This window comes from Meriones unguiculatus, chromosome 7, assembly GCF_030254825.1.
Source record: "Meriones unguiculatus strain TT.TT164.6M chromosome 7, Bangor_MerUng_6.1, whole genome shotgun sequence".
Classification (NCBI taxonomy): domain Eukaryota; kingdom Metazoa; phylum Chordata; class Mammalia; order Rodentia; family Muridae; genus Meriones; species Meriones unguiculatus.
Window position 1 is genome coordinate 109097966 of NC_083355.1, and position 140962 is coordinate 109238927.

The window sequence follows — 140962 nt, forward strand, 5'->3', positions numbered from 1 at the left end:
CTCTGGGTGGTCACCTCCCAGAGAAGAAGCAGGAAGGGCCTGTTAAAATGGGCTTGTGGGGCTGATGTCACGTTCAGGGCTGGGGGCTGGGAAAGGAGGCCAGAGGCAGCTGCGGCCTCAGTTCCCTTCTCGTTCATGTCCACCACGGCCTTGTGTGACACCTAGGAGAGAAGACAGACAGAGTGAGCTCTCTTTCCATGGTTCTATGTGTCACCTCCCCACCTCAGTACTGGCCTTTCCTCCCCAGGCTGACTACCTCGACGTGAGGCAGCCCCAGCCCATCTGAGTTGCTAAGTGTCGCACAGACTCAAACCCAGCAGCCACCGCATGGAGCATTGCTTGGCATGTAGGTCTGAAGGGCACAGGCTTCTTTGAGCTTCAGCTACCCTCTCTAAACTCCCTCTGCCTTCTTATCTTAGGAGTAGCTTGTGACCAAAAGCGGGTTCTAAATGGGTGAAACTGGGCCCCATGCTGCCTTAAAGTCTCATTTTCACGCAATGTCCTAGCAAGATAGGGCTCCGTGACTTCAAAAGAAGTTGGGAAAATGGCCTAGATGAGTTCCCAGAAACAAGACAGAGCCCATTCCTTGCAAGGTCCTGACAAAGACTAAGAAAGCAATGAACATCTCCAACCTAAACAGAGGAGCCAAGCTAAGGGCTAGGAAAGGCCCTGGCCACCTTCCCTCCTGGGAAAGGCCCTCCTTCCCTTCCTGTTAGAGGGCTGCAAATTCTTGCCCATTTCACATGACTTGTGTGTCTCCCACCAGGAGAGAATGCACCCCCTCCCGTTGCTTGGACAGGAGACCTTCTTCGGTCTGTCTGTGAGCAGCCATTACACAGGCCTGTGGAGGACAGAGGGGTCAAGAGCCACTGCGTATTCCCCTTGTCTTCACCTCCTCTGAGAGTGTGATTTTTCCTTTAACTCCCATCCTGGAAGAAGTCATGAGGAACAGAGCTGTAGCCAGCGCTACACAGCAAGCTGCTTCTAGGACGTACTGTCAGTTAGAGATGGACCTTGTTGTCGGACACAGCCCCCGCAAGCAATGCAGCTGCCATCTTCATCGGACCGTTTGTTCATGCCCACAAGTGTCCATCACAGTTGGGCTTGTTGACTGCTGACATTCCCTCATAGAAGAAAGGGGTGGAGAGAGTCGTCTGGCCCCTCATCTGAGATTCCAGCGGCTCCTCTCAGCCATTTCTACACCATTCTGCTCTATTTGCTTGTGGGTCAGGGTCTCAGAAAGAGTACATGGCTGAGGGAGGTTGGTTGAAGAGCGGCTGTATCTACGTAGAGTGAAGATTTTTTCTAGTGCGAGCTGATTTGGAGACACTGCCAGCGAGCCCTCAACCATCCCCTATAATAAACTCAATGGCTCCCCGGGTGAAATTGTACTTTGATTTGTTGCAGGACCTAATGAAGAATGGGTAGATATCATTTGCATCTTCTCTTCAAAGGAATTCTCACAGTAAGCCTTTGTTGTGGTAATTTTCTGGAATGTAGGTAATGCCTGTTACTGTAGCAATGCTGACAGCATGACACTTTTCATGCTCTATTACTTTCTACAGCTACAACCAAGATAGATAGGGCTCCCAATGCCCGAAGAGGAATGATTGGAAATAAAGGAGTGCTACCCCTCCCCTGGCATAATCCTGGCTTTGTGGATGACCTTGGGTGAGCATCTGTTCTATTCAAAACCCTGCATTCCTGCTCTGACTGGTACATATCTAGGTTAGGGGACATGGAGATGGAGTTGTCTATGAACGGGACCTGTAAAAATTGTGTGTCAAAACGTCAGTTTGTAAAAAAAAAAAAAGGCGGGGACCTTGGTTTTCCAATGAGCTTCAAGTGGGAGGAGAAACACTCCCCCTCCTCACATCCACACTCCCTGTCTTACCCTGGAGACAGTTTTGTTGAGTTGCCCCATGATTCCTGATAGGTCAGCTTCCATGTCGGACAGCTTGCTGAGACCAATGAGGGGCAGGATCTCTTCCAGGTTGTAGGTTGCGGAAATTGAGAACCTTGGCAGGTGCAAATCCAACAGACTAGAGAAAGAGAGAGTCAGAGAGAAGGCCCTGTTCTGTTGGGTGTTGCCTGTGCCCTGGCCTCTGGCAGCCCGAGCCATGAGCGAGAGCAGGTTACCCCAAACAGTGGGATGATCAGGCTTCTTGTGACGCGTGATTTGCTGTGATAGAATATTCCACTACCTCCGCCCACCCAGATATCCCTCCACATAGACCTCACAGTGACTCATGGCTGGATCTGAGAAGTTTCCTGGCAGACGAGTCTGTCTCCGTCATCTTTACTTTGTTTGTGGAGAGCTTTCTAGGTGCCAGACACTAGCCACCGTTTCGCAAGGTTGCACCGATTGAACCCACATGAGGCCGGGTAGAGTAAATACAATTTGCACTTCCCACCTCCACATCTGACTAATCAGCAGGTGCTTCAGCCTCAGTTTCCCAACTGTATCTTAAACCCACGATTGACACTGCCCCAGCATAAGCTGTCATCCTCCTCCTCCTCCACCTGCCTGAGCTTTTCTGGAAAATGCATAGAGGTGCCCACCCCACAGGGCTGCTGCAAGCATCTGGAGCAGCAGTTCTCAACCTGTGGGTCGCAACCCCTTTGGTAAACCTCTGTCTCCAAAACCATTTACATTACGATTCAAAACAGTAGCAATATTACAGTTATGAAGTAGCAGCAAAAATAATTTTGTGGTTGGGGGGTCACCACAACATCAAATACTGTATTAAACTGTATTAAAGGGTCAAGGTGTTAGGAAGGTTGAGAATCACTGATCTAGAGAGAGGACTCAGGTGTTCCGAAGACTGACTCCCCCATCCTCACCATCAGATTGAAGAGTACTTATATTCTAGTACCAGTCTAAGTACCCCAAGTACTGGCTCCATATGTCTCCCTAACTCCCATGCAGTACGCATCATGTCCTTGCTTTAACGAGGAACTCTGAGCCCCAAAGACTTGGGGGAACTACCTCTGAAGTCAAGAGTGAGATAGTGAGGCAAACTCAGCAGATAGGCTCTTGGGGTTGGCGCTGATCAGGCCTGCCCCAATTCTTCAGCAAGGGCAGGCAGCACCTTGGGGCACCCACCTGGGCAGGAACCGCTGGCCCCACCTTCTCAGCGTCTCTGGTTGGAGGGAAGCCTCTACCTGCTGCATCTTCCCAGGGTCGGGGAGCACCAGCAGCAGCAGGGCGGTGCCACTGTACTTGATCTGGAGGACGGTGCAGGATGCCTCCTGGTCGTATAGGAACCTGTGCATTTCCTTCTGCCTCATCATGGGGATGTGGAGTGGTGCCCTCTGGTCCAGGAAGAAGCTCTCCTGCTTCCGGGTCTGGTAGCGATCAAAGGGATGCTTCCACTTGGCTGAGAGAACAGAATCCAAAGAACTGTGAGCACGTGGCAAGACAGCAACTCGGGGAGACGTCCACAAAGCCATACAGGGTGGTGATGTCCTCTGGAGTGTGTAAGGAATAGCAGGGTCCAAAACCAGGCGACTTGAGAGCAAGTCCCTGGGGTCAGTGAGAGAATTTATCTATAAAGCAGACACGGAGTGGCCCTGCCTTCCTTGTACAAGGTGCAGTTTCTATCTTTAAGAAAGATTTATTTCTATTTTATAATGTATGAGTGTTTGCCTGCCTGTAAGTCTATGAGCCATGAATGTGCAGTGCCCAAGGAAAACAGAAGAAGGCATCATACCCCTTGGAAATGGAGTTATAAACAGTTGTCAGGAATTGGATCCAGGTCCTCTGGATCCTGAGCCCCCAACACTATCTTTCAAGTCATTAGACTTGGCTGAGAAGAATGCATTCTTAGTAATGTAGTAGGCATGAATTGATTGAAGTGCCATGATTTCCAGAGCCACGAAGGGTGTGAGTGGGCAGCCTAATTCTGAGGGCACAGCTCAGCTTATGTGGGAATTGGAAGTCAATCCTCACTAACCAGATGCCTCAGCGGCAGCAAATGACTTCAGGCTGGGCTTGGTGACCCATACCTGCGATGTCAGCACTCAGGAAGCTGAGGCAAGAGGATCACCTGCCCATGAAGCCACCTCCTCAGCCATTCATTCATTCATTCACTCATTCATTCACTCACTCATTTGAGGCAGGATCTCTATATGTAACTCAGGCTGATATCAACTTGTAACATTCCTGCCTCAGCCTCCAAAAAGCCGGGGGTTCAGGAATGTGCTCCCATGCTGAACTAGACACTCACTTTCCGGGAAGTTGTCCCTTACACCCAGACAAGGATTTCTCTTCAGCATTCTGTGGCCCACACCTACACCATCGCTCTGAACTATGCTTTCTCCTTCCTTACTTCAGCCCACAGGAGACACATGGGCTACACAAAGATAGGAGAACTGTCTTATCCACGAACAGTTACTTACAGAGAGGGCCCTCTTTCTGCCCAAGAAGTCTCACCTTTGAAGAAGATGTAGTTTGAGAGGACCATAAGGGTGTCATGGCCAAACTCCGGGAGACAACCTGCCACCCGTCCGTAGGTCTGCTTCCTCACCAGGTCATTGATCTGCTGCCCGGTGGCAGCTGCATCTGTGAAGTTGGATGAAAAAGCCAGCGCTCCATACAGGTCTTTGGCGCTGTCCAGAAAATGCTGCTGGGGCTTCAGTTGTCCGTCTAAGAACAGAAAATGTCCCAGTTTCAGTTCCAGTTTGGGGCTGGGCAGGTCAAGTGTGCGCAGGAGGCTCTGGAAGCCCTGGTGGATGTCAGCTGCTGAGGTCTCTGTGAGGTTGAAGCCCAGGCTCTCCAAAATTTGAGTCTGGGTGTCAGCATGTGCCCCAAGAGAGAGCAGAGCCACGGTGCTGGAGAGGCTCACGGGGGAAAAGAGGATGTTTCCTGGCACGTCCTCTGCTAGCTGCTTGTACAGACGCAAAGCAAAATTAGTAATGGTGGGTGAGACCTTGTGATAGGCAGGCGCTGGCTCCAGGAGCTGGTCGCTGGGTGGCTGAGGCGCCCCCAGACTCTTATCTCCATGGGCAGAAAATGGCTGACACTGAGCAGGAAGCAGGACCTCAGCTACCAGCAGCCACAGCCACACCGGCCCCATCGTCTGAAAAAAAGAAGACGGGGAACACATTAGTCTTCTCTGTAGATGACACCATCACCCCCAGAGCTTACAATAAAGCCACCACCCATACCTAATCCCTCACTGTGAAGAACAAGGGAAAGGAGGGCAACTGAGGTTCCAGCTGGAAAAACATCCTGTAGTCCAGTCTTCCTCCTGCCTGCTTGCCTTTCTCTTTCCCTCCTTCCTTCCATCTCTCCTTCTTTCTCTTTTTCTTCCCTTCTTCCTCTTCCCTCCCTTTTCTCTCTCTCCTTCTCTTCATCCATTCCTTCCTCCCTTTATTTTCCTCCTTCCTTCCTCCCTGTATCTCGCTTTAATTCTCTTCCTCCTTTTTTCCTTTTCTTCCGCTCTTCCTTTTTCTTCTATCCCTCCTTTATTCTCTCCCCTTTTTCTCCCTTTTATTCTCTTCTCTTTCCATCTTTCATTCATATTTCTTCCCTTCCCTCTTTTCCTTCTTTCTTCTCACCCTCCTCTTCTTCCATTTTATTTTTATTTTTCTGCATTCTTCTGGGCCTAGTTGTGTTTTTTCAATCATATAATCTCCATGGCTCCACGGCTCTACAACTCCAAAGTTGTGCCAGGCACTGAGTGTCTTGCGGACTAAAGAACTTACCACAGTCCAAAGATTCAGGGCAGTGGTTCTCAACCTTCCTAATGCTGCGACCCTTTAATACCGTTCCTCATATAGTAGTGACCCTCAACCATAAAATTATTCCATTGCTACTTCATAACTGTAATTTTGCTACTGTTATGAATTGTAATGTAAATATCTGATATACAAGATGTCTGATATGTGACCCCCAACCTGAAAACCACTGGTTTAGGGCTTAGTTGAGGCAACATTCAGTGTCTGGCTAGGCAGATGCTTGCATAACTACAAGCCAAGAGACACGCTATTGAGCAAATGTTCTGTATGAACACCAGTGATACTGGGCCCCTTGAATGTGGGTATGGGATAGTGCAGTCAGTTGCAAGGAAGAAGGTGATGCGCAATGCCTCCTTTAGGTCCCAAGGGGAGAGGCCCTTTACTCTTGAGGCCTTACATTAGCTTGGATCAACCATCAAGCCCACAGAGATGAGGGCAGCCTCTAAAGGAGAATGAAGTGACGGGATGATGGTGCTGGGAAGGAGAGGTGAAAGAGAGACGGGATCTAGCTCTACACCTCCGCACTGCCACTGCCTGGAATCCGGCTACCCTGTGTGCAGTGACACAAAAACCATGTGCATGGATGCAGGGGCCTCACCTACATTGTGTGCAGTGACAGAAAGGCAGGTGTGCATGGGTGCAAGGGTACTGTCTATCCTGTATGCAGGGACGGAAACACCTGTGTACATGGAAACTTGTAGCAGTTGGGCCTGCCACAAATTCACATGCCTAGCTCCCAACCCTAAGGTCTCATAACTCCGCTTTGCCTGGAGACCTTACAGATAAATTAAATAAGATGCAGCCATTAGAGTGGGTCCCTAACCTTGTATGACTTGTGTCCCTAAAAGAAGGACCCGAGGAAGATCCAGGTAGAGATGAGACACTGCTGCAGACCACAAAATGCTGAAGGCCACAGTAACCAGGGGTCAGAGAGGGGCCTGGAGCGGGTTCTCCTGCACAGCCTTGGAAGGGCACAACCACCACCTTGAATATCTATCTATCTGTCTGTCTGCCTGTCTATCTATCTGTTTAAACCCCTCCTCCTGTGTGCAGAGGCAGCCTCTGCAGGCAAATGTTAAAGGTCTTATGCTCTAGTTTAAGTTATGAGGTGTGCCAAAATAGCCTTTGGTCACCTTGACAGGGTTTAAAGAAAGGCAGGAGCAGGAAGAACCTCAGCTTGAGTGCAGGAGAGGAGCCTGTAGTGTGGACAAAACAGGGTTCACCCCACTTTGCATCTATTCCTTCCTTTCCCTTCTGAGTGTATCCTCCCTCCTCGCAGCCCTTCAGAGGACATGCTGTCCCACTCCTGCAGCCTGGATTCTTCTGGACCCTAATCTCTTCCTGCATCCCTCCAAACCAGCCCTTCCCATTTTAGTTACACAGCGGCTACAGGCTGATCCCTGTTTCTGGTGCTTGTCCTGAAAGCATCCACACTGGGAATTCATACCTTCTGTACATTTTACCTATGTGGTGGCCGTTGGCTCAGGGTCAACTGCTGGAGCAGTGTGAGGAAGAGAGCCTAGGAGTGCAGATGGAATACTGCCCTTGGTGCCCAGAATGACCACCAAATTACAAGAGCCACCTGCTCTCAGAAGGTGAGTGCTATGTGAAGACATATTTGCTGGTTAAAAGTGTGGCACAAAGTCTGCTAAAGTCACAGCCTCCCTCCAGGAACCAGAAGATGTAGAACAATTGAGTAATTGGTCTGCCTTGGTAAAGTAAGGGCAGAAAATGTGAGGGAGTATTTGTGGCCATTGAACCCAGCACCTTTCCCTACCCAACTGCACCAGGTGACTGGCAGAAGGGTGTGTTTCCCAAGGGGGCCTGGGCTTGAACTAGGCCTCTGTGGTGCTCACAGTGTGGTACTGTGTCTGCAGTTCAGGGCCTCCTTTAGCAAAAATTCAAACAGCAATGCCATCCACTCTCATGATTTGTCACACCTGACACACAAAGCACCATCGCATGGGAAAGACTCTACGGGAGACTTTCTTCCTTTTCTGCAGAGGCTGGGTGCACTGGATATCCAACATACTAAGTCCATCCCCGGGAAGATTCTCAGAGGAACTTCAGAACCCCATTCCTGAATTATAACGTTCTAGTTTCAAAGTGTTTGTTGAAGTGCTGGGTACATCGGGCACATTGCATCATTGGTCTGCAGACAGAGGTGTTTACAAATGTGTGGGGAGGTTGTGTGTGGGGGGTGGCATCCCATGTCAAATCAATGACTGTCCGTGGTCCGGCTGCTTCCCACATGGGACTCACCTGCTAGGAGCTGCTGAAATGTGAAATTCATGATCCTCTTCAAATGCCGTGACAATCTGCCCTTTTGTTTAAATTAATGCTCCTGAGGCCCTCAATCACAGAGGCTCTTAAGCCAGTTGTGTATATAGGGAAACTGAGGCTTAGAGTTGGCCAGGCTCAGTTCCAGCCCTGGGCTTCCCTGTGCATGGGCCTGTTGCCTTAACTGAGTTCCTAGGGAAGTTGCCATTTTGCTTTGAGCTCTTTTCTTGTTGGCTTGCCAGGGATACTGGGAGTTCGTAATGTCAAGATTCCTGGTGGCTGAATTTTCCAGAGAAGCTGAAGGGAAACCTGAAGCTCTAGCTTCAACATTTAAAGGCAGTACTCAGCAGGATCATTCAGGGACTCCTCGAGCCTGTTTCCACCTCTAAAGCCAAAGGTAGGCAGACAGGCAGACAGGCAGGCAGACAGACAGGCAGACAGGCAGATAGGCAGAACAGACAGACCGAGGCAAGTGTGCCTTCATTTGGGGTACAGTGCATACTCACCGAGAAGAGCCCAGGTGGGCACCGCTCCACAGCCCCACACGGCCTCCTGTTCACAGGACAGTAACCTTTGAAGACCACAGCAGCCTGGTCGATATTTGTCAGGTCGATTCCTGGAACTGGGAAGGCAAAAGGGACAAAGGGGAAAGGATCGGTTTTTTTTTCAATGTGTGTGTGTGTCCTGGCTGCTGGTCCCACCAGCAAGAAAGTGACTTGTGCTCCAGAGCCCCGTTCCGTCTGAGGGTGTTGTGAGGCTGATGGTGATGGGGGTGGGTGTGGGTGTCAGGGAGTGTGGGAGATGCTGACATGCATGCTGAGGCTTTGTTGCTAGAACGTGAGAGAAGTGTGGGCATCCCTGCTTCACAGTTGGAATCCTGAGGACAAATGGCTCTCTCTCAAGTTACTCCAAGCCTTTGCCACCACGCCAAAGCATCCCATTGCTTTATGGACACTTTAAAATAATAAAAGTAGTGTAATCTGTGTAGAGTATGGAAGGTGCTGGAGAGAAGGTCAATAAGGTGTTGATGGGTATAGGGAGTGGTGGCTGAAGCTGTGCCTCGGAGGTTGAGATCACGTACTGCTCTGGCAAAGGACCAGAGTTTGGTTCCCAGCACCCACGTTGAGTGGCCCACAACTGCCTGTAACTCCAGATCCAGGAGATCTGACATCCTTCTCTGGACTCTCAGAGGACCTGTACTCATGTGAGTACACACACACACACACACACACACACACACACACACACACATACATCTTTAAAAAAGAAAGACCTGTAATATAGGATGCTGGGTTTTTGCTTAAGAGAAGATCTGTCCCTAATGGAGCAGAGGTGATCTTTATGTTCTTGTTTTCATTTATTTATTTATTTATTTAATTATTTAATTGTGTGTGTGTGTGTAGGGGTGCTGTGTGCTTGTGCAGACCAGAGGTCAGTCCCAGAGAGTATCATTCCTCAGAAGCCATCCACCTTGTTTTATTAGTCGGGGTCTCACACTGGGCCCTGGGGTTCATTGTTTGGAATATGCCAGCTTCCCAGGGAGCCCCAGACATCCACCTGCCTCTGCCTCCCCAGGGAGATTACAAGCACACGGCACCGTCACCACATCTAGGGTTTTTTGTTTGTTTGTTTGTTTGTTTGTTTGTTTGTTTTTGTGGATGCATGGAATCTAACCCATGTCCTTGCGCTTCAGCTTTACCAACTCAGCAGCATCCTAAACCTCCTTTGTAGGATTTCATAGTCCCCAATTTTCTTCCAGAGGGTGTATCTAGATCTCAACAAAACAAATACAATTTTAACATTAAAAAGTACAATTCTTTAATTCTACAAGTAAATCTTGCTAGCAAGGGGTCATTTTTAAAGTATAAAGTATTCCAGGAGGTGACCCCTGATACTCCAGAAAGAGCCTGTGGTTTTCATACACCCTTTCTGAGCCACCTGAGGCAGTCTCCCTGAAGCAGCCCTTGGAGACAGCTGGCACTTGTCTGCTCCTCTCCTCATCATGAATATCATGAATATTCTCCCAGCTTCCTATTTTGAGAGAGAGAGAGAGAGAGAGAGAGAGAGAGAGAGAGCTGGAGCCACTCTCTAATTCCTGCCACGCAGAACCTGCAAACAGCTCAGTGGGTGAAGGTGCTTGCACCAAACCTGACCACCTGAATTTGAGCAGGAAACTGAGGATGGAAATCTGCACTCTTGTCTCTTTCCCACTGTGTCTGCATGCAGGGTCCTGTGGGGAGCAGAAGATTCAGTATGAGAGACACAGGGTCAGGCCTGAGCTGTGGGGAGGAGAGGCTTCTTGGCCTTGTTTCTTCACCTGGGACCAGGCTCTAGCATCCCTTCACAGGAGCTCTTTATAAGGACCCTGGGACTGTCCTCATCAAGCAAGCCCTGAACTTTAGCCCCTACCCCACCTCCATGGGACCACTCGAAAGTGTAGTTTTCTTTCAGAGACTCAGCTTCCTGTTCTTTGTTTGAAGGTTGCTGTCAGAGTGGGCAGAGACGACCCATGCGTGCAGGAGGTGCCCAACACATAAGACCTTCTGGTAGCTTCATGTTCTGAGTGTCCTGGCAGCCAGTATCATAGAAGAATTGGCTGTGCCCGATTCTTTTCTCCACTCCCCTCCTTTCATCTACCACTTCCTAAAACCAAGCACTTGGCTGCTATGAGTCCTGCTTTCTTGCCTGGTTCTCTGGACCGCTCTCTTGAGGGGCCTACACAGGCACCTCACATTGGCTGGAGCAGCATGACTCTGGCTTTTCTCCCCTGCCCCCCCCCTTTTAAAATATTATCTCAGTTTATTTACTTTACATCCAGAGGGTGCCCCCTTCCTCCTTTCCTCCCAGGTCCCCTCTTCTCTTCCTTTTCTTTTCCCCTCTCCCTTTCCTCCAGAAACGGGGAGCTCCCTCCCAGCATATTAGACTTCTACAGCACAGTAAGTCACATCAGGACTGAGCATATCCTCATCCCCTGAGGCCAGGCAAAGCAGCTCTGTCAGGGGGAAGTGGTCCGAAAGTAGGCAATAGAGTCCATGTTAGAAACAGCACCCCTGTCCACTCACCAAGGACCCCACATGAAGCCAAGCTGCCCATCAGCCACATATGTGCAGGGGGCCTTTGTTCAGCCCATGCATGTTCCTTAGTTGATGTCTCAGTCTCTATAAGCCCCCAAGGGACTGGGTTGAGGGGGAACATCTCTTTGTCAGGCTGTAGGTCTGTGACAGGGTAGGCTCCTTGGAGGTTATAGGTATGACTCTAGCTGAGACTCCTAACAGGGGGTGACATGAAGACTGAAATGACCACCTCCTAGCCAGGCAGGACTAGTGGAAGGAGGGGAACAACAAGCCACCTTTGATCCAAAAATTACCCTGCCTACAAAGAGTACAGGGATAAAGAGTGAGGGAATGTCCAACCAACAATTGGCCCAATCTGAGACCCACCCCACGGTAGAGTCAGCCCCTGACACTGTTAATAGTGCTCTGCTGTGCTTGCAGACAGGACCTAACTTCACTGTCATCTGGGAGGCTCCAACCAGCAGCGGATGGAGACAGATGTTGGGACTTGCAGCCAAGCATGGGGCTGAGCTCCAGGGGTCCTATGGGACCATCTTTGGGGGAAAGGTGGAAGGACCTGGAGGGAACAGGAACCTCACAAGAAGACCAACAGAGACAATGAGCCCTGGCTTTTCATCCATGATCAAACATCCCTGCCTGTGACTCGGCCTGCCCTGGATCTGGACTCTGGAGCACTGGAGCACTGTTCTGGCTGCACTAACCCTCATGTCCTGATACGGCCTGCCACTTCCTTGCCTCCTTATGCCAAGCCAGACAGTGCCTACCTGCCTGTTCTTCATCCCGGAATTTGCGGTCACCAGCCAGCCCTTTCTCCCAGATGCTCATGGGGCTGTTACCGCCAACCTCATACCTCACCTCCCACCCCTGAAACTCTGCTCTTGCACCATCCTGGACAATCGCTGATAAGCAAAGGAACCCTGCTTTCTTTTGTGCACGCCCTGTCTCCTGCCTAGAATGCTGTCCCCACCCTCTGCTTCTCAGACAGACACCGGCCCCTACTCATTCCTCATTCTTCAGATTCAGCCCAGATCCTTCCTTCAGAAAGCCAGCCTAACGGCCACCTCCTCCCCACCTGCCCAGGCTGTATTAGTTCTTCTCCTGGGCATGCTTGTAGAGCAATGTGCCACAATGTGTCTCTTCCTGCTGGCTTGTAAAATGTGTCATTGCCCTCCGGTCTGTGAGATCTTTGTGGAAACAGCCAGCATATATCTGGTTCTTGGGTCTGTTGTGTTGGCACAGGGCGGGCACATGTGTGTCTTGCAAATATATGTGTGTTTGCTGCACAGAAACTCACTTTCTCGCACTGAGACTGATTGGCAACTAACAGATTCTGGAAGAGGGGTGGCATGTTATCCAGCTGTGGTTATGCAGCTGTGGACCCGTTCTTGTGTGAGTTTGTTCCAAACAGCATCACACCTTTTTAGCTAATAGTTAAACTCTGTGGGATATGAAACCAAACAGAAACTAGTAAATATGGAGCAGTACTTGTAAGGAAGAAAGAAGGCTGGCTGGGGTGGGAAGAAAATGAGAGAGGGTAAGAGAGTAACCAGAATGCATTATATACATGTATGAAATTGTGTAAGCACAAACTTTATTAATACTAAAAGAGACTCGCATTCTCTTCCAGGCTTATACCTCTGCCGGTACGGCATGGCCACCTGTGACAGAGGAGGAAGATGGAGGATGCAGGTGCCCTGTGGGGAGGTGGGTGGTAAGCAGGAGCCAGGATGGCATTCTGCATAAATATCCGACTTTCTCCACAGCTTTCAGTGCATCAGAAGCGTCCTTGCTTCCCGTCTTCTGGATATCAGCTGAGACAAGAGCAACAGTGCACGTGGGCAGGGCTCGCTGAGCACCGGCAAGCGGGGATGTCTTCCTCAGCACTCAACATGTTTGCTCATTTGACAAGCTAATGACATGGAGGCCATGAGTTCTTAAGGGGAGGGGGAGGTGAAGCCCATCGGGATGAAACAGAGTCCCAAAGGGGTGTACCGTCAGGGGGTGGGGCAGGGCTGCCTTTCCGTCTGCCTGAGCGAGCCTCAGCTGAGAACTGAAGCCCCTCTGTAGTCTCCAGTCCTGAGCCCGGTCCCTTCGGCCTCTTGCCTGCATTCTTAGGAACTGTCTTGCATGTGAGGTCTCCAATGTCAGGCACCAGAGGCAGCTCTTACCTGTGTCTGTGCCCTGTGGGGCAGGGACACAGTTGAAACTCTGCGCTTGGTGATCTTCACAATATTAGCACCCACATGTGTGCTTTCGGCCCACGGGAACAGACTCAGCCTCTTATCTGAGCCAGCACGTGTTAACCCTTTCCTCCTCCTCCTCCTACCTCACTGTAGACTCCACAACATGGGAGTGATTCCTGAGCACACCCTGGCCTCGGGGCTGCTTCTGCCCATAGGTGCTCAGTTCAGCTAAGTGCCCGCAGACTGAGTCACGGAGTAGGTGATGAAGAACGGACTCCAATTAGACATTCCAAATGCCTGGTGCCCCGGGCAGGGTGCCCACGTCGTCTACAATGCTCTTTAAAACATCCCTGTACAGATAGGAATGGGTGGCCACTGTTTTTATTTACATTCTAAGGTGCTGAGGTAGCAGCCATGGAACCAGCTCAGCCCTCCTGCCTGAAGGCTGATGAGCACTGGAGAGCCCATATTCTGCACACCCTGGCCAAGCACGATGCACGGTGAGAGCAGTGAATGCCTACATGGAGAGAGAAAGGCGTTCCACCGAGGAGTTGCCTGGCGCGTAAGACGTAGGGCTTGGCTAGAGTAATAGTTACTTGTCTTCTTGTGGTGACCAAACAAAACAAAACAACAACCTGACAAAATCAGCTTAAGAAAGGAAAGGTTTATTCTGCCTCATGGTTCAAGGCACAGTTCAGAGAGGTCTCCGTGGCCGGGGCTTGTGGCATCTGCTCACACTGTACCCGTAGTCCGGAAGAAGAGGAAAATCAATGTTTGCGTCTGGGTTTCTCCTCTGTATTTAGTCAGAGATTCCAGCAGGAAAGGCACCCCTCCACAGTTAAGGCTTCCTACCTGAATGAACCTTATCTACATAATCCCTCACAGACAGACCCAGGAGCTGCTCTCTGTCAGGCTGACAATCAGTCCTGACCATCACAGCAGGAAACATTGGACACATGCCTCTGGAATTGTATGAACAGCCCAGGGCCTGGCGCTCTGGGTTCAGGACTGGGAATCTAGAATGTGCCTGTTTATGTCCTTTGGAAATGTTGTTGCCTGGCCTCTATTAGCTACATCTGCCCTAAGAGTATTGTCAGTCATCTTGGTGAGACACACATGCCAGGCGTAGTCTTTCCTGACGTTCCGTAGTTGATGATTTTGAAGTCATGGCCAGCCCATAGTGATGAGTTGTTCCAATCCACACCTCATAGGTAACATTCAACCGACCTACATTTTGCTTCCTGGCCAGCAGAGGGCAAGCCATCTGACTTTCTTTTGAAAGTCCTTGGCAATCCCCAGCATTGTTTCTTTCTATGTAACAGAGCATGGGAGAGTCAGCATGGGGTCCCTGGGTGACACATTTGGGATAGCGGGGTACGAGTGCCTCCAGAAAAAGAACCCCAGCTTTGCTGAAGGCTGCAGAGACACATGAGGGCTGAGAAATGAAGAGGCCAGGAGCCCACTTGGGACACGTGGCAATGGGGGCAGAGGGGCGGCGGGGAGTGCGGGTGATCTGCCTCCGCCTCCAGGGCCCAGGACATTCGGTGTGTCTTTCAGGATGTGCCAGACTGTTGTCACTGCAAACAGCGACAGCCAGGGAGAGGCTGAGAGCTTTGAGGGCTGTGTCATAGGGCTGGAAAGGTGGCTGCACTGAAGAGGTTTTCACAACCCATGCCGCGCTGACACCTGCTATGCGCCTGCCCGGGGAAACCCCGTGGGTTTGCTGTTCTCATCCCTTACCTTGCTTAGGTCATCTTCCTGGGCAGTGTCCATTCCTATGCCATCCTCTCTCCATTTACTTGAGTGCCAGTGTCTACCCGAGCAGCTCCAACACACAGTGCTGTAGCCACAGGGCCACCCAAATGTCCCTCTAATGCTGGCTCATCCCACAAGAACTCTCTTGCCTCTCCTGTGAGTGTCCTGACCATCCTACATAGCCTTTGTGGCACCTACTCTGATTTGTCACATTCTCTTTATCCACAGACTCATTTCATCACTATGGAATGTTCTCTCTCCCATCTAGACCCAGCGTGCCTGGGCCCCTGTCCTTAAAGGGCTCAATATGCTGAACCGTGCAAATGAGAGAATGCATCCATGCAGCCTTGACAATGTCACAAGCCACTCGGAGGTGAGCAATCCCTCATGTTCACATTGGGGCCCCGGTGATGGGGGGAGGTGGGGTGTGTGGCCACTGAGTTCACGTTTCAGGTTTATTGAATGCAGTGCTGGAAGCCGGTGATCAAAGTAAAGGTGTTCAGTTCTGTGCGTCACCATTCCCTAGAGATCTGAGGAATGGCGCTCTGCCTGCCCTGCCACACTTCAGGAAAGGGCTGCGTGGGAGAACAGTTGGGAGGGGAAACACTGGCAGGGTGGCCAGGCTCTGTTGCCAGGCTTGAGCCCCAGAGTTCTATCCTTGAGGCCAGTACACTCCTGTTGGGGTCAAGTGGGCCTCAAGCAAGAAAACAGGTCTTGACGTCACCCGGAAAGCATCTTCCAATACAGTCCTTACTTCTTGTGCAGTATCAATGTGAGACCAGGCAACAGTTCACTTCCCACCTACATCTTCTGGGGATTTTCAACTTTCCCTAGAAAGAGAATAGATTTTGTACTTTTTTCCAGAAGTAGAATCAGGAATGGCTGGTTGAAGGAGATGATGGAGGAAGGGTTGTCCCGGGAGCGGACTATAAGCTTGGTGGTGGTAGCTGCTGCAGCTTCTGTCCCCTCCTCACTGACGTCCAGCACAGCCTTGTGAGCAGCCTGTAAGGAGGAAGGGGGAACAGGTGTCAGTGGCTCCCTCAGAAGTTGTGACATGAGTCTGGCACAACCAAAGGGTGATGCTGCTTTCTCTTCTGGGGAGGAGGTTCCCAGCCTGAGACCAATGGCCAAGCTACAGCATGGTTTGGGAACCACCTATGAGGACAGGCATTCGTTTTCCCAGGTGCATGAGTGTTCCCCTTGGGTAAAGCTCTACTGGGCTCATCACATCCTATGGGGGAACCTCTCAGCCTTTTTCCCCTGAGGACAAATGACAAAAATGTCCTCAGAACTATACCTGACCATCACAGTCCGTTATCAAATCAACGAATTAAGCCAAGGATCAAAAACCTGGTAAATTTGGACTTGGATGTAGACAGGGACTAGACTGATGATCTAATAAATGAAGATGCTTTCTTCAGGGCTTTGGGCTATATGGGTCACCTGATGGTAATGCCAGGCTAAGGGACTTCAGATGCAACAATTGCTATATCATGTGGGAACTGAATTCAACAATTTCTCACAAAAGGACCAAAAAAATCTGAACTTTTAGATCCAGACCCCTTCAGAACAAATGCTACATCTACAGGTACAAAGGGCACCTGGGCAGTGCCTGCCGTAACATCTGCCTGAGGATTCATTCATAGCTGGGAAGGAAGAGATGCTAGACTCCCATCTGCTCTTCCCCTGCAGGTGTGTGGCAACAATTTCACTTGCTAGGAGCAGACCTGCTTTTCAAAGAAGCCCAGATTATTTGCTTGAAGAAGAATTATGAGTATCCCAGAGTCAGACTAATGGCCCAGGCCTGGCAGCCTTGAGGCTTGGCTTTTCCTTTAGCCAATAAACACTTCCCCCTCCACAGCCTGTCACCTTCTCAGGAAGATGAGAGCCCTTTGTTAGCTGTCTCTTCCAGCAATGGACTGTCTTACAAACATCCCCATCCACTCACTTTAGAAACCTGCAGGAAGTGTGTCTTTGTAATCCCGGAAAAGTCAGCGTTTGCGTTAAAGGCATCTCGGATCCCCATTTTGGGGAGGATAGTTTCCAGGTTGTAGGAAGCAGAAATGGAAAATTTGGGGATGAACACTTTGATCCACCTACGGAGAATGGAAAGGGAAAAGATGGGGTTAGGATATCTCCATCTCTGCTTCCATGTGGCATTTTTTGGAGAGCCTGCTTTCCCTAGCACTGCTAGTGACTTTCCAGAGGAGTCCCCCAAAGCACCAGACTGCTGTGTTCATGAGCCTACTACCCAAGCAAGTCCATCTCTGTCAAGGAAATCATGTGAAGAGACGTGAAAGAAATAATCTCCTGAATCATTGGATTAATGTCCTCATACTCTCTATAGCATCTACAGAGCTAACAACATTGCTGTTCCCTGGAGTTTATTAGGCATTTCCTACCTCCCGGTCACTCCCTACCACTTTCTAAATAGTAAGGCTGCTTCAGCAACCTCTTACTTCAGTGATGCAGTGACACTGTGAGCACCAGGACTTTGGTTGGTTGGCTTGCTTGCTTGCTTGCTTGCACAAAACTAATTTCATGGAACTCATAGCACCTTGCCTTCTGGAGTGAACTCTCCCCTTGGACATAACAGCTTTGCGTGTGCAGCCTTGGGTGATTCACTGCGGTGGTATGCATGAGAAATGTCCTCCCCAGGCACAGACATCGGAACACTTGGGGAGTTGGCGGTGTGCTTGGAAAGTTTATCAGGAAGTACAGCCTGGCTGGAGGAAATACATCACTGTGGGGTGGGCTTCCAGCATTTAAAGCTTTGCCCCTACTGTGATTGGTAGTGGGTCCCACGAGAGGGGATATCCAAAGGCTCCAATTACTGTTTGGGGTTTCCTTTTGTGAGGCTCAAGGGGAGGAGGATCTGGGTTACTAAGGGTGGTTCTCGGTTGTGATTGATGGGTGAGCAGAGAGTGGACTTCATGCTTACGGTTGGAGACGTTATCCCTGAGCGCCCTGCGCCTGTCGCCATGCCTAACACTTGCTGCCTGCCGTGGCTCCCCGCCAAGATGGACCCTTATCCCTCTGCAACCTTAAGTCAAAGTGTTCGTTCTTGCTCAAGCTACCTTTGGTCATGGTGTTTTGTCACAGCGACAGAAAAGTAACTAACATGTCCACTCACCCTCAAGGAGCCTGTTTCCATCTGGGGAGAGGGAAGAAGATGATGACACTGTTGCACCAGGTGATGGCGACATTCGTGTGGTGCTGCGTGCACACATTACCACACTGACCATTGCATAGGCAGTAGAGGCACAGGGGACTTACACCTGAATGGCTGCTAACACGATCCCGCCCTCCATCAGCCCATCTTTGGATGAACAGCTCCTAGCAAAGGGACAGTGGTGCCCACCTTTTCTGGAGGGAGAGGCTCCACTTTCTCAGCCTCCTGGCTGACAGACTCTTCTCCAGCTGCCACATCTTGCCCCTGCCCTTGCCCGGGAGGACGAAGAAAGCCACAGCATCACCCCTGTAGTCCATCTGCAGCACGATGCAGCCCAGCTCTCTGTCCACTCCGAAAGCAAACAACTCCGTCTGGTGCATCATGGGGACGCGCACAGTGCCGCCCTTGCTCAGGAGGAACGGGAAGCTCTTGTTTGTGTTTGCAGTGCTGAAGGGCTGTGTCCAGTTGGCTAGCATGGAGAAAGAGGAGAGGGCTTAGGTCAGTGCAAAAGAAGAGGAGGCTTTACATCCCTGTAACCTGCCAGAGTTAGACAGGCAGAGCGGGGAGACGAGGACCTCTGGAAACTCGAGTCTCCAAAAACACAACCATGACGAACACTGTGAGGCCCAGACTTAAATCCCTATACCCACTCACGTACACACACACACACACACACACACATACACACACACAAATATACTCCATATACTGCACCCCCCACATAACACACATGTGCTTGCTTATACACAAACACACCATACACCTCTGCTCACACACACACTGTCACAAACACACAACATACACTATGAATGTACCTCAAAACGTCAACAGCCACAGACTCATTCATCCCCAAAGAATTGCCTTAATCTGACCTGCCTCCTGAAATACCAAAAGAATGACTTATAAAAGCCGTCAGTATCTAATCTGACTTGGAGTTCGGCCAAGGCAAATATCATTTCCCCGGGGACATTTGCCAAGACAGTGGCAGGCGGAACTCTGAAACACCTCAGGCAGCACTTAACAGTTGAGACACCGCTAACCACAAAGCTTAAGAGGACTAACTGAGAGGAGAGGAGGGAGGTCCTGTCAGCAAAACTGATAAAGTAAGTCCTTCTACATAGCCACCCTTCCCTAGACATGGTCCCAGTTAGCTGTGGTGACGCAAGGAGAGGTCATTCAAGACAAGTGGCCAAATCTTTATGCCAATGGCCAACTCTGTGACACCCTTACCTCCACTAGTCTCTTCCTTTAGTCTCCAGCTCAGCAGTGACTAGAATTATTGTAGACTGCATTAGCGCAACCAGCGGGAGAGGAACAGAACTGGGGGAGGGGATGCTTTCAATGCCTCATTCTCCCTAAAACTGTCATGGTGTGACCTGCATGGGCTCCCCAAAGACCCCCCTCACACAACTGACTGAAGCATCCCCGGTGCCTAATGCCTTTTCCCTGACGGTGTGGGAGTGTATTTCAAATGCAGTTACAGACAAGTGTCCTCACTTCTTGTCTGTCTGAAGGGTGGATAAGAGATAAGACAACAGAGATGTAAACAAATAGATGTCTAAAGAATCATGTGTGTACAGGAGGTTTGGAAACTTCCAGCATATCTCAGACACGAAGAGGCCCCACAGATGAGTAAAGCTATAAGCACCTTGGGAAATGTCTGGGCATTTCAGACTTTTTGCTGCCAGCTGGCCTTGGAGTGTACAAACAGAAAATGAAGGGTGAGTCAAAATTAGAGACTGCTTTGCCTTGTAGACAAAATTATAGACAACTTAGCCATAGAGATGGCAAGTTACGATATGCCTCCAGCGTCCTCTGCAAGGACTGGGAGATCTTCCAGCCAAAAAGACATCAGTGACTTTAAAGAATTCATCCAGAAGAAGCAGGAAACAATTACCACAATGAATGAAAAGGACAAACCCTCTAGATGGGGGGAATTAATTTACATTATTTACAATGTTGGGCTGAAAACATACAAATGGGCTAGAGAGATGGCTCTGAGGTTAAGAGCACTCACTCCTCTTTCAGAGGACCCAGTTCAGCTTCCAAATTATATCTGCCTGTAGCGCAAGTTCCAGGGGATCAGATGTCCTCTTCTGGACTCTGTAGAAAACTGTACTGTGTATAAATACTTATCACAAGATACACATGCGCATACACATAACTAAAAATAAATAATAAACTATTTTAAAGAAAGCAAACAAAAAATGGAGCATGAAAGAAACAAGAAAGTATACTCTGATCTTTAAGGGTTGGGGAGCGGTTAATGAAAGTGTCGCTACGGAAAAGCAGAGATGGCCCCAAAGCAGGTGTTCTGAACATGCTCCGAGAGCTAAAGGAGACTCTATTTAAGTAAGCATCTACCTGCAACTAGAGAAATGATTTGAAGTCATCATGTATAGTCTAGAGTTGGAAAATCACAGAAATGAAGATGTCACTAGAGAGACTTGACAGCAGATTAGAGCTTGTGGAAGACAGTAACCACTGAGCTAGAAAACGTGGTGGTTAAGTCTGTAATATGAGGAACACTGAGAAAGAAGATGGAGGAAAATGGACAACACACCAAACACCTGCGATACACCATCAAGCACAGCAATCCACACACCATGGGACTCCCAAAAGGAGGCGAGAGGAAGAAAAAAGAGACGGTGGTTATGGGAAGAAGTAGCATTCAGATGCTCCCAACACTTGGTTTATAAAACCCTTCTGACACACGTAGCAAGTTCCGACATACCGTAATCAGTCAAAAGGCAAAGAAGGAGACACTTTGTAAGAAATGTCACATTTCAGGTGGCCTCAGATGATTTTCTTACCAGAAAATATAAGGATTGAACAGTGGTTGGATCAAACAAAAACAAATGAGATTTTACCAGGGCTGCTGGAACTTCTCAAATTGGAATGAGATAGTAAATGGATTCACACAAGCAAATAATAGACCTCCATGAAGGAAATCATGCTGTTAAACATGAGAAACAAGGTAAGTATTTTCGAGGTGGATATGGTGGTACACACTTACAATTCCAGCACTTGGGGGCAGAGGCAGGAGGATTGCTGCAAATTCAAGGCCAGTTTGATCAAGAATGCAAATTCTTGATTGCAGAGTGAGACCCTCTGTCTAAACAAAGAAGAAATCTAAAGCAGGAGGGCATGAGGTTTTTCTGTTATGTTGTCTTCTGGGAAAAGGCATCCTGTAAAATGATTATGAGGCTGGAGAGACGGCTCAGCTGTTTCAAACACTGATTACTCCTGCAGAGGACCCAAGTTCCATCCCAGCACCTACGTGACAGCTCACAACTGAATATAACTCCAATTCTGGGGGATCTGACACCCACTTCTGGCTTCCACAAGCATGGCACACATGTGGCCTACATACATAAAGACAAACGCTCATACACATAAATATCTTGATCATAACATAATTAAAACAAAACAAATTGAACATAACAAATCTGTATTGGTGGGCATGTATGTATAGAAATATAATATATGACCATGACATCAAAGTGACATGAGTAAATGTAACTACTGAGAAAAGTGTTTATAACTGTTGGAATAATGATTGATATTAACACAAACTACATTACAATTACATGTTAATTATACTCCCCATGTTAATGACAAGGAAAGTAACTGAAGTGATGATGAAAGAAAAAGAACTTAAAAACTAGGAAATTGTCAAGTAGAAAATTTTTTGATATAATAGATGGCAATATGGAGACATTGAGGCAGAAAAGTACACAGGCTATACAGAAAATATAGTGAAATGACACCCGTATGCCATATCAATATGAATACATTTAGCTCTGTAGCTAAAAGTGGAGACTGAGAGAACCAACTTAAAATTGTATTGTCCAGGGATACACTGTTTATCGAGACAATAGGCCCAAGGAAAGATGGTAAGCACCATTAGTCATTAGGGAATACAGAGAAAAACCATAATGAGTTACCACAGCCCAGTGCCATGGCTGTCATCACAAACACAGACAATAAGAAATACTAGGGATGGTGAAGTGGCTCAGTGGATAAAGATGCCACCAGCCAAACCTGGTAACATGAGTTCAATCTCTGGTGATGTAAGAAGAGAACCAGTCATGGATGTTGTCTTGTGAATTAGATACACACATACAAATAAACTGAAATTTAGAAAAAAAAATAGTGGTGAGAATATGAAAGAGACTGGATCCCTGTGGGCACAGCTCCTAACTCCTTAACAGTTGAGAATGGGTTATCACGTGGGCCAGCAGTCTCTCTCCCGGGTGCCCATTCGAAAGGCTCAAAATTACATCTACACAAAATGCACGTTCACTAAATGTTCACAAGAACCTTCAGAGTAGTCCAAAGTAGCATCAGTCCCAATACCCATAATCTGACACACAGATGCACTGACTGTTGCATTGTCCACATAACAGTATTTGTTTCCGCTATAGTGAGTGAGGGCCGGAAGTTAGCTCCATGGATCCATGCCCGCAAGGAGCAAGGTCCTGGCTCCTATTCCCAGCGCCAAATAAGCCATAAGAACAAAGACTAGAAAAGAAAGGAAAAGTGCAGAAAAGAGAAAATGACTGACTGGGGTGCCAGACAATACAGATGAAACTTGAGCAGACCTGTTGTTTCATTTACTTTATTAGAAATGTCTAGCCTCCTGGGGAAAGAACAGGAGTGGGGGAAAGCTCCTTTTCTGGGGGAGGGGAGTTTCCTTCTGAGGAGGAAAACGTGCTGTGAAATTACAGAAAGCAGCTGAAATCTGTCTTCAAAGCTGATGCTCATTTTAACTTTACAATTTAAATTGTATTTAATTTAAAATTGTATTGTCCAGGGATACACTGTTTATCGAGACAATAAGCCCAAGGAAAGATGGTAAGCACCATTAGTCATTAGGGAATACAGAGAAAAACCATAATGAGTTACCACAGCCCAGTGCCATGGCTGTCATCACAAACACAGACAATAAGAAATACTAGGGATGGTGAAGTGGCTCAGTGGATAAAGATGCCACCAGCCAAACCTGGTAACATGAGTTCAATCTCTGGTGATGTAAGAAGAGAACCAGTCATGTATGTTGTCTTGTGACAACATACAAGTTAGAATAGTGTCCTTTTAATTCACTGACCTTGTGAATGGTAAAGGGCGAGAGTGGTGGCTCTCAACCTTCCTAACGCTGGGACCTTTAACACATGTTGTGGTGAGCTCCAACTGTAAGATTATTTTGCTGCCACTTCATTAATTTTGCTACCATTACAAATTGTAATGTAAATGTCTGATATGCAGGATGTTAAATATGCAAACCCAGCAAAAAGATCATTTGACCCCAATGGGGTCATGATCCAGAGTTGAGAATCACTGCTCTAGACAGGGCTATGTGACAGCCACCAGCTTGTCTATACTTCCAACCCAGCACAGCTTTGGTGAAGATGCCAGCAACCAAAGGCACTGACTTGAAAACTTTGAAATGGTCTTAGGCTGTGTGCATGACCTTTCATTCTAAATAAACCCATTTTCCTGTGTTTTCCTGTGTTTGGAGGATGTGTGAGTGAAGGGCTAGATCAATGGGCGGATTGGATTGGTTAAAAGAGAAAAGGATGCGTGGAGGAACTGGTGGTTGGGTAAACAGGAGAATGGAGGGAGGAAAGAAAGCACAATGGAAAGGCAGGAGAGGAGGGAGCGGACCACGGCACAGTGGCACACACGGTTCTGAAGACTTGTCTTCAGGCTCGGTCGTCCTGTGAGGCTGTGTGTCCTTAGCAAGGCTGTGTGTGCTTAGTGAATGGCCAGCCAAGCGGCATAGACTGGTACAGAGTGGGCACTTACTCCTTGGCAGATATTTTACAGTTAGGACTGTGGAACAAGAGAGGGGCAGAGGTAGAAGCCACGCTCAGAGTCGTGTAGTTTCAAAGCTGATGCTCACTGGGCTCCAGAGCGGTGCCACTCATTACAGTGTCCTTGTGTACAGTAAAGCTCTAGACAAATGTGAGGGACAAATCAGCTTGGGCACACTTTCCAAACCTTTGAAACTGTTCTCACCATTGGGATGACTTTTTAAACTGACCAGTCAGGGACCCTCGTGTCACTGCTATGAAGTTTGCAAGCTCTTTCCTCCTAAAGAGTCCCCAAGGACATTTCGGGAGGCTACCTGGCTGATCACAGCGTCAACCAGCCCTCTAGGATAGGCCCTTGCTTCATGCTAATACAGAGATGAACAAGGTCCTGTGTTAACTAATGAATGGTAGCTGTAGAAGGAGCAGAAGACAATTAAGGGTATACACGTAGCTACTTGCAAAGCTGAGAACTCAGACACACCCTGCTGTCTACGGCTTGTTTTACACATCTGTTTCCTTGGCTACACAACACCAAAAAAAAAAAAATGTAAATCAGGGGTGGGTTGGGGTTGAGCAAATCCCTGGGTTCAGTCCCCACTGCATCAACAGGGTGTGGGGAACACACCTATAATCCCAGCTCTAAGGAGGTGGAGGCAGGAGAATCAAAAGTTCAAGGTCATCCTCAGCTATATAGCATGATGGAGACCCTCTTGGAACACATAAGACCCTGACTCCTCAAGAAACAAACCAACACCCAAGTAAATAAAGAAGGAAGGAGAGGGGGGAAAAGAGAAATGAAGAAAAGAGAAAGACATCCTCACCTTTAAAGAAGATGTGGTTCACCAGGACCATGGCTGTCTGAGAGTCAAGCTCTTGGATGACATCCACCACCTTCCCTCTGGTCTCCTTCTCCACATAACTGTTGATCCTGGCCTGAGCAGTGACAGTGTTTGAGAAGTCTTCAGAAAAGACTTTTGTTCCATAAAGCCTCTTGGCCCTGTCCAGAAAAGTGGCCTGTAGCTGCAGCTCCTTCCTGATGAAGAGGACACTGCCCGTCCTCAAGTCCCGGTCTTTGTGGCACACATTCAGCGAGCGGACCAGTTGCTCGAAGCCCAGGTGGATGGTGGACTCCGGCACGTGCGTGAGGTTGAAGCCAAGGCTCCGGAGGATTTGCGTCTTGGTGGCTGAGCGGGCTCCCAGGGACAGCATGGCTAGGGAAGTTGAGATACTCACAGGAGAAAAAAGGACATTCTGACCTGGGCTTTCCTGAGCCAGCCTCTGGTACAGAAAGAAGGCGAACTTGGTGTTGCTGGGAGACACCTGGAAGGCTGGGTTGCCCTTCGTGCTGGGAGGCTGGGGGGACTCTCTGTTGCGGGGATTGGATGCCCACATGCAGAAGATTGGGGCACAGAAGCCAGCCAACAGGAGAACTCGGTAAAAGCAAGAGCCCATTTGGAAGCAAGGACGTCTGTAAAATAGAAGGGACCCACTGTGAGAAGGTAAGCTGAGGGTTCAGGTGGGGACCTCCCACTCTTCCATGGAGTCTCCTGTGAGCCTCACAGAAAGCTTGCCAAGTCACTGCTGTGTATGTTCTGATCCTGCAGTGAGCAATAGGGCCTCATGAGGGCATGGTTGTGTAACTTGGCACAGTCACAGGCAAGGTTGTTTGCTAACTGGAATGCCACTCAGGGTTCCAGCCCAACCTCCAGGCTTTTTGCTGTTTCTTATTCCTCCATCTATGCCTTAAACCATAGGGAAAGTGAAAGCATGTTGCCTTCCAAACACGAGGACCAAAATCCCGATTCTCAAAGTCAGAAGTGATTTCCAGCCCTTCGAAGCTGCCTCGTTTACCTAGCATGTGCTAAGCCTTGGGGTTCCATCTCACACAGAAACTGGGGATGATGGCAAATGCCTGGAATCCAGACACTACTGGTGGTAGAAGGAGAACAATCTGAAATTCAAGTTTATCCCCTGCTACATAGGGGCTCAAGTACAGCCTAGGCTACATGAGTCACTGCCCCCCACACCAAAAAAAAAAAAAAAAAAAAAAAAAGACAGTTTGTAGTTTCAGTATTTGGGATGTAGAAGCAGAAGCAGGTGGATCTCTGTGAGGCTGAGTCCAGCTTGGTCTACACAGCAAGATCCAGGCCAGCCAGGGCTACATAGTGAGACTCTGCCTAAAAAGGTGGCAGGCATACATGATGGGGTATGTTGCCTGTAACACCATCAATCACTGGGGCAAGGAGTGCAGAGAAGGCAGGAGGATTGCCATGGACTCCAGACCAGTCAGATTCTGTCTCAAAGTAAGAAAGGGGGAGAAAGCAAAGAGAGGGGAGAGGAAGAGGTGGAAGAGAAGGAGAAATGCAGACAGACAGCTGTTCTTGGATGTGTGAGCTCCCTGGTGCTTTTGAGCAGCTGGTGCCAGCTGGGACTGCCCCTCCCCTCAAGCCTCAACTTAGAATGACCTTGGAACATGAAGAGTGGGGAATCAGAGCGTTAAAGTGAATTAAGTTTGGCCTAAATGTTTTTCTGTACAGGATGAACTGTAACACAACTAATTGTATAAACATACTGGAACCTGTCAGTGTAACAAGCAGGAGTGCTAGCCGATCACACATGGCCAACTGTTCAAAACAGTCAGAAAAGGTGGTCACAACCCCATTAGGCTGTCCCCAGCTCACTTGTATTTTCCATAGGTCACCTGCTGTCCCTGTGAATTAAACCTATCTATGTGGAACTTTATGTTTTTGCTGTTCTGTTTGCTTCCTGAATCTCTCAATGTAGCCCAGCCTAGCATGACCTCATGATCTTCCTGCCTCTACTTCCCAAGTGCAGAGATTACAGGAAGGTACCACCATGACTAGTACCTGGAGAATTCTGAACGGCTTCTGATCCAGACTGTGCCTGATTGTGTCAACAAAGCCAACTGAGATCTGCAAAAGCAGAGCTTGGGGAGGTACTTTGGTCAGTAAAGTGTTTGCCTTGCAAACCCAAGGAACTGAGTTCAATCCCCAGAGCCCAGGTTTAAAAAGCCTACATGTTGATATGACCTTGTAGTCCCAGGTCTGGAGAGGCAGAGACCTGCAGAACCCTGGGGCTTGCGGGGCAGCCTACCCTACTTGACAGACTCTCCACCAGCAACACTCCCTGTCCCCAAAACAGGGTGAACGGAACCACCGTGAGGTGACACCCAAGATTGTCCTCTGACCTTCACATGCATGGCTACACACACAGGAGCACGTGCGCGCGCACACACACACACACACACACACAGGCATGCACCCAGACACACAAACACACACAAAAGATACACAAAACTAGATCTGTTGTCAACTTCTCAAGACTACATGGCTCAGCGGGAGTAGGAAACCCCAGTAGAGCAGGGCTGGGTCTGCATCAGCTCCTACAAACGTCAGGCCTCAGTCTTGTTTTCGCAAACAGGAGTCAACCTCAATTGGTTGACCAATTGCGAGGAGCACAATAGGTTCTCAATAAATGACTTTCATTTGCTACCACTTTAACTGAGTTTGACAATTTGATTTAGGACAATGTTGTGCAGTGATCGTTCTAGGCTTCCCAACCCTGTCCAGTTCCCAAACCGCCCCTACGCCATCTGTAAGGTTTCTGCTTTAACACACTTTTAGAGAGGTGTTCTGGCCCTGTGGCTTGTCTCTGAGATTCAGTGAAGGATGAAGACAATGGACTAAAAGGCAGTGTGGGACCTGGGCCACATCAAAGGGGGAAAGAGGAGGCATATGCTCTGGCAAGTCCTGAGCTTTGAAGTCTTTTCTAGTCCTTATTTTATAGCCTCTTCTCTAAGCTCTAGAAGCCCCTTACCCTCTGTCAGACTTTGCTCTCTGGTCACTTACAGTGTGAACAGCTGCCACTTATCCTTGTCATGGGGACATCTTTATATTTCACCTCTGGCTGAGGACGAAGGACCTCGCTCACAAAACAAGATTTAGCCGACAACTGAAACAGTTACTTCGTCAATGTGGAGAAGGGAAAAGAAAAGAGGCCCTTGCCCCGGACTCACAAAACTACCCACATAGCTATATGCCTGGCCTTGTGGAATGACTGAACAATTCCCACAGCATGTGCTATGAGTAAATTTAGAAGGGTCTGCGTGGAGAATCCTTTTACAAACTTCTAATTCGGCTTTGTAGCCCTGCGTGTGCCTGTCTGGAAGCAGGGCTATCTCTGTAAGGATACTCACAGCCCTCACTTCTTGGCTTTTCATCAGTCTGCTGCTCTATGCTGACCCTAAGATGACCATGCAGAGCTCTGCCTCTCCCTTCTCCAAGAGACCACATTGTGGGGTGCCAGGCAAGCTGCAAACTGAACCCTGCCACCCCCTCCATTCTCTTCTCTCCTTGTCCCCTGCATTGTCCTGAAGGTCCTGGACAGACACATACACACCCTCTCTCTGACTGTGCCCTTCAATGTTTCCTGGAATCTCCACCATTCCAGCCTTCACACTTTCTCTAGAGCATAGGCAAACACCCTCCAAGGGCTGACCTCACTCCCTACCTTCAACCCCAAAGATGCTAAGTGCTGTGTCTGTCATCTGTTTGCCCATGCTTGGCAGTAATAGCCATCTACTGTGAGATACCTCTCACCAGTCTCCCTACCCCCTTTCCCAGCAGTACTGGTTCACCTCCCCATCACTCCACTGCCCCCCGCCCCCGTCTAACACTGAGGGTAGCTCTGGTGGAAAGCGAGATGATGCCTGCAGAGCACCCAACGATGCATACGGTGCACAATGGACAGGGGCTTGAAGCAGCTTCTTCTTGCTTTGTACTTGGAAGAAAGAAGGTACGGAATGTCCCTTGCTATTCATAACCATTGGAGAGGGAGTGAAGCTAAAGAAAGAGGGTATTGCCTGTATGCACAGGGTGAGGATGTCTCTGTCGCCTTCCCTCAGGCAAGCTGCTGTACCATGTAGGAGCTCAGAGGAAAGAAGTCCCAAAAAGGCCCTTCCAAAAAGCCTGAGGTTCCTCAAGACCCCGGTCATCATAGTCTCTGAAAACATCTCCAGCCAGAGCTCATTCTGCCAACTTTCAAACCAGCTTCACTCCCGCTCCAGTCTTCCAGAAGTCAGCTCTGGTACTCCAATGGCCGTCTCAACTCTTGTCACTCTCCTAGTCCTGCCAAACACTGTTGTAGCTCAGGTGAATGCACACATCCTGCCAGCGGGCTCCACCTGTTGGGGTGTCAGGGACCCTGTCTTTCCTGGGCTTGCATCCTGGCCCATCCCTCCCATTAGCCGGGCTTTTATCCCACCCACTATTGTCTCTCAGGGCTATTACCCAAATGCCTGCCACCTCTGTCATTCATCACACTACATACAGGACAGCTTCCTCATGCAGGGCTGGCATGTCACTCCCAATTCCTCACAGGCCCCTTGGAGCTCAGAAGAAACACCCAAGCTCCTGTCCTGTGTGCTCCTTTTCCACTGTGCCCAGTCTTACCTGCATGTGCCCAGCTTATTTTATCATGCTATCGGTGACCACAGTTCCCAGCTTCAAGTGTTTCCTGATCCAGCTTGGGTACAAAGCATTTTATCCAACCTATACCCTTTCCCACCCGAGACCCAGCTTTTGTAAGGTGTCCTAGCCTGGTGGCTCGCAGCCTGCTAGAACCTATTCCTGTGCCTCCACTTTGTCCAGCATACCTGGGAAAGTTGGCTCCACTGCTTTCCTACTGAATGGAGGAAGACATCTTTCCAATAGACCTGCACCCAGACACAGGACACATGCAGCCGTTACACACACACACACAGTGTGCGCATGAACACATGCATGAATGCATACATGCTAATATGTGTGATCACCCTCAACCAGCCTTCCTTCCCACCTCACATCAAAGACAGACACGCAGCCAGTGAGCGTCTTCTGCCTTCTGTGGGAGGGAATACTTTTCCACTAGTTACCAATCCCCTGAAACCTCCAACTCCATCTTCTGCACTCAATACTTCCCCCACCAACCTTTAAACAAGATCCTATAGCCACAAGAAAGAACCTACAATCACAACCAACCTTTCTCCTTTCATCTGTTCTTGGTACCACCCTGTCTATCCTCAAGTGTCCCTGACCCTGTACCCTCATTTTTAACTCATAGTCTGGCTTCTAGAACCACAGAACCCAGGTCCGGGTGTGGTGCAGCCGTGAGTGGTCACCTTACCTGCCTTCCCCGTAGGAAAACAAAGGCGACCTCAGCTTTGCTCCAGCCAGCCCTTAGGCAGCTGGATTTTGTTCAAACCTCTGCTCCTCCTCTTCTTTCTCTTCCTCCTCCTCCCCTTGATGGGATCCAGTCCTCCAGCTGATCCTTATAAACCAGCCAGTCTCAGCTGCTGCCTGAGAGCTCTCATCTCTCCCTCCAAGATCTTGCCACACCCACAGCTTCCTTGTGAAGAGATGCAAATGATAGAGCACTTTTCACCTCCAGCCCGGTCCCTTCCATCTGAACTCCTGCATTGCTAACAGCCTACCTGCCAGCGCCTCCTGGAGCCAGTTCCAGCACAGTAGACCAAATTGGAATGAACTTTCCCAATCAGCTTCCTGATGAGAGTCACAGGGGAACCTTTATTAGCATCTGCATCAGCAGTGCCCCATCCACCAAAAAGCCAAAATTTCGAGCCTTGGACCCAGCACTGCACTGCCTCTTCCTCATTCCCAGTGTCATCCATCACCAGTCTTGTCAATATACCCCAAGTTAAGACATGGAGAATGAGGAAGAATCTATGCACGGTTGACTCTCGGGTAGCCTGGCGGATGGCGGCAGCACTGATGCAGCTGTGGATAGATTCTGCTGTAAGTCTTTTTGGGCGATGCTGTCTCCCCAAAAGGTCTCACAACACCTCCAGTGCTGGGAAACCTATCATTCAACTGGCACAGTGAGGCCTCTTCAACACCTCACACATCCCAGAGACCCTCAGTCTTGAGTCCTTAAACCCTATTCTGCCCCATTCTACGATAATCACTTTGATTTTGCTTGGACCCTGTCCTTGGAGTATCTTTCAACTTTCCTCCCAATGAACAAATTCTTTGTTTAGATCCTAAGTCACACAATTGCCTTGAGGAAGCTGTCTTTGATGACCCACATAGGAAAATGGCTCCCTGTATGTTTCTCTGCCACCACCAGCCTATTGGCAAAACAATTACCACTGTTGTGATTCCACATTTATGTGGTATGGTACACTGCATGAGTCAGGGCTCTTGCCTGTCTTGTCCTCCCTGAATACCCACTGTTTGGCCAACACTAAATGTTCTGTGAGTGCTTGTTGAACGGGTGGCTGAGCTAAAATTGAATTAAATGAGCAGCTTAAGCAGCTTGCCTCTGAGGAGTGGTGATGACTGGAAATGGGCAGGAAGAACTCCAGGTCAGGGTGACGAAGACTCTTTGACTCCATCAAAGTCCCAGTGTCACAGGAAATGCATGTGTGAAGCTTGAGTTTCATTATTGTCCCAAACAGAAGGACTAAGATTGAATTTAGGAATTGGTATAAACAAGACCTCCCCCCTCCCCCCCCCCAAAAAAAAAACCCAAAATTTCATGGAACCACTGAGACACTGGAAAAATCACATATTCAAGTTAAGACATCCAAAGGGGAGACCCATGGGAAGGAGGGAGATGTCACATCTTGTCATTGGAACTGAACAGATTTTGGCTTAGACTCACACTAGACTAATCCTAGAGCTCAAAAACATGCCTTGACAGGGCCAAGCAGATTTTCAAGTAACTGAGTTGTGTTTAAAAGTGAGACGAGCAGACTGTAAAGGAAGGTAAAAGCTAGACAGCAACATAATGTTACAATGTCCAACACCCAACCCCAAATTCCTAGACACTCAAAGAATAGTGTTGCTATAAAATAACAACCGTGCTTTACAGGAAATAGGAAAATCACTTATTAGCCATGGCCAGAAAAGACAGATCCAAGCTGCCCTGAGTAACACCCTCCACTGTGGAAAAGACTGCATGTTATTGTCACACAGCGAAAGTGAGTCACTTCGTGTACCAGCGGCTCTGTGGAAGCCTCAGCTAAACTACAAGGCGGGGAAATTTCTTTCACAAGATTCAGGTATTTGTCACAGTCTCACTTTGGAGTTAGTGGAGGGCTGAGGTCTGGCAAGCTTAGCTGTGCATTGCAGTGAGTGGTTAGAAGGATGCAGAGGCTGACAGTAATTGCCTATTAAAAGGGACTGTAGATAGCTGGGGATAGCTTTGGCTCTTGATCCACAGCGTTCCATTTCTCCACAATCATGTTGTTCTAGTCACCTCAGATCAAGCGCTTGAACATGCTGTGGCTTCTCCACAGACGTCTTGTCCACAATAGGAAAATGTTAAATTGTTGCCAGAAGAAAAATGAGGTAATGGGAACAGACACAGTCATGACCGATATTAAGGTATTCACCAGGCAGGATTTTAAAGCAGTCTGTTAAAGTACACTTTAACTTTTTTTTTTCTTGGAAATATCTTTTTTAAGAATACATTTTGATAACAGTCTCTCTCCCTCCAAGTTCTCCCAGATTCTTTTCACCTCCCCAATCACCCAAATCCTCACTTTTTCTTTTTCTCTGTCATTAGAAAACAGGCATTTTTTTTAAATTATAAAATAAAATAAGATAAAATAAAAACAAACAAACTAGAATAAAACGAAACAAACAGAGACAATAAAATGAATCCAAAGGAAACACAAGAAACACAAAAAGATGGAGAGACACATTCACACACAGAGAAATTTCATGGAAATACAAAATTGGAAAACATGATATTAAAAGATTTGTTAACAGGGAAAAGAGCCCAGAAAAAAACATCATGCGACCAAATAACAACAACAAAACCAAAAACCAATAAAACAACCAAACCCCCCCCCGACAAATATTTGAGGTCATTTGTGTTGGCCATTTATTGCTAGGCATGGGTCCCGCCTTTAAGTATGGTCTGTATACCCAGTGAGACTCCATTGGAGAAAATTAATTTTTCCTTTGCCAGTTGTTGTCAGTTGAAGAAAGCTTCTGAGTTATGGATGGGGCTTGTGTCCACTTACCCTTCTCAGTTCTGGGACCCCATTTGGCTTAGACCTATGCAGGCCCTGTGCATACTGCCACGATCTCTGAATCTCTTGTGTGTCAGTCCTGTTGTGTCTAGAGAGCCTTGTTCTCCTGGTGTCTTTCATCCTCATTGGCTCCTACAACCGTTCCTGCCTCTTCTGAGAGTTCCCTGTGATCTAAGGGGAGGGATTTGGTAAAGACCATCATACTTAGGACTGAGTGTTCCAACAACTTTCACTCTCTGCATGTTTTACAGTTGTGGTTCTCTGTATTCGTCTCATCTTCTGTAAGAGGAGGCATCTCTGATGATGCCTGAGCAAGACACTGATCTGTGAGGATAGCAGAATGATATTAGGGGCCAGTTTTATTTGTATGCTCGCTTAGCAGAACAGTGGTATTTGTTTTTCCCTAGCTCCATCCCCATCTAGTCTTGGATTGTTGGTTACCTGAGCAGTGACAGTGTCAGGCATGGGTTCCATGTACTGGAGTGAGTCGTATATCCAATCAGATATGGGTTGGCTGCTCCTGTAACTTTTGTGCCACTATTGAACCAACATATCTTGCAGGCTAGTAACCATTGTAGACTGAAGGGTTTGTAGCTGGATCGATGCTTACTGTTCTGCTCTGGTAGCACTCAGAGTACTTTCCAGTATCGTGAACACTAGTCATAGGTATGAAGGCCCTAGGTAAGCAACACCTCAACCCTCAACATCTTCATGCTCAGTGAGTTATGCAGGCATTGCCTTCAGCAAAAGGCAGTTTGTAGAGACAGACCAACAGACTTGGCAGTAGCCTGGGTTGTTTGGGGGATTCCATCTGGTCCCTTTAGCCAACATCTCAACTTGATGTTTGAACTTATCAGTTTTATTTGTTTATTAAATGAAACCTGGTGGTAAGAGATGTCTTGCTGGGACTTTGTTTCCCCTATTATTTGGTGATCAGATTTAGATTTCTGTCTTAGATGTATATATTTTAAGAAACTTCTACTGTACTACGTTTCCATATGATCCCCTCAAATGGCCTTTTGTTTCACCTGTTTCTACCTTATTCCCCTCTTCCCTCCTCCTATTCATTTAATCATTTCGGTCTCCACCCATCACCCTCACCTCCATCTTCCCATAACTATATACTTTATCTCCCCTTCCTTGGGAATTCCCTTTCTCCTCCCTAGTCCCTCTCTCCATTACCTAACTTCTGTGGTTGCACAAATTGTAGCCTGGTTATCAAAAACTTAAAAGCTAACATCCATATATAGTGAATACATACCCTATAACTGGTCTATCTGGGTTACTTCACTCAGTTGACTTTTTTAGCTCTATCCACTGTTACAATATACTTAAACAGGGAATGTGTTACTATGATATGAGGAGAAATGTAAAACAGAATCACCTCGAAGCTCTTGAGAGGATAAATTTGATATCTGAGAGCAGAAATTTATATAATCTAAAGCAATAGGAAGAAATATCAGTGAGCTTTAAAACATGTGACTATCTGGGTCTGGAGAGACAGATCAACAGTTAAGAGCACCTGCTATTCTTGCAAAGGGCTAGAGTTCAGTTTCTAGCACATGGGGAGGCTCGTAGCAGTCTGTAACTCCAGTTTCAGGGGATCTGCTGTCCTCTTCTGGCCTCCTTGGGACCTGCACACATGGGCACATACACCCAGAGAGATAGCCACATACACTTAAATAAAAATAAAGGAAGACTTTTTAAAAGAAAGAAAATACATCAGAAGGACCAGACCAAAGTGGAGACAACTAACTAGCTAAACAAACAAACAAACAAACAAACAAACAATAAAAGTCCCATGATGATCTTGTCAGAAATTAGGAATTGTGGTTAGAATCCTGGGAGTGAATGTGAGAGGCTGCAGAGAACAGAAAAATGGTTGAAGAAATCTGTATGGTTTGGTAAAAAACTGTATGCGTTGGTGATCCATGCTTTAATAAATAAAGACAATGGAAGTCATCAATACAAAGCAAGGAGCTCTGTCATTTCTTTCCTACTCCATGTGATCGCCATGATTCTATGATTAGACTACTCATTTCCTCACTTCATCTGATATCCTCCTTTCCACCTACCAGCTACAACTCAAGTCCTCCCACTACAGTCTTTCTGGATCACACAGTCTGCCCCTCCCTTACCAACAGCTGAAGCAAACCTTGGCTTTCTGCCTCCTTCTGTGTCTGTCTTCCTGGCTCCAATGTCTAGACACTGTGTGTGGGCTCCCCAGAGCAAAGCTGTAATTAGCACATTCTAGAGAAGATGGGGAGAGAGGAAGATGAATCAAAGGGATGTGAAGGTGGAGTGGGAAGGTAGGGGGAGAGATGATGAGAGCCCTGAAGGTCAGCCCTGTTGACCTGTCCACACCCAGTGACTTTTGTCCAGTCTTGCAACTGATGTGTGACAGGAAGGCAGCTGGAAGGGTTCAGGGCTTCCCAGGTTTGGCGAATCAGGGTTCCCCTCAGGGTGCACATCCCCAGCACCCCCTCTCCCCCGGAAGCCCAGAATCCGTTTCCAGGGAAAGATAGGAAAGACTTGAGAGTAACTTGTGACAGTGCCTCCCAACATGCTCATCCCCAACCCTGGCTTCTGCCCCAACCCAGGAAGAAGTTCATCCAACTCACCTCCAGTATTTAGACCTCAAGTCTTGGGCTCTCAGGGCCACTTAGAAAGCAAAAGCATAATTATTCCACAATTCCTAAACCTAATCACAGTAGAGCAGTGAGGGAAAAGGGCAGGTCCTCACAGGCTACCCAAGGGTCATCACCCATGAGTTGGTTCCCAGCCCACCCTCCTCCATGGAGCCTCTTCAGCAATGTTGCCGTAGAGGTATTTTGAGCCATCTGTTCTCGCCTGCTGGGTCTGTTATCATTGTCATAGTCTTTGATGTGTCCATTCCATTTCTAGTTTTATAAAGATGCTGTTCATTTGGATTTTTGAGGTAGGTTCTCGCTAATGTAGTCCAGATTAGCCTTGAACTAGAGACCCTCCTTCCAACCACACAGATATGGGGATTATAAACACAAACTGATATGCTTGGTTCATATCCCTTTTAAAATGTGGCTTATACCAGCCAGCCGTGGTGCCATACACTTTTAATCTAGTAGTCATGGGGTAGAGTCAGGGGAATCCCTGTACGTTTAAGACCAGCCTGGTCTACAGAGCAAGTTTCAGGAGAGCTAGGGCCACATAATAGAGAGACCCTGCCTCAAAGAATGCAAAAAGCAACATTTTAAAAGTAAATAAATAATCAAATATGCCTATGGGTTGGTGACATGGCAGGTAGGGATGCTAGCTGGCAAAGTTGATGACCTATAATCCAATCCCCAGGACCCATATAGCGGGAAAGAACTGATTTCTGCAAGTTGTCTTCTGACTTCCACACTTACGTTACGGCGTATGTGTGCCCAACACACACACACACACACACACACACACACACACATAAATGAATAAAAATTGTTAAGTTTGGTTACATAGTTATATGTTTCTGTTTAATATCTGTGTATTTCACCTCATGTCTGATGATCATAAGCCTCTGTAGCTGAGGCCACTGTCCCCACAGTGGAGCTGCCCAGTGGGAGGTGCTTCCAGACTTCTGCTGACTTCTTATTCCAGTGTGGCTCATCCCTTAGCCTTCCCTGAGGTCATCTCACTCCTAACAACTGTGGACAAAGTGAGAATGAGATAAGGATGAGTGTAGGTCTTGACAGACCCCCGGGTCCTGAGGAATTATATCTGCTATCTTTTCCACATGATGGAATGCAGGAAATGTCTGTCCTGAGTTAACCTTCATCCTGAAGGGACACTTACATTCTTTACAGGACTCTGCAAATAAAACAACCAGCTCTCTCTATGTCAGGTCAAGAGACTTTGGAAAAATCCTGACGGTCACCAAGACTAAGCAAGTATTTTGTGGATAGGGAACCTGTATGTCACCTCATCCCCTATAAAGATCCCTGATGGTGGACCCTGAGACTCCCACCTCTCAGAGAGCACTGAGGCAGTCACATGACTTGCCGAGCATCTCAAACAGACAACCCAGCTCTGCATTCAGCTTCATCCCATGCGGCTCTGGGCCATTTCAGCCACCTTCAGCCCCTTCAGGGGTCTGGAGACCCCCTTACAGTGTCATGAATTATATCACACAGCCTGGACGGATCCTAGAGCAGAAGGCATGGTGCCTATGATGAAACTGGTGAAATTCAAACAGCGCTCACAGTTCACTCACTGACACAGAATCAGCATTTTCTCCTCTGCCGTGAGTAGGGTCCCATAGTTGGGGAATATGATAACATTAGAGAAAGTTACTGGAAACCATACCTTAGTGTCACCCATCACTTTCTGTATACCCAAAACTTAAAAATATTTCCAGGGATGCAGTTCAGTGGTAGAGTACTTGCTTAATCCGTGTAAGGCACTGGGTTCAATTCCTAGTACTACCAAAGATTAAATAAAAAAATAAAAGTTAATCAAAGGAAGCTGAGCAGTCAGGCACCTAAGTGAGAAAAATGTTTCCACCTTGGCCTGAGGCCCAGGCATAGGATTCACCTTTGACCTCCAGATCTAAGACTTGTTTCTGTCAGCTCACATAAGTGGGGAACCTGTTGCCTCTAAGTCACCCTTCTGCTGGAACAGGCTCTTCCAGATAGCAAATCCCTAAATGGAGCAGGGCTACAGGCAGGACATGTCACCACTGTCCTTGACAAACTGACCAGGCCTGTTGTTCTTCTAGAAATGTCCTTGAGTCTTCCCGAGCACAGCCTCAGCCAAAAATACAAGCAAACACAGCGTCCCTTAGTCTAGATTGGTGACAACAGCTGACCTAGGCAAGACACATTTCCCCTCCTTAGTCTCCTCACAGGGATCTTTACAAGAACTGGATCTGCTCTCCCTGGACAGACTGAAGCTTTGCCCTTCAGACTGCACCTGCTTGTATGCATTGCAGCAGGCCTGAAGGCTGTCTCCACTCTGCATCACTCTCCCTCTCTATTCCTCCCTCCCTCCCTCCCTCCCTCCCTCCCTCCCTCCCTCCCTCCCTCCTTCCCTCCCTCCCTCCCTCTTTCTCCTCACCTCTCTCCCAATTGATATCCTAAAAGTTTCTTCTCATGGAGCCCTGTGAAGAAGTCCCATGATCATCCTCAAGCAGGAAGGCTCAGCTTAGGGCCACCGTAGACTTACTAACTTCTCGAGAGCATTCCCAGGCTAGACCCACAGTCTGCACACATTCTGTTGTCATGCTATACCTCTCCTGGCAAAAAGGAAGATATTCCACGCATATTATGCCCCTTCCTTTGTCTTAATCAGACTGTTGAAGCAGTAGGCCCCAAGACATTGCAATTCCCCAGGAATTAGGAGAAGAAAAAGGCAGAAGCCTGGTCCCAGCTGGAGGAGGGGCTTGTCTCTAAGCAAAGTGATTTGACAGTTTTGAAAACTTGTCAGACCATCTCACACAACCAGGAGGAAAAGGAACCTCGTCTGGAAAGGAGACAAGGAGGGTCAGTGGTGAGCCGGGCCTCGACTTCTCCAGGACTGCATAGTTACACATGCCTCTGGCTATATGTTTGAACTGGAGTCTCCTGTTGGGACTCCAAAGATGGACTTGGGAGAGTCACTAGATTTCTCTGTTTCTCTTCCCAGAGTGGCCACACTCAATAAATCTCCCTTTTCTGCTTCTTGCTGTAGTTTATTTGAATGGGCAGCCGAACCTAATGTCTTACCCAGGCTCTGACCCTAAGAATTCTGCTAACAACCAGCTCACCTAGGTTCACAAGAGGCCTCTTGGTTTTAGAAGAAACCAGGAGCCAGAGATTGGAAAAGGAAGTGAGTTAGTTCCCAGTTTGGCTGAACCAGGGAGAGAGATTTCCCCACTTCTTTCACTCCTCTCAGGAACAGAATTCCAGTCTTATAGAAAACAATGAAGCAAAAGTTAAGACATACAGGGGTGCTGACTCAGCTGCGAATTAAAGTATGACCCCTCCCCCCCAGCTGGCAATAGCAGTTCAGCCTTTCTCTGCCCCAGCGTGGGGTGACTGGAGAAGTTGCAATTCCTTGCACTGCACTTGCATGTTTTCAGTGTGATAGCCCAACAGAGCGACACCATGCGCCTCCCTTCCTCCCGAGGCCGTGCTTACGCTGTCGCTGTTGGGGTTACTTTCTGCCTGTGGTAAGTATTCTATGTATGACTGGGAGATTATGGTTTTCTGTTTAAATAATTTTATGTATTTATTTTAAGTGTTATTACATTTATTGGAGGGAAGCGGTTGGGGCTCACCACAGCTTGCACATGGAAGTCAGTGAAATGTATTGGCGGGTCATAGCCATCTGTAACTCCAGCTCAGGGGAATCCAGTGCCTCTGCCTCCACGAACACCTGTACTCATGTGTCCATACCCTCTGTGAGCACCTGTATTTATGTGCACATCCCCCCCCCACATTTAATTTAAAAAATAATAAAAATAAATACTTTTTAAAGTACTTAATACAAGCTCAAGAGGAATACTCAGGATTGTTGTGTATGTGGGGGTGGGGAAGAAATTTATTAAAATTCCTAAGACTCTGGACCGACAGAGAACAGCATGGCTGGGGATTTGAGGACAGACAGGGTTCAGGGTTCAGGGCCCAGCACCATAGACAGACAAGATGATGAAGGGCAGGGCTCTGAAGAGAAGAATCAGGAGCACATATGACAGAAGTGGGGTCTTCGCTTCACATGCCTTCCTGAGGATAGGGAGGTTTCATAGCACAAGCCTGCAGCCAGGTTCTCTGATTCCCAGGAAGGAGGAAGGGAGGGGGTGGGGAACAGGGTAGGTGGCCACCAATGCACACATGGCATAATACTCTTCCCTAAGTGAGAAACTCTGGCTCAGGGAAGTCTGTTAGCTAGAGACTCACAAACAGGGTTTCGGTGGGCTGCCTGTGGGCAGCTGTGAAGGGGGAGGGGCTGCTCAAGTCATGTGACATGAGCAGTAGCTGGATTTTTTTAATTTAAATTTTTATTAATTACATTTTATTCACTTTGTATCCCACCTGTAGCTGCCTCCCTCTTCTCCTCCCAATCCCTCTTTTCCACCAATGCCCCTCTCCCAGTCCCCTGACAGAGGAGTTCCTCCTCCCCTTCCATCTGACCCTAGTCTATCAGGTTTCATCAGGAATGGCTGCATTGTCTTCCTCTGGGCCTGGTAAGGCTGCACCCCCCTGAGGGGGAGGTGATCAAAGAGCAGGTCAATCAGTTCATGTCAGAGACAGTCCCTGTTCCCATTACTATGGAACCCACTTGGGCACTGAACTGCCATGGCTACATCTGTGCATGGGTTCTAGGTTATCTCCATGAATGGTCCTTGGTTGGAGTATCAGTCTCAGGGAAGACCCCTGGGTCCAGAGTTGTTGGTTCTGTTCTCCTTGTGGAGCTCCTGTCCCCTCCAGGTCTTACTATTTCCCACTTCTCTTCATAAGATTCCCTGCACTTTGCCCAAAGTTTGATTATGAGTCTCAACATCTGCTTTGATACCGTGCAGGGTAGAGTCTTTCGAAGGCCCTCTAGGGTAGGTTCTTGTCCTGTTCCCTTTTTTCTCCTTTTTTTGATGTCCATCCTCTTTGCCTTTCTGAATGAGGATTGAGCATCTTACCCAGAGTCCTCCTTCTTGATTATTTTCTTTAGGTGTACAGATTTTAGTATACTTATCCTATATTTTATGTCTAATATTCACTTGTGAGTGAGTATATACCCTGTGTCTTTCTGCTTCTGGGATACCTCACTCAGGATGATCTTTTTCAGTTCCCACCATTTGCCTGAAAATTTCATGACTTCCTTGTTTTTAATTGCTGAGTAGTAATCCATTGTGTAAATGTACCACAATTTCTATATCCTCAACTAAGGGGCATCTGGGCTGTGTCTAGCTTCTGGTTATTATAAATAAATCTGCTACAAACATGGATGAGCAAATGTCCTTGTTGTATACTTGATCATCTTTTGGGTATTTGTCTAGGAGTGGTATAGCTGGGTCTTGAGGAAGCACTATTCCTAATTGTCTGAGAAAGTGCCAGATTGATTTCCAAAGTGGTTGTATAAGTTTACATTCCCACCAGCAGTGGAGTAGGGTTCCTCTTTCTCCACATCCTCTCCAGAATGAGTTATCACTTGAGTTTTTGATCTTAGCCATTCTGATGGGTGTAAGATGAAATCTCAGGGTTATTTTGATTTGCATTTCCTTGATGACTAAGGATGTTGAGCATTTCTTTAAGTAGTCTTTGCCATTCGATATTCCTCTGTTGAGAATTCTCTGTTTAGCTCTGTACCCTATTTTTAATTGGATTACTTGATTTGTTGCTGTTTAACTTCTTGAGTTCTTTATTTATATATTGGATATTAGCCCTCTGTCAGAGATAGGGTTGGTGAAGATCCCTTTCCCAATCTGTAAGAAGTCATTTTGTTCTGACAACAGTGTCCTTTGCTTTACAGAAGTTTTTCAGTTTCATGAGGTCCCATTTATTGATTGACCCAATAGCCTGCGCTGTTGGCGTTCTGTTCAGGAAGTTATCTCCTGTGCCAATGAGTTCAAGGCTCTTCCCCACTTTTTCTTCTATTAGGTTTAGTGTGTCTACTTTTATATATTGAGGTCTTTGATGCACTTGGACTTTACTTTTGTGCAGGGTGATACCTGTGGATCTATTTGCATTTTTCTACATGTAGACATCCAGTTAAACCAGCACCATTTGTTGGAGATGTTATTGTTTTTCCATTGTATGGTTTTGGCATCTTTGTCAAAAATCAGGTGTCCGTAAGTGTGTGGTTTTATTTCTGGGTCTTCTATTCGATTCCATTGATCCACCAGTCAGTTTCTATGCCAGTACCATGCAGCTTTTACCATTGTTGCTCTATAGTACAGCTTAAGATCAGGGATGGAGATACCTCCTGAAGATCTTTTATTGTAGAGGATTGTTTTAGCTATTCTGGGTTTCTTGTTATTCCATACGAAGTTGAGAATTTTTCTTTCAAGGTCTGTAAAGAATTGTGTTGGTAATTTGATGGGAATTGCATTGACTCTGTAGATTGCTTTTGGTAAGATGGCCATTTTTACTATGTTAATCCTGCCAAGCCATGAGCATGGGGGGTCTTTCCACCTTCTGGTATCTTCTTCTCTTTCTTTCTTCAAAGACTTGAAATTTTTTTTCATACAAGTCTTGACTTGCTTGGTTAGCGTCACACCAAGGTACTTTATGTCCTTTGTGGCCATTGTAAATGGTGTTGTTTCCCTAATTTCTTTCTCAGTCCATTTGTCTTTTGTATACATGAGGGCTACTGATTTTTTTTTTTTAGTTAATTTTTTATCCAGCCACTTGGCTAAAGGTGTTTTTCCACTGTAGGAGTTCCTTAAAAGAATTTTTGGGGTTACTCATGTATACTATCATATCATCTGTAAGTAGTGATACTTTGACTTTTTCCTTTCCAATTTTTATCCCCTTGATTTCCTTTAATTGTCTTATTGCTCTAGCAATGACTTCAAGAACTATGTAAAAGAGATATGGAGAGAGTAGGCAGCCTTGCCTTATCCCTGATTTTAGTGGGATTGACTTAAGTTTCTCTCCATTTTGATGTTAGTTATAGGCTTGCTGTATATTGCCTTTACTATTGTTTAGGTATGTGCCTTGTATCCCTGCTCTCTCCAAGACTTTAAACATGAATGGGTGTTGGATTTTATCAAATGCTTTTTCAGTATCTAAGGAGATTATCATGTGGTTTTTTTTCTTTCAGTTTGTTGGTATGATGGATCTCACTGATTGATTTCCGTATATTGAACCACCCCAACATACCTGGGATGAAGCCTACTTGATCATAGTGGATGATATCTTTGATGTGTTTTTGTATTCAGTTTGCAAGTATTTTGTTGAGTATTTTTGCATCAATGTTCATAAGGGAGATTGGCCTGAAATTCTCTTTCTTTGTTGGGTCTTTGTGAGGTTTAGGTATCAAGGTGACTGTGGCTTCATAGAATGAGTTTGGTAGTGTTCCTTCTGTTTCTATTTTGTGGAATACTTTGAAGAGTATTGGTATTAGCTCTTCTTTGAAGGTCTGGTAGAATTCTGCACTGCAACCTGGGCTTTTTTGGGGTGGGAGACTTTTGAGGGCAGCTTCTATTTCCTTAGGGGATATAGGACTATTTAATTGATTTACCTGGTCTTGATCCAGCTTTAGCAATTGGAATCGATCAAGAAAATTTTCTGTTTTATTTAGATTTTCAAATTTTGTGGCATATAGGCTTTTAATGTAAGACCTAACGATTGTTTGGATTTCCTCAGTGTCTGTTGTTATGTTCCTATTTTCATTTCTGATTTTATTGATTTGGATAGCGTCTCTCTCTGTCTTTTAGTTAGTTTGGCTAAGGGTTTGTCTATCATGTTGATTTTCTCAAAGAACCAGCTCTTGGTTTCATTGATTCTTTGAATTATTTTATTTGTTTCTAATTTATTGATTTCAGCCCTAAGTTTGATTATTTCCAGCTGTGTGCTTATTTTTGGTGTGTCTGCTTCTTTTCTTTCTAGGGCTTTCAGGTGAGCCATTAAGTTGCTTGAATGAGATGTTTCAAATTTCTGCTTAAAGGCAATTAGTGCTATGAACTCTTAGCACTGCTATCATTGTGTCCTATATGATTGGGTATGTTGTGCCCTCATTTTCATTGAATTCTAAGACCTTAATTTCTTTCTTTCTTCCCTGACCTAGCCATCATTGAGTAGTGAGTTGTTCAGTTTCCATGTGTGTGTAGGCTTTTTGCTATTTCTGTTGTTGTTGAGGTCCAGCTTTAGTCCATAGTGGTCAGATAATATGAAGGAATCATTTCAATCTTCTTGCATCTGTTGAGGCTTGCTTTGTGACCAACTATATGGTCTATTTTGGAGAAGGTCCCATGTGGTGCTGAGAAGAAAGTAAATTCTTTTATGTTTGGGTGAAAGATTCTGTAGATGTCTGTTAGGTCCATTTGATTCATGACCTCTGTTAGAGTCATTGTTTCTTTTTTTAATTTCTGTTTTGTTGACCTGTCCTTTGTTGAGAGTGGGGTGTTGAAGTCTCCCACTATTAATGTGTGGGGATCTAAGTGTTTTAAGTTTTATTAATGTTTCTTTTACACATGTGGGTGCCCTTGTATTTGGCGCATAGATGTACAGGATTGTAATGTCTTCCTGGTGGAATTTTGCCTTGATGAGTGTCCTTCCCCATTTGTATTGATAATTTTGTTTGAAAAATCTACTTTATTAGATATTACAATGGCTACCCCTGCTTGCTTCTTGGGTCTATTTGCTTGGAAAACTGTTGTCCAGCCCTTTACTCTCAGGACATGTCTATCTTGTGACTTAGGTGTGTTTCTTATATGCAACAGATTGTTGTGTCTTGTTTACAGATCCATTCTGTTAGTCTGTGTCTTTTTATTGGAGAATTGAGTCCATCAGTGTTGAGAGAGATTAATGACCAATGGTTGTTAGATCCTTTGATATTGATGTTGGCTATGGTTGTGTGTTTGTGTGCTTGGCTACTTTAGCTTTGCTGTAGTGAGGTTATTTATTTCCTGTGTTTTCCTGAGAGTAGATAGTTTTCTTGGGATGTATTTTTTCCTTCTAGTATCTTCTGTAACGCTGGATTTGTGTGTAGGAATTGTTGGAATTTGTTTTTGTCATTGACTATCTTGTTTTCTCCATTGATCATGACTGAGAGAGTTTTTCTGGGTATATTGGCCTGGGCTGATATTTGTGTTCTCTTAGAGTCTGCATGATAATCTGCCCAGGCCATGCTGGCTTTCATAGTATCTGTTGAGTAGTCAGGTGTGATTCTGATGGGTTTGCCATTATAAGTTACATGGCCTTTTTTCCCTTGCAGCTTTTAGGTTTTTTTTGGTTTTTTTTTTTGTTTTTTGTTTTTTTTTGTTTGTTTGTTTTTTCTTACTCTTTTGATTATTATGTGGCGGGAGGATTTTCTTTTCTGGTCTAATTTATTAGGTGCTCTGTAGGCCTCTTGAATGCTTATAGGTCTCTCCTTTAAATTGGAGAATTTTTCTTCTATGATTTTGTTGAAAATATTTTCTGGGCCTTGGAGATGGGAATCTTCTTTTTCCTCTATTCCTATTATTCTTAGGTTTTGTCTTTTCATGTTGTCTTGGATTCCTTGGATGGGTTTTGTCAGGATTTTTTTAGATTTATTATTTTCTATGATGGATACATCAATTTCTTCCATTGTATCCTCCACACCTAAGATTCTTTCTTCCATCTCTTGTAGTCTGTTGTTTATGCTTACCTCTGTAGTTCCTGTTTTCTTTCCAAAGTACTTTCTTTCCATGATTTCCTGTTTGTGTTTTCTTTAATTTTTCTAATTCTAGCTTCAGATCTTGAACCATTTTGTTGATTTCCTTCATCTGCTTGACTTTTTTTCCCTGTTTTTTTCTTCAATTCCTTCACTTGTTTGTTTGAACATTCCTCTGTTTCTTTTATTTATTTCAGTGACTTAATTATTTTCTTTCTGAAGGCCACAAACTGTTTAGCTGCATCTTCCTGTAGTTCTTTATGGATGACCATAATCTGTTTGACTTTATTTTCCTCCAGTTTCTTAGGCATTTTATTTGTTTCCTTCATTATCCTCTTCATAAGCATAGATGTAAGGTCATTTTCTTGAATGTCACTTATGTTAGGGTGTCCAGGGCTACTTGCCCCTGGATAACTGGGTTCTGGAAATGCCATATTGCTTTGCCTTTTGTTGGTTGTGCTATTCCACTGGCCTCTACCCATCTGGCTGTCTCAGGTATTGGCTGTTAATTTCTGGTGCTTGCTTGAATCCTGGGGTGGGAAGAACCCCCTTGGCAGGGTTCTGAAGGAGGCCTCCTTAGATTTTGGAGTATGGTTAACTGAATGGCAGAGCTTCTCACAGTTTACCTCAGGCATACAGACCTGTGTGGTAACTGTGGTGTTCAGGAAGGCTCTCTTCTCATCAGAAGAAGTCCTGGAGATGGCTGCCCTGCTGCTGGGTTTCTTGCTCTGAGTTTAGTGAGCTCTTATTCTGTGTTTGCTAGGTGCAGTCTTCTTGAAGAACAAGGGTGCCCCATGGGTTTGTCAGTTTAGTGAGGGATATCTGGTTTCTCCTTGAAGCAGTATCTGAGGGCTGCTCCAGTGACTCTCAGGCTTCTGGAGGTCTGGGGTTGGAACTGTGTGCCCCAGCACCCTAGAAATAATCAACGGCAGGTGAGCATAGCACTTATGTGTGCAGTAGGAGGCCAGAGCCTAGAGCCTGTGGGAACCCAGACACTTTTCTGGAGCTGGGTGTCCTGAGGTTGGACTTGATGTTTCCCCCACTGTGGGGTTTCCTCCAGGCAGGGACACCCTGTGGTGTTTTGGGGTCTGCAGTTCCGTCTGGGATAGCAAGTAGAACCCACAGGCCTAGGGGTGGGGCTCCACCTTACTGGGTGCCTGGGAGCCTGCAGGAACCTGGAAACTTTCCTGAGAACTTTTTGGGGGTGCGTGTCAGCTGAGTGCCCTGAGGTCAGACCCTTCACTGTGGAGTTTCCACCTGACAGAGAAACTCAGTCTCTGGTGCCCTGGGGCCCTCAGTTCTGTCTGGGATGGTGAGTTGAGCACACAGACAGGAGTCTGTGCTAGCAGCTGCACACCCAACTCTGGGCTGGTGGCTGAGTGGCCACTGGACTCCAGGTCCTTTTTCAGGGATTATCTCAGTGACCTGAGATTGATCCCAATCGCTTCCTGCAATGTGGGATTTTTCTCTTGACTGGAAATCCTAGTCTCTGGTGTTGTGAGGCCCACAGTTCAGTCTGGGATGGTGATCAGAGCACACTGGTGTGTTGCTCTGGGCTGGTGACCAAGCTCCAGGCAGGACCTGGGAACTCTTCCACAGCTTAGCTGGGTGACCTGAACCCGATTTAATCCCACAGTGTGGGGTTTCCCCTAACCTGGAAAACACAATCGCTGGTGTTTTAGAACCCAGAGTTCTGTCCGCTGGTCACTGTGCAGACCCTGCCATGCTGCTGGTCAGAAAGAGTGTCTTGGATCTCTAGTACCTGGATTGTAACATCACATTCTTACAGTCAGAACACAACTTGAGAGGGTCTATTCTTTTCCTTTTTTTATGTTTGTCCTGAGGATTATTCCTGATGACTCCAGGCATTAGATCTGATGGCAACTGTCTTTACCTGCCAAGCCATTTTGCCAGCTCCAATTTTATTTTTTTTAATATGAACCATTTTGAACATTAAAGTTGACCAAATGATACAGTTGGTTCAATCTAGGTTATTTTGGTTTGTACTCTATGAAGTGGCAAAAAAAAAAAAAAAAGAAAAGAAAAGAAAGAAAGAAAGAAAGAAAGAGAACAAGAAAAAGAAAAAGAAAGAAAGAAACAAATCTGTCAAATTCCCAATTTTGTTCTTTTTCCTAGACTAGTGACATGTGATCTGTGTCACTGTTCCCATCACCTCTGCAATTGGGGAAAACAGCCTACACTCTGCAGGGAGCTGGTTCCTGAGCTGTGGTTCTCATAAGATGTCAGATATTTCCAACTTGGCATGGGCTCATTGGTATGGAATGAAGGCCATCATAAGTCAAGGGATGCCTGTAACACAAACAAGGAAGTGGTTCAGCCATAATTATGTGTATAGAGCAGAGATGAATGAAAGTTGGGAAACTGAGTGTGAATGGAGTACAGGCTCCATTCACAAGATGAAGAGCAAAAGTCGCCTGGGCATTGCTCCCCCCTAGTGTAAAAGCTGAGAACAACTGTGGTGAGCAGCAGGGCAGGGACCTCTCTCCTTGGGCCTGACTAGCACATTAAGAGATGATGGAATTAAGGCCATGCGATTAAGGCCCAGGTTTGTGCTTGGGAAGATTTCCCCACTTCTGATTTCATAGTTTCTGGTACACTGTCTTATTTCATAACAGATGCTGAGTTGAAGCCTGCTCATTCAAATTATACCTGGAAGGATGGCTGTTTTGTCAGCTGGGGGAAGGAGTCTTCTACACAAATGAAGAATGGGAGTTAAAGCTCAAGCCACACAGGGAGTGTCTTGAAAAAGCAGGGCGGAACATTGGGATTTCTCACTGGTGGCCTTCCCTGCCAACACATCAGCCTGCCATTCCTGACGCATCCCATGAAAATGACCTCAGCCCGGGCAGGTAAAGCTATGGGATGAGCTGGCACAGACAGGAAGCCAGATTCCTGTTCCGGATCCTGCGTGTGCCAGAAGAGATGCTCAAAGGCTGTGCCAAGGCTTCCTGCACCCTGTGGAAGGCGTGCTGGATCATACCAAGGGGGTCTTTCTCATGGGGATTCTGGTGGGCATTCTAAGGACACATCTCTGTCCAAGTCAGCTGTGTGTAGGCACCATACCACTGTGTGGGCAACACCCGGGTCCGTCAGTGCAATAGACTTTGCAACACGGAATCATCATTTAGCTGTTTAGGTAATGAGTATCCCCTGCTCAGAGCATTGGATCATGACCCCCCCTACCACCGCCACACACACACATATCATCAACACCTCCAGACAGCCATTCTTGCCTGCTCTGTTAAACTTCTTCTTTGTCATATACCTTGTTTGTTGTATGCCTCTCCAAATAGGCTAAAGCCTTCATGAAGATGAAGATATTTGTAGAATTTGTCATCTGGCATAACTCAAGTTCTTAGAACAATCCATGGTATAAAATGGACAGATGGGTGGATGGATCAGTGGGAGGATGATGGGAAGGTAGATGGATGGACAGATGGATGAATGGGTAAGTACTTGTATGGATGGATTAGTCAGTGTCTTGGGTAGGTGAATAGATGAATGAGTCAGTAGGATGGATAGGTTTGCGGCTTCATGGATGGGTGGATGGAGTGAAGGGTCAAAAGTTGGATAGATCAGTGAGAGAAATAGGTAGGTGGGTAGACACACATAGATGAAGGGGTGGGTAGATGGACAAGGGAATGGATGGGTTAATGGAGGATGGATAAATAGAGGGGTCAATGGGGTAGAGAGGTTGGTATGCAGGTAGGTGAACAAATGAGTCAGAGTTGGATAGATGGGTAATGGATGGACAGGAAAATGAGTAGATGAATGGACTGGTGCACAAATGGACAGTGAGTAATGCTCATGGGATTTCCATTTGATCCTAGCTTTCTCATTTTCTAGCTGTAGGTCTTTGGGCAAGTTATGTGGCTTTCTTAAGCTTAAGTTTTTTTTTCTTTTAATCGATAACATAGAATGGTTTCACCATGGGGGTTGGAGGGTTTGAAGAGCAGTGAGCACACCCATGTAGTAAAGGCTTCAAGAAATGACTAAGAGGCATTGATAAACATCAAAGTCAAACCCACGGATTCACTTGTTCATTCATTCATGAGGTCAACCAGTCCACAACCAGGTGGGCTAGGGCCTTTGAGAAGATGGAGCTGGTGTTTCCTGGAAAGATGAGTCAAGCTCTGCATGGCAGTGGTGGGAGGGAGCAGCACCCAGGTCGGGTGCATGGGATGGCTTGAGTAGACACAAAGAGGTGGATCTGCAGCTGCTGTGAAGAAGTGGGCAGGTGACTTCCCTGGGGACAGACCAGCTATGCCAGTAGGCCTTCCCTTCCAGAGAACAGGGAGACTGCAAAGGGGTGGCTGTGTGAAAGTCTCCTCTCAGCACCACCTACTGGGCACACACTTGGTTGCAGGTACTAGTCTGGGCTCTTGGATGAAAGGAAATGTAGTGATCTGTTACAGGGTCATCTTTGGGGACACGAGGTAGCTAGCACAGTCTCCCTGTGTGGGAAACAAGACCCCACCAATTGCTTCAGAGTCATTGCCCAACTCTTCCTGCCTTATTTTATTGCGCTAGCTACTTGAGTGCCATTTTGCTTCCTCATCCATGCTGCTTACTGCAGGGCCTTTGCACATGCTGTTCTTGATGCTTGAGTGCCCCACCCCGTCTCCTACTCTGACTTTGGAAAAAAAAAATCAAACATATGATTTTTAGTGAAGTGTGAGCAGGTGGGTTGTGAAGGTCAGAAACCATATTGAAAAATATTTAAGATAAGTAAGTCATTTAAAAAAGTTAGACCTTATGTCCAATTTCTGTTTAGAAGACAAATTGGTATTTTGTGTCTAATTAACTGTGCTGGGAAAACATTGTAGTTTTAACTTCTTTTCTTTCATTTTTAAAATGCTATGAACCAAAGCCTCACACATGCTGGGCAAGCCTTATCCCAGTGGGCTCTATGATTGGAATTAGTAGCTGTAGCTGTGGTTGTCTCCAAATGTTATCTACCTGGGGAACCTTTCTGGGGTCCCCAAGTAGAATCAGACTTTCCTGTGAAGCTCTCCTGTGCCCTGGTCAGCCTTTCTTATGCTTCGTGGAGACTATAAACATGAACTTAAAGTTGAGTGATGACACATAGCTGTGAGTGTGGCTATTGCCCCCACTGGGCAGTAACTGAGGAGCCAGGAGCCAGCCCCATGTGCCTCAATCTCCAGCCCTCAGCACGCAACTCTGAGAGTCCTTATGTAGCACTCACTAAATGATCGCAGCTCACAGGGAAGGAGGGGGACTACTTGGACCCACAAGCCATTGTTAGGCATGGAAGTGAGCAGTTTCCTGGGACAATGGCTGCCTGTGCGATACTGAAAAAAAGAGGACGGAAGCCCATAAACAGGTCATAAGGAGCTGGGCATGAGGGGGCCAGTAGGGAGGAGGAGATACATCCCCATGAGAGTGTAGGGGTGGATATTTAGAGATGATAGTCTCAGGAAGCCACTCACAGCTTGAGGAAGAGTGTCATCTTTCAGTCCAGCCCCACACTGTTGGCCTAGCCCTTGGTGCCCTCTAGTGACCTGAAGTAGCCCCTACAGGGCCTGTTTTCTGAGGCAGGGCCTGTTTTCTGAGGCAGGGCCTGTTTTCTGAGGCAGGTAGAGACTCCCATTTCCCAAAGTTTCAATAGTAGAACCTGCCTTTGTCCACAGGCCTGAGGAGCCCAGATTCCTCCTCTTGTGCTGGGAAGAAATCAACAAAACTGGTAGTGATCCCCAGCTTCTCCTAAAAGCAGCCCTCTTCTAATGCTGGGCTGCTTTCCCTGTGTTCCCAGAGGCCTGGCTGGGGTAGCAATCACACCCAGACACCCTGCGAGGAGAGCCTTGTAGTCTATATGCCAGTTTTCCCAGCCTGGGACTCCCAAAGGAGGACAATTTCTGCTAGGGATTGGTACCAATTTTCTCAGAGCCTCACCAAGGAATACTGCAATCTTCATTTCAGAAAGGGAAGCAGGGGCTCCCAGCAAGGCATGTGACGTTCCTAGCAACACCTCCTGTGGCTCCCGTCTTCCATAAAGCATGTACCAGAGAACAACTCGATGAGTCAGGTGAGGTGGAACTTAACAAGACACAAACGCGCCCTGTCTGCTGGTCTGCTGGAGGTGAGGGCATACTAGGGGAAGAGTTTGGCTTTTAGTCCAGGAATGCTGATGGTTAGGGAAGGGACTACAGCAGGATACAGAGTGGAAAGCTCTGAGAGCCGACTGGGCTACTGATTTAGGAAGCAGTGGGACACTGTGACTTGGAGTGTTGGGCCAGAGTGCACCTGAGGTCTCTCCTCCATACTTGGCGGGTGAAATGCTTCCAGACCTAGGAAACAAGTGAAGTCTGAAACCACCAGGAAATTCCCTTAATTCCTTTATTTCCCACTAGGGTCAGAAATCCTTGCCAAGAAGATCATGGAAGGTGTGGACTCCTCATAAATCATTATCAGGAAGGGCTTGTTTAACTTCATATCTACTGGGGTCTCCATGGGCAGTGTCTGGGCTCCAGAGCCTGCAGCCCCTTCTGCACCCTTCTCGTCCATCTTCAGCTCAGCCTTGTGTATAGCCTGCAGAAGCAAGAGACAGTCAGTGGTTACCGAGGGGTCAGGGGAGTCTATAGCAGGTCAAGGATGGGAAGCCCTGAGAGGGAGGCAATTTAGCCACAGTTGCCCAGCATAGTTTTGTGGGGGGGTGTTACAGCGGAAGTGAGGAAATAGGGAAGTCCAGTGGGGCTTGCTATCTTACCTGAATTTCAGGGGCTCACCAACAGGAAGGAGGCAGAGAGAGGGTGTGAAATCTTACTTAGCTCAGTCCCTTGGGTAGTTGAACACCTGTGTCATCCTTCTCAGAGGGCAGGATCCCTCAATCCCCTACCGCAGTTTCCTCCCCAGCTGGTGGCGCTGTTTGGGGAGGTTTAGTAAGTGCTGCCTTGAGGAGGAAACCTGCCACTAGGGGTGGGCCTTGAGAGTTTAGAGTCTCCTCCCGCTTCCTGTTCTGACTCTGTGCTTTCTGTATATGATGAAATGTGGTCAGCTCTGGCTGCCTGCTGTCGATGCCTTCCCCTCTAAGGACTGTTTGTCTGGAACCACAGACCGTAGTAAACTCTTCTATAAGTTGTGTTCATCCATGGTTCTTTATCAGTGCAGCAGAACACTACCTAATACACACTGATGATCTCTATTTCTGGAATCTTGCCCTTCCATGCTCTTCTAACTCCGAGTGGGTTTGCTAAATGTATAAAATATATAGTTAAAATTTCATTTACGATAAGCTATGGTTATGTCCAAGTATTAATAGGCCCTGTGAAATATGCTGGTCATACTTATGCTATAAAAAAATTATGCATATGTCTCTGAAATCCAAATTTAACTGAGCGTCTTATACTGTGTCTGCTAAGTTCTGAAGACGTTGTCCAAGAGGTCCTGTGGGCCTCTTTTCCTGCTTTAATATGCAGATTGCTACCTTGCTGCAGACCTCGGGGCATCTGCCTGTCTGTCTCAATGGTATGCCTTAGTTCTTCTTCCTTCTCAGAAGGCTGTGAGATCTTAGAGAGAAGATTCTGGTTAGATATAGCCTGGTTATGGATCTGATAAATGTCCCTGCACTTGGTCAATGTGCAGTGCATTGAATCAACAAGTCTAGTTATAAAAAGTGGAATCAGAGGCTAAGGGGCAGTTCTCCTGGGGTCACAGAGCTGGCTGCTCTGACAGTGGCTCTGGCTAAGGTTTCATGAGGACTCCTGAGTAGGAGGAGTGGTCCATGCAGGTGGGCTTACCTCTCCCACTTTCAGGCTGCGATGAGATGAGATCCTGGTGAGGTCACCATGCTCCTCAAAGATTTTGCTGATGCCCAGGCGTGAGAGAACCTTCTTCAGGTTGTAAGTAGCAGAGATGTGGAGCCTGGGCACCCACACTTTTATCACTCTGTGGAGTAGAGAAGGACAGTGGTGAAGGGAAGGAATCTCTGATCATCCAGAATGAGTTCCTGGAAAGAAGGTGAATGAGACCTTTACCCTCTCAGCACTGTGGCTCATGGGTCTTTCTGTCCTTGGAATGAGAAAGTCTCAACTCTCTGGGATTCAAGATACCTCATACTCTCTAACTACATCCTGCTTTCTACCTACCCTGCCCTAGCGCACTTATCCTCTGGAAACATCGGCAAGCTCCCTCCCCATGTTCATGATCTCCCATAGCAGGCACTCTGGGCTGTGCTGCATCCTGAGTCACAGTAGACCCCTGCAAGCCTGCTGCTGCTGGAGAAAGCAGAGCCTGAAACATGAAGTCAGGCAGAGCTGCTGTCAAGCCCTCTGTGCCTCGAGAAGCCACACAGCTAGCCAGAGGACCTTAGTCTTCTGAGCCATGCACACGAGGAGAACTGCACCTGTGTCCTTGGGACCCTTCTCTACCATTACTTCTGGCTCGTTCCAGAGTCTCACTAAGTCTTGTAACTCTATAATGCTCATCAGTTCATCAGGCCTGATGACCACCCAAATCACCTTTGTACTTCTTTATTCATCCCACAAATAGTTTTAAAGCACCTATTATACACCTGATGAAGAGGGCAGGAACAGGAATAGCCCTTGCCCTGTGTTCCAGCAAGGAAGACAGACAGTGAGACCAACACTTTCAGGGGGTGAGGAGGGTGTTTCTGAACATGTGGAGAATAAGTTCCCATCCTACCCCCCACCCTTGTTCAGCTCCCGCACAGGCACACCTTTCTCAGTCTCTGACAGCTCCCGTGTGAGTCAAAATAAAAAGGGATCTGGTGTTTGAAGGAATAGGAACTGGAGCTGAGGATAGGAAGAGTGTCCTGGTTGATAATGTTGAAGGCTCTGTGCCCATGGCAGTCACCAAAGGCTAAACCTAGATAGCAAAGAGCTCCAGGACTGATCCCTGTGTCACTGGGCTCTAAGATAGGGATGGGGGAAGGAAGCTAACACAGGAGAGTGGCGAGCAGAGTCCTGGGAGAAGGCATGGCTGGCCAGTGGGGAAGAAACATCCTAGTGACAACCCTGGACTGTGTAACATGGTCCTTAGTCACCCTGGTCTCTGGGAAGAGTTCAAACATCTGGCCAAGTGAGTTTGAGGCAGGAGACAGGTGTTTCAGAGCACTCAGTAGCAGAGGGGACCAAGTAAGCTGAGTACCTGGAGAGGGTGAATAGCATCAGGAGTTTCCCTCAGGCCAGGATAGGGGGACAGGCTTACAAAGCCGGGTGGGGCGGGGGCACAGGTGCTTGATGTCTGCTGTGAATTAGTCACTACCGTGTACTGCTGGGATCCTAGTCCCCAGGAGATGACTGCATGACAGGAAGTGTAATAGTGTTCTGGTGGCTGGTGATGACTCTAAGGAGAGCACAGACATTGCTGATGTCAGGAACAAAGAGCAAAGTTCTAGAGTGATGTTCCCAGGTAATGATAGGACACAGCATTTGTGTATAAATATGGAGTCTGTACAAATGTGGCAAGACTTAAGCGTTTGTCAATGACAAGGCAAAAAGCACAGGGCACATCAACAGATGAATAAATAAATAAAATGAAGCACACTTATATATATATTGAACAGTGGAGTTTTCCTAAGCTTTTAAGGATGTGAGAAAATGGATGCAACTGGAGGCCACATTAAGTGAAAGAAGCCAGATCGAGGAAGACAAGTATATAAACCCGTCTAATACAAGTATGGTGATGCATGCCTGTAAGCCCATCACTCAGCAGGTACAGGCAGGAAGATAGAGATCTCAGCGTTATCTCTGGGGAGTTCAAGGCTATCCTGGGTTACAGAAGACCCTGCCATAACAAACAGAAAAATAAAAGGAGGAGGAAAAAATTAAAATATTAAATGTTTTCCTCTGTATGTGGGATATAGACTTAAATATGTATCCATATACATATATGTGTATGTATTAGTGACACAGAAGTAGAAGACCAAGGGGTATCTGGTCCAAGGAAAGCAGAAGGGAAAATAAGAGATGGTAATGGGGAAAGGAAAAAAAAATGTCTCAAGTTTCTCTCAATTATGGAATCTAGATTCACACACCTACATACACAATCACACACGTAATGAGTGCGTGACATGATACTATGGCACTATTTGGAGAAAAAAGGGGACTAGTGCACCCACATACACACATATGTATATACATACACACAAACATACATATATACATATAGATGTATGTACATACATATGTGTATATCTATACACACAAGGTTTGTATGTATGTATATACATGTATTATGAAAATATCGTCATGGAACCCATTATCTTGCATGCTGAGAAAAAAATTAGTTTAACATTTCTAAATGAATCTTTAAAATGAAAACATGAAGAAGCAGTATTTAGACCAAACTTAAAAACAAAACTGTTCCAATATCATTCACTTTCTATATAGAATTTATGAATAAAAATTTGTAAACCTGAAAAAATAAAAGCCTCAGGCTGCTGCAAGTTGGATGGTCTCCAATCCATTCATACAGTGAGGGTAGGTATGGACCCTTGAAGCTGAATAATGGAAAGGAAGATATCCCCAAACCTCAGCAGCTTTGTGCCTCTCAAGAAGGAAGCTTTCCGTTTCCTCCAAGGAAAATCAAAACTTTTGCCCTGGAACTCTGGGCAACAGGCTTCAAATGGTGTGAAGAATCTGCCTTCAGTACACAAACCAGGGTGGAGGAGCCTGGTGCCTGAATTCTGGTGTGTTCTACACACTTGGGAATCAGGGGTGTAGGTGGGAGAGGTTAGACATGCAACTGTTGACATGGTCCCTTCTGTTGGGAAAGGGTGTAGCCTTTCATCCTCTCCTAGGCCTTCCACCGAGGGGCAGGGCTGCAGGAAGAACAACCCATGCCCTCCTCTTCCTCCTCCCCCTTCTCCTCCATTGTCCAGTAAAGGAAGCTGGAGAGGTCTAGGCTCGACTCCCTGTCTGTACTTGAAAATGTCTTCACAGCTATCAGTCTAAGTGAGTTTGGAAAGTAGGGACACTGGCTCCTTGTGTGTGTTCTGATGAAATGAAATTCCCCCTTAATAGATGTGGGCCAGTTCACGACCCTGAGGAGAGGTGGGAGTTTCCTTTACAAGAGGTGGATGTTGCTGGTGTCTGCTACTCCAGGCCCAGAACGGGCTGGGAGACAAGACAATCTCACTTGTGCCCTTGACACACCAAGGGTCCATCCTTAAAGTTTCCTTTGTGATAGAATCAGTCACTCCTCTTCCTTCCCTACAGCCTTGAAGCTGTACCTTAAACACTTAAACGGCACCTCCTCTGTGAAGGACTCCCTGATGGTCACCCTCCAGCAAGACTCCATGCTGCACACGCCCGTCACTTCAGCACATCACCCTCAAAGAGCCAGTGTCTCACCAACTCCTAGTCTCCTGCCCACTTTTCCAGAGTCCCAGAGAGGGCCTGGCTGTGCACAAGGTAGATGAAATGAAGAGAGTGTGAGGAAGACAGGAAGGAGAAAGAATCTCTATGGGCCAGGTTCTGACGTCACCTTTTTGAGAGCAGGCTTTTCCATTTGGCAAAGATGTCTGTCTTCAGGGCCTGCTCCAGTTGTTTCATTTTGCCGCTGTCGGGGAGGACGAAGGTGGCCGTGATGTTTCCTCTGTAGGGCAATTCTAGGATGGTGCAGGAGAGCTGGCTGTCATAGGCCATGTCATAGATGCCCTCGTGGAACATCATGGGTACCTTCACGCTCTTGCCTTCCTCTACGAAGAACTGTCCCTCTTTGGTTTCTTTTGGATTGAATTCATACTGCCACCTGGCTTAGGAGGGAAGACAGACGAAATGGCATAAGGGTCTGGAAGGAACAGAGGGAAGCCTGAGCCAGCTGATCCCTGGCCATCGTCCATGGAGATTTGGAGGGAAGTGATGCAATGTCAGGAAGGGCTCATGCCGTCTCCCCCTCTGTGCCTGGAAGACCTCTGTGGGATGGACACAGGCCCAAGGACCCAGTTAAAAAGAGCCTGGGACTCATGTTGCAGGGATGTGAGGGACACAGGACATTACTCTAAGGCCAGCTGAAGCTCAGACAGCCATAGCTTGTATCTTAAGAGAGGGCTGGATTGCAGTTCCTGAGGTGGTTTTGTTTTGTGAGATTGAAAATGCTTAACTCAGTGTTCTGAAGCTACTCTCAGGAGAAAACAACAAAATCAGTGTGCTGTGGGACCTTGCTGCAGAAATGTCTGCATCCTCTCTCTCTCTCTCTCTGTTTATGTATTTATTTATTGGGTGTGCCCACACATGTGGGTGTTGCGCTGGAAGTTAGTGCTGTGTTTCTTCCTCTATCCATTTCTATCTTGTTTTTTGAGTCAGGACTCCCTTACTAATGAGACAGATGCTCAATGATTGGCTGGACTGACTGGCCAGAGAGTTCCTGTCTGTGTCCCCTAACCCTGGGTTCTACTGTTATAGCTGTGTATCCACTTGCCTGGGTCTTAATATGTATGCTGGGATCTAGACTCAAGTCCTCATGCTTGTAAAACAGGGCATTTCACCACTGGAGCTACCCCTACTCTCAGGATCTCTCTGTTTTCACTTAGAGAATGCATGACGTTGTACATAGTCACAGCTGTATCATTTCTAACCTGCTGTCCTTGGAACCTTGAGAGCCGACTCTCTAAGTCCAAATCCTGGCTTCACTGCTCTCAAAGGAAGACCTGGAGCCACTGTCTCAGTCTCCCTGGATTTCATTCTTCAATTTGTAGAGTGAAGATATTAGCAAACATGTCAAAGGGCTGTTTGGTGACTATCAGGAAGCAGCAGAGCTCCGCAGCCGTGTCTTCTGTGTGTTGAGTCAATGCTCATCAGGGTCATATCAGCACTGTTGTTATTGCTGCCCCTAATGTAGACACTGAGCTATTCCAAACTCTTCCTTAACCCTTTCTGGTTTGGGAAGGCTGTAGTTTCAGGCTGCCTCTGTCGCTTTCCTTGCCCTCAGTAGTCACTAGTCTTCCTGTGGAATGTGGGGTCCCTATTTGGGACCATGTTGCTGAGATAAGTGATGAGCTTGCTGGGAAAAAGAGACTTAGCCTCTGCTTTTCTTTTCTTTATTTCTTTCTTTCCCCTTCATTTTGTCAACTTTTCCAAACCCTGTGTATATATGTGTTGTGTGAGTACAGATGTTGGAGAACATTCTTCCATATTCTTTTTCAGTCTCTCCTTTACATTAGCAAATCTCTGAAGACTGATGAAGGGATGAAGGCACCAACCAAAATGGCCACCACCACCACCATCATCATCATCACTCTATCGCCCCATGACTCTTCATTATGAAGCAGAGTGAATAGCCCTAGAGAAGTGGGTTCCAAAACTCAATGACTAGTTTTGGAATTTGGAGTAAATAATCTCTCTCTCTCTCTCTCCAATTTTTACATTTCTCTCTCATCTGAGAAGCAGAGACTCCAACTTCTCAACCAAAGCAAATGAGGTCCATTGGCCACTATGAAAACATCCCCAGGGAGTAATCTAGACTTTGCAATGCTCATTTCCCCATCAGTTCTACTGTGAATCCCAGTAACTCCTTGGTGAGTTATCTATCTCGGTGTTTACTTTAAAGCCAGAGAGGGCAGAGTACTGGCCTGTTACTGACTCAGACATTCAGACACATGAAGCAAGGAAAGGACTGGCTCAAGTTTCTAACCCAAGTCCCACCTCTCCCTTCCTCACCACAGCGTGCCCCTAGCCTTACCTCGAAAGTAAATGTAGTTTGCAAGAAGCATCACGGTGCCTGGGTCTATGCTTCTGACCAGGTTGTTGATTCTGTTGTGTGTTTTCTGACTGACGTACTTGTTGATCTCCCTCTGAGCATTTTCTAAGTCCTGGAAGTTAGTTTGCATCATGTCCGCATCATACACAGTCTTAGCCAGTCTCAGGAACTTCCGCCGGGGCCTCAGCTTCTGGTCCATGAACAAGGCATTGCCCAGGTTCATCTTGATGTCCTGTGTCTCCTGGTTGAACTTCTGCAGAAGGTAGTAGAAACCCGTGTGCATGTCCCTGTCTGGCATCCCCTTGAAGTTGAAGCCCTCTTTGATTTCTTCCAGAGTGGAGTTCTGAGACCCCAGAGACAACATGGAGAAGGCAATCGAGATGCTCAGTGGAGAGAAGAAAATATTCTGCCGAGGAGCAATGCTAGCCAGCTTCCGGAGTAACTTGAAGCCAAATTGCATGTTGCGTTGTGCGAGCACTAGGGCGTCCTTCTTGCCCCTCCACTCTTGTACCTTGACTGGAGACTTATACATATCTGGAGCATCTCCAGCCTGCAGGAGACCATTCACACTGAGGAGACCTGCCAGAAACAGGCCCAGGCCCATCATGAGGTTCATCGTCCTTGGAGATTAGCCTGTTGAGCAGGAGATCTGAGATTAGTATGAGAAGGGAACCCCAGGGCTCCTGTCTTAGCCACCAGAAAGAGCAGTGGGACAGGACAGTGGCTGTGGGGGTGCTAAGCACCATTGCCAAGTGCTTTGAGATTTCTGATAGTATCTAATCTTTGTCATCTCCTTGGGGACTAGAAACTATTGTTCCCATGTCCTAAGTGAGAGATCCAAACATAGAACACCCCCTTTTTCTGCTTTAATTTTTAAATATTTATTTATTTATTATTCTGAGCCAACAAGAATGTGCATGTATGTACAAACACACACACACACACACACACACACACACACAGACCACAGCATACATGTAAAGATCAAAGGACAATTTGAAGGAGTTGGTGTCCCCCTTCTACCATGTGGTCCTGGGGCTCAAACTCAGGTCATCAAACTTGATGGCAAGAAGAGCCTTTATTGGCTAATATCTTGGTATCCCACCACTCCTGCTTTTGGGCCTCTCTTTCTCTTGCTTGTTTGCGCTCTCTCTCTCTCTCTCTATCTCTATCTCTCTCTCTCTCTCTCTCGACAGGGTTTCTCTGTGTAGCCTTGGCTGTCCTGAACTTGCTTTGTAGACTAGGCCAGCCTCAAATTCACAGAGATCCACTTGTCTCTGCCTCACTGAGACCTCAGATTACAGGCTTGAGCTACTGAACCCAGCTGGGCCCTTCTGTCTTTTCTTTGTGTGTATGAATGCATATATGTTGTGCATGAACATATACACAGGCGTGTGTGTGTATGTGTGTGTGTGTGCATATCCACACATGTGAATAAGAGAGGAAAACCTTGGCTGTTAGTCCTTCCCTTCCACCTTGTTTGAGATAAGGTCTCTTGTTGCTCATTGCTGTATAGGCCAGACTAGCTGGCCCAGGAGCTTCTGAGGATTTTCACAGTTCTGCCTGGCATTTTTGCCACAGGACACTGAGATTAAAAATGTTGGCTACAGTCTCTTTCTTTATGTGGGTTCTGAGGATTCAGACTCAGGTCTTCACCCTTGCATGGCAAGTGCTTTACCTACTGAGCCATTGTTTCAGCCCTCTTTATCTTAAGGTAGTAATGTCTCAGTATCTTTGAGGATGTCCTATACCCCACAATAACAATATATTGCAGCATGGACTTGGGACTGTGAGCATGCCAGAACAGCACTTCATCTTTTTGTTTCAACTGTTTCATGAGTGTGATGGGTCACTCAGGTCATTCAGTGACTTTCCTGGGGACACAGAGACCCATAAAGAATGACTGCTTTAATGACATAGCCCCAAACCTGAACCTAGGTATGTCTCCCATAGGTAGATGGAGAGAAGAGACAGAGATGAAAAGAGAAATGGAGATTTACATCTAAGACATATTGTGTCCTTGAATCACCCTTTACCTGGTACAACCTGCCTCCATTTTCCCAAACCAGGCCAATAGATTTTCACCTTGGAGTTGGTTGGCTTGAGGTGACGTTGGTTTTCTGACTAATTCTCAGAGGTCAAGCTCTCTGGGGAGGGTCCTATGGCCTATAGAACATGAGTACCCTCCAGAGCAGAACTCCAGACTTCAGCAACCCTCCCTTTAGCCTTTCTAGGAAAGGAGAAATGGTGAGTGTCAGTGAAAACAAAGCCAAGCCTGTCTGGCTCAGGACCTGCTTCTCCTTAAGTTTTGAGTGCTTGGTCCTTTGGTCCTTGGTTGGCCCTGTGTTTGGTGAAACCTTGAACTTGGTGTTGCTACTAGTGGGTGGGCCTTTGTGCCTTTAATTCCCTGATAGATCTCTCTGCTTTCTTTCTTTCTTTCTTTCTTTCTTTCTTTCTTTCTTTCTTTCTTTCTTTCTTTCTTTCTTCCTTCCTTCCTTCCTTCCTTCCTTCCTTCCTTCCTTCCTTTCTTTGTGACAGGATTTCTCTGTGTATCCCTGGATATCCTGAAACTCACTCTGTAAACCAAGCTGGTCTTAACTCAGAGATCCACCTGCCTTTGTCTCCTGAGTGCTGGAATTAAAGGTGTGCACCGCCATGTCTATCATGGCTTTCTTATCTTACAAGATCTGAGGAGCCTTCACCTCAGGCTCCTTCAGCAATAACCTCCCCAATGCCTTTTCTGCTGTGATGGACTGAAACTATGAGCCAAATAACCCTTTCCTTCTGCCAGGTATGTTATGATGGCAGCAAGATCCATAACTAATGGATTTATCCTATCATCTCTGGAAGACTACATGTGACTCAGGTGCCAGGTTTCTGTCTGAACTCTAAGGGAGAATGTGATGGAAATAATCTCAAGTCCCCTGCTGTGAATGCTTTAGGAGAGGGTCCTGAATGGGTAGGGTAAGTACAGAGAGGGACCTGTGGACTCCAGTGGTCCACTGAGCTTCAGAGCTGTTTGTTGGCATGTTTTGGTATTGTCCTGTTTTCCCTGAGTCCAGGTGTTTTTGTTTGTTTGTTTGTTTTAAAATACTTTATACTCCCAGAAAAGCCATTTGGTAAAGACTGAAATTAATTTGATATTACTGAGGGTCTGAGCAGAAATAGATTATAGGAAAGTAGTGGTACAGTTTGTAAAGATGCTTTAGAGAAATTAAAGAATATAGGACTCAGCTGGGCAATGGTGGCATGCACAGTGAGTCACAGCACTTGAGAGACAGAGGCAGCAGGTCTTTGAGTTCAAGGCTAGCCTGGTCAACAAAGCAAGTTCCAGGACAGTCAGGGTCACACAGAGAAACCCTGTCTCTAAAAAACAGAAAAAGAAAGAAAGAAAAAAACAAAGAGACAGAGAGAGAGAGAGAGAGAGAGAGAGAGAGAGAGAGAGAGAGAGAGAGAGAAAGAAAGAAAGAAAGAAAGAAAGAAAGAAAGAAAGAAAGAAAGAAAGAAAGAAAGAAAGAAAGAAAGAGGATGGGACTGAAGTCTGGATCTTGTGGGCTGGGCTGTTGACACAGGCAACCTGGATTAAAATAGAAGCTTCTGTTGCTCAAAGTGGACTGCCACCTGGGCCATTTCCCAACGCTGAGGAGTGGAAAAATTAAGGCATGCCACTGACACAGCAGACCAAAAGTTCTCAACAGAAGATCATCTGCCAACCAACTCGGGAGTCAGAGCCATGCCAAAGGTGGCAGGAGCTGGGTGTGAGTCATGGGGTGAGGGAGTGGGGGATGGGGTGGGGAAAACTGCTGGCTGGCTGCTCTGCCCCAGAAGCACTCCCTGCTAGCCCCACTCTCAGGCCTGCTCTCTGCAGAGCTCCACTTTCAGCACTAAGGGGCTATCTCTACATCTCCAGGTTATAGCAATGAGGACTGGGTCACACCTGGAAGCTGGGTTTCCCTCTCCAGGTTTTTGTTATCCCTTGGGACATCAGCATCTTCATGTGGTAAACAGTGCTTGGGGAGGGGCCAGCATTTGGTCTCTTCCCCACAAGATGCTATGGCCCAGCAGGTGCCCCACCCCTCAGGACACAGCCACACACTGACCACACCTCTCACCTCTGCAAGCCTGTGACAGTGTCACTATGATCCCTTCAGGCCTCCTGCCCTTCCCTGCCCAACCCTGCCTTTGACCTTTTTCTCCAATGCAGACCACACCAGCCCTGTGCTTTCCATCCATCTCTATAGGCCCCCAAACTGACCCAAATTTGTCATATGGGTGAGATACATAAGTAGGCTAGTTTTTTTTTTTAATTCTGGCAATTAAAATAGTAGGACAACTGGTTATTTCCCAATAAATTGATGGGCCAGCTCTCTTGAATTGAGCAACAACTTATTGGGTTGTAGGTTGGAATATGTATATGGTTCTCCTCTCCGTGTCTCTGTGTATTTTAGTATGTGTTTATTACTAAAAATAAATCACATACATAAAAATAAAACCAAGAAAAAAGACATGGACCCTGAACACTGTAGGACACACAGGAGACAGGAAAAGCCAGCAATACCACTTTGATTTGCTGATCATTCACATTCTACATTATTGGAGAAATCTGTAAACTCACCCCCTATTTATCTCCAGCTGCAGGAAATCCACTGGGGAAGTCACACGGCTAAGCTTCAAGCCTGCATTGGGCCAGGCAAAGGGCTCTCTGACTGGGCCGTGCCTCCTTCTCCTTCTACATTGACAAAGCCACAAGAAAATGCAATGGCAGTTACGGTAATTTTCTCCTGTGATGTACACCTTTAATCCTATCACTTGAAAGCCTAAGAGGCAAGGAATTGAACATTTGAGGCCAGCCTGAGCTACACTGAGGGAGATCTTGTCTAAGTGTGTGTGTGTGTGTGTGTGTGTGCCCGCGCGCGCGTGCTCGCGTGTCTGAGTATAAATGAATGCATAACTCCTATTTTAGTATCCTGGTGGGTTTGGTTCCTGTGTATAAAATGATATGGTGCTGACCTGCAACCTCCACACATGCCCTGTCTACTTCAAATCATCCCTACATTGCAGACAATTCTACACAGTGCATATTCTCTGGCAATCACCACCCTGGCTGGTTTAAGCAACACAAGGAGAGGAAAACAGTCTGCATATTCACCGCTGGTGTAAATGTTGTCTGCAAACATCAGCTGGCCCACAGAAGCTCAGATCTGTGCATGTGGTACACCAACCATGGTACTGTTGGATTTACAAATTGCTTTTCTGGTTAACAGCAGCTGGCTGGAGAAGCCGGTCATAAGCAGAACATAGGAGCCACAGAGAACCTATACTCTGAGCAGGGATTTGGAACCACTCACTTTGGAATAGGAGCCCCTCCCAACCTCCCTCTCTCCCAACACCATGCCATCTTCTTCCTTCTTGATGAAGCCATTGGCCAACTACTTCTTCTCGGTGAGAACAACTCATATGGCTTCTGACAAGTTCCCATCCATGGTTCCTTGAGCTTTAAGTAATCACAGATTTCCCTGCTGTGTGGAGGTATCCCATTTTGGGTGCCTACACCAAGCGCACTTTTTTCCCTGCCCAGAGGACCCTGCATCCCTTGAGGCCCCAGCTATCCTCGGATCCTTCCTGGAGTTTCTTAGCATACAACACTTTGATCAGTCAGTGCTCTCTTCCTGGAGCATCCTGCCCAAGGATGCACTAAAGTAGCCCAAGAGAGCACCGATAAGACATCCTGGCCCATGCTCTAGGGCACACCTGCTTCAAGGGACTGATGAGGATTTAAGATAAGATTATCAAGAGGCAATCGTAATGACATTATTCTTTTCCAAAGCAAGACATCTTTGAAATGGAAAGACATCTTTTCCAGCTCCCAGAGAGAAGCTCCACAAGAGAATTCTAATGCCTACTGCAATGTGCTTGGTCCTTGCTGGAGAACAGAGGCTGGAATGACCCCACAGATTAATTTGTCCTATAGAATTTTCTTTTCAATTTTTAAAGACATAGTTATTGAGTGCTGACTGTAAAGGGAGGCCCATGTAATCCCAACACTCAGGAGGTTAAGGGTCGACAACACTCAGGAGATCAAGAGTAGACAGTTTCATGCCAGCCTAGAATACACAGTAAGATGTTGTCAGAAAGAGGAAAGAGAGAAAGGGAGGAGTATGTCAAGCAGGTAAGGGGTAGCATGTTTTGTTTTCTCCATGAACTGTAAGTTGATAAAGTTTCCTGGATCAGATGGATCTGCTGATGGCAAACAGAGCCACCAAGGCTAACTAGGGCAAGCCAGTGTGGCCTCTGAATAGGAGCGTTGCCTTGCCTCTCAATATCTCCTTGATCCCCCAGCCCTCCTCCCACTTTTCTTTCAAAAATCTCTCAGAAGTTTATTCTGAGAGATTCTATTCGTGGAAATGAATCAGGCTTCCACTGTACCTGCCCAGCACTCTTCCAGGGCTGTCCCTATACATATCAGAAATCCTCTAGAATTTTCCTTCCAATGCATGTGAGCTAGAGAGTACAATGCCTTCCAACCTTCCATCCCTGGAGCCGGTCCCATGAGGCATAGAGTAGAAACTCCAACTCTCTCCAGTAGGAGTTGCATACTTACAGTGCACCCAGGTGCTATCCACAGGCTGTCCGGCTTTCTTTATTATTTATACCTCCAGAGCCTCCTGAAGAGGCAGAGTGTGGCCAATTGAAGCAGCTGGCTGAGGGTCAGGCAATGGGCTTTCAGGAGCAGTGGTCACACCACTTCTCTTGGAGGAGCCTCCTCACAGTGGAGTCTAGCAGCAGTGTGATATGCACAGGCCACGCCCAATGGGTGGGAGCTGCCTTAGCACTGGCCACTCATACCTTTTGCAAAAGTCTTTTTTTTTTTTTTTCCAGTTTCCCAATCACTGTCTGGAGATTGGCAGAGGTAACAGCAGACCCGCCTTTGTTATTTCCACTGAACAGTCAACCCCAAAATCACCTTTGTCCTCCATGATAAAGAGCCATGTGGTTTGGAGGTCATTCCTTTGCCTTCACTCTTTTTATTTTGTGATTTTTTCATGCTACTAGTCAAATCTGGTCTGCAGCATCCGTGAAGTTCCTTTGAAGGAGTGGTCTGAGTATGGGCGAGGGGTAAGAGGAAACAAACACCTCGATGGTTGCCTGGACTGTCAACTTGGTGATGTTTCTAATCACTGTGGACATATATCTATGCAGGGTATTTGTGCTGGTTAATGCAGATGGGAAGACCCACCCCTGAGGTGCACAACAGTGACTGAATAAAAAGGAGAAACTGAGCTAAGCACCAGCATTCATCTTTCTGCTTCCACATGAGCAACTGCCCCCTGCTGTCAGGACTGCTCCACACCAAGAATGGTCCCCTCAAACTGTGAGCCAAAAAACAAACAAACAAACAAACAAAAAATGCTTCTTCCCTTCAGTTGAGTTTGTTTGGATGTCCTGTCATGGCACTGAGACAAACATCTGACACAAACATGTGCCAAAGTCTGGAGTCACTTAAGAAAGTGACTCTGTGTGTTTCTGTCACAAATTTGTTGAGACTGTGGCTTGGATTTTGTTCCCTTATTTGCTTTTCTGCATTTCCCAGATTGTATAATTCCTTGGGAGTTAAATTCCAAACATTTAAAATGAACAAGTAAATAAATAAATAAATAAATAAATAAATAGTTCTTTCTACTTTCTCTACTCCCACAAAGTCGTGAGGATGATGTCAGCACCTTGCAGAAACTGATGGTCCTAGTTTGGAAGAGCAGTGGGCTCACTGGTCAGCTTCCAGTTCTGCCAATGACTGCCACATACAGCAGACTCACCCGGGTATTCCTTTTCCCACAAACTGATGATTTCCAGTAGCTCCTTTGCCCCTGGAAGATATCACTCTCATCTCCAAGCTGTGCTGAGCAGGTTGTAATCCAGAAAAGTGTTTAATCAAGAAGCTGTTCAGCTGCTAACTGATGTGGTCATAACCCTAAACAATGAGGCTGTGGGTAACAGGGAGTGAGAGACCTTTGTACCAGAAAGATCCCTGAGCCACCCCACCCCTACCCCTGGGGAGCCTAGGCCCGCCTGGATGTATGTGCTGGAATCACAAGCAGCATATGATATGCTCACATTGCAGATGAGCTTGATGAAGAACAGTCTGTGGCCAGGGCTGGTGAGCCCATCTTGGCAGGGGCTGCAGGGGCAGAGACTGAGGGCTCCTGAGATGGGTGCTGACCCAGAATATTCATGTACACTATGTGAGGGAAGAGCCCTGCCCACTAATGACAGGGTGAGGCTTGTGTGAGTCCGATGGCCACACCTGCCCATTTTCTCCAGATACTCTCTATGCTCTAGGCCAAACTCCCACAGGAGACATGCAGAGAGAGTCCCAGGTGAGAAGGCCCAAAGAGGTTTGGGCTGCACTGGAGATGGCTAGTCAGGCAGCTCTCAGAGGCAGCAGCAGAGAGAAAAACCAACCTCCTCCATTAGGAGACCATGACCAGGACTTGAGGCTGCAACCAATCACATATATAGCATGGCCCAAGGTTTAGAATCTGTGTCCCTCAGGGGCTGGAAAGATGCAAATGATTGTCCATATGGGGGCATTGCTATCAACGGATAGCTCAGGAACACTGGCCTCACAGGACTGTTTTAGGGGATCTCAAAGAATGCCCCGTCTCTCCCCTCCCCCTAGATGTTCTCACACAGACCCCACAAAGGATCTCAGAAGGTTTAACATTCTAGTCCTGGTTTGCAAAGCTCTGATCTGATGAGAGCGTAGAACACAGGAGCACATGCCGGGTTTGTATGACCCGAGATGAGGAAGCTCTGAGAGGCTAATGAGTACAGGAGGCACCTGGTCCCACCTGCAGTGCAGGGAACTGCTTCAACCATGGGTCACCCTTTAGTTGCGTTCTGAAGGATGAACGTGAGTTCTCCAGGTGAAAACATGGGGTTCAGAATAGCTCAACAGAAGTCTTGCAGCCCACAGGAAAGTGAGGGCATGATCTAAGGATTACAGAAATTAAAAATGCATCTTTGGCCTTCTGGTTTCTTTGTTGCACTCAGGGAACACTTCTGCTCTAGAGCAGCCTTCTCTACCTTTATCTGTGCAGCTCCTGCCAGGGCAGAGTCACCAGCTCTGTTGGTAGCCTGGAGTATCTGCAACAGAGGCAGAGGCCTTCTCTTGTCTAGTTACCTGCTGACCTTAGAGCACTAGATGATTAAGAATCCCAGGGCTGGGGTGGATGGTACAGTTGGTAAACTGTTTTCTCTGCAAGCTTCAGGACCTGAGTTCAAGCCCTGGAACTCATGGGGTTCGTTGTTTGTCTGTTTGTTGTTTTTAAGTTAGGGAGAGCAGTGAGTGCTTACAATCCTAGCGTTGAAGATGAAGAGGTGGGCAGCCTCTGGAGTATGCTGACCTCGCCATTCAAGAGGTTCCAGGCCAGTAAGAGACCCTGTCTCGGGGAAACAAGGCAGTACATGGGGTGTGCTTCAGTTGGTAGAGTTCTCGTCTAGCATACGAGGAGCCCTGGGCCAGTCCTCAAGACTGCCTGAGCTAAATGTGCCGGTGTGCCTTATAATCTAAGCACCCAGGCAGGAGGAAGTGGAGGCAGAAACTATGTCATCCTCTGCTTCACAGGGAATTTGAAGCCAACCTGGGCTACATGAGAGCCTGTCTTTGAAACACAAGGTGGATGGCACAGCTGAGGTTGTCCTGTGACCTTCATTTGCATGTTTACATATATGTGGGCCTTCACAGATGCAAACACACAGGCACACAGACACACACAAACACACACACACACAAACACAAACACACACACATACACACACACACTATTACAACAGCACACAGCCCTAGCTGTTGAAACCAAGCTTGGTGTGAGAGAGGATGGGTCTCTGAAGTGACCGTGCTGGGAACTCAGTATCCACATGGAGAGGGGTGAGCTTGACCCCTATCCTCTTTCTACACAGAAACAAAGAATTCTCAGGCCTATCACATGGACCCTCACAAGACTCATGGCAGCCAGCAGTGTCACCCAGACCCTGGAACATCAAGACACTCAAGCTTCTAGTAGAAAACATAAGAAACTGTATTTATGGTCTTGAGCTAAGCAGAGACTTCCAAACAGCACACAGTGACCTCCTAAGTGGACCTGCCTTGACCTGAAGGATGTTGTTTGGGATGGGAAAATGGCTCTGTGAGTAAAGCGATTGCCGTGTGTGAGAACATGTTCAGCCCCCCAGTATCATGTCAGAACTAGGTATGAGGACATATGCCTATAATCCTGGTAATTAGAGACAAGACAGGTACTTCCACAGAGTTCTAGCCAATCAGTGAGCTCCAGCTGTGGTGACAGATCCTGACTCAAAAGATGCACACACACACACACACACACACACACACACACACATACATAAACAACTCTGTTCAAGACTGCCTGAGAGAGGTGAGCCAGACAGAAGAGAAGGCGCTTACAGTGCAACCCATAGTAACTATAGGCTGGAAACTCTAAGAAAAAGAGAAGATTGGAAGCAGGCAAAGATGTGAATAACTCCGGAACAGCGGAAGATGGTCAAATGACCAGCAGGCAGCTGAGCCCGTTATCAGTGAGGGGCAAAATGAAGCTGCAGCAGAGCCATCACACTCTGAACTCAGAAGGCCTGGCACAACAGGGAAAGGAGAGGGGCAACCCCGGGCATGGCGGGGCATCACTATCGTTTGTGAAATGTCTGGTAAAAGCCATTCGAGCCAAGCCTCTGCTTGCCCTCTGATCCATGCACTGTTCCCTAGGGCACATGCAAGGGGGTTGTGGGACTCCTAAGAACACATACAGCAGCTGCCACAAGTATTAACTCCAATATAGAAATGACCCACATGTCTAGTAATGGGACATTACTAGGGAAAGAGAGGGACTCAATGCAGATCAAAACTTCTGCTTTCTTGAGTGACCCCAGTCTTTGCTGCCCACAGGACCCCCGGCTGCCACTCACGATGTGCAGCCAAGGAGCCAGTGAACACAAAGCCATGGTGCAGGGTGACACCACAGGCCACAAGCCACAGGAGAACCAATAAAGCCATCTGGGTTAGAATCAGCTTAATAAAAATGTCACTTGGTTCATGGATTTAGGCCCCAACTGAGTTGAATCAGTTATAGACTTAAATCAAGTGATTAAAATCAATTAATTTTTTTCAATGAAAATTTTAAAAGAAATCTTCAGGGCTAGAGAGGCAGCTCAAGAATTGATAGCATGTACCGCCCCTGTGGAAAACCCAAAGTCAATTCTCTACACCTATGTTGGCTACCTCATAACTGCCTGTCACTCCAGTTCTGGAGGTAAGGTGGGGTTCACTGCCTCTTCTCCCAGGCATCGGCACTCATGTGACATGTACACACCTATAGTTAAAAATAAATCTTTTTTCAAAAAGCAATTTCCAATAAGATCTTGCATTATCCTGAAGTTTTAGTAAAAATGTTGAAAATCTTCCTGAATAAAACATAAATAGACAAGACCTTTCTTTTCTGATTTTAAGTAGGAAGCATGGCTTTTTTTCCTCCTTCTTTTGTTTTTTGTTTCTCTGTGTAGCCTTGGCTGTCCTGGGCTCACTTTGTAGACCAGACTGGCCTCGAACTCACAAAGATCCACCTGAGTGCTTCTGCCTCCCTGAGTGCTAAGATTACAATTGTGCACTACCATGCCCATCTTGGAAGCATTCTTTATAAAAGAACAAAATCGTATTGGATCATGGCTGTGGCTCAGTGGCCAGGTCAGGGCTGTGGCTCAGTGGCATGGCAGTTTCTTAGGAGCCAGCTGTACTCTACCAGCAAGGACTCTACCATTCCAGTGCCAACATTGTTTGAGACCCTGAGTTTGATCAATATAAAAAAAATAAAATAAATAAAGTTATATCCAGATGCATTTCAAAGCCATGGAGAAAAGACAAGAGTTCTAAAAATGTCACCAGAGAATAAATAAATTATTTCACAACTAAAAATATGGAGATTGTGCTAGAAAGAAGACGAGGAAGTCTTTTTCTAATGTAAAGAGTGGGAAAGAACTCTGTGAGGATGTGGCTCACGCTGGACACTGTGGAGAAGGCAGATGGGCCATGCTTCTGTGATGTTTTTAATGTATTGCTGCAAACACAAGCAACAACAAGTGACCAACTGCAAGGGGTACCCGAGACAGAATGCTTGTGCATCAGCAAGAACCCCCTGGGAAGAATGCAGCCAGTGTGCTTTGAAGGGTCGGGAGGGGCCACTCTGGATAGTCTCCCCTCTTGCTCTTTTTGTCCTTCACCCTGCCTCTGCCCAACAGGGCAGTCTCTGGTGTGTTGTCAGTAGACATGCTTGGTGACCCAAGCATGTTCTAGTTTCACCTCGATTGTGAGTTCTGTGCAGTGGACTTATTCTCCGATGAGCAGAAAGGTTTCCTAACCAGGTCTTTGGCAGAGCCAGGACTCCAAGGCAGGTCTGGGTCTGAACCCCTTGTTGGTTCTTGAGAAGCTAAGGGCTACATCATTTTGAGAAGCAGCTCTGACCTAGGTGACTCCTGCTTAGCCTGTGGCCCGAGAGCTAGGCACAGGCAGGACACATGAGAGATGTCTACATGATTCTCTAAGCCCTTGGCTCACTCTCTTAAGGCAATTTAACCCACCTATTGACAGATGTCCAGACAGATCCACAGATAGATGGCTAGATGGTCATAATGACAAGCCAACCGACAGGCGCACACACACACACACACACACACACACACACACACACACACACACAGAGAGAGAGAGAGAGAGAGAGAGAGAGAGCGAGAAACACACACCACAAGCCCCAGACCCTCCTTTCTCTCAATTCCTTTCTCTCAACTTCCCCACAGCCCACACTGTTCTCTCTGCCCCTTAGCATTTCTCCTGTTTGTTCTCATTCAACAGCCTCTAGTTTCTACTGAGTTCCCCAATACTTTAAGTTTCTGCCAAATTGCCCAGCCTGCCTATGCCCCTCCCTCCCCTGGTCAGCCTGGCTGGAGGGCCCTATGGGTGCTACTTCTGTTTAGCAACAAGGCTGGGAGTTCCTCACTCTTCACAGAAGCTCAGGCCGGTCTTTTCTCTTCCATCCATTAAGTGTGTGGAGCTCCGTGCTAGGCTCTTCCAGGTGCTCTGCAGAGCCATTAAAGGGGCCTGGCATGTAGAGTCCAAGTGCTTGCTACTCAATAAACTTCACAGAGAAACTGTCCAGGAACCAGCCCAGACTCCATGGCTCCATCCCTGTCATGTCTTTCAGCCAAATCATCACCCTAGATTCCTTTCTTGGGACAGGAGTGGGTGTTCACACAGATGTTTACCTGGTTCCACCCCACCTCCTAGGTGCAAGCTGGCCCTACCCCCAAACTCTAGGAGATCCTCAACCTGGATTCTAGGACCCAAGCACTGAAGGCCATATGTGTCACGTGGCTGAGGAAACTGCCCCTTTGTCTGATTCACCCATCTTTATAATGGGCAACAAGGACCGGCCTAAACTTACCTGCATAGCCCATCTCTTGGAAGTCTTGACATAAACCATTTTCCACTTAGAACAATACAATCCAAGCATGTGCAAAACGACACTCTAACAAGGACAAGATTCTGGGACAAGAGAAAAGCAGAGGGGGTAAAAACGGAATTCTGGGAAATCATAACACAACAGAAAATTAATGTTCTACTATACAAGACCACCAGTTGGAGCTCAGCATTATGAATCCACATGTGCATGTACACACACAAACACAAATACACTCCCCCTTACACCCTTTACCCACTTATACTCATTCCCACCCTCCACAACCTACTCCCACATACTTGGTAAGCATTTTGTGACTGCTTCATTATACATATTAGAAATTTGAGCTTACTTAGAGAGAAATCTGTTGAATACTTTTGCCTTTTGCATGGCTACTAAGAGGAGTTCATTCTTCTAAGACTACCGGAATATAAAATTTAATAACTAAATGTGGAGTTGGGGGTAGAAATATGGCTCAGTAGTTAGGAGAACTTGCAGTTCTTGCCAAGGACGTGGGTTTGGTTCCCAGCACCAACATGGTGGTTCACATTTGTCAGGAACTCAAGTTCCAGGGGATTTAACATCCTCTTTCAGCCTCTCTAAGCACCAGGCACACATTTAGTTCAGGGACAAGCAAAGAACTCATACGCATAAAATAAAAATAAATGGGGGCTGCTGGTGAGCCAGCCCCAATGGTGTGAGCATGGGAGAGCTGGCCCCAAACTTGTCTGCCATTCTCTCTTTCATCCTCACCCTCATGACTACAGCAGGCAGGAGAGCTAGCCCTGGGAATCATGAGAGCTGGAGAGCTTCCCTGCCCCTCACCTGCTACAGTGCTGGGGAGAGCAGGCTCTGCACCTCTCTTGGGCAGCACAGAAAAGCTGGCCATGGGTGTAGGGGTTGTAGGTGAGATCACCCCTAAGGGCATGAGCACAGGAGAGCTGGCCCCGACTACTGTCTGCTATGTGGTGGCTTGGGGCAGGGAGAGATGCTTTCCTCCCCTCCCTCATCCCTTGCTACTTACAGCAGGTGGGAGAACTGGACTTAGGGCATGAGAGTGGACAAACTGGCTCTGTCTCTCACTGGCTCCAACGCTTGGGACAGCAGGCCCTGCACCTTGCCTGGGCTGCAGGGTAGAGCTGTCCGTGGTTGGTGTGTGTGTGTGTGTGTGTGTGTGTGTGTGTGTGTGTGTGTATGCTGTGGGGGCACTGTGGATGAGCCAGCTCCAAGAGTATGAGAGCAGGAGAGCTAGGTCTTCCCCTTGCTGGCTGTGGCATTGGATAGATCAGCTGTGGCAGGGCAGGAGAGCTTGGCCCAGTGGTGTGGGTATAGGAGAGCTGGTGGGCTGAGCAGCTCAGATACCTCCCAGGCCCAGATCCAGGACTTTGAATTGGCCCACCCCAACATCTATCCCATCGATGAACTGCTGGAGAGTGTGTAGGGTCCAGTCCTGCAGATCCAAGGCTACAGGATCTCCATGACACAGGGCAACAACAGGATATCTGAGAGAAGGCTCAGTGAGGATCCAGTATTTACAGTGTAGCAGAAGGCAGAGGCCTTGTACCAGACCAACCAGTCATTGCAATGAACATTTGCAAGCAAAGAAGTATGGACAAAAGGGTAAACTGTGGGACACACTTTGACACACTACAGCTTCCAAAATGAGATTTTTTTTTTCCCCTCTGTTGAGAGGAAGTTTGCAAGGGTGAAGGGGAGGTATGGAGAGAAAGGGAAATGAGTGGGATTGGGGTACATGATGTAAAATTCCCAAAGAACGAATAAAAAGTTTAAAAATAAAAATAAATGAAATCTTTTTAAAAAATGAATTAGAAGAGAAAGTTTGGGATAAGTTGAGAAAAGTACTGACTGTCCTCACAATTCCATGTAAGTGCCAGGCACTTGTCCCAGCTAGAGTCCTGTCCTGGTGGAAGTACAATCTGGCAGGGTAGCAGGCAGGTACCACAAGCCACTCTCTTCAGTAGTGTTTCATGTTCCTCACCTCCCCTTTCCTTCCAAAGTGGCAGAATGAGAGCTGACATGTGTATTGAAGATCTAACGTGCTAGCCAAGCAGAAATGTGTGGAGCAAAGGGAAAGAACCCAAAGCCACCTTCTCTTGGAGGTCATAGATGAAGGAAAGCTCAGGCATCTTGGCTGCTGCCATACCTGAATTCCAGTCAGACCCTTCCGCCACCCCAGAGGGCAATGCCTTGGTCATTCAGACAAGCAGAGGCCTTCTCAGAGGAGGTGACACCTTCCTCACTATGAAGTCTGGAACTTCCCTGCCGTGCCCTGGAAGCTCCAGCAAGGTCACTGCTGCAAGAAGCATTGTCAAAGACACAGGAAGTTCACGACCCCAGTGGATCAAAAAGTATTCTATGTACCCGCAAACTGGGCTGGGCACCAGGGTGAGGAGGAACCTGCAGAAGAAGGCAACGGGAGCAGAACCAAGCCAGGCTCCCCTAGCAGAATCCCACGTTGCTTATAAGCACATGCATGGGCTTACAGCTTCCTTGCTAGCCACTCAGGTGCCTCAGGGACATCTTGAGACAGAGGTGGCCTGTAGTTCCACAGTCAGAGCAGGTCTACTCCTATGCTGAGCATGTTGAGCCATCTCCCCTCACCCCCATCCCAGGTTACCACATCTCTCTAGTGTCTCAGTGTTTCCTTTTTTTTTTTTAATGGAATGTATAACTGAAGTAACTCCATTGACTCCTTCAGCAAATAGTTAGGAATCCTGCCAAAGTCCATGGCTCATTGGAAGGAAGCAAATTAAAAATAATTAGTAATAATCACTATAATAGCAATAATAATTACAATAGTAATAATGAGATCAAGACAGTGAGCTAGCTCTACTCACCCCAGTGACAAACTTCATTCTGTCCACACACTCCTCCAACTAGAGTATGTGTGTCTATTTAGTAGGCCTGGAGAGAGACAGTTACATTCTCCCCAATGGGATGTGTTCCATGCACAGCAAGAAAGCAGGCTGAGCTCTGTATATAATTTGGGTAGTGCTGACTATCTTCTAGCTCAGTGACCCCTGACCTTCTGGGCTATAAGGAAGAGATGAATGGAAAAGCTTATTCTGTAGACCTCTGGCCAGAGGAAGAAGCATCAGAGATACCCATTCCACAGGGATACTCCATGGACCCTCTAAGGAACCCTGAAACCTGGGCCAGCCACTGTACGAGAAGGACTCTTGAGTAGGGTGTGGTGGCACACTCCCATAACCACAGCCTCTGGAAGTGGAGACGGGGGGATTGTAAATTCAAGGCTAGCCTGGGCTGCACAGTGAATGTGCATCCAACCTGGACACTTTATCAAAGCCTCCCACTCATCCACCCTAGTCCAAAAGATGGAGGAGGGAGACAACAAGAAGAAGGAGAAGAACAAGAACAAGAAAGAGGTGGAGAAGGAGGAGAAAGAGGAGGAGAAGAAGAAAAGCATAAAAGAAGGCCAACTCCACACACAGTTATCCCATGGGTATGGAAGGAAAACTTTATCTCTCCATGTTTTCTCTCAGAGGCAGCAGTAGCAGGCAACAGCAAACCAAACTGGCACTGAAAAGTAGGTCATCTCTGTGAGGATGTGCTGGGAGCTGCCTCTGTCTGTTTACTGATACCAGACAGTCCTTCTGCAGCAGCCTGACTGCCTTGAGGATCCAAGATAAAGTGGAGGAGACTCTTGGAGAAAAACTTTACCCCTTGAAAACTAAAATGCAAATGGCTTACATCAAAAAAGAAACCAAACATACCATGGGTTTGAGGCATGGAGGAAGAATTTTGATTTTAGGAAGAATACAGGGGGGAAGAAAAGAGCGGTGGGGTCCAGAGAGTTGCATGGTCCCCTTCACTGCTGTGTCCCAACTGTGCACTCCTCTACCAGGGACTGCATCCCTCAGGATATTGGTTTCTTCACCAAGAAAATTGAGGAACTCCTGGGGAATCCCAGCTATGAAGCTAGTGGCTTTGAAAAAGACCTGTGAATGACAACCACCACCATCTCCTATACACACACACAGGATCTGAAAGGCCAGGTGCACTCACTTGCATTTATTCTCACTGGGGATTAATTTTGAGATTAAAAAAATAATATTTGTTTTATTTTTATTTATGTGTATTTCTGTATGTCTGTGTTCCTGCATGTGTGCAGTGCTACTGGAGGCCAGAAGGGGGCATCTGATTACCTGGAGCAGGAGTCACTGGTGGTTATGAACTGCCCCTTGTGAATGCTGAGAGCTGAACCCAGGTCCTTTCCTCAGATCTGAGATGTAAGCCTTTAATCCCAGCTCCCAGAACTTTGAGACCAGCCTGATCTACCTAGGCCAGCCAAGGCTACAGAGAAGCAGGAAGTGTTCAGTGGAGCCCATGAAGTGGCAGGCACTCAGTGCAGAGTCTGATGCTATGAAGAGAGCAGCATCCTTTAGGCTGACAGGAGACAAGAAGCGAGAACAGGTCAAAGTTTATAAACAAGACAGCAGAGGCTTTTAACTGGGGCTTCAGCTCACTAGGGGAGGGAGAGGACTCCGATGCAGAGGGGCCAGGCTGCTCTTGGGCACACACAGAGGTGGGTATTTGTTAGCTTGCAGTGGCTAACATTTGGGACTTTTCATTTTCTGTGAACAGGTTTTAAATGCTTTGTGGTAGCAGTTAGCTCAGTCCTGGGCCCTGTAGCTGACATCACAGTCTCACACAAAAATTCCTTGTCTATTTGCTCAGGACTAATGATGAGGCGGAGGGGCTATGGGTGTCTTAGCTGCTCAGAAAGCACATGGGTGAGAGGAAGGAGAAGCACAGGAGAGCCCCAGTAGGCAACAGGCCAAATTCACTCTGTATGACAGTCTCCCACAAAAGACCGTGAACAGCCTGCAGGACCAGGTAGAATCAGACACAAAGGGGACAGGGGACAGGAAGACAGAGGCCAGCCTTTCTACCTAGATATCTGCAGACTCCCACAGAAGTGTGTATTTTCAGCTAGCATAGCAAGCAAGCTAGCTAGCTAGCAGGTCCCTACAGAGCAAACTAGGTAACTGTTGTGCCCTCATGTCACAGGTACCCTCCACAGCAAAGACAGGAGACTAGCAATATTCTGCTCAACTGCGTGACCTTTAACATGGGAGAGACGGGGCCTTAGGTAGCCCTGGCTATTCTACAGCTAAGAATGACCAGGGTAATCTTGAACCTCTGATGCCCAGAGCACTAGAATTAGAGAGTGTTGGGACTTCAGATCTAGGCTGAAGTGTTCCACGGCCACTGAGCTGGCTGCTTGTTTTTGTTGTGATCATTGTCACTTTAGAATGCTAACAACCATTTCAGGACAGCTCTGACGATGGAGTTGCTTGTTTGGGGGCAGCAACTTCAAAAGGCTGGAGTCCAGAAAGCTGAGTGCTCCCACACACGTCACCATATCACCATCCACATCCTCCTCACCACCAATCATGGCTGCCTCCTCCCAGCACACAATGGCCAGCCTTCAGCATGCCAGGCCTGGGAGGGAGCTACCTTAGGCACGTGGGGTGATATGGATGCCAGAGCAGGAAGTGGGTAGCCTTAGCCAGGCCCTGGCAACAGTGACTCACATGCCAGTGATGACTGAAAGGGAGGGAGAGTAGCTTTTGGAATCCACGGGGAAGGGACAGACAGGCAAGGCCGGGTAGGCTTGAGTTCTTAGAAGTTAGCTCTACATGGCTTAGAGGCTGAGTGGGGTCCCTGAAATTTGAGTCCATTCTCATGTCCAGGCCTGGGGACTCTAGGTAAGGCCAGATGCTCCCAGAGACAGAGTCTGTTCCCAGGATATAGATATCTGGAGGCTGATGTACAACCTTGTAGTACAAGATTGAGAAAGTCTTGAGAAGTGGGGTGATAGTTGGTGGCTAGAGAAAGGCCAGTGGTGAAACTTTAAGTCCACAATTATTAAGTCAAGGTCTCCATGACAGAGGAGTGTCCAGGAAAGGACTCCAGTCTGATAGAATGTCAGGATAGAACTGTGCCTGAGAGGCAGGAATTAGGTCACATGACTGAGGAACCAAGGTGACCAGGGGATGCAGCTACCTGCTGTTGGGCTCCAGCCTGTTCTCATCCATGGAATGCAGGTTGGGGACAGCAGTGTCCCCAAAGCCTGGGCTGTTAGGAGGCTTCCTGAAGAAATGAAACAAAACCCTTGGAGAGGGAAGAGTTTTCACATGACCTTACTTGGGAAGGGTGTACCTTCACTGACTCCATGCTGCCCACGGCAGGAGCTTCAACTGAGGTGTCATGTGATCGCAGCCACTCTAGATTCAATTTCTCTTCTGCTCTGCAACTATGCCTGTGCTGAGTCTGCTCAGGCCTTTCCAAAGAGCTTTGTTCTCCCCGACAAAGCCCCTGGGGGCTTGTGGATGTATGTTCTTTGTCTCTAGGTCCCTGTGCCACTGTCACCTCAGAGAGATGTCACCTCCTGTCACTGATGTCATCTCCTCAAATTAAAAGGGGTGGTGGTGGCAGTCCTCCTCAGTCTCACCTCTGCTTTTATCACTTCTCAAGTGCTCGCCATTTCTGCACTGCCGATCTTCGTCCTTGGTCATAGATTGGCATCCTGGCATGGACTCCGTGCCAGGAAAATGCTGTGACATCAGACAGACCTGGTCTGAGAACCAACCCTACTCCCAGCCAGCTAGCACATCCCTGAAAAGTTACTGCTTTCTTGGGCCTCCCCCTTCCTCTCCTCAGTCTGAGATGCAGATGAACTTTCAACCAAACCTGGGAAGATGAGAGGAGGTCCCCTCAACGCCACAGGCAGTAGCAAGGCCGCAGATTACATGTGGTGATGGGAGATTTCAGAGAGGCCTCAGATGTAAGAACGTGGAGGTGAGGCTTCTGGAACCTTCCATCCACCCCGGCCAGCATCCAGAGGGTGGGCCAGTCTTTCCCTACAAAACTGGTTTCCTCTACCCAAAGCTGTCTTTCCACCAGGGCAGCAGAGCCGCCCTGTGATACCAGAACATTTCCAGAGGGCATGGCATCTTTCTGAGCTGGCATCTTTCTCCAGCCTGGTGATTCAGCAGCAAAGCAGAGCTCTTCACCTGGCCCAGGATGTGAAAAAACCCAGAGAGGAGCCACAGGTGAGAGCTGAGGAGCTTGCTTGGCATGGACACTGCTTCACAGAAACAAGACATGCCAGCAGGCAAGGCAGGAGGATGGCACATGACGCCTCACACCAACCTCAGAGCAACTTCCACCTTCAAACCCAGCAGGTCTCTGGTGACCTGGAAGCATGTAATGAAGGATGCTGAAGAGCGGGGTCCCTTCGTGGCTATGTGGCATGCAGCTGCAAGTGCCCACACCCGCTGCCCTCCAAGGGGCCTGTCCCATAGTTCTGCTCCACATCTTCAGATTTACTTCCCTGATGTACCATGCAAGGACAGAGAAGATGGGCCATGAGGCTGGGCATGGAGGTGGAGGCAGGACCTCTGTGCGCTCCATGCCAGTTGGGTCTATAAAGCAAGCTGCAGGCCAGCCTGGGCTACATGGTGAGACTTTGTCTCAAAATTACAATTAACAATTGTTAGATAGAGAGATATAGATAGATAGATAGATAGATAGATAGATAGATAGATAGATAGATAAACAGATGGACAGAATTATGAAAAAGATGGTAAGGATGAAACTATGACAGGCCAGCTCTTACACACACATTAAAATTGTAACTGGGAAGCCAGGCATCGTTGGCACACCTTTAATCGTAGGATTTGATTAAATCGTAGGATTTAATCGTAGGCAGTCAGGCTGACGTCATTGAGTTCAAGGCCAGCCTGGTCTGCAGAGCTAGTTCTAGGACAGCCAGGGTTACATAGTGAGACTGGCTCAACGACCCCCCCCCCAAAGAAAACAAACAGAAATCATAAGCTTAAATGTGAGAGGGAAAGGAGAGCCACAATTCTGCAGACAGAAGAAACGCCCTTTGGGTGTTTGGGTGCCAGGAGCTTGCAATACAGATGTGAGTGTGTGTCACTCCCTCACGACACTGTGGGCAGCCAGGTTCTTGGACAAGACTACCACAAGTCTTGTGTCCCTGCGTTGGGGAGGGGGAGCTGTCCCAGCAGGAAGCACCATGTGAACTTAGTGGTGTCCCTCAGGCTGTTCCAAGCTTCATCACCTCCACGTCCCCGAGAGAACATGCCAGAGCCCCTTCCTTTCCTGCTACAGCAAAATTTCAAAGTATGTGTAAATCCCCCTTTAACTGTCACTCTATGTGTTCATTTCCAGGCATCTATTTGGCACCAACTGTATGTGAACATAGCCCACAGCCTTGAGGAAGGGCCGATACTGGAGTCCTGGAAGACCACACTAGTTACCCCTGACCTGGTGTAGCTAAATGACCATCAGGAGAGCCTTCCCACCTCTACTCTGAGTTTACTTTTTCTTTGTACTTTCTCCCTTATTGGGTTATCTGTCCAGCCTCTTCAAGCCCCTTCCGAGCCCTTGCATCTTCCTGCTTTTCCTCCTGGGGATGTACACTCTCAAGACCTTCTCTGGGCTTCCCGTTCCATGTAGAGCTGCTGTTTCAGCAGAAGGAGCTGGTTCCCAGTGGTGCCTGCTTGCTCCTAGCAATGCAGAGTATGGAGAGTAGTGGGATCACTCACAGCCAATCACCGCTCATCCTGAGAGGGTGGGTCCCAAGTTTGAGGTCTTCTCCTCCTCCTCCTGCTGCTTCTGCTGCTGCTACAAGACACAAACACAGGAGGGGTTGGGAGATAGTCATGGTTGCAGCTCCTTTCGGTGCATCTTTGACTTCCTTTGTGAGGGCTGACCTTGGTTCCTCTGCTGTACCTTAGCCCTTGCCTCCGTTGTCTCTAGTGGAGAACTTTGCAGGTGTTCCTGAGCTCCAACCTTGGCTGTTGTCTTGCCAGCTGTTAATTATATTACACCATCTTTGCGCTCACATTTAAATAGGCAGATTTTAAATAGGTAGCTTTATTATGAAACATTTTTTTTTTCCTTTGCTGCCTACAGAGAGTTAACTGCTGCCTCACTGGCTAATCTCCCAAGTCAGTCAACATCAGGCAGGAGGATGGAAAGCATTTGGGGCTTCGCTGATTAGCCAGAGAGCTTCCCAGCTGTGATTCTCTCCCTGTGGTCCCCTCCAAGGAGAGGCCAAAACAAAAGGTTGCGTAGAAATGTATGGGGGAGAAGGCCCTGCAAGGGCATTTGAGACTGCCGTGGGTTCTGGGGGAAAAGGCCAGAACTCAGCTTGCTTCTGGGAAGCCTGTGGTGTTCTCATCAGAGAGAAGATGATGCCGGCAAGAAACAGCACTGTCACTGCATTTAATCAGAGGAGGAAGAAAGTGTGAGCGCCTTGTCCTGGAGGAAGTACAGTTCAGTATCACCCTCCCAGTGTGCTTTTATCTCAGACATCGCTACAGAGCGATCATCAGCACTGGAGAGCTCAAGTGCTGGCTCAAGCCTTGTGGGGGCTAGATAGAAGGTTTAGCTTCTCCAGCCTTCCATCATCTCTAAAAATAGAGAGTTAATTCATCCACATGGGCTATCATTGGGAGTAACCGTGCAAATGCCAGGCTTAATGTTCAAAAGCTAGGAGCTGGAAAGGATGGCAAGCGGCATCAGTCTGAGAACCAGGCTTCAGATCCCAGCAAAAGCTGGGTGTGGTGGCCACAGCTGTAGCTCCGAAAGTTGGGTGTGGGCAAAACAAAGAGATACATAGGTCCCGGAGCTACTGGGCAGCCAGCTGGTGAGTTTCTGGTGCAGCAAGAGATCCTGCCTCAAAGGATAGGATGGAGACTAATAGTGAAAGACACCAGCACCAAGTGCCAGCCTCCACACACATGTACACTCACACTCTATGCATATATGTATAGATATACAATACACACTTATACATGTACTCTACACACGCAGAGAGAGCTTGGAAGCTATAGTTGCTTTTATTGATAAGAGCAAAGCGATATTTGCTTGTAACCTCCTGGGATTTTTGTGACAGTTTGGGAGTTTTCTTGTTTAGTTTTCATTTGTTTGTTTCTTTTTCTTGCCTGTGTCCCTGGAACCTTACACAGAGAGGCACTTGATACATACCTGTTAAACAAATTAATGAGTAATTGTAATTGGCTTCATGAAACTGTCTTGTCTGCATATGAAGAAAAATGCAAATGTGTTCAATAGTAACAACAGTAAACATTGAAATGGCTATGTCACCATGTCACAAATCTGATTCCAGTTCTTTGAGCCACTCACCGGCTCAGCCTCTTCTGTCTTTCCACCCTGGAAGGGAAGTATCCTTCCTCTTTATCTCCGACAAGCTCTGGGCCTCTTGTATTATTTGCATCTTTTCTACCTGAGAAATTACATCTTAGCTTCCTCTAGGTGGCAGAATGGATACTGGAAGTGATCATGGTGACTGATAGAAATGCCAGTCTTTATCACAGCTGGAGCAGGCTGGGCTGCTGCGTGAAGAGCAAGGCCTTCTGGGAGATTTTAGTCCTAGACCTACCCACCAGCAGTGGAAAGGCCGTCAAAGAGTCCAGTAGAAAAGCTGAAGGCAGGAGCCGTGCAGTTGAGACCAAGAAGCTGTAAGAGGGGAAGTTGTGAGAGCCACTGAGGGTTAGTGAAGGGCACAGAATCCTGATATGCAAAGGTCACGGTTGTAGAACTGTCTGCTTAGAGATGTGCCACTAGCACCCGAAGTCCAGAGAACTAGGCCTCTGACAGTATGCCTTGTCTGACAGTATGCAACTCTTGTTGCAATATTTTTCTCTAGAAAAGTTAAACCCAAGCCAAGCCCGTCTTTATCTAGTAGAGAATGTAACCAAGACAGTAACAGAGGGAAGCCTTCAGCAGAGCCTGAAACTCCAAAGGTTTCTCAGCCTCAGAGATCCAGGGAACAAACCAAACTTCAGGAACGCTGGTTTTCAGGGACAGGCAGAGAGAAGCCCCCACCCCACCCCATTCCTGTCCCAGTTCCTACCGTGGCCATCCTAGCCACAAGCCACAGAAGGGCCCCCAGCATCTATCTGAAGTCCTAAACTGAAGCAACTGGGGCTGAGAACCCTGAGTGTGAGAGAAATTATACTTTTCTGGCCATAGCGGTGACCAGCTTAATTAGAGGTTCTTGTTGAGCAAGGGTGAGAGGTTTCTGCTGGAACCAAGGGCTAAAGAAAATGACACCCCTCCTTCTAATAACTATTAACTGCCAATTGTCCCTCAGGAAAGGGTGAGGCCCCATGGCCCCTTCCCGATCTATGATGAGCAGTTGAGGGTCTCTGTCTTATCCAGGCCTTTCTTGTGCAGACAACCACATGACTTATGAATGCGATGACTGGGCCATGTCAGGAAGACATCATTTTCTGCCTGTCCCTCCATCCTCAGGCTCTTACTTTCTTTACACCTTCTCTATCTCAGTGTTCTCTGAGCCTAGTAGGGGGCGATAGATGTCACCAGTTGCGTTTCTGCATCAGCTGCTTCCCGCTGCAGTAAGAAAGCTCTCTGATGAAGACTATGCCCTGCAATAATCTGTGTCCACAAACATGGTGTCTGGAGGGCATTTTGACAGCATAAGTGGTGAGCCAAACAATGGTAGGAGGTGACTAGGGCCCACGACTTCCCAGCCACAGGCTCTTGATCAGTTTATCATGATAGATTGAAGACTTTACGATACAACCAATTCTAGGTTGCTGTCAGCTACATCTGAGCACTTGATGTATATGAATGTTTATGGATATAACCATCCCCAAACCCATGGAGCTTGCCAGCTGGCACTTCAGAGTCTCCTGTGGGATGAGGGGTGGAGAGGGTGGACAGAGAAGTCAGATACCTTGGGAATAGGCACACTGAATCTGTCCTGCTTTGTTTCATCTATCCTGACCAGATTCCTGTTTCTCTCTCAGCCTAGGCCTCCACCCTCCTTTTCTCAGATCCTGTGGCTGCCACACAGTAGAACCACAATAAAAGGCAGCCTGTGGCGGGAGGCTAAGTTTGGCTCCCCAACAAAGCTTTTCACTTTGTGGTGGATATAAACATACTTTTGTTTTAATCCCAGGTGTGGGGTGTGGGACTGATTCAGATGGTCCACAGCATTAGACTATTTGCCTGATGCAGGCTCTGAGAGGAGCTCTTTGCCAGCGGCAGATAGTTTAAATCTGAGGACTCTGGAGAGAGAATAAATGCCAGAGCCCAGAGAGTGTGGAGCTGGGAGAAAGAACAAGGCTGTTCTTGCTTGCCTCGTGTTGCTCCTGTTGCTGTTGATGCATTGAGACTAGAAGTTGGAGATGTCCCAAAATGAGGATTGGACTGGCTCCAAGGAATCCGACGACCCTAACCAGCAGGAAGCAGCTCAGAGAACTGTGACTCCTCTCCTACTAACCCTTCCTCTCTCCTACCTGGTGTTGGAATGTTGGAAGGGATTGGGTGGAGTAGGGAGAAAGATATATAAGAAATATAAATAAAAGATTTTTTAAAATGCATGCCAACACTACTTACAATAGGGTATACAGATAAACCATAAAGTACTTCTCCCTACCTCACAGACACTCCATGCAGCCATACAGGAAAACAAAACCCAATAAAGCTGCCCTTTGTGTCCTCAGTTTACCCATCTATGACTCTCAGTCTGGGCTTTGCCAACATCTGAACTGAATCACTTTTGCTGTAAGAGGTAACCATCTTCTGCATTCCAGAACATTTGTGAGCATCGCTGGTGTCTTATGAGATGCCAGAAGCGTCTCTCCCCAGTTGTAGAAGGTAGAAAGGTTCCTCAGTTGCCTCTTGTGGCTCTGCGACCTCACTCAGCCTTAACAGCTTCCTGGAATTTTGAGAATAAGTCAGAAAAGACAAGGGAGAGAGACCAGCTTCTGAGGCTACCTCAGAAGCATGCTGCTGCCATCTGCTGGCCGAAGTCCTTTATCAGGCCTATGCTCTACAATCCCAAAAATTACTTTCGTGTGTGCTCAGTAGAAGAGTCAAGACAGGGAAAAATATAGGTTTGGGGTTTGGTGTGGTCTTCCTTGGGAGGCTTTAGGCTTCCTTACACACAGTGAAAGAAGGTAGGTTGAAGCTCAGGGACATGACATCCATTTCCCACATGAATAGTGAAAATGAGCTTTTGACTGTGGTCTCCCTGACCAATGCTCAGAAGCAACTGACGCTCCTACATACCTTATAGCTATAAACACACCCTCCGTGGGCTCGGCCTTCCCACTGTGGTTTCTGGTGTGGCTAGCTAATGTGTCCTCAGTGTGTCTTGGATTTAGATAGGGTAGGTCCACAACTTTCTCCTTTGTATACTATTGCTTTGATTACATTTGCTGTGATTACGTTTGTACTTTAGGACACTGGGTACAGATCCGGGAAAGAAGAATTTGGTGTTCTCCCAGCCAAACCCTTTCAAACCAGTGCTATCCAGCATACATAGTGGTTAAGCCATTGAAATCAGGGGTCCGTGATTAGAAACTGGAATGGCTCTTTTTTTTTTTTAATCTAAATTTCTGAGTTCCTTTGAGAATGGTGATTGCTTCTGGAGTCATCTTTGGATTGGGTACACCACAATGGACTTATTGTCATCTGCATCTTCCAGCAAGAGCAGAGTCACATCTGAGAAGTATTCAGTTTCCATGACAGGAATGGGACCTTTGCCTGCTCAGCATACATGCTCAGCAGCCCCTGCCATGTGTAGGTGACTGCTGATAACTGATGTTTATGTGTCTGGCCCCATGCCTCTCCCTCCTCCTCTGACAGTTGAAACATTGTTTGTCCAGGTGAGCTTTGGATTAATATGGCGTCTGTCACGTGAGCTTTCAGTTTCTAAACAGACAAGCAAACACACAAGAAAGAGACCAGCCGAAAAGCTTTTCTGCCCAACCAAGGGGTGTAGCATTCGGACCTCCAATCACAATATACTACCCACTTTGTGTCACAGGAGCAGAGTTCCAGGAGCATACAATAAGGTTTTCTGCAAGCTTCTGTGATTGCCTTATTGTCCTTGTAACAACCTGGTTCTGAAATGGTCTTGGTGGGGGAGGGAGGAACTCTCTCTCCGAGGAGACACAAAGCAGCCACGTGCACGGATGACAATTTCCCCAGGGCTGCATATATGGAGCGCCCTCCCCCCTCCCTGCTCCCTTCAGTTAACTTTCTATGGCTATATACGCTAACATATCAGGAGACAGGGAAGCCATGTGCAGCAAGAACAGATACACACACCTGGCTGGAAGTACAGGAGAGAGTGGAAGTACGAGAGAGAGGGAGAGAGAGAGAGAAAAACCCATGACAAATTTGAAACCTAGGCCTCCTGACGCCTTTCCATGAGTTATCTGAACGTGGCTCTGGGAGGCTGAGGAACACCCACCTTCCCAGTGCCAGGAGGCTGCTCAGTTCATGAAGAGTCTCCCAGGGAAGGCCCTCTCAAGGGCTGTCTTGTGCTGGACTGCTCTGACAAGGTCAGCAGGCCCATCTCTCTTGGCTAAGAGAAACTTGTGCCTTCCACAAAGAACATTACTGTCCCTTCCATTGCCCGTGGACCCTGCCATATGAGCCACACAGCCGTTCCTTAGGTTGTTTGCTTGCCTTTTAAACTTAATATGATCAAAGTGCCGTCAGGCACATCTGATCCTGCCAACTCTGGAGTGGCGCCCATTTTTCCAGCTGACCTTGAAAAGGCCAGCTTATTTGTTTGCTGGCTTCCCACTCATACACCCCTGGGAGGCTGGTAACCTGCTTTCTCCTCTCCCAGCCTGGCTTGTTTCCCTTCAGTGTTTCTACAGTGCTGCAGTGTGAGAAAGAACAATGTTGTGTTTTGCTTTGTTTTGTTTTTGTTTATGTGTGTTGGTTTTGTTTGTTTGTTTTTAGTCAGAAGGTTTCCATGGCAACAGGAGCTGTGGCTTCCAGTGAAGCAATGCTCTGTCTTCTCTAGTCTCTCTGGCCTCCCTCAGATGCTTGGTCCAGCTGCCTTAGCTACCAACTATCCATATACCCCATCTGTGTTCTTCCTTCAGCATGGACCATTAGCTACTCATGTCTATATGGCTTGATCTTGTTCTTTAAGCAGGTCCTCGAATGTCACATCCTCATAGTGGCTTTTGCTGACCTCTGCCCTGGTCACTTTATCTCCTTCCTGGAGGTTTTGGTTGCATTCTCCTACCCCAAGGAGAATGAAAGTTCCATAAAGGGATGGAGTCTTTGTCTGCTCAGAATACCAAGTCAGAGCTTCTGGTAGCACCTGTACGCATTAGCCAATAACCAGTGTTTAAGTATCTGGCCCCATGCATCTCCTTTGGGTTCCACTACCACCCTCGGTGACAGTAGGAACCGTATTTGTCCAGGGTGATGTTGGACTATGAAGTGTCTGTCAGGTAAACTTGCAATTCCTAAACAACAACAACAAAAACAAACAAACAAAGGCAGAACAGCCTACCAGAAAACCCATGATCTTTGCAAAGTTTATTGCTATGAAACAAAGGACCCCAGACCCTAGTGGCTTAGAACAGCCTTGTCTAGTGAGGAGCCAGTGGATAACGGGTAAAGGCAGGACTCATCCTGGACTCGGTTCATTCACACCTTGCCGAGCGGGGCCATGAAGGCTTCCCTCCTGTATCTCGTGCTCCTCCAGATCCTGCTTATTTTATGGAACCTTTCCATTTCCTCCTGGGAAGCCTGGGCATCATTATGGCATGTAGCCTCAGGGAGCTCAGGTTTTATATATATATATATATATATATATATATATATATATATATATATATGTAAAGCCCACTGGCTTCCAAGAAGGAAGATCCCAGAACATAGGCACCAGTAAGTTCATGCAGCATGCTGTTTATCCTCTGTTGCTAAGTGGTAAGGATGCCTAGGCTCAGAGTCAGGGAGAGAAATCCTATCCACTAGCAGGAAGGGCAGCTAAGACTTTGCAGTCAAATGTCACCCGGTCCAGGAACTGACTGACCTCCTTCCAGGTCCCACCAAAAGGACCCAGAGAGGACAGGTTTTATCCAGTGCGACTGATTTGAGGATGGGTTTGCTAAACAAAAGAGTGCTAAGGACAAAACAGAGACAAAGTCATCCCAACTCAGACGATGTCATTTCGTGGTCTGTAGAAGGTCTTGGAATTTGTGCAGGTTGCACTCCTTGCGGTTGGAGAATCCTAGGGATACTGTGGGCGAATGCCTCATAAGCCACCTGTGAGATGGGTAACATCCCCGGGGAGACAGCTTGAGAACCAGCTGTGGAGTCCATGGATGGCCTTTCTGGGCCTGGCCACAAGTACCACTCATCACTCAGTGTCCAAACTGCTTCCCAGAACAGGGAATCCTTGGCCATCATTCCCCTGGCAGGAAGAAAAAGAGCTGCCAAGTGGAAGAAGGCTGGGATCGAGACCAGAATTCCAGGGAAGGGAAGAGCATGTGCAAATGTCTAAAATACGATAAAGGAGAACTGAGGCTGGGTTCAATGATGTCTGCGTGCCCTGGGAGTTCCACAGTACAGAGCAGAGTGGTGGGGGAGAGAGCCACTGGACTCAGGCATGTGGGACACACAGGCTGTGGCCTTGTGCTTAAAGAGATCAACTACAAAAGGCCACGTCAGGCAAGAGCAGAGCCATAGAAGCCCCCCGCCAGCCCACTTTCTCAGCATTTGCATTTGCCTGTTCATTCACCCTCCACAAAGTCACAAGGCCCTTCTTCAGGAACTGCTCGCCAGAGCCTTCCTGCTCCAGAGGCCAAACCTCCTAACTCCTGATCTAACTCCTGTGCTGTATGCCTCCATCGCAGCACGGGTAGGCTTTGATTACAAGACAGTGCTTGCTTAACTCGATGTTTCTGTCAAGTAGAACAAGAACCTCCCTCAGAACATCACTCAGAATGCTCAGGCAAAAAATGCAGGAATGGGGGCAACCTGTGGCAGAAGGCTTCTCTTCCCTGGCCCTGCAGGGGAGGGGTCTGCTTGGAGAGGACAGGTGTGGCCAGGGTCTGTCTCTCACTGAGCCCAGAATTGGCAACTTCAATCCCTCTCTCTAGGAAAAGGTGTCTTGTTAGGGTGTGGCTTTGGCACTGTCAGAAGAGCAAATGAGCTTGAGAGACAGCTCAGCAGGAGGAGGCTCTTGCAGTGCAAGCCTGGAGACCCAAGTTTGATAAAGCCGGAGAGATAACTGATTCCGCACAGTTGACCTCTGCCCCACCCCCACACAAATTACTCAATCAGCCAATTAATCAATATATTTAAAACTAAGAAGAGCAGAGGTCCAGGTGAGCTTTCCAAACTCCAAATCTCCCTTTTCACCCAAAGCCCCAGGGCAAGTTCTAGGATCACCTGAGAGTGTGAGAAACACCCACCACAAGGTCGAACTCTTAAACCCATTCCCGAGCGCTTACCCTGACTTGACAATGGGAATAGGTTGGGGCTCAAGAACCTCCCTCAGCTAGGCAAGGTGGCTGAATCAGGATTTCCAAGAGTACTAGATTAGCCTGGGCTATATAGTACCATTCCAGACAGGACCACATAGCAAGATCCCGTCTCGAAAAGCCAAAAGGGTAGGGGTAGGACAAAAAAAAAAAAAAAAAAAAAAAATGTCCCCCAAACAGCCAGAAATGCCTCAGAAATGCCCAGAGAGCTCTTGAAACTGCTTAACGGAATCACATCCAAAGAAACATGCAGACGCCTCATGAACCGCTTTTGCACTTTTGGGGGATTAAAAAAATGTGTCACCTGCCTTGAGTAAACTGATGGTGTGACTCCTACCCACTCTCGCTTAATGACGCCATTTGAAGTGCTTGAAGAATAAGGGTTTCCAGAGCCCTCACGACAGCCCTGAGATCTGCGGACAATTACCACTCACAGCTTAGGTGTGAGAAAATCAAAGTGAAGTAGTGACCTGAACAGTGGGGAGCCTAGCTTTCTGCCCTGGCTCTTTCGCACAGCTGCGACCAAGGGGGCAGGGTGCCCCATGAACCTATGAGGACCAGTACACCAACATGAGAACTCCGCCATGTTCTTATGACAAGTTACCAATGAGCTAAATGTACTTACATTACAGGTGAGGAAACTGAGGACCAAGACGGGTAGTGTGGCTTGTTTAAATGATGTCATGTACCTCAGAGTGGTAGAGACTATGGGAATCCAAACCCTGACCTCTGTCCTAGCACACCAGGGGCAGAGCCAAGGAGCCAAAGGGCAGCCAGTGTGTGCTAACAGTGTGTCCTAAGAGAGATAGAGAGAAGAGGCTTGTGCCAAGAAAAAACATGGCTTCAGTCTCAAGGCAAGGGTAGAGTCTGACAGGCATCTGAGTGGACAGCTTGTTTGTTTGTTTTTTTCTTTAATCCCCTGGTGTCTGCTAAGATAAGAAAATGCCCTCCTTGTGGCTCAAGGAGATGAGCAATGGGGAAAACATCAGTGAGACACAGTTCTCGCCTTGTCCTGCTGTTCATGCGCTGGACCCTAGCTGAGCAGTTCTGTACCTGACCTACCCTCGTCACTCCGCAGGCCTCATCTCAGAGCCCCAGCTGTGTCCTGAGACTTGATGTGTACATTCATCTCCATGAAAGAACTCTGCGCCCAGTAAAGTTTTAAGTGTGGATGGCCAAAGTGATCTTGAGACCCGGAGGGTAATCTTCCTCCATGGCTCTTCCCCCAAATGGCCTGAGCAAAAGCTGCCCCAACAGGCTCTGCCTCATGCGGATGCTTGCCGGCTGCTGAAGAAAAGGTGTCTAATTCCAGAGTTAAAGATTTGGAATCCTGGACCGGAAGGTGAGTTCCTCCCCACCCTAACCCACTCCACGTAGATGCACTAGATGTGCTGTCTCAGAAGTTCTAGCCTCAGAAATCACACAGTTTAGAGCTGGAACCTGAATGCCCTGGGTGGGCTCCTACCCATCATTCTATGCGATCTGGCCTACAAGAACTAGCTCTCTGCAGCTGTACATGCCCACCATGTCTCACAGTGACATTCTGAGAGCTTCCCCACTTGGCTCGTGAGGGCATCCATGTTTACTGTCCTTGGTCCAGCGTGACCCTTTATTTTTGAGGTGGGAGTCAGCCAATGAATCTGAGAAACGGTGAGTTTATATTCACAAAGTGCACCCCAGATCCTCTCACAATTTTTTTTTTCTCGGAAAACCTCCACACGTTATGCAAACACAAAGAGGCACAGCATCCCAGATTTCTCTGGGAGGGCAGAGGGGTGTTGTCCTGGGGGAGGCTGGCTCATTTCTGGTGAGTTGTGCTGTCTCCATGGTCTTGTTAATCATTAGTTGATCTGGAGTGGGCCAGAGAGCTCTATTTTCCTGAGCTTCTTTCTACAAGCCACTCTGCAGCTCAGATAGCCACCCAGCGCCACTCCAGGACTGTGCCGTGAGTAACCCAGGGATAAGGGGAACAGTATCAAGAGTGTGGCTTACCATCCTGGCTTGCCCAAGACCAAAATTTCTTCCCAGGTCACTGGATGTCAAAGCTGCAGTCAGAGGAGTCTGGTGACATCTGATCACCCTCCCTACGTGTTAGAAATGTCGAGGATCGGTAGAAACCCTGGTGTGCCTGTGCTCAGTGCCACCGCTCCCCTGCTAGGCTGCTGGTACTCAAGCCCCTCAAGTTTCCACAGCTAGCTCAGGAACAGTGTTTGCCTAATCTAGGTCTTCAAGCTCCAGGCAGGTGCTGCTGACGGGCTGGCGGGTGTTCTGGGCAATTCACTTAAAGCTGCAGAAAAGTTCATGGTACTGGGACTGGGGTTAGGGAGCTATGTAGGGAAGGAAGACTCTAGGGAGCCAGAGAGCTTATTAAATCCTCCTTCCCATGAAGAAATACCAACACAGAAGTTCTCGTTAGACAAGAGAAGTTAAACATAAATGTAACAATTGTAAATCTTTGAACTATGTCACTGAATGTGGTAACCCAAGACAGTAGTCTCTGCTATTCGGGAGACTTAAGCAGGAAGCCGTCTTCAGTTCCTTCTGGTGTTAAAGACGTAGTTCTTCCCTAGACGACTTAGTGAGATGGTATCTCAAAACAAGAAGTAGGAAGTTGTGGGTCTTTCATTATACCCATCACCCTGTGTTCTCACACTGTGCTAACAAATGTACCATGAAAGAAAAAAGTCAAAGGGCTAGGGAGATGGCGTTACAGTCAGGGGCACTAACTGCTCCTGCTCCTGGGTTCTGCTCCCAGTACTTACATGAGGTAGCCTACCTATAACTCTAGTTCTTGGTGATCCAAGACCCTTTGGCCTCTTATGTGTACATATGCTCATGGAGGCACACACACATACACATAAATAAAAATAAGTAAATCTTTTCTTTAAAAAGAAATGGGTGGAGATACTAGAGGTAAAACTCAATAGTATGACATTGCCTAGGATGCATGAGACCTGGACCTCAATCCCTAGTATGAGAGAAGAGAAGGTAGGTCAGAATAGTTTGTGACACTCTACGGTTATTTGAGTTTCAGACTGCAAAGCCCATGCATAGAGTTTTGCCAAAAATTCTTGCTTTGCCCACAGTTGCCTCCCAGTGTCCAGGGCAGAGTGAGTCATGGCTGAAGAGACTGGCTTGCAAAGCTATGGATGGCACCATCTGGCCCTTTGTGGGAAGTTTTTCTACTCTGGTCTGAGGGAGAAACATGGAGACAAGAACAAGGATCCTTGTGTGTACAGGATCAGTGGTACAAAGAGAAACTCTCAGGATATGACATGGAAATGGGGAGAGGGAATAGAAGTCCAGAGAGATGAGCAGAGTGATTACAGGGCTTTTGGCTAAGAGCCCAACAAGGGTAGGACCACTGGATGGAACAAGGGTGGGTAAATTGTGTGTACAGAACTGAACAGCCTGCCTTGCCCAGGTTAAGTCCACTGTTGAGGAGGGAATTGGTCTCATTATTGTAACTGCAGGCAAAGTCCTGCAGTTGGCATCACTTTCCTCTTCTGGCTAAGCAATGATGGAAAGAGCAGCTCTTCCTGCTTCCACCTAGGAGAGAGGCACCAGAAAGTGAGGGAGAGTGGTCTATAGACTGGACAGCACAGGGAGGGTGGCAAAGATGATATTCACACCTTCGTTGTCCTGTCCTTGGATGACTGAGATAAAGTCGAGGGAGAGAGTAGCATGGAGAACGCAGAGCTTGGCAGAGGAAGAGGCCTTGGCTCTCACTGGACTTTTGCTGGTGGGTAGTGGGTAGCTAGAGGGTAGGTTCCGTTCATTCTCGCTCAAATGACGGTGGAATCTAGGCAAGATCATGGAGGAGGCAAACCAAATGAGATGGGGGAATTGGGGGTGTGCTTCATGACTGTAAAGCTATGTCACCAAGTGGTAACCTTGTCACCACAGTTGTCTTCCACTGACAGAACTGAGCACATGCCTCTATCCTGTGTGTGTGAAAAGCCAATAAACACAGTGGGGGTGGGGGAAGAGGAGAGCAGAGGGAAATTAGGAAATAACAAGAGTGGTAGGTTAATTCCTGAACATCCTGGAGACATTTAGGCACCATCATATCAGAAAGACTTGTTCCGTCTCAAGTACAAAGGGGTAATATGTTGCATGTTCAAAGAAACCTCATAGAAGAATCTTTGAGCTTCTAATTTAGCTCTAACATGAGGTTTATTCTAGCCTAGTAGAAGAGAGGATGGACAGCTCTGACTGGCTTACACTAGAACCTTGATGGTTTTCTAAGCAGACCCTCACTTGAAATAAGCAATCAAGCATAGAAATTTAAGTGGTTATTAGCAGTCATTTACAGGGCCATTCCTCCCTACCCACCCCACCCCCCACCAGGCACACCAAGCATTGGCCTTATCCCCTAAAACTCCATACCTAGTGATTGAATCTCCCTACCCCTGGGGCAATGCCTGCTGCTGTCAGCTAAGCAGGACTCCTGTCTGCTGCTGGAATGTCCTCAGGGGCTGGGGGGTGTTATTTTCTCCACAGATCTGAGAGACCCAGCATGTATCACACTCACTACCTGCTCCTCCTTCTGGCTGGACCCTTGGTGCTTTCTCACAGCCAGGAGGTCCAAGAGCCTGACGACACAGCCAACCGAACCTACAGAGAGTCCTCACAGTGGAACACCTCGGTCTACCAGATTGCCCCCAGCAATGCCAACTTTGCCTTTGGCCTCTACCACCTGATAGCATCCCAAAACTCTGGGGAAAACATTTTCTTCTCCCCACTCAGCATCTCCATCGCCTTGGCCATGCTGTCCACTGGGGCTGGCGGGAACACCCAGACTCAGATCCTGGAAGGCCTGCGTTTCAACCTCTCAGCGCTGTCAGTTCCTGAAATCCATGAGGGCTTCAGGTTCTTACAGCACTTGCTAGGTCACTCAGCCACTGATCTGCGCATCTATGTAGGAAACGCTCTGATCCTGAGCCAGGACATGCAGCTTCTCCCTGAATTCGCCAGTGCCACCGAAACCTCCTACAACAGCAAAGTCTTACTCGCTAACTTCAGAGACACGGAGGCTACGACCCAGCTCATCAACAACTATGTCAAGGAGAAAACTCATGGGAAGATCAAGGATTTGGTCAGAAACCTGAGCCCTGACATAAGAATGGTGCTGGTGAATTTTATCTTCTTCCAAGGTGAGCCAAAAAGGTGCCAGCTGATCATATACTCCTGCTGGGAGATATGGAGGAGGAAGGTGGGCTGGAGGACCAAGGGACCTCTAGCTCTTTCTATGGCCCCATCTTCTCATGAAAACCTCCAGAGCTCAATGGAGCTCAGCTCACTTTTCAAACCCAGCCTTTAATGTTTCTTTTGGAGAAACAGAGGGCATTGTCACAGTACACGGCAGAGGTCTGAGGACCACTTGTGGGCATTGTTTCTCTCCTTTCGTCACGTGTGTCTGTCTGCACTGAAGATCAAAATCACGTCATGAGACTTGGTGGCAGTATTTCTGCCCCAAATCTCAGTAACTGGCTCTGACTCAGGATTCAGGAGAGCAAAGTGAAAGCCTACTCAGGCAATCATCCAGGAAAATTAGTCTCCACACCTGTCTATCACATGTGGCATGCACTCAAACCCAACTTCCTTTTAAAGATTCGGGGTTTTTGTTGTTGTTGTTTGTTTGTTTATCTCTTTAGCTCTATGTCTCTGTGTGGGTGTGCACATGTAAGCACAGGTGCTGGCCACAGCCAGAGGCATCATATCACCTGGTGCTGGAGTTACATCTGGTTGCCAGCCAAGTGGATATTGGAAATTGAACCCCTAGAAAAGCAACAGGTGTTCTTAACTGCTGAGCCATCTCTTTAGCCGAGTGGTTTTCAATCTTCCTAATGCTGTGACACTTTCATACAGTTCTTTGTATTGTGATGACCCCCCAATCATAAACTATTTCATCACTACTTCATAACTGTAATTTTGCCAGTGTTATGAACCAGAATGTAGGATATCCACTTGGGCCATTTCTCCCAGCCACATCCAGCTGTAGGAACAGAGGTGGATTAACCGGGCCTCTGGGGTTTAGGTCAGCACACAGCTTTGCTAGGTCATTTCACTGGGAAAAGCAAAAAGCAAGGTTTTAAGTGTTTGCAAGCAAATGGTTGTGACAGCCACTGACATCTAGACTGTCAGTGGGATCATGGGGAAACAGTGAGGAGGTGGTAGATGGGAAAGAGGGATTGAGATCTCCATGGCAGTGCGGTGGAGGAGTCTGGAGCAGTGGTTCTCAACCTGTGGCTCATGACTGCAGGGCCCAAGTGGGTGTGGCCTCTCCTCTTGGTCATGCGTGTGAATCTCCATGGTCACTGCCTAAGCCCACATCCCCTCACATAGCACTTCACACTCCAGAGCTTGCTCCTGTCTGCCTCTCAGATTCTAGTTGCAGGGATAGGGTACTCATCACAGAGAACTTCAGTGGAGGCAAGGTTTTTACTGATCGTGGTTTCAGAGCGTGATGGCACAGAGAGCAGGCAGAGAGCAGAGCAGAATAGTGACAAAAGGGTACCAGAGCCCCTGGCAACATGTCCCCAGTGTCCTTCCTCTATTCTGCTCCTCCACAGTGGGACCCATAGTATATCCATCAAAATGACTAACCCGTTCATTAGATCAGAGCCCTTAATAACACAATTGTTTTGGAAATGCCCTTAAAAACATGTCCAAGTGGTATGCTAACATCTTAGAGCAATGGTCCTCAACCTTCCTAATGCTGAGACCCTTTACTCCAGTGCCTCATGTTGTAGTGATCCCTAACCATAAAAATTATTTTGTTGCCACTTCATAATTGTAATTTTGCTGCTGTTATGAATCATAGTGTAAATATCTTTGGAGATAGAAGCTTGCCAAAGTGGCTGTGACCCACAGGTTGAGAACCGCTGTTCTAGATTATTCTCAACTGAATCAAGCTTCCAAATGAGATCAACTATTCCTCCTGGAAGACTTGAATAGGACACAGTGACAATGAGGAAGGGTCTTTAGCGACTACACCATGCTCCGGGCTGCAGGTGCCATTCCTCACAGGAATATTTGGCTTCTCTGTCTCCCTTGTGCTCTCAGGTCTGTGGAAGAAACCCTTTTCTTCCTCTAGAACCATCGAGAGTGACTTCTACGTAGACAAGGACACAGTTGTGAAGGTGCCCATGATGGTGCAATATCAAAAGGAACACTGGTATCTTGAAGACAGGCATGTGCCCTGCATGGTGCTGCGGATGGATTACAAAGGCAATGATGCTGTGGCATTCTTCATCCTTCCTCACCAGGGCAAGATGAAGGAGGTGGAGCAGGTGCTATCCCCTGGCATGCTAACAAGGTGGAACCACTTGCTTCAGAATAGGTAATCAGGATGTCACATGGTGTTCAAGTACAGTGCCACTTCCGTATAAATGGGCCCTTCACATGAAACCCAGTGACCAGAAATTGGGGTGACCACTACTCTGTGAAGGCACTGGCCATGGATCTGAGACTTCCATGGGTCTTCTCAGATAGTGAACTCTCCCATTGTAGAATTAGGAGTCTTAGGTTATCTTATTGAATAGGTCTCGGGTAGAATGTCTTTGCCTCTGAGGGTCAACCCACCTAGATGGCTGTCTAAGCCAATGTAGAAGGGTTAGGAAAATCCAACCCACCAACCCAATTCCATACATATACACACAGACAGAGACAGACAGACAGACAAGGACAGAAGGAAGGAGAGAGAAGGGAAAAGGAGAAGAAAAGGGAGGGGGAAGAAAAGGGAAAGGGAAAGAGTAAGACAGAGAGAGAGAGAGAGAGAGAGAACGAGGGAGGGAGGGAGGGAGGGAGGGAGGGAGGGAGGGAGGGAAGGAGGAAGGAAGAGAATCAATGTGCCCTCCCCCATGACCTTTCAAGTACTTCTACAGTAATGTTTCATTGCATTTTTCCAAATTCTCAATTTCAAATTCCCATGCATTTGGGTGGGATTTTTGCCAGACCTGGGCTTCCAGAACCTGTTCACCTGGCGCTCTGACAGAGGTGCTTCCGGTAGCCAAACCTGGGTGAAATAAAGGCAGTCATTTCCTTCTGAGGAAGGCTCAGGCCAACTAGGGCCCAGCTGCTTCAAGAATCTAATTTCTTGAGCTGGGATATGGCTCAGACAATACAGCACTTGCTTTGCATGCACAAGGACCTGAGTCAGAATCCCAGCGCTCACACTTTTAAAAAGCCAGGTATGGCCAGTAGATGCCTGTAATCCCAAGAGGCAGCTGGATCCCTGGGGTTTGAGTGCCAGCCAGTCTAACTTACTCAGCAAGTTCCAGGGCAATGAGAGACCCTGGCCTAGTGACCTGAGGTCAGTCCTGTGACTGCCACACACATGTGCACATGCATCTCTCTCTCTCTCTCTCTCTCTCTCTCTCTCTCTCTCTCTCTCGCTCACTCTCTCTCTCTCTCTCTCTCTCTCTCTCACACACACACACACACACACACGCACACATGCACACACTCAACCTGTACATTATGTGTGCTCACATACACAAACACAAAGAATCTAACAAGCCTCCTCCCCGTGTCCCCTCCCTGTGCCCCTCCAGGTACTTTTATAGAAAGGTCACATTGCATTTCCCCAAATTCTCCATTTCAAATTCCTATGCATTGGATGAGATCTTGCCCAACCTGGGTTTCCAGGACCTGTTCACGTCACGTGCCAACTTCTCCAACATCAACCACGAGGAGAGGCTGCAACTATCCAAAGTAAGTAATAAAGGGTCATTGATCCTACAGACCTCTGTGGGAGATGTCTGCCACTGGAAAGGAGATGGGCTACCACCTGGTTCCTAGGAGCCTGAGTGTGCTCAGTCTTCCACAGGTGTCAGCATCCACATACCACCCTGCCAGTCACTGGACACAGCCTCAGTGTTGAGATGATGTAGCCATGACCAACCCATGCCCTCTGTCTTGGGCAAGGAGTCTAGCACCTGAGTGGGTCATAGCCATAGAGAGCAAAGAATGCATTATAGGCACAGCCAAAGGAGGAGGCTGAAGCCTGTATGGGCATGTTTTGTGGGAGAGCCAGAGATCCATGACTTTGAATGTGGGGAGTAGGCATATTACTGGGTATACCGTAAGAGAAGGGTATGAAAATCTGTCTTGCTTCTTACCTTGTGATATTGCCTGGTCTTCGATTTAATTGTCCTTATCCTTAAAGTGGCCATAACAAAACTGCTCTAGGAGGTGACACTAATAACATAGGCATACTGAGGGACTCAGGAGTGGCAGCTGTCATCACTGCATATTTGGAGGGGCTGTGAAGCCTGTGATCTCTCTCTCTCTCTCTCTCTCTCTCTCTCTCTCTCTCTCTCTCTCTCTCTCTCAGGTTTTCCACAAGGCCACCCTGGATGTGAATGAAGTTGGCACAGAGGCTGCAGCCTCCACTGTCTCCTTTGCCACCTTTCTTTCTGCCCAATACGAGAAACATTTCCTTATATTCAACCGGCCGTTCTTCCTGGTGATATATTCCACCAGCACCCGGAATACCCTCTTCATGGGGAAGGTGGTCGACCCCACGGCGTAACCGTCCCAGGTTACGTCCCAAACTTAGCAAGCTGGTTTGCTACCAGCAGAGGGTGTGGCTGGAGAGGGCTGGGGGCAGGGAAGAGTCCTTGACTCCAAAGAACAGCCCATTGGTACAGATGGGCTGGAAAGTGGGAGCGGTCTTCCTGGGTGGGAGGGTGATCACACTGAATAAAGCAAATGCCAACTCTGAGACCCTGGTATGTGTATGACGCCTCACACACAGCAGATGCTTATAGACATGTGTCTTCAGTCCTTACCCTGCCAGCAAACCTGTCCCAGACCCTGAGTGTGAGGTCCTCAAGTCCCACACGGCTGCCCAGATATGTAGAGGAGGAAAGCAGGTGGCTGGGAAGCGTTAGGGTTTTGTTCCAGGAGAGGGAGAGGGTCTGAGAAAGCTCTGTTAGGGAGACTCCCAACAGAAACAACCTGAGCCATCTGGATACTGGCCTGGTGTTTTTGTCACTTTTGCCTCATTGTGACAAATGCCTGCCAGCATGAGTTTGAGGAAGAACAGGTTTATGCTGGAAGGACAGATTAATACTGGCTCGGTGTTTCACAGGGCTTCTGTGCTTATGGCAGTGAAGACCTGACAATAAGCTCAGTTCCTGGTGGAGGTGGGGGTCGGTAAATGGAAGAGGATGTTCATGTCTCAGGGGACCAGAAAACAGACGGTGAGGTCAGAGTCCAGGGTTGGATCCAGTCTTCAAAAGCCCATGCTTTTGAAGAGACTCACTTCAACAAACAAGCCCCAACTGTCAGGGTCCACAGCCTTCTACACAGAGCCACCAGCTGGGAAATGTTTTCAAAGTATAGCCTGTAAGGACATTTCAGCTTCATATCAGAATATCTAATAAGGGAGGATCAGAGGGGCATGCTGCCTGTGGCCTGAGAAATGATAAGCGCGACTCCCCAAACAGACAGCTGTGGCTAACAGCATGCTTCAAGAACCTGAGCTGTAGCCAGGAGCAGTGGTTTTTTATGTTGGCCCTGCTGCTGCTGTGATCTGAGACTTCAGACACATCCCCTTCCTTCTTGGGGCTCAGTTTCTTTACCTAATATGTTATGCCCCTGTGCCCTAGCTCAGATCACTTCAGAATGCAGCATGAATTCTCCAAGCAGGGACCTTTCTAGCATCTGGGAGAACAAAGCCCTACTTTGGCAGGCTGACTTTGCAGCGAAGCTCTGGTTTCTAGCAGATGCCCTCCGTAGGCAACACCATCAGGGCTTACAGCGGCTAGTGTGTCAGCACCAGGCTGAGTTTCAACACGGCCTCTGACATCAGCATGGAGTTTCAGGACAGTGAGTACTAGGAATAGTGCAGTCAAGAGGGATCCTTCCCCATTCTTTTCTAGATCCAGATCACTTCCTGCTTTGATGTCTAGACAAGAACTCCCATAATGCCTTGCCATCACCTGCTCACCTCTTATCTACAAACTAGATGGTTCATTTTTCTCCCACTTATTGTACGTTCAACATCATAAGTCATGGGTTCTGGTTTTAATTCTCTGAGACCTTAGTATCCTCTCCTATGACATGGAGCAAGTATCATAGGTAACTCTGCCTCATGGAAACACACTTACTATATGTGGGCAAGCTTAAAATGGTACTATGCATACACCAGCCCTGTTACTCTTTCCATGAGGCCCACAGCCCAGATACACAGTGCTGTCCACATCACCTCTGAGCTTTGGTTTTCCCCACCCAGGCCAACTGCCCCATATGCACCCCAAGTTCTTCTCTTTTGGACACCCTTGACATTCAGATATGGGCACAGGATCCCAGAAGGAGGGAAGTTCTAAATCTGGGGTCATTTTCTTGACCCTTCTTTTTCTATTAGTTCTTGACTAAACTTCAAGAAGGTTCTAAATCAGCACTCAGCTCTACAGTGCTTCCCTTTCTCTCTGTAGGTCAAGCCGAGGCAGAGCCTCTCTTCACAATTTGTTCTGGGTAAAAATGGGGAATGGTACTCTGTGGCCAACTCAAGGAATTTTCCGGACTTCAAGATTGGAGGCCACTGACCACACCAACTCTGAGGGGCTTCTTGATGTCCAGAGTATATAGAGATGGTTCTGAAAATTCAGTCCATGGCTAGAGAACAAGACCAGGCTGCCTGACCCTTGTCTGTGGCATACAAGAAACCCCATGTCACAAAAACAGTGGTCATTTGTGACCCAGGAGAGCAAGCTGGAGATGGCCCCACAGGCTCAGAGGGACCAGCACTACTGGAGTAGGTGTGGCCTTGTTGGAGGAAGTGTGTCACTAAGGGGAGGGCTTTGGGGTCTCAGAAGCTCAAGCCGGGCCTAGTGGCCTGCCGATCCAGATGGAGAACTCTCAAATCTTTCTCTAGCTCCATGTCTGCCTGCGTACTCCCATGCTTCCCTTCATGATGATGATGGATTCATCTTATGGGGCTCAATCCCCCTCCTGTAGGTTGTATTCACAAGCACACATAAGTGCCTAGAACTCCAGAGACCCTGCAGATCACAGAACTGCATGGCTGAGCTCGGGTCCACTTCCCCTCTGCAGGCTGATAAGTTGGGTTCTGGTTTTCAACATCCGTGTAAGCGATAAAGTTGGGCCCAGGCTGGCTCATGTCCCCTCTCAACCCCACAGCCACATGTGGGTGAGTGGGGAGAAGGCAAGCTGCAGGCAAGTTTAGGCTTGCTGTGGCAACAAGCCTGACAGAGTGATGTGTGAGGGTGTGAGACCCCGGTGTGATGAAGGGGAGATGAACACACCTCACCCTCAAGTCAGCAAGGAGCAAGTCAATAGGAGATGCTGATGGTGTGTTCATTCCTCTCACCCTAAAACAGTCAGTGACTCCCTGAGTTTCATACGAGATGGAATTCAAAGTCCTCTACTAATACCCGAGGCCTCTCTGATCTGATGCTAGCTGCCTCTCCTGTACTGTGTCATGTGATTTTTAAATATAGGTCTTTTTGTTGCCCAATTCTACTACAGCTTCTCATGTCCAAGCCACTTAGCTGAGAACCCAAATGCTATCCAGATTGTCCATAAACTACATCCTCAAGCCAGACTCATCCTCTCATGCATGGCTAGCCTGAGCATGACTTCTGTGCCCACCTCAGTCTAGTACCTCTCAGAGGCAGAGCCTTGTTTACCCCTGAGTTCCCAAAGCTCCACCAGCCTCAGGTAAACTGTATGGCATAGGCCCAGCCAGTGGAAATGAAGAGATGGATTGAAAAGGTAGTGAATGGAAGCTTACTGATTTATGGTTGGAGAGCCACCCTTTGGCCTAGGATTGGACAAATACTGAGCTTGGTTGGTCAGGTTTCAAAACAGCTTTTGCTTTGGAGCATTGAAAGAAATGTTGAATATACCAAAGACTGCATGAAAGAGATTCTAGCAGGTTAATGCCTCTCGTTACATCCCTGAGAACCAGAGCTGGTAAAGCACACTTATCGTGCCAGCAGTAGGAGGCAGAGACAGGTGGGTCACTGGGACTCGCTGATCAGCCAGCCTAGCCTTTGTTGCGCTCATAGAGAACAGAATAGATGGCTCTTGAAGAGATCCTTTGGTTGCACACATATGCACGTAGGCAAGCATGCTCATGTGCACACACACACATGTGCAAACACACACATGCAAGAACACATAACAAACACACACAGGTACACCACAGTGAGAGAGTGGGGTGGAAGAGATGGGGGCAGAGGGGGGGCAACCTGGTCCAGTGTGACCTTGTTTTAATCGATTACATCTGTAGTAGATACCTGAGGCCCTTGGGGATTGATACATCAACATTTGATCCCAAAGAGAAATAACAGTGCCTTAAAGTCACTGAGAGGGACAAGGAAGTGTCCTGAAGGCATACAGGTGCTCACTCCCTGATGTCTATAAAGATTATTTTCTCTCCATCATACTTGACCCACATTTGGATCTGCTAGCTCTACCTCTTGCAAACAACTACAAGCCCCAGACATGGGCATCTTGGAAAAGTCATAAGCCCTGAGCCAGCACTCTGTACCAGGTCTTGGGACTCTTCTGTATTGTTGGGAAGAGTGAGCCCTGGCTTCAAGTGAGGAAAAGAATCCCACAAGGCCCACATAAGTCCTGGGTGCAGCTGTGTCCTGATAAAAGGGCACTGTCAGCCACCCAGACCCTGAGGCCCTAATCTGATGCCCTATCTGGAACATTGCCTCTTGCCTTCTGGGCCTCATCTAGCTTCTTAAGACATACAAGGTGAGCACCACCACTGCAAGTCTTTCTCATTGTAGTCATCATCAGATTGGACTTGTTATCTAGCAAGCACACAGGTCCAAAGGAAGTGGTTCTAAGCCCTTTTCCCTGGGTCCATGGGAAATTGGCTTCAGAAAAAAAGGAGCCGAATCTAGGAAAGAGGTGGTGTTCTGCTGTGTCCTGTTCCCTGCCTCTGTAATGTGAGTCGAGAGCAACCTGGCACTCCTATCTCCTGGAGAGCCCACAAAGCCATGCAAGGCTAACTGAAGTGGGTTTGGAAAGCAGTGACTGCGTAACCTTATAAGATCCTGGGTCGTGAGCTACTTTGTCTGAAACTGGCTATTGTCTGGAAGCTTTATACTACAGGACACTGTAGGCTGGGGCACTGAACTGGATCATTCTTCAGTGACAGGATTCTGAGAAACTAGGGGATTAAGATGGTAGAAGACAGAAAAGATCAAGTTTGGGTCTTGTACAAGCTCTTTCTGTTCCAAACAAGCTTACTGAAAGCACACCTTAAATACTCTGTCCAGGAGAGAAAGGGTACAGAGCAAGAAGAAACTATTACACAACAGGACTATTTCAGGGGAGGTCTGATTACATAATGTTGCACAAGGGAACACGGGGCATCTCATAGAACATCACGGGCAACTGTAATGGGACTGATAATGCCAGTTTCTTCAGGAGAAAAGGCCAAGTCCTGAGAACAAAACCTTAACTCTTTTCAGGCCGCCGTCTCAGCCCCAGACTGGCCTTGACAAGTCCACTCCTGAGCAAGGACACAGAACTAGGTTTCTTTTGTTCTTTCATCGGGGCCTCTGAGTGTCTTTATCTTGGCTCCATGCTAGAAACTTGCAGGCCCAGGATCCTGGTAGTTGCAGGGAGGTGAGGAGTCTTAAGATGTGGCCAGAGGAGGGGGAGGGAAGAGAGAGATACCACCCTCAGGAGTAGGCAGTAGGTGGGAAAGCTTAGGCTATTGATTGGCAGGAGTACTTATCTGAAGTCCCTTTGACCTGTGACAAGCAGATCTAAGTCAAGACTCTCTGAAGCTTACAAGAATTTAAGTTTCCAAAAGAAATAAACATTTTAGAAATATTAGCATTACCACTGTTTGTAATCTGCACTGAGGTTCTCATTGTAGAAAAAGCAGCAGACTCATACCTTTGAGTCATAGCAAAAGTTGGGGACCCTCAAAAATGCACGTGAGTTAAAAGCATTTAATACTTCTCCCTCTGTCTAGAGGGTTGCTATCGAGAGAGAGTTTGGACATAGATGTTTATCTTAATAGTTTACAAGAAGTTAGTGGCTTTTATGAGATTAAGATCTACAGTTTTATCCCTGTTAAGTTTGAGCCTTAGAGATTTTAGTTCAAGATTTAATTGATAATCCTTTAGAATCAAAATAAAACTTTAAGTCATAAAGTCCACAGAGGAACTTGGAGCTTTACTTTTTTTTTTTTAAATTCTTTCATTACAGAATATTACAGTTTCTTATATGACTTGGTTCATCCAAATAGCTAAGGAATTAACAAAGTTGGCACAAAGAGGCCAAACATCTTCAAGTCAGTTACTATTAACCTAAATAGACCTCGGGAATTTATCAACCTAATTATCAAACATACATCGTTTCTTATCTAAAATTTTCTAGAATATTGGTATTGAGTGGTTAGCAGAGGCATAAGTAGTGAGACATACATTTCTAAGTCAGTTTCTGTTAACCTGGGTATGCCTTTATAACTTAGGAGTCTATCATTCTACAAAAATATATCCGTATCCAAAATATTCTGGAGATCCGCTGTTGCCCTCTTAGTTTAGAATACAATGAAAAGCAGAGGGATCAATGAGACTAAGCTTTGTGAGTATTGCCTTAATTGGCTTAAACCAGGTGGTCTTCTTAGCCAACTTGCATGCCATGTACTCCTTTTTTAACCTTAGTAAAGATGGCTGCCAACCACATGATTGCTTTCATTCTGATGAGGTCATTAGATAAGATGGCAGCAAGCCACATGATTGTTATTTAAAAACAACTGTTTTCCTAAACCAGAGTTGAATCACCATGTATATATTAACTATCAACTTTTTGTCACAGGTTTTTAGCCAGACTCAATAAACTTACAAATCCTGACACAGAGTTTACATAGAAGTTTTAAGAGAATTACTTGATAGTAGAGATTAATGAAATCATAAAGATAAAAGATTTTTTAAGGAGTGGTCAGTAGAAAAGGCTTAGAGTTAAGAGACTTTTGGAAGTGTAGAGCAGAGAAAGTTTAGATATAAGAGATTTAGAAATCATTTGTTTGTGCAGTGGAAGTTGTTACCATGTGAGAGAATTTTAAATTAGAATGTGCCATTCTTTGGCCATTGAGCAGTAATGAGGCCAAGCTGTTTACAGTAACACAGTGGGGACTTTAATAAAATCCCCGCAGCTGAGAGAAAGGGTTGTATGGACCCAGGAGGTGGTAAGGAATCCGGGGTTTCCCTAAGTGTTCTGAGAGACTTGTCAGAGAGAAACATCCCAAATCACAGAAGAGATGCATCCCTTTCCACATGACAGGGGCTCCGGACTGTGAAAGGAGAATCCTGACACACCAATGTGGCTTTTGTGGTAATCCACCAGAGAAGAAGCAGGCAACTCCAGGTGATACTTACCTGTCACCTGAGACAAGTGTTTAGAGCAGGTAGAGGAGAAAATAGCTGAAGAGGTAAGCTGGGTGAATCTTTTGAGAAAAGGGAAGGTTCCAATACACAGAAAGAGGGCTAAGTGTCTTAGAGAGATGCCCATGTGGAGGGCATCCAGGAGGGTGTAGCAGGCTGCAAGAGCCAGAGAGAGAGAGAGAGAGAGAGAGAGAGAGAGAGAAAATTACTGAGTAGGTGAGAAGAGACAAATAGTTACAGGAGGTAGAGGGAAAAAGTGACTAAGGAGACAGAGTCTAGAATTTGGATCAGATATGATGGATAGCAGAAGCCAGCAGAAACAAATGATCCATACATACCTTAGGAGACATGAATCAGTAGTAGCTCAGTTTCGTTAGGAGAGGCTGAGCTCCTTGAAAGGAAGCTTATGTATGCCCTTCCCAAATTTTGAGCACCAGATGAATGAAATGAGGACACGGCCACTCCAAGGTGAGGTTGAAAAGAAGGTTTTTGTTGTAGATCTGAGGGAGACTATAGCCAGAGGCATCTGGAAGAGTCCAGAGCAGGGAGAGAAAGTAGTAGACTGAACATTTATCAGTGATTGATCTTAGTGCCTGAGTTCTTGGTGTTCTGTTCAAGGCTCTCCCCCACTTTCTCTTCTATTAGATTTAGTGTATTTGGTGTTATATCGATGATTTTGATCCACTGGGACTTGAGTTTTGTGCTGGGTGATAAATATGGACCTATTTACCTTCTTCTACATGTAAGATCAGCACTATTTGCTAAAGATGCTTTCTTTTTTTTACCATTGGTTTTGGCTTCTTTGCCAAAAATCAAGTGTCTATAGGTGTTTGGGTTTATTTCTAAGTCTTCAACTCAATTCCATTGATCAACCTGTCTGTTTCTTATACCAATATCATGAAGTATTTATTACTATTGCTCTGTAGTAAAATCAGGGATTGAAATCAGGGATGATGATACCTCCCGAGGTTCGGGGGTTTTAAAAAATGTATTTGTTTGTTCATTTTATGTATATAAGTGCTCTATCTGCATGTACACCTGCATGCCAGAGGAGGGCATCAAATCCCAGTATAGATGGTTGTGAGCCACCATGTGGTTGCTGGGAATTGAATTCAGAACCACTGGAAGAGCAGATGGTGTTCTTAACCCCTGAGCCATCTCTCTAGTCACCCAGACGTTCTTTTATTGCGCACGATTGTCCTAGCTAGTCTGTTTTTTTGTTTTTTGGGTATTTTTGTTTGTTTGTTTGTATGAAGTTGAGAATTGTTCTTTCAAGGTCTGTAAAAAGTGTGATGATGTCTTGATGGAAGTTGCATTGAATCTGTAGATTGCTTTTGGTAAGATGCACTTTGGTGTGCTAATAGGTACCACAGTTCACAGTTTGATATTTGTCCTAAGGGATTTTTGTTTTGTTTTGTTTCGTTTTGTTTTGTTTTGTTTTGTTTTGTTTCGGACCTACCACTCAGAAAGGCTAAGAGACTCCCATTTTTTCTAAACCAACAAATCTCTCCTAGCATAATAAAAGAAATCATCAATATAAGTATTCCAGTCATAATACTGAATGAATGTTGAAGGATGCTAAAGGGGTTGAATTTTGTGCCATCTATCTGATTGCTCGGAAGGGTAATCTACACAATTAGAAAGGAAATAATTGATACAGGTAACTTTAAAATGTCCCTATTTTCTTAAATAAAAGGACTTCAAGTCAAGTATAATGTAGGGAAGGTTAACATAAGCAGTGAGTCCAAACATAAAAGTGTATCCATGTTATAGTTGTTTATTGTTTTCTTTTTTTTTTTTTTTTTTCAATGCAGTTTATTCAGGAACATTGAACAATCTTCGGACCCCGGGGAAAGCCAGCCCACAGCTTAAATAGCCTCTGGGTAGCCAACCCAGGCATGCCACGGGGGCAATGCAGATAGGTCCACATACATGGAAGCAAGCCAGATCCTCGGCCTTAGCCAAATGTGGAGTTGTTCCTGACAGAGAGCACTCACCATCGGGAAGGTGGAAGGCGGAAACCAGCTCCATCTTTAAGGCATAGGATTCTGCAGCTCTCTACAGTTCCCCTTTTTGTTTTAGACGCATCAGGCAAGAGTAGAGGTCTGATCTCTGATATTAGAAATAAATTGGGACTTTGTACAGATGTTCATTTAGGTGTCATCCACCCAAAGAGCATCGGACCCGTCGGATACCTTTTTCTCAGAGGCGGGACCTGGGGCATCAACCCGCATGCAATCAGACATGCTCTTCTCTGGGTCCAAAGCGGCTGACCCTGAGTGCAGTGCTTAGCCTCGCATCCTGAGCGTATCATTTTAGCTTTTTATGGTATCCAACCATGCTTGGGGAGAATGTCTTGCTTCAATGGCTGTAAAGGCCTGAATGATCATGGCTGCATCACACTGTTGTGAGACTCTAATCTTGCATATATACCACAGGCAAACCAAGGAGACCAACACCAGAAGGCCTGCTAACACTCCCATGCCCGCCCATTCCTTCAGATGATTCATGGCTGCAGCAATCCATGTTGATAATCCTGTGGCTAGTCCTGCGTCCACTCTGGTAGAATTTACTGTGACAATGGCCACTCTCAGCTGCTCCATCGTAGTATCGAATTCTCCAGTCCAATTACCTAAAATATAGCTCGACAATTGTTTAGACAGATTTGCAGCGCAGGAAAAATTCTCATGTTGTATGCTAGTGACACAAAGTCCAGCATACTTTCATTGACAGCCAGGTTGAGCGATTTGCCATAGGGTATCAATTTGCTCCTGCAAGAGGTCAATCCTCTGATTGAACACCATCAAGCTTCCTTTTAGTTGAGCATTAATTCCTTTATGTACAACTAAGGCATGAGCTACATTGGCTAAATGATTATTCAGGGTCTGAGCAGTCTGCCCAGTATGACTCATGGCTAATGCCCTGGTGGTAGCTCCAACAGCCGTCAATGAGATGATAGTAACAATGGTGGCTGTAGTTCCAAGATCCCTTTTCTGTCTGAAGAGAGTCATAGCGTGAGGGGCATCAATGGGCATAGGCATCCAGTGAGGCATGCGAGTAACCAGGGCATACCTAACTTTACTAGCATTGGGGTTTAAAAAAAAGCGAGTATCATTACCACAATTACTTGGCTCTATCTGGCTAATAATGAATAAAAATGGGGGATATAGACAAACAGGTGTGGGCTTATAGGAAATATTATGAGAAGCCTTAACCCCTCGTTGGAACATCCTGCGTCAGTTCTAGAACTAGCAGTGGTGGTGTCCGAGGTCTGAGTAGGTTCAGGAGACCATTGCCCCCAGGGGCGAGACGTGCTCCATGCCAATTGACTAACTCCATGTTTTCCTCCCATTTTGAAAGTCATTTAAGGTTCTTAAATTATTTTTTTCCCTTTTTTTCTTAAATTTTTCATCAATTACACTTTATTCATTCTGCATCCCCCTATATGCCCCTCCCTCCTCCCATCCCAATCCCACCCTCCCTCCTCCCTCTGCTTGCATGCCACTCCCCAAGTCCACTAATAGGGGAAGTTCTCCTCTCCTTTCTGATCTTAGTCTGTCAGTTCACATCAAAAGTGGCTGTATTGTCCTCTACTGTGGCCTGGTAAGGCTGCAACCCCCCCCCCCCCAGAGGGAGGTGATCAAAGAGCAGGCCAATCAGATTATGTCAGAGGCAGTCCCTCTTCACATTACTATGTAACCCAATTGGACTCTGAACTGCCCTGGGCTACATCTGTGCAGGGGTTCTAGGTTATCTCCGTGAATAGTCCTTGGTTGGAGTATGAGTCACTGGGAAGTTCCCTATGTTCAAATTTTCTTGTTCTGTTGCTCTCCTTGTGGAGACCCTGTCCTCTCCAGCTCTTACTATTTCCCAGTTCTTACCTAAAATTCCGTTCACTCTGCCCAACAGTTGCCCATCAGGCTCAGCATCTGCTTTGATAGTCTGAAGGGCAGAGGCTTTCAGAGGCCCTCTGTGGTAGGTTCCTAGGTTGTTTCCTGTTTTCTTCTTCTTCTGATGTCCATCCTCTTTGCCTTTCTGGATCGGGATTGGACGTTTTAGTTAGGGTCCTCTCTCTTGCTTAGTTTCTTTAGATGCACAGGTTTTAGTGGGTTTGTCCTATGTTGTATGTCTATATGAGTGAGTATATACCATGTGTGTCTTTTTGCTTCTGGGACAACTCACTCAGGATGATCCTTTCCAGATCCCACCATTTACCTGCGAATTTCATGATTTCCTTATTTTTCATTGCTGAGTAATATTCCATTGTGTAGATGTACCACAATTTCTGCATCCATTCTTCAGTTGAGGGGCATCTGGGTTGTTTCCAGCTTCTGGCTATTACAAATAAAGCTGCTACAAACATGGTTGAGCAAATGTCCTTTTTGTGTACTTGAGCCTCTTTTGGATATATGCCCAGTAGTGGTATGGCTGGATCTTGAGGAAGCGCTATTCCTAGTTGTCTGAGAAAGCGCCAGATTGATTTCCAGAGTGGTTGTACAAGTTTACATTCCCACCAGCAGTGGAGAAGGGTTCCCCTTTCTCCACAACCTCTCCAGCATGTGTTGTCACTTGAGTTTTTGATCTTGGCCATTCTCATGGGTGTAAGGTGAAATCTCAGGGTTGTTTTGATTTGCATTTCCCTAATGGCTAATGAGGTTGAGCATTTCTTTAAGTGCTTCTCTGCCATTCGGTATTCCTCTACAGAGAATTCTCTGTTTAGCTCTGTTCCCCATTTTTTAAGTGGATTACTTGGTTTGCTGCTTTTCAGCTTCTTTAGTTCTTTATATATACTGGATATGAGTCCTTTGTCAGATAAAGGGTTGGTGAAGATTCTTTCCCAATCTGTAGGTGGTCGCTTTGTTTTGATGACGGTGTCCTTTGCTTTACAGAAGCTTTTCAGTTTCATGAGGTCCCATTTATTGGTTGTTGCTCTTAGAGTCTGTGCTGTTGGTGTTCTGTTCAGGAAGTTTCCCCCTGTACCAATGAGTTCTAGGGTATTTCCCACTTTTTTTTCAAGCCGATTTAATGTGTCTGGTTTTATGTTGAGGTCTTTGATCCACTTGGACTTCAGTTTTGTGCAGGGTGACAAGTATGGATCTATTTTCATTTTTCTACATGTAGACATCCAGTTAGACCAGCACCATTTGTTGAAGATGCTATCTTTTTTCCATTGTATGGTTTTGGCGTCTTTGTCAAAGATCAGGTGTCCATAAGTGTGTGGGTTTATTTCTGGGTCCTCTGTTCGGTTCCATTGATCCACCATTCTGTTTCTATGCCAGTACCATGCAGTTTTTAAAACTGTTGCTCTATAGTACAACTTAAGATCAGGGATGGAGATACCTCCAGAAGATCTTTTATTGTAGAGGATTGTTTTAGCAATTCTGGGTTTCTTGTTATTCCATATGAAGTTGAGAATTTTCCTTTCCAGGTCTGTAAAGAATTGTGTTGGTAATTTGATGGGCATTGCATTGAATCTGTAGATTGCTTTTGGTAAGATGGCCATTTTTACTATGTTAATCCTACCAAGCCATGAGCATGGGAGATCTTTCCATCTTCTCATATCTTCTTCTAATTCTTTCTTCAGAGATTTGAAATTTTTTTCATACAAGTCTTTGATTTCCTTGGTTAGGGTTACTCCGAGGTACCTTATGTCATTTGTGGCTATTGTGAAGGGTGTTGTTTCCTTAATTTCTTTCTCAGCTCTTTTGTCTTTTGTATACAGGAGGGCTACTGATTTTTTTGAGTTAATTTTGTATCCTGCCACTTTGCTGAAGGTGTTTATCAGCTGTAGGAGTTCCCTGGTAGAGTTTTTGGGGTCACTCACGTATACTATCATATCATCTGCAAATAGTGATAATTTGACTTCTTCCTTTCCAATTTGTATCCCCTTGATCTCCTTCAACTGTCTTATTGCTCTAGCAAGGACTTCCAACACTATGTTGAAGAGATATGGAGAGAGTGGGCAGCCTTGTCTTGTCCCTGATTTCAGTGGGATTGCTTTAAGTTTCTCTCCATTCAGTTTGATGTTGGCTATAGGCTTGCTGTATATCGCCTTTACTATGTTTAGATATGTGCCTTGTATCCCTGATCTCTCCAATACTTTGAACATGAATTGATGTTGGATTTTGTCAAAGGCTTTTTCAGCATCTAGGGAGATTATCATGTGGTTTTTTTCTTTCAGTTTGTTAATATGGTGGATCACATTGATGGATTTCCGTATATTGAACCACCCCTGCATACCTGGGATGAAGCCTACTTGGTCATAGTGGATAATATCTTTGATGTGTTCTTGGATTCGGTTTGCAAGTATTTTATTAAGTATTTTTGCATCAATGTTCATAAGGGAGATTGGCCGGAAATTCTCTTTCTTTGTTGAGTCTTTGTGAGGTTTAGGTACCAAGGTGACTGTGGCTTCATAGAATGAATTTGGTAATATTCCTTCTGTTTCTATTTTGTGGAATAGTTTGAAGAGAATTGGTGTTAGCTCTTCTTTGAAGGTCTGATAGAATTCTGCGCTGAAGCCATCTGGTCCTGGGCTTTTTTTGGATGGGAGACTTTTGATGACCGCCTCTATTTCTTTGGGGGATATAGGTCTATTTAGTTGATTTACCTGGTCCTGGTTCAGCTTTGGTAAGTCAAATCGATCAAGAAAATTGTCCATTTCATTTAGATTTTCAAATTTTGTGGCATATAGACTTTTGAAGTAAGTCCTAATGATTGTTTGGATTTCCTCAGTGTCTGTAGTTATATCCCCCTTTTCATTTCTGATTTTGTTGATTTGGGTGGTGTCTCTCTGCCTTTTAGTTAGCCTGGCTAAGGGTTTGTCGATCTTGTTGATTTTCTCAAAGAACCAGCTCTTGGTTTCATTGATTCTTTGAATTTTTTTATTTGTTTCCAATTGATTGATTTCAGCCCTGAGTTTGATTATTTCCAGCCGTCTACTCCTTCTTGGTGTGTCTGCTTCTTCTTTTTCTAGGGTTTTTAAGTGAGCCATTAGGGTGCTTGAATGAGCTGTCTCGAATTTCTTTTTGAAGGCACTTAGTGCTATGAACTTTCCTCTTAGCACTGCTTTCATTGTGTCCCATAAGTTCGGGTATGTTGTGTCTTCATTTTCATTGATTTCTAGAAAGACTTTAATTTCTTTCTTTATTTCTTCCCTGACCCAGCTGTCATTTAGTAACAAGTTGTTCAGTTTCCATGTGTGTGTAGGCTTTTTGTTATTTCTGTTATTGTTGAGGTCCAGCTTTATTCCATGGTGATCAGACAAGATACATGGGATTATTTCAATCTTCTTGTATTTGTTGAGGCTTGCTTTGTGACCCACTATGTGGTCTATTTTGGAGAAGGTTCCATGAGGTGCTGAGAAGAAGGTAAATTCTTTTTTGTTTGGGTGTAAAGTTCTGTAAATGTCTGTTAGGTCCATTTGATTCATGACCTCTGTCAGAGACATTGTTTCTTTGTTTAATTTCTGTTTGGTTGACCTGTCCTTTGTTGAGAGTGGGGTGTTGAAGTCTCCCACTATTAATGTGTGTGGATCTATATGTGCTTTAAATTTTATCAATGTTTCTTTCACAAATGTGGGTGCCCTTGTATTTGGGGCATATATGTTCAGGATTGTGATGTCTTCCTGGTGGAATTTTCCCTTGATGAGTATGAAGTGTCCTTCCCCATCTCTTTTGATTAATTTTGGTTGAAAGTCTATTTTATCAGATATTAGAATGGCTACTCCTGCTTGCTTCTTGGGTCCGTTTGCTTGGAAAGTCGTCTTCCAACCCTTTACCCTCAGGTAATGTCTATCTTTGTGTCTTAGGTGTGTTTCTTGTATGCAACAGATTGCTGGGTTTTGTTTACGTATCCATTCTGTTAATCTGTGTCTTTTTATTGGAGAGTTGAGTCCATTGATGTTGAGAGAGATTAATGACCAGTGGCTGTTAGATCTCTTGATTTTGATGTTGGCTGTGGTCATCAGGTTGTGTATTTGGTTGCTTTTTGTTTTACTGAAGTGAGGTTATTTATTTCCTGTGTTTTCTTGAATGTAGCTAGCTTTCTTGGGTTGTATTTTCCCTTCCAGTGTCTTCTGTAATGCTGGATTTGTTTGTAGGTATTGTTGAAATTTGTTTTTGTCATTGAATATCTTGTTTTCTCCATCTATGAGGACTGAGAGTTTTGCTGGGTATAGTAGCCTGGGCTGACATCTGTGTTCTCTTAGGGTCTGCATGATATCTGTCCAGGCCCTTCTGGCTTTCATAGTCTCTGTTGAAAAGTCAGGTGTGATTCTAATGGGTTTGCCATTATATGTTACTTGGCCTTTTTCCCTTGCAGCTTTTAGTATTTTTTCTTTGGTCTGTATACTTACTGTTTTGATTATTATGTGGCGGGAGGATTTTCTTTTCTGGTCAAATTTGCTGGGTGTTCTGTAGGCCTCATGTATTCTAATTGGCCTCTCCTTTAGCTTGGGGAAATTTTCTTCAATGATTTTGTTGAAAATATTTTCTGGGCCTTGGAGAAGGGAGTCTTCTTTTTCCTCTATACCTATTATTCTTAGGTTTTGTCTTTTCATATTGTCTTGCATTTCTTGGACGGTCTGTGTCAGGAATTTTTCAGATTTAACATTTTTTTTGACAGATACATCGATTTCTTCCATTGTATCTTCTACACCTGAGATTCTTTCTTCCATCTCTTGTAGTCTGTTGGTTATGCTTACCTCTGTAGTTCCTGTTTTCTTCCCTAGATTCTTCCTTTCCATTATTTCTTCCATTTGTGTTTTCTTTAATTTTTCCAATTCTATCTTCAGGTCTTGAGTTGTTTTGTTTACTTCCTTCACCTGTCTGATTGTACTTTCCTGTTTTTCTTTTAGTTCCTTCAACTCTGTTTCTTTCATTTCATTCAGTGTTTTAAGCATTTCCTTTCTAAAGGCCATAAACTGTTTGGCTGCAGCTTCCTCTATTTCTTTACGGATGGCAATATTCTGTTTGAGTTTATCTTCCTCTATGTCTTTACGAATCTTATTTGTTTCCTCTGTTATCATCTTCATGAGCATACTTGTTAGGTCATCTTCTTGGATTTCAGTTATGGTGGGGTGTCCAGGGCTACTTGCCCCTGGGTAACTGGGTTCTGGAGATGCCATATTGCTCTGTCTTTTGTTGCTTGAGCTTTTACGCTGGCCTCTACCCATTGTGTTATCTTAGGAGTTTGGGGTTATTTTCTGGTGGTTCCTGGGGATCCTGTGGGGGAGAGAATCCCCTTTGCAGAAAGCTGGATTTTCCTGAAGGATGTCTTCTCAGCTTTTTGGGTATAGTCCCTGGATGGCTGGTGTTTTTTCAGGAGTTACTCACCTCAGGGATATAGACCTGAGTGGTAACTGTGGTCTTTGTTAGTCGAGAGGGTTCTCCTCTCACCCAGGGAAGTACTGAGGGCAGCTGCCCTGTTTCTGGGTTTCTTGTTGCAAATTTAATGATCAGCTGCTGTGACCCAGTTGGACATCAGGCGTGCCTCAACTGTTTGTGCTTGTGTCTGGAGCACAGCTGAGTGCTGGCGCCTCGGCCCCACTAGACTGCTAGACTTTTTCTAGGGAAGGATTGGGTGATTTAGATCAGTACAGTTTCCTTCCTTCCCCGTGGATTCTCTGGAGACACGGACTCCTAGTGTCTTTTTTTGCCCTGGCGCACACTGCTCAGTGTCCGCCAGCTGGCTGGCCACAGAAATTTGCCTGTGCCTGGAGCACAGCTGTGTGATGGCGGCTCAGTCTCTGCCAGCTGTCTGGTGCGCAGAAACTGCCTGTGTCTGCCTTTGTGGCTTTTGGGAGTCTGAGTGGCTCCCTAAGGTGGGTAATTTTCCGGGGACCTTTTCAGGTTGGGGGTGAGCTGAGTGCTCTGAGATCAGACCCGCTGTTTCTGTCTCTGGCGGCGAATCAGGCGCGCAGGCAGGCAGGGCTCTATGCCGGAACCTGGGTCCCCGGCTCTGGCTCCGGGCTGGCTCCTGGGGTGCCCGTGGAACCCGCCCGAGTCTTTTCCAGGGGATGTCTGGGTGACCTAAGGCCGGTCCCAATCGTTTCCTGTACCCTGGGGTTATCTCTCGACTGAAAATTCCAGTCTCTGATAGTGTGGTGCCCAAGGTTCAGTCTGGGACCGTGACCAGAGACACTGGCTTGTGGCTCTGGGCTGGGGCTGGGGCTGGCGGCCGGCAGCCAAGCGTCTGGCGGAACCGGGATCTCTTCCGCGGTTTAGCCGGGTGAGTTAAAAGCTGATTGAATCCCCCACCGTGGGGTATCCTCTCACCTGGGAAACACAATGACTGTGTTTTATGGCCGAGAGTTCTGATTGCTGTTCACTGTGCTGATCCTGCTGTGCTGCTGCTCAGAATGAGAGTCCTCCCGGCGCCGCCATCTTGCCCCTCTCTGTTTATTGTTTTCAAAAGTCCCATGGATGATCTCATTGTCTAGGCCAACTGCAGTTCAGTTTTGGTTTTTTTGTTTTGTTTTGTTTTGTTTTGTTTTGTTTTTCCTGGAGACATTATAATAGGACCTGGCCAATGAGGTGGTCCTAGGAAATTATCTTTATCGAGATTAGGTAGGCACCTCTGGGACAAGTGGACCAGCACCTCAGATCAGCTATTTAGAGACATGGAGTTCTTTAGAACTGTGGAATATGCCAACCAAGGGGAAATTCCATTTGGAAGCCAGGGCACCTGATTTTCATTGCATACTGGGAAATGTCCATACAAAGGGGTAACTTTTGGGTGATTATAGACTGAAAAAGTCCCATGATGAATGATTTGATGATATCTGGAAAACTACATCCCATCACTTTCTAGACTACAAAGCCATAAGCCTTACGAGTCATTTGGATGACAGGGAGAATTTTGTTTCGACCCACCAATGACAAACAAATAGAAATAGGGTAATATCTAAATATCTAAATATAGTTAGTGAGAACAGTTCAGGGCCTCATGTGAGAAACACCCAGATCAGCTATACCAGTATGATATTTTAACTATCATGTAATATTTTAGTAGGCAGGTAGTTTTATATATATATCTTAATTTGACATCCATTTTTAAACATTTTTTGTAATTGTTAGTTTCAGACCTTAGAAACTTTAATATTGTATGTATTATCTTTAAGTCTTCTTCCTTACATACCTTAAATAACTTACTCAGACCTTTATAACTTTTAAGTTTTTTAGTTTTTATTTCTATATATGCCCATACATATTCACCTCAACATATCTATCTCAGTCTTTATATAAATCCTTATTTATTAAAATAATTTATATTTTTGTATGCATAAATTTTAATTAGAATATTTTTATCTCATATCTTTACTATTTTAAATACCATATCTTTTATCTTTATAACATTTTTATTTTTGATAACATATAAAGTTATTTTTATTTTAATAACATTTTCTATTTATTTTTAATATCTTGAGATTCCTTATAGTCATATAAGAAATCTCAAGTTATAGTCATACAAGAAATAGATAAATCTTTTTTACTTTTATGTAAAATTGGCTGGGAAGGACTTTTCAGAGCAATTACCTCTTCAGGTAAAGTCAGGTCAATGAAGGACCCTGCCTAGGAGCCTGGGCATTCTGTTGGGTAAGCCTGGGCTCTGAAATCTGTGCAGCCACTGCTATGAGTTTTGACTGTGCCTGCTCCACAGCCCCCATACCTCCACTGCAAAATCCCATGCTGCAGAGGGGAGAAACCTGGGAAAAACAAGCAGGCTTCTTTGTCCAAAATGCAGAAACTCCTCAGGCTTCTGCAAGGGAAAGATGGAAGTCTTTAATGAGGGGTTTAACAGCTCTGTATGTGGTAAAAAGAAGAGGTAAATAGGCTCAGCTAAATGAGTTAGAGCTAATTTTAGGTGATTTTAAAACTGTCAGAAACAAAACACACACACACACACAAACAACAACAACAACAACAAAAACCTTTCTCCTAATCCTCTGGGGCATCATGAAGCAAAAGGAGATAAGAAGAGGGAGAAGACAGGGAACAGGACAGGAACCTATCACAGAGGGCCTCTGAAAGACTCCACCCAGCAGGGTATCAAAATATAGCCTGAGATTCATAGCCAAACTTTGGGCAGAATACAGGGAATCTTATGAAAGAAGGGGGAAACAGGAGCCCCACAAGGAAAGCAACAGAACCAAAAAATCAGGGCACAGGGTTGGGTTTATTTTGTTTTTTTTTTTTGTTTGTTTGTTTGTTTTTTTTTCTGAGACTGATACTCCAAACAAGGAGTTTGCATGCAGTCAGTCCACAGATGAAGACAGTGCAGCCAGTCCTGATGAGACCTGATAGAGTAGGGTCAGATGGAAGGGGAGGAGGACCTCCTCTATAATTGGGCTGGGGGAGGGGCATAGGAGAAGAAGAGGGAGGGAGGGTGGGATTGGGAGGTAATAGGGGAGGAGGCTACAACTGGGATACAAAGTGAATAAACTATAATTAATAAAAATAAAATTAAAAATTAAAAAAGTACAGTGTCTTATATAGTATTTCCAGGGAAGAAATGAGACAGAGTCAGCAGAAACTATCACACAATGGGATTCAGTCTGAGGAGAGCTAATAATCAGACAATGTTGCACAAGGGGAACAGGATATCACAAGAACATTACAGACTGAGCACACAGCGGCCTCAAGATTGATAATCTCTACAGGGGCAAAAAGCCAAGTCCCATGAACAGAAACCCTAACTCTTTTGAGGCTCCAGCCTCAGGCCCAGACTGGCATTGCCATATCACTCCTGAACAAAGATACAGAACTAGGTTCCTTTTGTTCTTTTATCAGGGCCTCTGAGAAAACCTTAGATTAGCCCAGTTCCCAACACAGCAGAGGTGGGGTGGGACTGGACAGAGTCCCTGTGGCCAATTTGCTGCAATTCAGTCTGCCCTCTGTCCTCTCCTAGGGAGACTGCCGCCTTGGCACTCAACCATCGGATACAGAGTGAGTACACCTGCCGTCATGAGACCTGGTGGGCTTGAGGATATGGGTGGGTAAGACACAGACCTTAGGCATACCTGTCCAAGCTGCAGGCAAGGACCCCTATGAATGAGGCTAAATAAAAAAAAATGCTAAATTTACGTAAAACATTATGAGAAATTTTTTGTTGACTTTTTTAAAACCCCATTGCATGTTGGTCTGCAAGTCTATCTTGAGCCATTCCCTCCTTCTTCCAACCTTCCCATAGCACTGAGAACCACTCCTCCTCTGTGCAGCTCCATGGCCCTAGCCTCCTCCTCATCCTCTTGGAGGATGAGTGGGGGCATTCTTTGAGGATGTCACTTTGACCTGAGGTCGTTTCTTTTCCAAGAACATTTTCCTATTTTTCCATTTAGAACTGCTGCCACCATGAGGCCCTTGCGCGTCCTGTGCCTGCTGCTGGTCTTCAGCCTTCCGGTGGCCTCCCGCTACAAGGAGAAGAAGAAGAGTAAGGAGTCCTCTAGGGGTGCAGTGCAGACTCCCAGAAGCAAGGACTTTGCCTTCAGCCTCTACAGGGCCTTGGCTTCTAAAGCCCCTGGCCAGAATGTTTTTTTCTCCCCCTTGAGCGTGTCCATAAGCTTGGGAATGCTCTCCCTGGGGGCTGGCTCCCACACTAAAACACAGATCCTGGAGGCCCTGGGCCTCAGCAACCAGAAGGGCCAAGAGGACAAGCTCCACAAGCACTTCCAATACCTGCTACAGAGGTTCGGCCAGCCTAGACAGCGTCCAGCTGTCCAGCTGAGCCTGGGTAGCGCCCTTTTTGCAGACCCAGCAGTACATATTCGAGACAGCTTCTTGAAAGCATTGAAGATGCTATACATGTCAGACATGTTCTCTACCAACTTCGGGAACCCCGAAAGTGCTAAGAAGCAGATCAATGACTATGTGGCCCGTCAGACCAAGGGGAAGATTGTAGACTTGATCAAGGATCTCGATAGCACCCACGTCATGGTGATGGTAAATTATATCTTCTTTAAAGGTAAGCCTTAGGCTCAAATTTGAACTTTCTCTCTTTTCTGCTTTTATCGAAAGATAGCATTCCCTCCCTGACAAAAGTAGCTCTGCCAAGTGCCAGGTGGGCGGAAGGAAAACAGCCACATGTTAGACGGAGGCTCCTTATAAGTCCATCAGTGAATTACCAGTCAGGATCTGATCCTTGTCATAGTCTTCATGACAAAAACAACACTAACATCAAACCCACTAGAAACCAGAATATAAACCAAGGCTAAGAGTGCAGGGAACAGGAGGAGTCAAGTGTTTATCACCATGACCAGGGAAGAATACACACACACACACACACACACACACACACACACACACACACACACTTGATTGGGATTTGCTTGCAGTCTTGAAGTTTCGGAATGTGAGTCTATGTAGTGGTAGGAAGCATGGTAGCAGGAAGACAGGCAGACATGATGCTGGAGAAGTAGGTGAAAACTTACATCTGATCCACAAGCACTCAGCAGAGAGGGAGAGAGAGAGACAGACAGACAGACAGAGAGGCAGAGACAGAGACTGGGCTTGGCGTAGGCTTTCAAAACTTCAAAGCCCACCCTCAGCGTCATATTTCCTCCAACAAGATCACATCTAATCCTTCCCAAAACAATTCCATCAACCAGGGACCAGGCATTCAAACATATGAGCCTGTGGGGGGCATTCTCGTTCAAACCACCACAGGAAAAGTTTGGGAATACAGGAGGACAGGTATATAAAAGGTTGGGGCTGCCCCAGAGTTTTGAGGAGATTTGGCCTCTGAGGCCAAAGGGCGAGTCTGCTTCTGTTGCTTTTAGAGATCACTTTGAAGAGATGCTGTTTGTCTCCACTCTTCAGCTACAGCCAAGGGTCTCTTATTTTCACCCAGTGCTCTTTCATTTCTGCCCCATGTTCATCTTTAGCCAAGTGGAAGACGGGTTTCAGTGACAAAAACACCCACCAGAAAGATTTCCATGTGACTCCTGAGAGGACCGTAAAGGTGCCCATGATGAACCGTGAAGATGAGTATTCCTACATCCTGGACCGAAATATTTCCTGCACGGTGGTGGGAATCCCTTACCAAGGCAACACCAGCGCTCTGTTCATTCTCCCCAACAAGGGAAAGATGAAGCAGGTGGAGAATGGCTTGAATAAGAGAACGCTGATGAACTGGCTTAAGATATCCACAAAAAGGTACTTTCTAGACCAGTCTGGGGAAACATCTCTCTACCCATGCCAGGGGAAACACATGTTCCAGGACAACATAGTGCTGGTGGGAAGGACTCCTCAGTCAGTGAGCTATCTCCAAACCTAAAGCTTCTCATGAAGTCTTCAGTCCAGGGCTTGGCCTGGTTTGAGGGGTAAGACCTGGAAAGCTGGGATTCTAGGGTGACACCAGAGTGGGCAAACCAAGTATAAGTACAAAGCAAGGGAGACTCCAGCAGAGATGAGGCTTCCAGAAAGTCTGTAAGGCCACAGACAGCAGGTGCTAAGGATGGCTCTTTACTCCCTCCAGACGCTTAGATCTTTACCTCCCCAAGTTCTCCATTGAGGGTACCTATCAACTGGAGAAAATCCTCCCCAAGCTGAACATCAAGGATGTCTTCACCTCCCATGCTGACCTGTCTGGCATAACTGACCACACCAGTATCAAGTTGTCTGAGGTGAGTCTAGAAGCTCCTAAGCACCTGATTTCAGAAATTACCATTCCATCCATCCCATCCCATCCCATCCCACCCCACCCCATCCCACCCCACCCCATCTCATCCCACCCCATCCCATCCTATCCCATGCCATCTAATTAGAGCCTACCTTGTTCTAGCTCATCTTATCACTTTAATTCTGTTCATTGTCATCTGTTTCATCCCCACTTGTTCCATTCTATCCCATTACACCTCCCTTCTCCCAGAGATTCAAAGACATTCTTTTGTGTCTTGTCTTTATAACGGTAACCCATATTTGCCACCCAGGCTTGGAGGAATCTGTCTGTGAGTGAATGAGTGAGTGAGTGAGTGAGTGAGTGAGTGAGTGAGTGTCCATCCCTGACAAAGAGCTTTGCTCTGTATTTGTTGAATAGCACACATACAAATCACATGGAGAAGGAATGAGATACTTTACAGAAATCTTTAACAGAGTTTTAGAAGGGATTACATCACTGTTTCCAGATGACCCAGACATCGAACAGCACTACAAGCATTATTGTTTATGAGCTGGTATCCACAAGCAGATTTCATTGTAGAAGATTACTTTCAGCTTCATCAGCAAATGCTACACATGCATTGTTCTAGATCAGGAACAGGGAAGAGTCCATAATTTAAGATTGCATAGGAAACCCAAGGCAAGTAAAACTGATTATTCCATTGTCCTCTTAAAACCAGGTTAGGCAAACAGGCTGTGACCACAGAAGGGTAGTAGTCTTAAGTCTTAACTGACCTCTGGGTGTATGATTAACTCTGGCTGTGAGACTGAACAAAGTTCTAGTTCCTTAGCATAAAATATGTTTATCATGATGCATCACCACAACCCAGCCCTGCTGTCTGCTTGCAGATGATGCACAAAGCTGTGGTGCAAGTAGACGAGGCGGGGACCAGTGCAGCTGCCGCCACAGGATCGCTCATGATGCTCAGATCTGCTCGACCAAGCTCTATGAAGACAGAATTCAACAGGCCCTTTTTGATCGCCATTATGAGTGATATGAATCTCCTTTTTGTTGGCAAAGTGGTCCAGCCCTGAGGTAGGACTCCCTCTGAAACCTGCAAGCTTACCCAGAGGGAGCCAGGCACACATTACAGTCTGTTCATGTCTTGGTAGTTAATGGTTTGCACAATGTAGATTGACTAACTTGGTGTCGTAAATACTAAGATCAATACACCAATGACTTCTTCTTTGATCACAGTTGCAGGATGTGTGTTCTTGCCCTCATCTTTCATCAGTGATTGATACTGATCCTAAAGGGACCAGTTGATTTCTCCAAGGTCCCAACACCATAGTTGTGTCGTAGTCATTCTCAGACACCACCCATTTGTGCTCAGTCTAGCACTATAAAGCTCTATAAGAGACTGGGCACATAGATAAAGGCTAGCAGGAATCACATTCTTAAACCTGGTCTTCCACCTCAGTTCGTCATGGTTGGGCAGAAGTTCTGGAATGGCACTAATAGCTACGTAACATGGGAAGGACAATGCTCCTCTCTGGGCCTTTCTTTCTTTGTGTATCTGATGAAGGATCAGAACAAGAAGCCCGTCCAGCAATCTGTGAAATTGTTACACAAGGTCAGCTGCTCTATGCCAGCTAACCTTGTGTATATCAACCTTGGTTGATGTAAGAACTCAGTTTAGGTAGCATTCTTGAGCATCAGGGTTGAAGTGAATCACCACGAACAAAGGAATCACCGCTAGCTGCGGTGGGATAATAGAGGTCTGTTGCAAACAGTAGAACATGGATTGCCCACTGGCTTGTTGATTTTGACCTTGGCAATAGCAATAAAACGTTTTGCAAAGACTTGGTCTCATTGTCCTGCTGGAGATAACCCTGGGGATACTGACATTAGCTGCGTTCCAAAGCTGGTGCTTGGAGCTTCTCCCAACACAGTACCTCATGACACAAGATGCCACCATCATTCCTGTGTGACTGACAGGGAGAGGAAGCCTTGCTGAGGTTTATGCGGCTTATCCATCACATAGCTTGCACACATTAGAGCCAAGATTAATGGTATATTAGTTATTCCCTCATCAGTGCGGTCAATCACCTGACAGGAAGCAACTGAAGAGCTTCTTTTGGCTCATGGCTTGAGGTTATAGCTCATCACAGTGAGGAAGGCACTGTGGCAGCAGAAGAGTGAGGCGGCCTGCTCACATCTGAGAGTATCAGGAAACAGAGGCAGACCAGAAAACAAGGCCAGGCTATAAGCCCCAAGGTGCACCCCTCAGATATCCACTTCCTTTATCTAGGCCCCATGTCCCAAATGTTCCCACAGCTCTCAAAACAGCACTACCGCATGGTGACCAAGTGTTCAGGCACATATAAGGAACATTTCACATCTAAACCATAACAGATGGGGAGTATGACCCCACAGCTACCCTCAGCTTTCGGTTCTGCTGGGGAGGTAAAATGAAGGCAGAGTACAGGTGTGTGTGTGAGTCTCAGCACCTTGGACTGACATGAGTGAGTTCCCACTTGTCCTCTGTGGAAGAGGGAATTTGGCAGGGAGCTTCCCTTTTCTAAGGAGAAGGGGAGGGGGAAGGAGAGAGGGGAGGGCTGGGAGGGGTGGAGGAAGAGGGCTGCAAGGATGTAAAGTGAATAAATAAACGAGAAAAGAAAAGAGTGAATTTGACACATTAAAGAGCAGGTGAGTGAATGGGTGAGCAAATTGTCCCCTGATTAGCTGCTTCCCATCCCCCGCCCCCAATCAGAGCATCTGCCCATCCCACCCTGCATATCATTACCATGGTTTCCCATGAGGCTGTGCTCAGTGCTCTGATCCATGGATCATGTTGAAGAGGGGTGTTCATTGGAAATAACAAGGTGTATGTTAATCAAGGTTCTCTAAAGAAACAGGAGAGAGAGAGGGGGGGGATGATTAATAAATTTACAGTCCTGGTAGTCCAGCAAGAACTGCCTCACACTGGAGAGGCTGGGAATCTGGTAGTTCTTTAATCCATGAGAGGCTGGGTGTCTCTGCAGTTCTAATCTAGCATGGAATACCTGGAGGACTCCTTGAGAGCAGCTGGTCATCATCAGTCGACATTAGAACCCTTAAAAAGCTGGTTCTGATATGGGCGAAGGAGTGCCGTAGCTACAAGACTGACACACCAGTGAGGGTGAGGAGAAGCAGGCAAAGAGCAAAGTTTTTCTTCTCCCCTGTCTTTTTGTCTGGGCTGCCAGCAGAAGATGTGGCTTAGATTTAGGGTGGGTCTTCTTGCTTTAGACAATCTCACCAAGAAAAGTCATCACAGGAGTACCCAGCAGCTTGGGTTTTAGTCGATTCCAGGTGCAGTCAATTTGACAACCACGGTTAGCTCTCACATGAGTTCAAAACCTTACTTGAAAAGAAAAAAATAAATAAAAGGTTTGGGGTGTGGGGTGTGGGTGGGTGGGGGGTTCCTGAAGAAGCCAGACTAAGCCACTGTCACGGTTTCTAGGTCCTCTACAAGAACGGTGTGTATTCTTTTTTTTGTGTGTGTGTGTGTGTGTGTGTTCTTTAATCACTGAGCCATCCCTCCTGCTCCTTAGGAAGCCTTCAGTTTTGACTCCCCCCCCCCCCCCCACAGCACTAAGAACTTCTGTGTGCCAGTCTGCTCTGGGCCCTTCTCATTTGCTGTTACGTTTATTCCTCACTACCCAGCAAGGTCTGTGACTGCCTCTCCTTTACTCTAAGAAATAGCTGGTGACAGTGAAGGCCCAGAATCTGAGGCCTTGCATTATGTGCTGGCTTGCAGCCGTGCACAAGGCTCTGGCCAGATCCAGACATCTTGTGGGATCATCCCAGCCTCTCAAGCCTTTCTCTTGCATAATGTCTAGCCTTTCTTGGCAAATTGTGTCTCTCCCTGTTGGCCCAGTCTGTTGGGGATCAAAGAGGCGTCCCATCTCAGGGTCATGTAGGAGACTAAGGTTCAGAACTTTTGAAAGGTCACTTAACAAACAGACACAAAGCAGCCACTGTGCACGGGTCTAGTGGCGGGGGAGCAGCGTGGGGAACCTCTATTGCATGTTACATGTCAATATTGTCTTAGAGCTTTCGAGAAGGTATTGAACTCAGTTGCCACAGAATCCTGGGATGTTCAGAATAGCATCTCAGAGAGATGAACTGAAGGTTTTTGCCAAAGAGCAGCATGGAACTGGCCTTGAAGAAGGAATGACGCTTCAGTAGACAGCAAATTTTGGAACAGGTAGGGGACTTCCAGACAGAGGGACCAGCTGGAGGTGAGCAAAAATTGACAAGGTGTGGCACAAGGGAAAGTACAGAAGCTAGCCAGGAGCTAGCCAGGGGAATGTGGAGGAAAACATGGAAAAAGGAAGTGGCTATGTTGGCTGCTTGGGAACAAGAGCCTCAGACACATGATCAGATTTTTTTTTCTAATGTCTCTCATAAATGACACTATAGTGTGACAACGTCCCTGAACCTTTTTTTGACCTTTATTAGCCCTCTAGGGGTGCTCACCTTTCTTCTTTAAGGCTCCATCCATCCCTTACCCACCAGGAAAGCATGGTGCACTTGTTTTTAGCCTCCTGGGATACATATGCATGCACCCACAGACACCTGTGTTGTATACTCTCCCATGCACATATACACAAACATAAATAAATGAAACAAATAATTCGATAAACAAGAATACATCTTTCTGGCTCAAGCCTAGGGATTGGGGTGTTAATAGCAAGGGCCCTAAAGCTCTCCCTTCAGACCTGGATGTAAACATGGTGTTCCCTGGACTTAACAGGCAGAGCTATGCAATCAGCTCACCTTGCCACCCAACCACTCAGACCAAAGGATACCACAACCATCCCCAAAGTGCTGTGCTTCCTTCTCAGTGCCCACGGCGACTCTTATCGCCATCAGAGAGCTAAGTTCCCAGGGAGGCTTTGGTTCCTGAAATTGCTCCACTAGTCACTTCAAATCGTGTCTCGCTTCGGAAATTGCCTACCCAGCTGTGTAATTGCTCATCCCTCATGACACTCGCCAAGCCCCAACTGAATCTCTTGTGCTTCAAGCTCACACTGACATCTCAAGGACTGAAGGTCATCAGGACCCACCACACAGCTGTGCTGAGCTGTCCCTGAAAGCCAGTGATCTGACCCTGAGCAGAACTACGAACTTAGGACAGTGGGGACATTCTAACTTGAGCATGTGCCCTGACTTTTGAGGCACCTTTTGTGAGGTCTCAGATTAGCATTTGAGACTGCTTGATCTTTGGGTTAAGAGATGTGTTAGAAGAGATAGTAATGTTGTTGACATAACATGGTGGGGGCTCTGAAGAACATTCAGTCTGACTGGACAAAGTAAGTGTTCCCTCTTACAGGTTTCAGATGGCATGGGGAGATCACATGCCACAGGGTTGGTGAGTAGCCCTGCAGCTGGGTTGCCTGTGGTTCCCCGGACAGGAGGGACAGGCATCTCAGGCTTTAGGTGGTGTGTATCCAGTATGCCAGATGTGTTGCCTGCAGCTCCTGATTGCTGGGTGCCCTGTAAGACTTCCTTTGGGGGAAAGCAGATGACAGATGGGAAAGCAGACTTTCTAGGTCAGCAGTGGGGATTGCAGGAGAAGCCATGAGAACTAAGAGAGAAAGAACCTCCTGTAGGTTAGCACAGTCCAAAAACAAACAAACAAACAAACAAACAAACCCTAGCCCAAACCTAAACTCTTTTTTTCTGAACCTGCCAATTCCATTTGGAGGGAGCAGGGATGTGTGGGCATCATCTTGTTCTATCTGAAGAATCAGGAAGCAGAGATCTTAGCAAAAATGCTCTCCAGCCATCACCCTCCAATGTACAGCTTTGGTTCAAAACTGGCCACTGGGTTCCCAAAGCACTAACACCACCTGGAGGACAAGAATTGAACCCACTGAACTTCTGGGGATCACATTCAAACGGTAACATTGGACCAAAACTAAGCAGGGAAGAGTGAAAGATGCAACTGTCTTTTTGTAGCTCAAGCCTGTGACACTTTTTCTGCTTGCCACCCACTTTTTCCCCATTGAAAATGAAACTGATAAGTGATTTAATGAAGTGATAACTGATGCTCTCACAGTAAAGCCACAGCTGTAATGAAGGGTCTCTTTAACACATTGAGGAAGACCTCATGATTGTGGGGGTTGTAACATTGCCTTATAGAGCTAGATTATCATGGGCTATTATTTAGTTCCCGCAGATACCCATTCATTAATGAATGGATATAAAGTGAATGGGCTATAAAGTTTCATGTGTCAGGGTTCTCCACAGGAACAAAAGTTATAGACTGAATCTGTTTAGAGAGAAAGGACATTTATTAGAAGGGCTTACAGGCTATGGTCCAGGTATTCTAAACATGGCTGTCTACCAATAGCAGGTCTAAGAATCTAGTAGCTGTGCAATTCATAAAGCTGGGTGTCTCGGCTTGTTTCAGAATCCCAGCATTATGCCCTAATTCCAATGAAGGGATAAACCCATCGGCAAGAGCAAGTAAGCAAAGAGAGGGAGCTTTTTTCCTTTGTATCCTTTATACAGGCTGCTGGCAGAAGTGTGATGCATCTTCCTCCTTCAAATTATTTAATTAAGAACAAAGTTAAATGATTTCTTGGAGAGATCAGGGTGTACCCAGATGCTTGGGTTTTAGTTAAGTCTAGATATGGTCAAGTTGACAACCAAGAATGGCCGTCACAAGTGCATTATTTGAAAGTGGACATCAGGTCATCATTATGCCTGGCATGGCATGATTACCCTTTGTATAGCCACAAACAGTACAAACTATAGGACAGATAGCAATGTCCCTTGAGGAACATTATCTTCATATCTCAAACATAAATATGTTTTCAACTGATGTTCTCTTAATTGATGTTACATTACATGATAAAGAAATTGAAGAAAGAAAACACAAATATCTGTACAGATGCATTCTTTCAAGCAATGGCACAAACACTCATGTTTATCATAATCCTCATTTCTGCAACTGGTCACATGACCTTAGCTAGTGTTTTCCTCTACTACTCATGCTGCACTTCCCCCACTCTCAGCAGGTCTTGGCTCTTTTCCTGGAGGAGTGACCCAAGCTTTCATTCCTGAAGGGTCTGTGTCCTTTGTCATTGTGACTGGATTAGGCTGTTGTAGTTTCCCATTGCCTCTAACACGACATGGTAGCACCCTAACGGATCTCCTGTATTCCAGACATAGTGTTTCTGACCTCCACTGTGGAAATGCAATCCAAAAGTCCCCTTGGTAATCTTGGACAATCACCCCTCCTAAAATTGTTATTCCTTTCATTGCCTATTTGCTCCAAGGCATCAAAAGGCCAAAGTGGCCGGGAGAAGTCAAAGGTTCCAGTTCAATGGAATGTTTGCTCCATCTCCTGGCAGGAGCACTCCCTGCTCTAGAACCAAAATTTCTAGGCTATTAGAACTGAAAGTCATGGGAATAGGAAGAAACTTTTTTTTCTAATGGGTTGCTATAAGTAATATTGAGTGGGATTATTTGGTTTTTACACCTTGATTCCAGGACCTGTGTATCCTGGATATAGGAGAAACTATATGATATATTGGATGCTGATTCAAAGTATGTGTTTTATCTGAAGAACCCTGCCCCAGCCATCCAGGATGATGGCACTCAATTGTCACTATAACTGTTTCTTTGAAAGGCCATTCCATCATTTTCCCAGAACAGCTGCTTGAGGCTGGTAGGGAACATGGAAAGACCAGATAATCCCATGATCATGGGCCCACTGCTGTGCTTTGATGGCTGTGAAGTGAGTTCCCTGGTCAGAAGCAATACTGTGTGGCATACCATGACATAAAGCATTCTGAAAATCTATTTATGGTGATTTTGGCAGACGCATTACATGCAAGAGAGGCAAATCCATAACCAGAATATGTATCTACCCCAGTTGTCCTTTCTATGGAGGAAGTGGCCCAATGTAGTCAATCTGCCTCAGATTGCTGACTTGACTCCCAGGAAAGGGTGCCATGTCTGGGTCTCAGTGTTGGTCTCTCCTGCTGGCATATATGGCAGCTGTAGCCAGATCAAACTTGCTGAGTCCACGGATAACCCCCATCTCTGCCAGCATGGCCACTTTGTTCATAGATTCACCGCGTAATGACAGAGATGGCTGGGGAAAGAAGCCAACTGTCCACAGAACAGTTTAAGTCTTACTATCTATCCACTTAATTACTGAGCCCCTCTTCATCTGAAATGAGTGTTCATCTTAGACATAAGCATCTTCACATCTTTTTCCCATTTAGAGGGATCAATCTACACACTCCTTCCCCAGATGTCTTTCTCACCAATTTTTCCAGTCAGGCCCCTTCAAGACCCTGATCATCCAGCCAAACAATTGGCTACAGCCCATGCACCAGTGAGCAATCCCACAACAGAGGTGATTGAGAGAAGAGAAAGTGAAGTAGAGCATGGAAAAGAAGAAGGTTTGGCCTTTGCCAGGAAAACTTGATGATGAGTACTGCATGAGGCACGGAGGGAAGGCAAAGGAAACCTGAACTCGGGGGGTCTCAGACCCCTTGCCAGCAGACTGGCAGAATTTGTCAAGATGAGAGAGAATCTGATGGTCACGTATGTCATTTACTGACTATGGAGAATCTTGGTCAAGCTTATATTGCAGCCCCAGCCATAGTGCAGATTCCTTTCAGATCTCCTCCACTACCAGAGCCAGGCAGCTTCCCTTCAAAAGTCTGATAGCCAAGGAGTGGAGAGCAAGTCTCTAGAGTATGCCTATTCCTACCATACAGGACAGTTACACAGATACAGACAGAGACCTGTCAGCATTGAGACATGTGATTATTAATGTGTGAGTTTCCATAAAGAAAGTAAGGAGTGTGGACATACAGTTGTATTCTTTTTGAAGTGAATTTGAAAGTCCAGAACAAGTGTTACCTGAATCCCTACCTGGTGACAAAGGGTCAGGGTTTGTGTGCATGTCTTTTTTCCTTGACTACTCCTTTATTCCATACCAACCTTCGAACAATTAGAGAAACAGAAGCCACAACTAGGACATCCGGTGGGCCTTTTGTTTATGACACAGTTAGGCATTTTCCATTCAGGAGGTGGTTCTGCTAGCTAGAGCTTCCAAGTGCTTGTCACCAAAAATCATCCTGTTGGCCCATTTCCAGTCTTATCACAGATCACAGATCGTCTGTGCCAGAATTTCCTAAGAGAAGGTAGGAGTTCCTGGGAAATAAATAGGCAGCAGGGTGCACTGGGGAGAGCAACGCACCAGGAAGGCAGCCACTCCGAACATCAGGACTCACCTCATATAGATACTGGCTGCTGGAATATGCACTGCAGGTAATTCCCATGATGTCTTCTCTCTGGGGACAGAGGAAGGAGCCATCCCAGGACTGTGTGGTACTGGCTACGGCCTGAAGTCATAGTTTGAAGAATGGAAAGGAGTTGTTCTTGGGTACTGGGTTGGAATCAAGACATTTCTGCAGTGCATAAAAATCTTCTCTTCAGCCTGTCTCTTTATGGCTATGAAAGATGTAGGTGCCATGGGCTATGCTCCTGGACAGTGAATGATGCCTGCTCTTTCTGACCCTCCACAGGGAGAAAGTAGTGAGCCTTTGCTTAGCCTGGGTGCTGCTGTAGGAGCCTGCAGGAAACAGGACTCTTACAGAGTTCCTCTGTGGAAGGTGGCATGCCTGCCATGCTCACATCAGAGAGGAGATGCCTTGGGGGGTCAGGAGCCCCCATCCTAAATACCATGGCCAAGAAGAAGGGTTCCACCCTCTGCTAGGAAGGAGAACAAGACAGTAGCTTAGCCAGTGAGCCATATTCCTTCACAGACTAACTTGTTTTCTTTGCCAATCATTTTGAACTATAATATTACTAAATGCTTTTCTGAAGATATGGTTGCCTCAGCCTGATAGAGGGTGAAGGCAGCTGAAGCTCCTGGCTCCTCTGTAGGCATGGCACTGGCTCAGCTGCCACACCTCCCTCCTCTGCTCTCTCCATTCTCCTCCTACGCTCTTCTAGCCTTCTCTCCTCTCCCCTCCATCTTCCACTTTAGTCCCTCATCTTATCTTCCTCCTCCCATCTTCTATACTACTGCCCCTTTTCCCTTCCACTTTCTCACTCCTTCTTTCTTTGCCCACCTTTTCTTTCCTTCTCCCTAATCTTCTTCCTTGCTTCCCCATTCCTTTAGCATCTACTCTCCCCTACAGAGTGGACAGAGGCTAAAGCTGGGTGGCCATGTTCACCATCACACACTTTCAAACATGCTCACCACTGCAGGAGTATATGGAGTAGAAAGCCCTCTGCATGTTCCCCACATCTGTTCCCACACCTGAGCTGAGCCAGACGATTTTTGCTAGTTACGTACCCGGACCTCTCAACACCCTGCCCACAGAGGCCTAGGTGGTTGCTTACCACCATACAGCAAAACAACAGCCAAAATGAAATCCGGTCCAGGTGTCAGAGACTCAGACAACATTCATTTTTCTCTCCATCGGGAGGTCTCCCAAGCCCTAGGTACAAACCATCATGTGGCATCTTGACAGGAATGAAAGAACCTCTCCCTATTGGTCCTTCTAATGCCTATTCCCAGGGGTACTAGTGTTTAGATGCTGGGCTAGATATTTCCAGAGCTGCCTCTCAGTTGACCTCCACACTCCCAGAAACATGCTCTAGATTTAGCCAATGGCCTTGAGAGTTATTAGACATGTCATCTGGAGGTAAAAGAAAGCCATGGTCCACAGTTCTGAACTGGTCCACAGTTCTTTTCCTAAGTCCTGACTAGAGGCTGGTAAAGGAGAGCTGGGGCACAAGAGAAAAGAAAGGGAGTTACTTGCCTTCTAATTAGGCCTATGCCAAGCTATTGAGAGAAGATGAGACATTGAGATTACACAAGGCTCGGACCCACCATCAGGTTCTTTTCTTCTTTAGACTGTATCCCTCGAATATTCCTTCAACTGTCTGGTTACTGCTTCTCTATCACAAAAATAGAAAAATTGGTTACTGCAGTGGTACCAGAGAGACATGCTGTGGTTATGCCATCTGAGTGGCCAGAGCACCTTCCGTGGAGGGTCACAGAGGCAGTAAGGCTAGCAGAGTAGGGCCACAGTGCAGGCCAGGTAGGAGACCTAGAATATGGTAAGAATACTACCCCGTCCTCCCAGACTCAGAGGATCATTTCTCTTCAAACAGGAGAGCAGAGAAGATGGCCTTCCTCATAGCTCTGGGGCTGTTGATGGCTGGGATCTGCCCTGTTGTCCTCTGTTACCCAGATGGCACACTGGGAAGGGACACTGCAGTCCAAGAAGACCAAGACAATGGGACACAAGTAGACAGTCTAACAGTTGCCAACAAAATCACTGACTTTGCCTTCTGCCTCTACAAGGAGCTGGTTTTGAAGAATCCAGGTGAAAATATCGTCTTTTCCCCATTCAGCATCTCTAGTGCCTTTGCCATGCTGTCCTTGGGAGCAAATAGGAAAACCCTGGAGGAAATTCTAGAAGGTCTCAAGTTCAATCTCACAGAGACCCCTGAGGCAGATATCCACCGGGGCTTTGGGCACCTCCTACACATGCTCAGCCAGCCAGAGAACCAGGTGCAGATCAGCACAGGCAACGCCATGTTTATTGAAAAGAACCTGCCAATACAAGCAGAATTCATTGAGAAGGCAAGGGCTCTGTACCAGGCCAAGGCCTTCAGGACCGACTTCAAGCAGCCTCAAGAGGCCAGAAAGCTCATCAATGACTATGTGAGAAAACAGACCCAGGGGAAGATCAAGGAACTGATCTCAGACCTGGATGAGGAGACATCCATGGTGCTGGTGAATCACATCTCCTTTATGGGTGAGAATGGTCACTGGTTGGGGAGTGGAGGGAGAGGATGTTGGCTGGGTACATGTGTTAACAGGTTGACCACTGGAAAAAGAAAAGATGCCCACGTCCTTGGACACACAGATGCCTAACTTATTACTAACAAGCCTTAATTCTGGGGTGTTTCTGGACAATGGTTGTGGTTCCTGCTATACACTCAACAGAAACCCTGAGCTGTCAATTTAAGAGGGCTGATTTGGGTTCTGACTTAAACTCACTGACTAGCAGAATGCCATAGTTCACACATATGTCCATTCCTACCTGTTGAGAAGAAGCCATGGCTACTGTCTACAGAGACAGGGTCCCTCAGATAGCCCACTGCAGCCTTTCCTAACATGGTCTTGTGGAAGGTCTCCATCACTGCCTGAGAGTCTCTGCCCAGAAGGGCTGGGGGCTTCCTGTCCTTAAGAAGCCTAACAACACTAATCTTAACAGGGAAAGCACCATGGCCCAGAGCTAATAAAGAGACTCACGGGCAGTTCCTATGCTGGACTTCTCTCCTGAGCCATTTCTGTAATGAGCTGGACCTGGGCATAGAGAAGCAGGGACTGGCGGAAAAGCCATTAGTGAATGGGAAGTGTCAGGCAGGCAGGGTTCTGTGTTGAGTGTCTGGCAGCTTCATGGAATTTTGCTTTTATAAAATTACTAGCCAGACAGCCTGAAAGGTCAGATTCCCCAAGACACATTCCTGGGCCAGGGAGTCTGATGAGCCTTGGGTACAGGATAGATGGAGACTCAGCTGGAGATATTCTGAGTAACTATACTGGGGGAAAAAATCCAGAGGTCCACACCCACAGCACTCTGCCTGATAGAGGCCAGTGAGCAAAGTGACAGCTCAGAAATGTGTGTTTGACAGAAGTTATGATATAACAAGACCTGGCATGTACTTGGGATGAATTAGAGATAGCCCAGGGCAGAGGGAGAGCAGGCCTGAAGCTATAGGCAGAAGAAAATCAAGGTGGCCATGGACAGAAAAAGAGGAGGACAGAGGACAGGGGTACAGGATGTCCCCAGAGCTGCTGTGGGCTGGGGATGATGGAAGCAGAGTGCCAGTCTGAAGGATTACACTGTAGTGTATGACTCTCTCAACTCACCCCAGGACCCAAGCTTCAAGGCTGCTTGGCTGTGAGGTGGGAATGTTTGTTCAGGCTGCTGGATCCTGAGCCCAAGAAATTAGTTCACTGTTCACTGCCAACTCCCATAGTGTGCCCTGATAGTGGGGACATAAACTGGGAATCTGGGATAAGTTAGAGTGAGATATCTGTGATGTGTGGAGATGGCCATTGTCCTTGAGTGAGATGAGGACTCATTACCCACATTTTAGCCCACACTCTATGGCTTCATGACTGCTCATGATGTGTGTGAACTCAGGTTCTCTTGCTGTTTCCCCTGAAACCTGTCCTACAAGCCATTGCTTTCTAAACTGAGGTTCCTCCTGAGGAAGAAGGGACCTTTGAATCTCCCCAGGTTCCAGTCTCACCACTTTCACTCTCTTACATACTCTACCCTTAGATCCCTGACTGTGTCAGGAGCTCAGGTAGCCAGACTCTGGTTTTGAGGGTCCCGTTTCCAAGCCAAAGCTCTAATAGCTTGAACAATTACCTTTTTTTTCCTGTTCATCATTGCCACCCGTAAGGGACACTTATGGGTGACTAAAGATAGATTTATTTCTGTCACAGCTCAGAAGCTGAACATTGTAGAAGTGGAGGTGGGGTCTTTCCGGTGCTACTACAATCTGATGATGTGTTTCATCTTCAGGCAAATGGAAGATACCCTTTAACCCTGATGACACATTTGAGGCGGACTTCCACTTGGACGAGAAGAGGTCTGTGAAGGTGCCCATGATGAAAGTTAAGGACGTGATCACACCCTACTTCCGGGATGAGGAGCTGTCCTGCTCTGTGGTGGAGCTGGAGTACATAGGCAATGCCAGCGCCCTGTTCATCCTCCCTGACCCTGGCAGGATGCAGCATGTGGAAGCCAGCTTGCGACCAGAGACCCTGAATAAATGGAAGGAATCTCTGAGGCCCAGGTGTGTGTCCCAGTGCTGGCCTGGCTTTCCGTCCTGTTTTTGTCCAGAAACCCAAAGTCCCTGTACCCAAGAGTCTCACTGGAGCCCATTGTGATGGTGGAGAGTCAGCTGGGGACAGGTTGGAGTTGAATTGAATTTCCCTCTGCTGTTGACAACCCTTGTTTGTCTTGGTGCCTGAAACTACTGTGGGTTTTCATTGTTGTTCTTGTTGTTCACAAAAAAGAAGAAGAAGAAGAAGAAGAAGAAGAAGAAGAAGAAGAAGAAGAAGAAGAAGAAGAAGAAGAAGAAGAAGAAGAAGCTGAGGTTTTCTCTGTCTCTAACAGGCTGTAAATTAAAACGAACCTTGAATGTGTCTCTAGAAGGCAGAAGGGATTTTGCTGAGATATCAGCTTTGAAAATCAGTTCAGCCCTGTGCAGCCATCTCAGCCCCTTATCAGTCATTCATTCATCATTCATGGAATGGTGACCTGAAGACCTACTAGGTGTCAAGCTCTGACTTAGATCTTCAGAGTATATCAGAGACTAAAGCACAAAAATGCTTATCCATATGGGTTTTCTTATGAATTGAAGAAGAGAGAGTGTGGGGATGAAAATACAACTAATCATTATATAAGCTAAAGATAAGAAATGTTAAGAAGAGTGTCCAAGGATGAAGAAAGCTGAAGTATGAAGCAGTGTGCAATTTTAAATAGAAGGGTCATTAGGTGATATCTATGGGCCAGCATGACAGGGGAAAAACTGCATGTTGTGGTTCTAGAAGGAGAGCATTCTCAGCAAAAGAACATCTAGTACCAATTACTGGCCTGTCTGCTGTAAACACTCTCAGGCCCTGATGGATAACTAATGCATTAGAAAGAGCAAAATCAAATGGTCTATGTACAGATGAAAAGAGGGCTTCTCTTCAGTGAGAGGGCTGTCTGTTGAAGGGTGCCTATCAGATATTAGAAGGGTTGAAAGGGGCGCAGATTTCAGTGACTTGTTTCTCTTTTTTATTCTCAGGTTGATAGAGGAGCTCCACCTGCCCAAGTTCTCCATGTCCAAAAACTACAACCTGGAGGACACCCTTCCAGAGTTGGGCATCAGGGAAGTCTTCTCCACACAGGCCGGTCTCTCTGGGATCACTGGAGACAAGGAAATGAGAGTCTCTATGGTAAGCCAAGAAACACTGAAATGACTCACTTAGGTCCCTGAAGCTGGATGGCAAACACCATGTAGACGTGTATGGGATGATAAATGTGTAGGAAAATAGCCGCATTTCTGAAATTTCTCTTGCCTGGGAGAGATAAACTATAGCCTAGATACTCCTGCTGAGATCATGCAGCCAGCCCTTCCTCTTCCTCCTGGGCTGAACCAAACCCAGGGTACTATGGTTGGAAAGTGCCTGCATTTGGGTTTAGGCCACAATGGATACGACCCTGTGCTGCACTGTAGGGACACCCAAAATCCGCTGTAGAGCCACCCACAATCCACTGCTGGGCCACCCACAATCCAATGCAGGGCCACCCACAATCCAGTGCAGGATCACCCACAATCCAATGCAGGGCCAAAGCATGGCCTGCTTCAGATTCTTCACTGCAGAGCTAGGCCAGAATAGTAGCACTAAAGGTAGTACAAGAGAAGGTGCCCTAGGACCTTCATATTACATTCCTAAATGCACAGTCTGGCTACGCCTAAGGTTCTGTTCAGTGCCCACTCAGAGCTGTGGAGTCAAATCTGTACCAACAGGGTGTAGCAATCTGGGGATGTGAAACCACACCCTGTGCATTGCTGTTGTGCATCCCAAAGACTCTAGAGCAGGAGGGATGCTGAAACCTGCACTGGCTGCCAGCACACTGGCTATTCCCTGTGAGCTGCTGGGAGGATGCCGTGGGGAAATGCCTACCACTGGCTACTCCCATCCTCCAGTTTGTAGTGAGCTTGAGGGCAACACAGATTCAGGCGCTGAGCAGATCCAGGGCATGCCTCATCTCACACCCTGAGTGGACTTGGAAAAACCAAGGGTAAAAGCTCAGGGTAGGAACAAATAAATTCACAGGCACTTGAGGTCAGTAGCACTGCTTGCTCCAGTCTCCTTTCCGACCTTCCCTGGTTTCCAATGACTGATGGGTGTCTCTCCCCACAGGTGACCCACCAGGTTATGCTGGATGTGGCTGAGACAGGCACAGAAGCAAGTGCTGGCACAACACTCAAATACACCTTTCTGTCTGCAAAACTGCCGCCTACAGATCTGAAATTCAACAACCCGTATTTGTACTTTATCACTAACTATGAACATTCGATTATCTACTTTATAAGCAAGATGATTGACCCAACACAGGGCTAGAACTTCCCAAGCAATGGGGTTTCTTCCTAGGAGCCGGGGATTGAACTTAATATGGGTTTCTCTCTATATGCATTTTGGCTTCCTTGCTGCAATTGGTGGTGGCATGCCTGGTTGGACAGTAACCTTGACTAACTCTCATATGCATAGGAGCCTGTGGGTGTTCAGTGTCAGGCTCCAAGTCCTCTTGGCAGTACTAGTTCATGCTCTGGAATTTTCAATCTGTCTTTATTCTTCATCACTTCTGACTCCCTCTGTCTGCCTCTACCCAAAGCCTGGGCCTGACAGATAGGATCAGCTCAGCACTCTTGATGGGACAGTTATAGGTCAACCCATGTGAACCTCAGGACCAAGTAGGGAACCTCCTGCCCAGTGTCTGTCTGCAGCATCTGGGAGCATCTGGTGCCTAGTTCCTGCCTCACCCTTTCCCTACTCCAGGCTCTGACACCTACTGCCCACATCTGGAACACTTTTGGTGTCCTCACTCCTGCAGCTGTGTAGGTCCTGTTGGTCAAACCACCTCCTTTCCCCCTCGCACTCCTACTTAGAGCAGAGGAGCCATTTTCTAAGTTCCCATCTGACCAAATTCCCATGTCAGATGGACACCTCAGCTTCTATCACCCAAAATTGAAGAGGTAGGAACAAAGGATCAATAAATGTGTACCTGCACAGAAAGTGGCCAGCCTGTGTTCACTCACCTTCTGTTGAAGGGGTATGGGCTCTAGTGACAACAGGGAAAATGGGCCGATTTCTAAGAAGATTCATTTAGGAAAAGGACATAATAACCTAGATGACAAAGAGCCTGGTCCTGTGAGACTCTCACATGACTCAGGGCCCTGTAGAACTTTGGAGAGGTCTGTCATTGTCCCTGTCCTGAGAATGTAACTCTGTGTGGTTTCTACACAGGTAAGAGGGCTGGGCAGAGGTGGTAGGGATTTCCTTGAGGGAAGTTTCAGAGAATATCAGGACACATCTGGAGAGAAGAGTGGGTGATTCAGCTCAAGGGCTGAGCCACTGTAGTGCTGAGATAGAGGAGGAGAAATGCACAAGGTGTGTGTGGGTTGGGATGCTGGGGGTCCATGGAGAATCCTGCAAACCTGGAAACACAACCAGAGGCAGAGGAGAAGGTGTGCATTCGGGCTGAGACATAGTTGAGTCTTGAGGTTCCTAAGAACACACATTGAAGGTGGACATGTGGTCAGCAGAGACTTGCACACACAGGATTCCCTTCCCCAGTGGGCACTGAGATGCCACCCCAGGAGGACCATGGATTAAGAGGAGAAGGGAGCCATCTATTAAAAGAAGCTAAGTGTCCCAACAATTGCAAAGCGCCTAACTATTGGTCAAGGCCCTGAGCTGGCTACTGCATGCACTCCATGAGTCTTCACATGACCCAGCTGTATCCCTCCATCTATTCTATCTTCAGACCAAGTGCCCAAGGAGCCTGGTGTGGAGAAATGTTAGGTGGGTGAAGTGAGGACCTTAATTTTAGTCTTTGAAATGGAGGTAAAATAGCCAATGTGGTAGCATGAACTTGTGATCCCAACTCTGGGGAGATGAAAAGAGGTGGCCAGCCCCACTAACCAATTCAGTGACTTCAGTGGATGGAGAATGTCAGGTTGAACTCTGACATCCATATGGATGTGTACATGGATGCACACATACCCAACAACAAATGCAGAGAAACATAAAGTAAATAAGAAATAATATACAAATCAAGTAAATGTTAAAGAAGAAGGAACAAGGGGGGCTGGGAGGGTTAATGGTGAAATGTCGTCTTGACTTATTCATGTGAAGTTTGGGGTTCCCAGAACTGTGACACAGAGGAGACAACCCCAGGAGACAACCCTGCAGCTCAGACGTATTGTCTTATTTAGAATTTTTTGCTGTAAAGAGACAGCATGACCATGGCAACTCTTACAAAGGAAAATACTTAACTGAGGCTGGCTTGAAGTTAAGAGGTTTAGTTCATTATCATCATGGCAAAAAACATGGCAGTGTGCAGGCAGTCACAGTGATGGAGAAAGAGATGAAAGTTCTACATCTGGATCAGCAGGCAGCAGAGGTGAAATCCACTTTACTCCTAGCTTGAGCACAAGAAACATCTAAGGCTTTCTCCACAGTGGTATAATTCTACCATCAAGGGCACACCTACTACAAAAAGCCACAGGTCCTAATGGTGCCACTCCCTTTGGGCCTATGGGATCATTTCATTCAAACTATCACCTATTTGTACCTAGAATTCTGAAGAAATCTACTGGTTAACAAAAATCATCCTTCACACAGGCAGCAAGGCTGTACCTTTCTTCAGCTGTTTAGTTACTGTGTCCTCACAGCCTGAATGGCTATGAGACAGCAGGGAACAGGGCTCTGTTGATGGAGAGAATGGACATGATCCAGCTGCCCTGGTTCAGACTCCTGGCTTGGCTCAGCATTATCTGGAGGTGTGTGGCCTTGGCAGCCTACACAGAAGACAGTCAACAATGGGGCTCACCTCAGCAGGTGCTGGTGAGGATGCAACAGGGTTTTAGGGGTGAAGGATGGAGTCACTGAGGTGTCCACCATGGTCTCTGTGTGATGAGAGAAGAAGGGCCAGAAGCTAGACATGGTGTTGCACACCTGTAATCCCAGCACTCAGAGAGGCAGAGGCAGGTGGATCTCTGTGAGGATGAGGTCAGTCTAGTCTATAAAATGAATCCAGGACAACGAAGGCTTACACAGAGAAACCTGTCTTTAAAAAACCAAAATAAGAGAGGTTGTGGAGAAAGGGGAACCCTCCTCC

General features: G+C 46.7%; 6 protein-coding genes across 16 annotated transcripts in view; 3 read left to right on the forward strand and 3 right to left on the reverse strand.

Moving 5' to 3' along the window:
• Serpina11 (serpin family A member 11) overlaps positions 1-8644 on the reverse strand; it is an 8778-nt gene extending 134 nt beyond the window's left edge. The window contains exons 1-5 of the mRNA XM_060388116.1: positions 8529-8644; positions 4436-5081; positions 3107-3380; positions 1895-2042; positions 1-161 (exon numbers count right to left, since the gene is read on the reverse strand). The exon at positions 1-161 is cut by the window's left edge and continues 134 nt beyond it. Of these exons, the coding sequence (XP_060244099.1) occupies positions 1-161; positions 1895-2042; positions 3107-3380; positions 4436-5078 (1226 nt within the window). The 5' untranslated portion in view covers positions 5079-5081; positions 8529-8644. The remainder of the gene's footprint in view (positions 162-1894; positions 2043-3106; positions 3381-4435; positions 5082-8528) is intronic.
• Positions 8645-13496: 4852 nt separating this feature from the next.
• Positions 13497-25633, reverse strand: Serpina9 (serpin family A member 9). Its single transcript, XM_060388102.1, has 4 exons — positions 24844-25633; positions 18396-18675; positions 16983-17130; positions 13497-16036 (listed from the first exon to the last, which is right to left on the reverse strand). The coding sequence occupies exons 1-4, from the start codon at positions 25472-25474 to the stop codon at positions 15836-15838; spliced, it is 1260 nt and encodes a 419-aa protein (XP_060244085.1). The 5' UTR covers positions 25475-25633; the 3' UTR covers positions 13497-15835.
• Positions 25634-51729: 26096 nt separating this feature from the next.
• On the reverse strand, positions 51730-90675 carry Serpina12 (serpin family A member 12). Of its 10 annotated transcripts, none has more exons than XM_060388104.1 (8): positions 90587-90675; positions 81208-81286; positions 72572-72672; positions 63682-63795; positions 59049-59699; positions 56853-57123; positions 53144-53291; positions 51730-51935 (listed from the first exon to the last, which is right to left on the reverse strand). In XM_060388104.1, exons 5-8 carry the CDS (start codon positions 59680-59682, stop codon positions 51744-51746), a joined length of 1245 nt encoding a protein of 414 aa, XP_060244087.1. In that variant the 5' UTR covers positions 59683-59699; positions 63682-63795; positions 72572-72672; positions 81208-81286; positions 90587-90675; the 3' UTR covers positions 51730-51743. The 10 variants fall into 10 exon arrangements, with proteins under 10 accessions (XP_060244087.1, XP_060244089.1, XP_060244093.1 ...); XM_060388106.1 differs by lacking the exon at positions 90587-90675 and adding an exon at positions 86919-87085; XM_060388110.1 differs by lacking the exon at positions 72572-72672.
• A 1048-nt stretch (positions 90676-91723) lies between these two features.
• Serpina4 (serpin family A member 4) lies at positions 91724-99691 on the forward strand. Of its 2 annotated transcripts, none has more exons than XM_060388117.1 (5): positions 91724-91768; positions 94465-95117; positions 97030-97306; positions 98520-98679; positions 99302-99691. In XM_060388117.1, exons 2-5 carry the CDS (start codon positions 94481-94483, stop codon positions 99497-99499), a joined length of 1272 nt encoding a protein of 423 aa, XP_060244100.1. In that variant the 5' UTR covers positions 91724-91768; positions 94465-94480; the 3' UTR covers positions 99500-99691. The 2 variants fall into 2 exon arrangements, with proteins under 2 accessions (XP_060244100.1, XP_021482489.1); XM_021626814.2 differs by having other exon boundaries at positions 91750-91906.
• Positions 99692-119198: 19507 nt separating this feature from the next.
• Positions 119199-123814, forward strand: Serpina5 (serpin family A member 5). The gene is made up of 5 exons (XM_021626815.2): positions 119199-119302; positions 119695-120317; positions 121237-121507; positions 121830-121977; positions 122861-123814. Exons 2-5 carry the CDS (start codon positions 119708-119710, stop codon positions 123044-123046), a joined length of 1215 nt encoding a protein of 404 aa, XP_021482490.2. The 5' UTR covers positions 119199-119302; positions 119695-119707; the 3' UTR covers positions 123047-123814.
• Positions 123815-131175: 7361 nt separating this feature from the next.
• Positions 131176-138814, forward strand: LOC110539985 (serine protease inhibitor A3N-like). The gene is made up of 5 exons (XM_021626810.2): positions 131176-131294; positions 133152-133801; positions 135587-135860; positions 136860-137010; positions 137983-138814. Exons 1-5 carry the CDS (start codon positions 131284-131286, stop codon positions 138181-138183), a joined length of 1287 nt encoding a protein of 428 aa, XP_021482485.1. The 5' UTR covers positions 131176-131283; the 3' UTR covers positions 138184-138814.
• Positions 138815-140962: the final 2148 nt, after the last annotated feature.

Excerpts from the sequence above, each read along its gene's own strand:
- Serpina9 (XM_060388102.1), bottom strand. The coding sequence starts at position 25,474 with ATGGGCTCTTGCTTTTACCGAGTTCTCCTGTTGGCTGGCTTCTGTGCC. Across the intron at positions 18,676-24,843 it reads GAACCACATCTTCTTTAAAG|CCAACTGGACACAGCCCTTC; the intron begins GTGAGGATGTCT and ends TCTCCATGCTAG. Across the intron at positions 16,037-16,982 it reads ACTTCCTGCAGGTTTCTAAA|GCTGCTCACAAGGCTGTGCT; the intron begins GTGAGTGGATGG and ends TCCTCCTTACAG.
- Serpina12 (XM_021626813.2), bottom strand. The coding sequence starts at position 59,682 with ATGAACCTCATGATGGGCCTGGGCCTGTTTCTGGCAGGTCTCCTCAGT. Across the intron at positions 57,124-59,048 it reads AAACTACATTTACTTTCGAG|CCAGGTGGCAGTATGAATTC; the intron begins GTAAGGCTAGGG and ends TTCCCTCCTAAG. Across the intron at positions 53,292-56,852 it reads AAAAGCCTGCTCTCAAAAAG|AGTGATAAAAGTGTGGGTGC; the intron begins GTGACGTCAGAA and ends TCTACTCCACAG.
- Serpina4 (XM_060388117.1), top strand. The coding sequence starts at position 94,481 with ATGTATCACACTCACTACCTGCTCCTCCTTCTGGCTGGACCCTTGGTG. Across the intron at positions 95,118-97,029 it reads GAATTTTATCTTCTTCCAAG|GTCTGTGGAAGAAACCCTTT; the intron begins GTGAGCCAAAAA and ends TTGTGCTCTCAG. Across the intron at positions 97,307-98,519 it reads AACCACTTGCTTCAGAATAG|GTACTTTTATAGAAAGGTCA; the intron begins GTAATCAGGATG and ends GTGCCCCTCCAG.
- Serpina5 (XM_021626815.2), top strand. The coding sequence starts at position 119,708 with ATGAGGCCCTTGCGCGTCCTGTGCCTGCTGCTGGTCTTCAGCCTTCCG. Across the intron at positions 120,318-121,236 it reads AAATTATATCTTCTTTAAAG|CCAAGTGGAAGACGGGTTTC; the intron begins GTAAGCCTTAGG and ends GTTCATCTTTAG. Across the intron at positions 121,508-121,829 it reads CTTAAGATATCCACAAAAAG|ACGCTTAGATCTTTACCTCC; the intron begins GTACTTTCTAGA and ends TACTCCCTCCAG.
- LOC110539985 (XM_021626810.2), top strand. Across the intron at positions 135,861-136,859 it reads AAGGAATCTCTGAGGCCCAG|GTTGATAGAGGAGCTCCACC; the intron begins GTGTGTGTCCCA and ends TTTTATTCTCAG. Across the intron at positions 137,011-137,982 it reads AGGAAATGAGAGTCTCTATG|GTGACCCACCAGGTTATGCT; the intron begins GTAAGCCAAGAA and ends CTCTCCCCACAG.